General features: G+C 44.2%; 1 protein-coding gene across 6 annotated transcripts; it reads right to left on the bottom strand.

Annotated features, from left to right (window-relative positions):
• Positions 1-36,783: 36,783 nt before the first annotated feature.
• On the bottom strand, positions 36,784-116,453 carry JCAD (junctional cadherin 5 associated). 6 transcript variants are annotated; one of them, XM_054991477.1, is made up of 4 exons: positions 116,428-116,453; positions 51,665-52,013; positions 43,258-46,964; positions 36,784-38,889 (listed from the first exon to the last, which is right to left on the bottom strand). In XM_054991477.1, the coding sequence occupies exons 2-4, from the start codon at positions 51,952-51,954 to the stop codon at positions 38,855-38,857; spliced, it is 4,032 nt and encodes a 1,343-aa protein (XP_054847452.1). In that variant the 5' UTR covers positions 51,955-52,013; positions 116,428-116,453; the 3' UTR covers positions 36,784-38,854. The 6 variants fall into 6 exon arrangements, with proteins under 6 accessions (XP_054847452.1, XP_054847451.1, XP_054847448.1 ...); XM_054991476.1 differs by lacking the exon at positions 116,428-116,453 and adding an exon at positions 113,842-113,928; XM_054991473.1 differs by lacking the exon at positions 116,428-116,453 and adding an exon at positions 77,692-77,802.
• Between the last annotated feature and the right edge of the window lie 27,726 nt (positions 116,454-144,179).

The raw sequence follows: 144,179 nt of genomic DNA, 5'->3' as shown, positions 1-144,179 counted from the left end.
TCCAGCATAAGTTCCGATTTTCTAACTACCCCAATGAATTCAATTCCTTGCTGGTACACTTAGCATTTGCCAACAGGGCTATTTCTATGTGCTTTGGCTGTTTGCTCTCCAAAGCAATGCGCAAACACCATTTAGCAATTTAAGAAGCCAAGTCACATTGCTGATGACCTTTGAGAACTTCTGCTCAGTCATGAATCACAGTAGCCATTAGCCGCATGGCCTCAGGAAAATGTCCACCTCAGCAATGGAAGGTCCACCGTGTATTACCTTGACCTTTCTTCTCATTTGATGATGAGATGGGCTCACACCATGAGCTCAAGTAATGAAGGACTGGGCCAAATGTAGTCAGCATTGGTGTGGAATGATCTTACTGGGAAAGGGCTCTTGTTCACTCCAATGACTTTTCTAATTAAGACCATAAATTGCCACAAGGGGTACTGGGAGGACTGTTAAGTATGGACTCCATCTCAGTCTTCCATAATGATTCAGCTATCTATCTGCATTACATCTCCTCTGTTAAAGGCAGGAGGGCAGGATGCAGGAAACCACAGAGTTCACCCCATGGTAGCATGCAAGTTCCTTCTATGGACCGTTGGAGGTAGATCTCTCGTGCATGGTTGTCTCTTCCTATAAGACACCTCACATGTCTTTTATACAGATATTATAAAGTAGTTTGAAAACATGAGTACATACAAGCATGCTAACCGACATGAACTGTGAGATTCACAGAGCAATCCAAAGCGTGGTCTCACCCTTCTCAATCCATTGAAGTCAATAAAGGGTATCTTTAGGTATCAATCTTATATGTACTTATTTAGGAATAATGAGTTTAAGGCAGGTGGGCATATGAACATGTATGAAGTTAGCATAAACACCACCCCCTCAAAGCACCATCAATTTAAATAACAAGCACATGCTGAAAACAAGGGGACAAAATTCTTATTCCAGCTGGATTATGCTAAAAATGTTGCACTGACCAAATTGGCCAGTGTCAGAAGTATCCGTGCAACAATAACCCGAAGCATGGTGAGGAAACAGGAAGTTGTAGGATTACTAAGTATGGTTCTATTGTTTTCAGTGCATATTGTTTATGTTAGCCAGAGTCCTTTCCTTTTGTATCTGACTGATTTGAAATTGGTTGTTTCCGATATTTCTTTCCTTGCATTTTACAACTGTGTTTATCGTCTGTGTGTGAGTGTGTGGAATCTCTGCCTCATTGCTGGGCAAAATTTAGTTCTGAACCTGCATGCATACAAACAATTTGCGTGTACGGATGAGCCAGGACTCCAGGGAAAAAAAATCTTGATTGAAGTGCCTAAAACTCTACCCAGCTGTTGTTTGTATTTCCTCCTGCGATGCCAATGAGTCAATCCTGGCTGAATCTGTGAAATACTACAAGGCCAAAGTGACTCATCATCACCCCCAGCAAGGAGATATCGCTCACACTGTAAGGAGATGGGTTGTCTGTGTGCTTAAAACTATGCTTGCTGGGGCTCAGGTTGCCACTGAACTGGTGGTAATGAAAACTGGAGTCATTGCTGCTGTACACCTCCCCTTCTTCTCATAATGTCTGTTGATCAATTAATTAAATTCATATACCTCCTTCCTCCCCAAAGAGAACCCAAAGCTGCTTACACCATTCTCCTTTCCTCCGTTGTATTCTTACAAAACTCTGTGAGATACTCTAGGTTGAGAGCATGTGACTAGCCCAAGTTCACCCAGCAAGCTTCTATGGGGATTTGAACCTGGGTCTCCCAGATAGTAGGCCAATACTCTAACCACTACACCACACTGGATCTCATCTAAAACACCCTTTGGTGGCACTTTGTTGTGTGCTGACCCAATTGCTAATATTTAATTATGCAAGGTAGAGGTGGGACAATGTACTGCATGATGATGCCAGAGTTTGCATTGTGTTAAACTCAACAATCACAGGGTGATTGTCATGAGGATAATAATAACATACTTTGTAAACTGCTCTGAGTGAGTGTTAAGTCATCTTGAAGGGTGGTATGTAAATCAAATGTTGTTGTTTTTGTTATGAGAAAGAAAGGAAAAGAGACCTGGGCTCCATTCAGATGGCACAAACAAACCTTAGGTCCATGCGTTCCCTCAGTTTCCCCTTGAGTGGTGCATTGAGTTTGTAGATGGAAGTCTTCAGCTATCTCCAGTCCAAAATCAGGTTCCTTCTCTAACAATGAATGGGATTCTTAATGATGTCAAAATCCTGGTTAAGAAAGCGGATTCCAGAAAAGGAGACAAACCTTAGTTAGCGGAGGCACCCCCATTTGGACGTCATGATGTTGAGGACATTAAATCTTTGTTCTTGGAGCATCTTGCCAAAGACGAAGGGAGGGAGAGCACTAGCCCAACACTGAACCAGGTTCCAGCCGAGTGACAGATTAGTACCATCTCTGTGCCTCACAATCTTTCTTCCTTTCTTTCCCCACCTTTCTCCCCACTGGGGATCCCAGGCGTACATCATTCTCTTCTCTTTCATTTTGTCCTCACAACAACTTCATGAAGTAGGATAGCCTGAGAATATGTGATTGGCCAAAAGCCACCCAGCAAGCTTCCATATCAGAGCAGGGGTTCATACCTGTTCTCCCAGATTCCAGTCCAACACTGCCCAAAATCTGCCAGGAGCACAAGGATCCAGATATTCCAGTTAATGGATAGGTATGTGGGCATTTGAATACACATACTTTTTGCACTTTTGTCAACTCTTTCAAAATTGATAGCAAGCCAGGGCACCATTTTAGATGCCTGAGAACAGGCCAGATTCAGGAGGTACAAGATGTCCTGAGGAAGATGCTTCAGTCGGAACCCGTCTTCAACAAGGTCCTATATTTAGACTAAATCCCTACTAGACCATGGTAACTTCCACACGTCCTTAATGAGACAGCGTGCCAACAGAACTTTGGCAGGTTACTCACTCATTACACACATCATTGTTCCCATGTGTGAGCAGGTCATGATGATCCTGGTTTTTAAGCATTTTTGTGAGACTTGTTTTATTCTGTTTTCATTTTTGATTATTATTACTGTATCAATGTATGTGGAGGCTTTTTTGCACTTTTGAGGTGCCCTCTCACAAATCTCCAACTCCTCCTCTCACCATTATCTCTCCCACACATGCGTCTGGCTAGGATGCGTGATCGTATAATTCCTTCCTCCCCTTTTTTACTTTTTAAAATGGTTCTTGCGCTATTACGATATCTATGTATACAAAGGGAATCCTACTGCAGTGCTTGCTACATTGGATCACTTAGCAGTCAGAGTATCAGTCTAGGATCAACATTGAGAACAGAATGCCATTTCTGATTTTATTTTTAAACTATCAGTAAGGCCCATAGTTTGGGGAAATACAATGGACCCGAGCAGTGGTTCCCCCTGCCTCTCCCCGTGGCATCAGTCAAGGGGGGGGATTGGGGAAGAGAGCAGGAGCTCCCTCCTCCACCAATGCCTTGGCTGCTACTTGGCTTGTGCACAGCCCTCCCAAGGCCTTGTGGATGTGGCGGCCCACCCCCACTGCTGTTGGACATTAGGAGGGTCTCGCCGCCCTGTGTAGCGTGCCTTCGTGGGGATAAGGAGTGCATGGTGGGGAACACAGTTTGCCTTTTATATAGTAGGAAATGGAATTGTATGATCTCTCTATTCTACTGTTCACATATTTATTAAACATTTTTTTCATTTAAAACTTTAAGCAGGAAATCAATGGTAGAGAAGGAGTACTACGCACGCCCAGTTTCTACAGAAGCTGAAAGACAAGACAACGGTATAGGGCAATCCTGCATGTGCTCAAAGAAAAAAAAAAGGAAAGTTGGGCAGGAATGCACCAACATTATTTGTGACAAGGCACAGATAAAGAATGCATTTTCTGTTTGGGGACCTTCCCCCCCACACACAACAAATACCCACAAAACACGCATGAGGATGATACACGTGGAAGGTGAATTCTTGAAGCAGATCGGGAAGATGCAGCTTTGGGACAGGGAAAACCCCCCAAAAATGGAGCGTATGGAAGCAACCCATGAAGCAAGCTGGCTGACTTTGGGCCACTCATTCCCTCTCAGCATTGGTTCTAAAGCAAATGAGAGGGGGGATATAATCAGCTCCTTAAAGGAGGCCTGGATGTAACTGTAGTGAATATCAGTGCAATCTTAAGTAGATTTATAACCTTCTAAATCCATGATCTTCAATGGACTTTGAAGGATGATTTCAGATTGACAAAGAAAAGAGTGACTACTTAGAAATGTATTGTAAACAAATCAACCATAGTGGGGACAACCAGGTCACAATTAGAGATGGGCACGAACAGGAAAAAAAATGAACATGATGTTCGTTGTTTGTTGCCATCCATGAACAGGGACTCACGAACAACCATGAACATGGTCCTGTTCACGAACATGTTCGTGGTTGGCTGTTTGTGGGGGCCAGCAGACTCTCCTCCAGCCATCATCCAAGTCAAGATCCCTACTGCATCACTCCCAGAAACCTGACCAGAGCAGGCACCAGGAAAGGTACCAATAATAAATAATAGCTTGGCCCCAGAGCCTGGCAGCAGCCCTGGAACTTGATGGGATAGATCCCTATCCCACCACACACAAAGAAAATTCAAGCTCCAATGCACTCTCCCTGTCTCTCTATCAAAATGCCAACAGCAGCTGTCTCTCTCCCTCTCCAGTCTGCAAAGACTAGCCAGAGCTTGGACCTCCCCCCCCCCCTCCACCGTGGTCTTTGCTTTCTTGTAACAAATTTGGAGTGCCACACTTGAATGGAAGACCTGCCTATCAAGATAAATTGGGCTTAGATTGGGGTTTCCAGGGCAACAGCAGGAGTTCAGACAGAGTTCAGACAATCCCTTCCTAAGTTGCCAAGGAAATTGATTGCAGGTGCCAGACTGTCTGGCCTGATGAACAGCAACGAACGAGGCTTGCAACGACCACCTGTTCATTTAGAATGGGGCCTCACAAACAGCTTGTTCACGAACAGCAGATTGGGTGTTTGTGGCCTTTTTTTGTTCGTATTGCTGCTCATGCCCATCTCTAGTCACAATCCAACACTGAATTGAGTACCTTTAAACTTATTGATTTCAATGGATAAGTATGAAAGGCAATGAGTTAATGTGTGGTCACTTTGTGGTAGATACACAGAAACCCCCTTTCATTCCATCAAAACCTAACTAGCTGGGCTTTGTGCGCATCTAGTCCAAGAAGGAATCGGGAGAGAACCAAAGAGGAACAAACCCCTGTTGGTCTCTCACACAACTTTCTCCTCCTTCTAGATGCCCCCTGTGGACTAAACCTTACCACAGTCTCACAGAACCTTTGTATTGAGCTTGCTCAGTTCTCAGAGATGGCGTGAAACTGAATCAGAAACAGATCCAGAGGAGTTAGCTGTGTTAGTCTGTAGTAGCAAAATTGAAAAGAGTCCAGTAGCACCTTTAAGACTAACCAACTTTACTGTCGCATAAGCTTTCGAGAACTGTGATTCTCGAAAGCTTATGCTACAGTAAAGCTGGTTAGTCTTAAAGGTGCTACTGGACTCTTTTCAATTTTGAATCAGAAGCAGTGTGGCTCAATTGACAGAGACTTTGGGGGAATTGCAAATGGATAAAAGAAGTTAGAAAGGCGCTCAGGTTTCCCCCCTCATCTTAAGCAGATATACTTAGTCCAGGCTTTTCAACCTCCTGGTAACCTCCAGGTGATCTCTTGAAACTACAACTGGTCTCCACTGGAGGAAATGGCAGCGTCAGATGTTAAATCCCTCACCAAATCCCCCCTCCCACAGGCACTACTTCCAAATCTCCAGGAATATCCCAGGCTGGAGTTGGCAACCCTATCTCCCCAGATGCCATTGAAATATTTGTAGCTTGCGAAATAAATGCTAAGCCATTCTGTGCAGCTACATCCTCTTCAATCTCTCTCTGTGCTTTCTCAGGAAATTTAATTTATCCTAATCCACTAAAGGAAGCACTAAATATACTGTAATCTGCATTTCCTTCTTCCCCATCTCCCCCTGCTATTGCGAAATCTCAGGGTCCAGGGCCTCCTCCTGAGGTGGGGGGCTGATAAGAGAGAAGCAGGAAGGAGGAAAGAGAGAGTGAAAGTGACAAGCAGAGACGGAAGGGCCACTTAAATGGAGATTAACAAAAATAACAGACAAACATGAACATCTGCTTCTACCATTATCCCATTATGTGGATAATTACAACATTGGCTTTCACCACAGGGAAAACAACACAAGGTAATACTTTTTCCTCTAATGTTTGCTAAACAAAGACATGGGTTTTAAGCACCTCTGCCCATCCTTTTATACAGAGTTTCTAATCCAAGCTGTACGTTCTTTGCCTGTGTTGATAAAATCTTTTATAATAACCAATTACACGCGCCAGACGGTGCTACATTTCTAAGCAAATTTCTTTTTCAATTCAGATGAATAGACTCATCCTATTACCCACCAATGCCTGTGACTGGATGGGTGCATAACCTTATTAAATACATGAACGACAAAAGTCTGAATGGAGCAATCAGCCGGAAAGACTCTCCTGAGAATCACTACTGAAAATGGAGATGGGAACAGACAGGCATAAAAACATGGCCAGATGCTACATCCACATTCATAAATGAATGTAAAGTTCTGAAGGTGTTCTCGTTTATTTTATTCTTTATTTTCATTAGAGGAGTTTTAAAAAAATGAGGGACCCACTTTCAATATTGTTTAGGTATTGGGAGAGATCTAGGTTAGGTCTGACAGTGATCTTCTATTATTATGGTTATAATACTAGATGTTTTCTGACCACAGCAGACCTGTTCGAGGTGCTGCCTGTAACAGACCCCTGTGACACAGCAAAAGTTGGCTGCACATCAGCTTTCAACTGGTACTCACTAGAAATACAGGTAGGTACTATAGTGCAGTTTCTGTGCGGCTGAAATCACTAAAGAGTGATGGTTTGCGCAATTACTTTTAGTCGAAGGACCTATAAACATAGATGCTCAACAGGAAAAGAAAACAGTTTGCATGTGTGAATTAGACTCTCTTCTCTATGCAAGAAATATGCATTGCCTTGGCTGTCACATACTATAGCCCCAATCCAAGGAACTTCAACAAATCCAGAAGGCATAATAATGCAGAAGTACAATGGCAAGCCAGACTCCCCTCTCCTCCTCTCATCAATCATGTAGGGAGGACTGAATTCTGGTGCCCTTTCTCTTCTCTTTTTGGACAGGTGATTGACACCGTCAGGAAGCCAGCAGATCATTTCCTCTTCCTGCAACAACTAACATCATCATAAATACTTTAAAGAAGCAGGAAATATTCCAGTTATGTTTAGGAGGCAACCATCAGCCAGACCTCCCTGGCTGAAACTTCTTGCCGAAAGGCTTTATAATATTAAATAAATAATGATCGTTGTCGTTGTCGTCATCATTATCATCATCACAGTGTCCCTTCTGGACAGATTAGTGCCCCATTCAGAGTGGTGAACAAAGTCAGTGTATTTATTATCCCTACAATGCAGCTGGGGAGCTGGGGCTGAGTGGAGTGGTTTACCCAAGGCCACCTGCTGAGCACATGGCAGTAGTGGGAGTTGAACCAGCAGAGTGCTGATTCGACGTCCAACCACTTAACCACTATGTTACATCATCATCATCATCATCTAGGATCACTGAGTGGGATTCCAAAAGGACTAACTAAACATCTAGGCAATATTGGCATAGATAGGATAACAATTAGACAGTTGAAAACAGCTGCACTACTTGGAACACAAGACATTACCTCACTGACTTCTAGATTCTTGGATAAAATCTGAGTCGGTGAAGGACCAAAAAATTCCAGCCCAATCATCTGGTGGACTGTGATAACATCTCATAATAATACATTCATGCTCACAATTGCATCTCCACTGGTAAAATAGAAAAGAGTCCAGTAGCACCTTAAAGACTAACCAACTTTACTGTAGCATAAACTTTCGAGAATCACAGTTCTCTTCGTCAGATGCATAAGGTGCTACTGGACTCTTTTCTATTTTGCTACTACAGACTAACACGGCTAACTCCTCTGGATCTATCTCAACTGGTGTAAACCATGATGTTGCAACCACACGTCTAAGCTATGTAATCTCATTAACAAAACTGGCAGGATGTGTTTATGTGGTTGACATGCTGATAGTTGGGTAGACATGATTCTAGAATTCAATAGTATGACTCTATACAGTTCAACAGGAGGGAAGGCAGCATGGTGTAGCCTGATCTTGTCAGATCTCAGAAACTAAGCAGGGTCAGTTCTTGGATGGGAGACCACCAAGGAAGACTCTGCAGAGGAAGGCAATGGCAAACCACCTCTGCTTCTCATTTGCCTTGAAAGCTCCTTGCTGGGGTTGCCATAAGCCAGCTGTGACTTGACAGCTCTTTACACACATACAATCCAGTATACAACTAGAAATATGTTGGCTGAGAAAATGACAAAAACTCTTCATCAGAATCAGGGCTCATTTTGAGGGGGAAAGTGCCGGAACACAGTTCCGGCAGTTCCCTAAAGAGGTCACATGTCAGGTGGCCCCACCCACCTGACTCTCGGTCATTTTGGGCCCGTTTCAGCCTGAATTGGGGCCGAAGCAGCCCAGATGAGGCCTCTGACGGGTGGCGGATCACTCTCCCACTCAGCAGTGGCCCAATCCTGACCATTTGGGGCCCAATTTCGGCCCTGAATGGCCAGGATTGGATCCAAAACAGCCAGGATAGGTGATGCCAGGGGTGTGGCATATACAAATCAGCTAATGACACACTTCTGGTGATGGCAAGGGGCGTGGTATATGCTAATGAGTTATGCTAATGAGTTGTGCTAATGAGTTCCTCCAGCTCTTTTTCTACAAAATGACCCCTGATCATAATCTATCAGTTGAACCCAAATCTCCCTGGTCTGACCCTCTGACCATGACAACATAACGTAGATTTTGAAAAATCAAAAAAGAAGAAAAAGTATATACTTGTGCACCTCTAACTTCAGATTACAACAAATGGATAACATGAGATAAGAGTCTTGTTATTGCTTAGCTGAAGAGGATATCTGTTCCATTTTTGTCAGAAATGCTAACACAAGGAATGTAATGGGTCTTGCACAAAGACTTAGAAAGATAGGCCAGGGCACCTTATAAAACCTCTAACAATGTCTCATTGGACAGAGAGCAGGGTCTGGAAGTACCAATGAAGAAAATCTTTAGACCTTGAAGTATATGTCACTCTGTGGGATGGCATAATTTCAATGATACCCTCTTCTTTGTCCGGCTGTTGGTAACAATACACTTGCCACATAGTCATATGAAAATCTGCCATGTGGTAGCTGTGTGATTACATAAATTTCCCATAGGATTCAGATGTGTAATGAGCACAGTGTTAGCATATTCACACACACAGAGAGACACACACACGGTGAAGCAGGAGGCATAATAACGTCAGATTACCTCATGGCTGGAGCCATCACGTAGAATATTTTCAAGTGATGATCATGTGGTGTTTTTCTGTTTTCTCTGTGAATAGATCAGGAAAATGCTCCCCCTCTTGTTAATTTACTAACCAAACAATGTGTATTTGAGAAGAAGCAGAGACTGGGGAAAGATTTTGGCAGTGACAAACCTTATGACCTTAAAATTGCTGAACTTTAGTTAGTCTCCATTCTGATAATCTACTGTGGACTGTTCAGGCCATGCATCCATTCAACAATGGCTCCTTTTATTTTAAATCACCAACCTATGAATAGATTCTCAACAGCCTGCTAGGCAAACAAGGGGATTCAACAGCTCTTCGGTATGCGTATAGAGAGGCAGGACGAGACAAAATTAATAAGCCTTTGAGGATGTTTTGCATTTTTCAAATACATAATCGTGAGATTGAAAACTAGATAAAGAAACCATCTTTCATCAGTCGAAGTTGAATAGTTCATTATCAGTGTCGTCTCAAGCGATGGCTCCTCTTAAACAAGCAGGGTTTGGCACGCATTCATGATGGCCCATATTTTGAATGTGATCCTATTACTAAAGTATTTCCTACTTTATAAGCCAGTTTTACTGAAGTAAAAAACAAACCATGCACATGCTTTTGAAAAACCATAATTAAAAACGGGCTCTTTGCTAGATCACTGTGCATACATGTTATTTTATATCCATGTACAATTGCTCCCCAAGTGAGACCGAAGACACTCATGCAAGGTTGAGGGATTGGGATTGGTGGGATTATATCTCCTGGTCACTTCCTTGCGCTCTCTCTCCTATGGCTGCCAACTGCAGTTTGAGAAATTCCGGGATATTTGGGAAGGGTCAAGTTTGGGGAAAGGAGAGAGCTCAGCAGAGATAATAACCTTGTGCTTATATACTGCTCTTCTGGACAGATTAGTGCCACACCCAGAGCGGTTTACAAAGTGTGTTATTATTATCCTCACAACAATCACCCTGTGAGGTGGGTGGGGCTGAGAGAGCTGTGACTGACCCAAGGTCACCCAGCTGGCTTCAAGCAGAGGAGTGGGGAATCAAACCTGGTTCTCCAGATTAGAGTCCTGCCGCTCTTACACCAAACTGGCTACCATAGAGCAGGTGTCCCCAATGTGGTACCCATGGGTGATGTGGTGCCTCGCAGCTGCTTTCCTGATGCCCACCAAGTGATTATTGGAAGTGGGCAGGATCAGGTGGGGCTTCTTTTGATGTTTATAGTATAATACAGACATTAGCTTAATGTAGAGTACTTTGTTGGTGCCAATAATGGGAATGATATTCAAAAGGCACAGTAGGATTTGCTTCTGACTGAACATGATTAGGTTGCACGGCTAAAATGTCTAAGGCATGTAACTGGAACTTCTATTGAAGTAATCAGATCTTCCCAGTTTTAATGCATTTTTATAATTGAGGTTGGAATTGATAATAACATCACTACATCAAATTTTGTTCAATTAAAAAAAAATTATGCAAGGAGCTCTCACCAGTCCTTCAGCAACAACAGTCATTGTTCAAAGTAATAGCGCAGGCTCAAAATAACTGGGCTCATGCTAGAAGGTTTCATATAAAGGGGATAGCCAGGAGAAGAAGCATTCTCTCTTTGTCCTTTTGCATTAGATCCCTGCAAAATGGAGACAGATCCTGCCAGATGAGAGTTGCTTAGCTAGCTCAATATGTATAATTTTGTGTGTATGCAAGAAAATATTTTTAAACAGTACATTAATTTTAAAAGGCATCCCATTAAACAGAGCTTTTGTCTGAAAAGTTGAAGACCTATTATCAGAGCTATGCATAAATTCACATTTTGAGAAATACTGGGGACTCCTGCCATAGAGTTTTCCTCCCCAAGCTGCCATTTCTTCTGAGGCACTAATCTCTGTAGCTTGGAGATGCTGTACTTCTGGGAGAAGCCCGGGCCCTGCCTGGAGGTTGGCAACCCTACCTCTCTCCACACAGAGAGGGATGGTTATGAAGCCATTGCCAGCAGGAGTGCTTCACAGAATTCCCACTTCAAGGTGGAAGTCTGAAGTTCTTCTGGAATTTCAACTGATCTCTAGACTTACAGAGATCAGATGCTGTTGAGAAATGGCTGGTTTGGAGGATGGACTTTATGGCATCACATTCCCACCGAGTTGATTTCTCTCCCCTCTTCAAGCTCTACCTTCTCCAGGCACCATCCTACATCCTCAGGAATTTCCCGAGCTGGAGTTAGCAACCTTTGTTTGTGGCTCCTCAAATGAAGTATAAATCTCTTAGACTGGCAGATACCTCTGGATGGAGGTAATGGCCTTTTTTAACATACACATTTGATGGCGAAGGGATATGGGTACGCTAAGGCTGGTGTTGCCAGTCCCCCAAATCATCCCAAAATCATTGGGTGGGGCCTATTGATGTGACATTTATTTATTTGTTTCTTTGTTAACAGGATTTTTACTCAGCCTTTCTGCCCTCACAGGGCCACCAAGGCAGCTAACAAATTTAAAACATACAAATTACAATCTCTTCTTAAAATCTATTAAAACCAACACATAAATGGATCATTGAAACAATTTAAAAACAGAATTTAAAATAAATTTAAAAATAAGAGTTAAAAACATTAAAGAGGGAGGAAGGATCACTGAGGGAATGCCAAGCAGAACAAACAAGTCTTTGCCTGATGGTGGAAGATGGCAACAGAAGGGGATAGGTAAATTTCCCTATGGAGAGAGTTCTAGAGTCTTGGTGCCACTACCAAGAAGGCCCTCGCCTGGCTTGCTGCCCACCTAGGGTTGCCAGGTCCTGGTCGGGAAATTCCTGGAGATTTTGGGGGGGGGGGGTGGAGCCTGGAGAGGGCGAGGTTTGGGGAGGGGAGGGGCATCAGTGGGGTATAATGCCATAGAGTTCATCCTTCAGAGCAGGCATTTTCTCCAGGGGAACAGATCCTTGTTGCCTGGAGATCAGTTGTAATTCCAGAAGATCTCCAGCTACCACGTGGAGGCTGGGAACCCTACACCCACCTAATCTCGGAAGCATGGGGGCACATGACGCAGGGCCTCTGAAGATGAGCATAGTGGTCAGGTAGGTTCATAAAGAAGTAGGTGGCCCTTCTAGTATGTCGGTCCCAAACCATATAGGGCCCAGAAACAAATTGGGAGTCAGTGTAGATGAGCTGAGGCTGGAGGGATATGGTCCAGTAATGTTGCTCTGCCACTAGAAAGCAGCTATGAGTGTAAAACTGATAGAGAGAAGTCATGCTAGATAAGAAACCTTGCCTAAACCCTATATTAATGAGGAAGAAAGAAAGTAGTTGATGGAAGAGTTGTAAAGCTCTAGATGCTTTCAGTGTTAGGGGAAAAGATGGCTCCAAGAGAACTTCCATTTTGAATTAAAACAGTGGAAAAAAATTATCTCTGTCCCCCAAACAAGAAAAATGGCCCCAAGGGAGCTTCAGATTTCAATGACTACTGTTGAAAGATTACTTTCCCTATCCCTCTAACAAGGAACATGCATCTCAATGCCTCCACACAAGCTACCACGAGCCCAGCCTAGCCCGCTCAATGGCTTCGCTCACCTGAGAAAATATATTTGTGAACAAGCCCAGCACGCCCTCCGTGGAAACATCAGGCTATTCAAATAAAACCAAGATATGCAGCCATCAGGCAGGTATTAACAAAGCCCAAAGTCCAAAACATTGAGGAATAAAACCCGATTTGGCTTCAGAATAAAGAAAACTTCTCACGCTTTGGCTCACAAGACATGGTATATATCTTATTTCTCTCCTTCTGGAGGAAAAGGAAGGAAACTGCCATCAAAGAACCGACAGAACTCTGGGCAGGATACACATACATCTCTGTTATAAATAAAATACCATTCGTATGCAAATAGATTTCCTGAGGCTACAATTCTGCTTTTGTAGGAGCAAAAGGTAATGACACAACATTAATCTAGGAGAATTGCTGGAAATTATTAAATCCAGTGTGAGGTGTATCTTTGTTATAAATACTCAGTCCTGACTCATACCAGCTTACTTTCACCCTAGATTGGAGAGAGAGGATTTAAATCTCCATTCAGGAATACAGCTTCCTGGGCAATCCACTATTTTTCAGTCTAACCTACTTCACGTGGTTGTTGTGAGGCAAACTAATCGCTCTGGATTCTCTGGAGTTAGGGTGGAATAGAAATGTTATGGATGACTAAACCAAATAACCTGGGAAAAGCAGCAAAATCCTTTTCTGCTGGTTTCCTCAATTTGGGCTGTTTTCATACGGCCACGCACCCGGAAGATCATGCGAAATTTACAGCATAAAAGCATCTTCCTAGCGCAATTTCCTGGCACGATCCCATTTAATGGCCCCTTTTCTGACGTCATCGGGCCATTAAAGGGGATCGTGCCAGGAGATCATGCTAGGAAGACGCTTCATGCTGTGAGTTTGTGCGATTTCCCGGGACACGTGTAAAAACAGCCTTGTTTAAATAGGAAAGTCATTTGAACAAGAATGTACCCTTCATAACCAATGTACTGTAGATAGCTCTAAGAGTCTCAGAAGCAGTTCTGCAGAAATGCAGTACACTGTGGAATTTGTGGCTAGGGGGGATCCTCTTTGAATGGGGGAGAGGACCAGACAAGCACAGATGCAAAATAAAATTGAAAGCATTTTTAATGCACACACATTTTTTACCTTTTATGCACTTTGTGTACGGACAGGCATATTTTTCACCAAGTATTTGGGTTGCCATCTGTTTGAGTGACAGAATGCTAAGGGCGGTTTGAAACAAGACTGAGAAATCTGCTTCCCGTCCAGACACTCTCCCCATCTATCACCTAGACAAGACTTTAATTTGCAGCACAGATGTGCTAACATACTCTCTCATACAGACAATCAAGTAGCAAGCAACTGAGCATCTCTGCCAAACCCAAAGCGACGCTTCATAACTGTACAGTCCAAAACTGACTGAAGAATTTATAGGCAAATCATTGCATTTTAACTGATAACTTATTGAACTGAACTAAATCTATTTATTATTTTCATCTGCCTTTGTGGGTTGTAAATAATAGAACTTTCAACTTACAAAACAAAAGTTCCAACTTGTTAGAAGGTGAAAAGGCCAATCTGAAGATTTTCTTTTTCAGCCACTTTCAGAATAACGCACCAGAATCAAGTAACCTCCCCCACTCCCCAAATGAAAAATGTGTCCATGTTATATTAGTAACAGTTCTATCCTGCAGATGGGAGACCAAGTTTGCCAGAAAGAGTCTTGCCAGAGAGAACACTCAGCTAAGGTGAGAAGTGGCCTGTTCATTTCTTACTTCACATTCTTCACCACTACACAGTCAACGTACTATTTGGACCATTGAGGAAATCCATGTGTATCATAGGGAACAGAGTTTTATTAGGTATTGCAGGACCAAAGAACATAACCTGCAGAACATACAAATCCATCAACATATTAATCCCAATTAAAGTTGAAAAAGCTGAAAGTAAAACTCTAAGCCTAAGGGCTCAAAGTTGAACAGTGCACTGAATACACAGGCTGATGTTAACACAACAAAAGGGGAGGAAGGGTTAAACCAGAATTGCTGCTTCATCCCCCCACAGCAGCTTCCCTGATGCTTTGTTTCCAAAGGGCTGTGCAAAATGCTTGAGGTTTTTTTTCTTTGGAAAAGCCCAAAACATGCCTGGGAGGGAGGGAAAAGCAGTCATTTAACCCTTTTCTGGCTTTTAAAGCCAGGAGGAATGTGCAGTAACATTACAATGTTACAACCTTACAACCCATTCTTGCCTTTGGAAAAAAAAGTGTGTGTGTGCACACCCCAAGGGAGGAAGAGAAGCAGCCATTTAACCCTTTCCTAGCTTTTAAAGCCAGCAGTGAATAAGCAGCAATGTTAGGAATCATTGCTGACTTTGGAAAAAAAATAAGAGAGAGCTTGCATACCCAGGAGGAAGGCCTTATGACCCTTACGTTGCTTTATTTAAAAAAAAATAGTGGACAAGGAGTTCAGAGAGCTGAGGAATGTGGGAGTGGTTAATTCTGCACAGACCAATTAGTTCCTGGGGGGAAAAAAGATGGGGGAGAAGAGAAACAGAAGGGGAGTATAGAGTTCACACTGACATTAATCAGGCCACATGCAACTCAGCAGCAGCTTCAAAATACAATCGTGGTATGGCAGCAGGTGGGAAAATTGGGGATACTGCAGACAAACATCGGTACTGCATCCCATGACTACCTTGCAAGTGTGCAACTCCTGCAAAGATGGGAAGCAGAACAGATACTGAAACGCTTTCAAGCCCCAGTGTGAAAAGGACCGTTGTCTAAAATGAACTTTCCATTGTCCAGCCTCATGTATGCATGAATGTATGCAATCAAAACTTCCTGGCAAGAGAGAGACGACGATGCATTCTGCACCCTTGGAAGCCACAGGAGAGAGAAAGAATTGCTCTCAAGAGACACAGGAAGAGAAGGAGGGGTCCCACCCTAAACAAAGAGAAGCATCTTGCTCCTCAGGAAAATAACACACACAGAGACATGCATCACCCTCCAGTGTCCAGGCATGCTGAAGTGCCTATTCCAACAAAGATTCATGGCAGCTGTGCCCAAGAAAACAAGAGTGTCCGGAAACAAACCAGAACAGAAAGGTGCCTTGTGACACCTTAAATACTAACAGATTCATTGCAGCATAAGGTCTGATGGGCTAGAGCCTACTTTGTCAGAGGCACAAAGTGAAACATCAGTCAGAAGATAAGAATGATGGAGGTGATGTGAATAGTGGTATTAAAAGGGTGTAGAATGCAAAATTCACTATCGTCCTACTTCTGGATGGCTGCCCTGCTGGGATTTTGCAAAGGTGTAAGGTGAACAAAAAGCAACAGGTCTTTTGCACTTGTAACATTTTTGTTGAAGAAGGCATTTCGGCCTGTGCATTTTGTCAGGCAGGGCTGCGAAAAGCTGCACCAGGTGAAATTCTCTCACCCACGTACCTGGTTCCATGTACAGGAGAACATCTCTACCATGCAGCCTAAAGTAAAGAGTTTTCTGTGGCTGGATGTGTTGCTTCCTGGGTTCTTCCTTCTTTTAGTGCAGTTACATCCTACTCCACTGTCCCCTCGGCTCAACATACCCAGTGTTTTTGGACTCTTCCCATTTGATGTACTCTCTAGACCTGTCCTTCCCCTCCTCTTCTTTCTCCTCTCTTTCCCATTGTTGGGCTGCTTCTTGAATTGTGATGATGGGAACCAAACAACCTTATCCGTAACCAAGCATATTCCCACAGGCAGTATCTTTCACCTCATTCAGGTGTTTCCAAAACGCGTTCTCCCAAAGAAAGTGAAAGAGATCCATTTTCTGCCTGTGATGTAACAAATTGAAATATCATTTGCTTCAAGTGTTCCCAGGTTGAATTCTTTCGATGTCTGAAATGGTTGCTTCTCCATATCAAAGTGGTTTACATTAACTTGAACATTATACCTACACCACCTGCTAGCTGGGCTCTTATGAATCCAGCTGGGTGTCTGCGATTGACTCAATATTTTCCGGGCTCGCTCTTGAGCATTTTAGCAGTAATATCTCAGTGAATTTCTCATAAGCCTCTCTGGAATGATGTGTTCTTTCCCCCCTTTTTAATATACTCTCCAGCTGTACTGAAAAGCAATCAAGGGTTATTTCTTCCTCTTTCCTTATTGGGGAAAGTAGAAAGTTTCTATTAGCTGTGCAATTCCACCCAGAACACCCCAAAGCACTCAGCAGCAGTTAATGGATCCCCATGTCTGGAGATCCTCCTGTGCACATCTAACCTGCTCTCACAGCTGATTTCTGTATTCTTCCTTCCCCAGCCCCCAACAAGTGCAAACTGAGGCATGGGTGACAGCAAAGGCGGCTTCTGTGATGGCAGCTGTCTCATGAAGCTGCCTTATACTGAATCGGACCTTTGGTCCATCAAGGTCAGCATTGTCTACTCAGACAGGCAGCAGCTCTCCAGGGTTTCATATAAAGGGTCTTTCACAGCACCTTCCACATGAGCCTTTTAGCTGTCGGAGATGCTGGGGATTGAACCTGCTGCTGAAAGCTAAAACACACGAGACGAATTACATGAGGACACTCAAGTGAAGGGAGATGCAATGTTAGCCGGGAAGCTGAGTTCGAAAAGACAGATAGGAAGGCTTTGTCAATTTCCCCTCTCTACAGAACCATGGAGATTGCTCCTCAGAGGGTTTGTTTATTTCATCTTTGCCTCCCAGAAAGGGAGGTGAAACTGACAGAGCCTTTGGGAGGTGAAGATGAGGAACCGTCTTCTTTGCCAGCTCTTTAGAGAGGTGAAATTGACAAAGTCTTCCAATCTGTCTTTTAGAACTTGGCTTCCTGGCTAACACTGCTTCTCCCTTCGCTTAAGCATCTTCTTTGTCTCGTGCAGTTTAGATCTGAGCCAGCACCCCTCCCACCACTGAACACCAATAGTTATCAACCTTTCATATCTTACATTTCACCAATAGTTGTATCAAAGAATCTGGGCCCCACTATGATAGAAATGAAAAGCCCACCTTTCCCCTCCTAAAAAGGACATCTATTTGTTTACAGGTATTCTGTTATTATACTTATCATTTATGGTGAAATGTAAGGGCATAGAATGTAGAAAGACAATGGGTAATCTCTGATAGGTAGGGTTGGCACATCAAAGACATTTGCTGGTGGGCAGGAGGAACGCAGGATTAGGAGAAATACCCAGTAATACTGGCATGCCAAAGGTCACAGATGGATAATGCGTAGCAGGTAGGGCCAGCAGGGCACATCACAGTTACAGATGGACATGGACATTGAGGGAGAGTGAATTTGTAGTAATTGTTATGAATCCCCATGTCCCACCTAGACTACTGCTGCATCCCACCAGTGCTATGCACACCACTGGTTGAGAATCACTGCTGTATACCACCTCCCAATAGCAGCAACCTTGTCATTTGGATAAAATACTCTAGGGAGTCCCTTTTATGTAATGGAGTAACAGTCCCAAAGAACCAAATACGCTGTTGGGTGGTGGAGGTATCATCTTGCATTTGGAAGGAAGGCCCACCCAGAATCTCTGGTTAAAGGAATGCAGACAGCAGTGCTGGGAAAGACCTTTCTGCTCCTAAGGCTTTGAACAGCTGCTGAGCAGGCGGTACCAGGCCAATGGCCTGACAGCCTGAGGCAGCTTCATAGGCCAGTGTTCATGCAGGTGATAATTATTGCTCAAAAGACAAAATAAATGCCAGTAAAGCAGCCATGTTAGTACAAGCAGGAAAGGAAGATTCCGGAGGCATCTTAAAGACTAGGAGATTTATTTTCACATAAACTTTTGTGGACTAGTATATCAGGTAGATAGCTGTGTTGGTCTGCAGTAGATGAGTAAGGTTCGAATCCAAATAGCACCATAAAGACCAACAAGAATTTCCAAGAGATAAGCTTTGGAGAGTTAAGCTCTCTTCATCAGATGTGAGTAGGAACGGAGATCTGAGTCTTAATTTCCCAGTCAGAAGGTGGGTAGGGTGTTGCAAAGAAATAAAATAGGATGTGGAGGTACAATGTGAAATGTTATTAGCTTGTTTAGAGCAGGGGAGGAAATGCAGAAAATGAGCATCTGTAGTGAGACTAGGCCCTGACCTGGATAGCCCAGCCAAGCCTGATCTCATCAGCTCCCAGGAGCTATAACGGGTCAGCCTTGGTTAGTAATTGGATGGGAGACCTCCAAAGAAGAACAAGGTCACTATGCAGAGGCAGGCAATGGCAAACCACCTCTGTTAGACTCTTCTCTTGAAAACCCCAGCGGGGGGGGGGGGTCACTATAAGTTGGCTATGACTTGATGGCACTCTCCACCACCCTCAATGAGACTAGAGTCTAATTCATCAGATGCATAAAACATGCCCTCTGCTGGTACACAGAAATACAGAGGCATAGGGGGAAAGTGGTAAATGATTTATGGGGGGGGCAGTGTTTAATTATTTATTACAGTTACATCCTTCCAGACGTGGATTCCTCCAGATGTTTGGCTGACCAAAAATGGAGAAAAAATACAACCCTGAAGAAGAAGGGTAACCAAAGAGGTTGGGCAAAAAAAAATTAATCAAATATAACTACACACATAATACAAGTAAATAAAACACTGGTATATAATTTAATTCAACAAATGAAATAGCGGGTTCTGCTTGTAAAGCACTATATAATGCTGGGATACTCAGAGAAGGAACTTAAATTCTGTGTCCCAGAAAAACTGCAAATGCGTTCTTCACAACAGTTTCAGCTTCTGAAGAAAAGGAAGTTTTCCAGCATGAAGATGTTCTGGGTGTGTTTTTCCTTTGTAAAAAGCTTGCTTAAGAAATTTAGAGGAATATTCTCTGTCCTTTAACTATTCCATAAGTATGGTGGTTTGTCTAAAGAAATCTGTATCATGGCTGCAATTTCTTCTACTTTTCAACATCTGAGAAAAAGGTAAGTTTTTTTTTTCAGGTGATAAGTGTGGTAACTGTCATCAGCTAAAAAAAGAATTTGCATTGGTAGGTTTTCTAAAAACATCAGTATGTATCTCCCTGCCTTCCTATCAATACATCCAAAAAGTTGACTTTAGATCTGTCATAAAACATTTCAGATTTAACACTGTTATGTATAGTATTAATAAACTGGTGAAACTGAATACGGAGATCCTTTGAGCCATTCCAAATAATGAAAATATCATCCAAAGATAAGATGATACTGCCCCTATAGATATAATTATCTCTCTGGAGAATAAAGCTATTCTCTAATCTATTCATAAACAGATCAGCCAGTTCCAGAGCAAATTTGTACTCTATGGCCATACCAGAAATTTGCCAAAAGAATAGTCCTGGGAACTGGAAAACTTTCTTTTTCAAACCCAGTTCATGGCATAAAAAAGATGTGGGTGGACTGGAAAATCGCTCCCTCTTATCAAAAATGTCTTGCCAGAGCCTTGTTGTATGGAATGTTTGTATATAAAGAAACAACATCCATAGTCACAAAAATAGCCTCCTCTAATATCTCTTGAATGTTGTTGACATGATTTTAAAAATCCATTGTATTTTTCAAATAAGATGAAATCCTAGGGGCAAAGGGTTTTAAAAAAGAATCCAGATACATCGCCAGAGGTTCCAAAACAGAGCCATAACCTGAGACAATAGGTCTACCAGGAGCTGGGAGAAGACCTTTATGGATTTTTGGCAGGAGGTGGAATTGTAGCATTCTACCCTCAGTTTGCAGTAAAAAGAAAATCACATGTAGATTATTTATGTAATCCTCTAGTAGTCAAAATGCTAACAATATCTTTCTTAATAATGGACATAGGGTTTTCTGCGTTCCTTTTTAGGTAGCTCAGGAGAGCCTGATCTCGGCAGATCTCAGAAGCCAAGCAGGGTCGGCCATGGTTAGTAATTGGATGGGAGACCTCCAACAAAGACCAGGATAGCAGAGGCAGGCAAAGGCAACCCACCTCCATTAGTCTCTTGCCATGAAAACTCCTCCAGGGGTCGCCATAAATCAACTATGACTTGAGGGCAGGATTTCAATTTTTTTTTTTGCAATGATTAGTGTTGTTAAATTGTTGCAATACTTCCTGAATGTGATTTCCTCTATCCCACACAACTGCTGGTTTGAAAATAACATCACTGCAAGAACATAGCTGTTTTAGCATACTAATTTATTCAAATTATGCCAAACTGGCAACCTTGAATACTCTAGTCTTTTCATTCCCTCCGAAACAAGATCTTGAAATGCCAGTATCTTCAGGTTTTTCAGGGAGGGAGTTAAAAGTAAATTTGTGTCTAAACATATTGTTGTTTGCGGAGGCATTCTCATCTACAGCTCTGTCCTTCAAGAAATCTGCAAGTCTTGTTCTTCTAAACATATGCTGTATATTTAGCCACAATAACGGGCCACTTAACAAGGACATAAGCGCCAAGGGTTACGACCAGCAGCAAACCCAGATACTAACTCTAACCACGTATCCTCACTAAGGCTTCCAGCATCCACCATACCATTAGTGGTTTTCTCATCTTCCAATATGTTATATCCAACCATATGCCAACAATACTCTTTTGCCGTCTACAGAGGACAAACAGGTCATTTTTGATGCAAAAGAATAGACAGAGATCCCAAGTTTTAAAAACAGCCACATTTCTACACCCAGTGGAAGAACCGTATCTCCAGACACACTGCGGCTGACCTGAAACTCTCCATTCTTCAACAAAAGGTCATCAAAGGAAAGATTTGGCATGAAATTTATCAGGAAGTTTGATACTACCCATTTAAGTTCAGAGAGGAATCTGGGTACCTTTACAGAAGTTAAATTAGCTTAGCAAGTCTAGCAAGATCGTGTTATCTTACATGCTCTGGGGAAGTGTGCACTAGTCTATGAAAAATTATGCCAGAGTAAATCTGTAAGCTCTGAAGACTTCTTTTTGGTGTCAAGCAAGGAATGGAAGATGTCTACTCAAAAATTCATATTTAAGATGCTGACTTCTATACAGATTACAAAACTTAAAATCTGGTTTGTAGCTGAAAATGCCAACCCCCCACCTGCCCAAGAAACAAAAACTGACAGGGGGGAAAATGGGAGGCATTTTCCCTAGGGTATCTTCTTCTATTTATGCTGAAGTCTGAGCAAATAAATTAGTGGTTTCGTGTCTGATAAAGTAAATACTCCTGAGAACACTGCTGATCTTTGCAAAATCATCTGGATGGCTTTGTAATCCAGTGCAGATGTGACAGCGTGCGAGAAGAACCCCAGCCTTTTCTGAAACACCCCCGATATTCTCATGACAATGATTAGGCCTAGTATTGTTGTTGGCCTGGACCAGACAGCAGCCGGCCCAGCTCAGCTTCAGGCCGGGAGTGGGGAGGAAAGGCCCATTTCATTAAAAGGAGATTTATTGGTCTTAGAGGGCTTCATTTCAGAGCTTGGATTCGTGACATGCACTTTGCTCAGTCCTGGTTGTTGTGATTTTGATAGCAGGGGGAAGAAATAGCAGGGCAGATGCTGAAGAGGACGAGGAGGAGTTGTGTTATAGACTCTCAAGGTGTGACTATATGCAGTTTAGAGCTGAAACACATGATCAGCAGGACTGTACCATTTTTCAGGAGTGTACCATTTCACACCACAGCTGAAGGATGGATTGTTAGACAGCTTTGTGTTAAAAAAAATATAACCACTCTTTGCACTCTCTCAGCAATAGCATGTCACAGGGAAGCTTTCTCTGTATGATGCTAGTTATGCAAAGATATTTTTATATGGGGAAACTCTCAAAGAATTGACCCCTGTCACTGCTTTGTCAGGGACAGATAACAGAAAACAGGGACATCCCTGTTACCTAGGGACAGTTGGAGAATATGCAACTGGACTATCAAAGGACAGAAAGAGGAAATCGGAAGAGCTTGCAGTTCCTGCTCCTTCCCCCAAAGCCCTACTTAATCCGAGTAACAGAATGTGCTCCTGCTAATGCTGTCATGAATAAAGCCGCCTCTTAATCCTAAAATTCTCATGGAGGTTTAATAAGAAGAATACAGTCAATAAACAAGTCACAAGCAATACATATGCAATCTGAGCCTGGATAAGTGTGGCCAACAGTGCAATCCTAAGCAGACGTATACCCTTCTAAGTTCACTGAAGTCGATGGGCTTAGAAGGGTGTAAACTGTGTTTAAGACTGATCTGCAAATCTCATTTAGTTTTCTAAGAAGGGCTGCAACTGAGTTGAGTTCTCATGTAAAGAAAGCAGTATGTGCGACGTGAGTGTGTATTTAAAACCACTATATGGTAAGCGAGTGGAACCTCCCCTTTTTACACCCCATTTTGCTTCCCTCCATTGAGTCCTCATTTTTCTCCCAGCCCAGCTCACTTCTGGTACAAGACGAGGCTGTGAAAAAATGCTCAGCTGTAAATGGAGATGCTTTCCTGTAGTTCGCTGAAACTCGGCAAGGAGGCTTGAAACCAAAGTGAACAAAAACTAAATTGAATAACTAAAATGAATAGCTTTTATTTATTTATTTCCTTAAAACCCCACTTTTCTCCCCAAGAGGGACCCAAAGTGGTTTACAACATTCTCCCCTTCTCCTTTTTTGTTTTCTCAACAATCCTGTGATCTCAATCAGGCTATGAATATGTGATCAGCCCAAGGTTATCCACCGAGCTTCTGTGGCAGAGCGGGGAGTTGGGCCTGGACCTCCCAGATCCTAGCCCAACACGTTAACCACTATGACCACACTAGGTATAAATATAATAACCACAATAACTAATTTCAACAAAATGGATATTTTAATGAACTGAAATCTCCTCCAAATATGTTTTGGGCCCATCTTTAAAGGTAAAGGTAGTTCCCTGTGCAAGCACCGAGTCATTACTGACCCATGGGGGGACATCACATCACAACGTTTTCTTGGCAGAATTTTTTTTATGGGGTGGTTTGCCATTGCCTTCCCCAGTCATCTACACTTCACCCCCAGGAAACTGGGTACTCATTTTACCAACCTTGGAAGGATGGAAGGCTGAGTCAACCTTTAGCATGTAATTAATCTCTAACCATATCTGAACATCTCTAGGTGCTACAGTAACGTTCCCCCATATTTAAATCTTGCAAAAGTGGGAGTCTTCGGTTAGTTTGCTGCCTGGCCAATTTCTTGTATGCTATAACTAAGCCAGTTCAAGATACCTCCAGCTGCTTTTCAATTGCTAAATTGGCAGCATCTTAAATGAACTATCATGATGCAAGAAACAAAGAAGCTTTGTTGCTCCTTGAAGCAGGTGTGTGTGTCGCACGAAACACACACACAAGCTAGAGGATTTTCAGTGAAAAATATGACTTTCCAGGAGATGGCATTATAATTTGAGCATTTCTGCAAACCAGCCAGTAGGTGGTGGTATTGCAAAACCTATATTTTACCTGAGTAATTTTTTTCACATTTAACAGGAAAAATCCTATGGAGGGGAGTGGGGGCCGGGGAGGGGGGCGGAAATGACAACTGGAAATTGCATGCAGGTCCCCAGTTTCTATTGTCCATGAATTGCTTGTAGATAGCCACTGTGGTAGAATGGGTAGAACGTTGAACTAGAAAGATCTGGGTTCAAATCCCTCACCTAGGTGCTGTAATGGCACAATCATTTAGTCTTGATAATTCTGTGCTGCTTTGCCTCTCTTTCCAGTAATGTGTAGCACTACCAGGTGCACCTGTCCAGTCTTCAACATCTGCATCTGAAGCCCTTCTCCAGTGTACCTCATCTATTAGAGCAATGAGAGGGTCTTTCCAATGGTAACACCCATTTCAGCTTCTGCTGAGAAGTGCTAAAATCGTTTTCATTTTGGCACCATTTTTTATATTTTTATTCTCCAAAGCATTCAGGATGAATGGCTCTTCTGCTTTTATTAAATTTTATCTGATTTTTTAATTTTAAAAAATCTCCTGCTGTTTTATTTCTTTAAAAAAAACATTTATGCCTTCATTTCCGCTTGACGGGAGGTGGAAAAGTGGCTCATGATGAATTCTGCAACAACTTGGTAATATCGTCTCACACCTTGTAATAGACTTACACACTGCCAAAAAGAGAAGATAAAGACCTGCTTCTCTTGTCTATGTTCTCTCCTCAGTCAGGAAGTTCATGGGGTGTCTTTGGGGACGTTGCGATCTCTCATGTTGGTCTACCTCACAGGGATGTTGTTGCTGTTGTTACTGTTATTGTTCAGCATGGCTTTGTCCCACCCTTCCTCCACGTACATTGTTCTCCCCTTCTTCATCTGATCCGCACAACAACCCTGTGAAGTAGTCTAGCCTGGAAATGAATGTGTGGCCAAGATTGCCCAGCAAGGTTCATGTGGGGATTCTGACATTCTAACTGCTACACCGCACGGGCTCTGTGTGTCCTATGCCTTTTTATTCTCCACCTCCTTATTCACCTCTTGTTATTCAATAAAGTTCAAAACCTTCTTTCATTGGAGGAAGGCTCCTTAGCATGAAGGAAGGTTTCAGACGGAGCTACCGTGTCATTCCTAAAACGCTTCGTCAAGGAACAAACATGAGACTGTATTGCTTTTTCCTGTGATCCATGTATCTGCAATAATGCGGCTGAAATGGTACGTGTAAGGGGGCCCTTATAGCTAAGGGTTCTTGTTGCTTCCTTCTAATCTATGCCTGGGTTGCACAAACCCCATTTTGAGTAAACATTCTACACAGTTGGTCTTATCTGGGTAATTACTAGACCCCGAGTGATAAAACGGCACTATTTATGTTCTCCTTAATCTTAGTTTAGGGAAAGTTCATGTAAATATGACTCCCCAGCGTGTTTCAAAGGAAGAGAGAAATATTGGAATGAGCAACTGATCCCAAGGGATGTTATCTGGGCAGGGAGCACCAACCCTCTCAGAGGTATGTGAGATTTGGACACAAAGCGTGGGCTATTTTATGTTTGCACGGAAGATGCAAAAAGGAGGAGGGAGGGTGTTGGTGTACCAGGTTATTTTAGCTGAATAGCATTTTGCGGCTGTTCCAGAGGATGGGAAATATTTGATTCCTTGTTATGGCAGTGCTGTTCTCACAGAGCCAAACCAGATCTGTTTACTCCTAAGCAAATCCCACTGAGTCCAGTAAGATTTATTCCCAAGTAAATGTAAATCAGTTTGCCACCTTAGTCATCACAGATAGTGCTAGTTAACTGTTCCAGCCCAAGTGGCAGAGCATCTCAGCTGCACGTAATGTCAGCAGCAGAGTGGGTTGTTCAAATGAACCAGGAGCGCCACTGGCAGAAAGTCTCCTCTGCTTAGAGCTGCCCCATCAGGCCTGCATCAAGGGGGGGGGGGGGCATAAGCCTGCCTGTCAAAAAGGGAAGTTGGGTGGGAGTTGTGTCTAGTTTACAGTGTTGTTCTAAAAGGCAGTAGTTCAGGAAGTTTTGTCATCTGTACGTGAGTTTCAGGACCCTGAATTTGTTCTCTTCAACCACTTTAGATGGGGTATATGGAGTATTCAGAGCATGAGGAGAAGTGGCAGTGTTGTGTAGTAGTAGTTAGAGTGTTGGACTAGGATTTGAATCCTGGTGTTGGACCAGGTTTGAATCCCAGCTCTGCCATGGAAGCTCGCAAGGTGACCTTGGGCCAGCCACAGACTCTCAGCTTCAGTTGTTGTGAAGATAAAATAGAGGAGACGAGAATGATGTAAGCTGCTTTGGGTAAACAAATCTTTTCACTTGCATCCTTTGTAATCTTATGACTACCACATAATGTCGGCTACGGCTAACCATCTTGTCTTCTATGCTGGAGCAGCGCTGCCTCCTTTCTATTTCCTGGTTCTTGACACATTTGCTCAGAGCCCTGCCTCAGTTTTCAAAGTGTAACATGTGCAGATGTCAAGCAAGATCTGGATAATACACAAGGAGCACATCATGCACAGGGAATGCATGACCACCTGTCTGTCAGGCTGCTTCATTCCAGCTCCCAGGACCACTGCCATCAAACATCAGGGCTTCTAAGAATGAACAGATACTAGGGCCGTTTCCAGACGGCTTACCGGCCCCCGGAACGTCGTGCCACGGTGTGGGGAAAACGCGAAATATCACATTTTCTCGCGCGAGTTTTGCACGATGTCACGCAAAACTCGCGCGAGAAAACGTGATATTTCACGTTTTCCCCGCACCGTGGCGCGACGTTCCGGGTGTCGGTAAGCCATCTGGAAACGGCCCTGATCTGGCGTGATCTTCCTCATTGGGCAACTAGGCCGGAACGCTTACTCCTTTATTAGGGGAAACTGCTTTTTTCCTCTTAGCGCTGCTAAATTGAACTGCATGATAAACCAGAAGACAAACATAACAGGAATGTAATACCCTTCTTAACAGTAAAGCAATAATAAAAGGTGTTATAGTTTGGATTCCCTCCCCCCCAACACAGCTCAGTATAGACAATAGTTTTGTCTGTTGAAGAAGACAACAAAGAAAATTCTCTTGGATAACGGGGTACATACAAGCTGTGAGCTTCATTTTTGGAACACTGGTGAGTTTGGATCTTGAATTAGGCCTGGGGCGAGTAACTAGTCGTCGCACAGCCAGTTAGTTCAGTCAGTTCCTGTCAACTAAGCAGCATGTGGGGGTTATTGTGAGGACAAAATGGAGGAGGAGCAGACCACAAAGAGCCCAAGACCCTGGGCTCTCTGATATTCACTGGGAAAAGTTATCCTACTCTGACCATTATGTTTGGAAGACTTTCACAGCCAAGTCATTCTGCCTTTAGCTGAGGATGCTGCGCTTAGGGCTAGGTTTTTAAACTGCACCTCGCTTTGGGGAGGAGGTTGTCCTCTTCATTTGGGCTTATGTGAAACATAATGAAGGGCTAATCCTCATACCATCATCAGCTATACTATGTAATTGGCTTCAGTTTGAGACCTTGAATTATTCTTGATTATAATTAACATTATTAATTGGGCCCTCAGTTTTGCTGACTGTTTTGTGACTTTCTTTCCGTCAGGCACTCCTTTTCTGAGGAAAACTTTGAGCTCTTTCCTCATTGCTGCTCCATATCATGAAACCAGTCAGTTGGTGATGCCAGGTGACCTGAAACTTCAGGCCTACTGTGCTACACAGAAGCCTGCCCTCTCAGGAGCTGCAGACCTGCATGAGGTACAGAAAGTCAAACAGAAAAATCTTACACATTGATTATTTTCCTTGTGAGTTTATTTCTCTCTTGATTTAAAGGTACCATCTGAACACAATTTCAAATACTGTCTTGTAAAAGCAAGTGGGATTTAGTCTGGTGTAGGAGATGGCAGGGCTGAATATGGAGATGGAGAACACTAGGGCTCACAACCTTCACCCCCTCCATCTGACAGAACAGGGGGTTGGGGGAAAGGCATGGGGAACGGGCCCAGGAGCCCCGCAGTGTGCTCCCCTATGCTCTGGAGCACTTTGCTCCCTCAGTCGGAATGAAAGGCAGACACAGTATTTGGGTTCTAAAATGGGCCGCTTTATTAAAATTACAATTAAATATAAACTACGGCAAGGGCCTAACTAGCGGTACAGGTCAGGCCCTGGGGTCACTGCTGGACCCCGCCCTGACCTGTCTGGGCGAGCACCCGCTGCCCCGGGTGCGAGCCATCCACCAATGGCTGGGACCCGGCCTGGCCAGGCGGAGTGGTTCACCCCTGTAAAGCTCCCCCACCCGGCCGTACGGCAGCGGGGGGAGACTGGCTTGTCCAGGGGTTCCCCACCCAGGGCGTCTGACCTTGCAGCTGGGCCGTATGGCAGCCAGCCGCTCCTGAAAGACCCCAATTCCCCACCAATGGGGAGGTGCCAAGGGTGCTCACCGGCCCGCTACAGATTTTCCCTAACTAAAATTCTGCCACCAGGGAATTACCTCAGTCCCACCATGCCAATTACCTTCCTCTTTTCACAGTGCAAGGTAGGCGAAAAAACTCCATTCCCAAGTGCCAATCAGGGACAAGGAGAGAAAAATTCCTACCTGGCCCAAAAGGCGACCGGCTAATCCTGCACTGCAATAGGGGGAGGTGGGTGGGCCGAGCATGAGGCACAACTGAAGGCAATGGGGCGGAGAAGCCAGCTAAGGCTACAGGCTCTGCCCCCAGTGCTAAGCCCTGGATGCCAGGGTGTGCCTTCTGCTTTCCTCCTCTTTCTAATCATAGGAAGCATCACATTTCTTACCCTTTTCTAATACTTTAACATTTTGTTTGCTTGCTTGCTTGCTTGCTTGCTTGCTTGTTTATTATCTGCCTTTCTCACTGAGACTCAAGGCAGATTACAAAATGTGGGTCAATGTGATCAATGGTTGGACATTCGATAACAATGCAATAGGGTATGGGCTGAAGAAATTTGTGTACAAACATAAATCCCAATACAAAGCTGAAACAAAGCATAAGCAGACATGGCATATTAAATGACACAGAAACTTTCCAGTATAGTCCCTAGCTCCTGACCCTTAACCAAAGCATCTCTCTGGACCATTTCCTTACAGCACAGACTTCTTATCTGTGTAACAAAGCCCTCTTGAATGGTTTATTTTTGCATGGTTTGTGGAAAGCTAGGAGAGTGGGAGCCCTCCAGTTTGGTGTAGTGGTTAAGAGCAGCAGGAATCTACTCTGCAGAACTGGATTTGATTCCCTACTGAAGGAATTAAAAATAAAAAGTATATTCTCTCTTTGTCATTCTAATGACAAGGTGTTAAAGGATGTGGTTGTCATGAAGCTAAGACCGTTGAACTCAGGCGTATAGTAAAGGAAATAGAGATGTCTAGGACAGCTGAACTTAGACATCAAAGGAAATATAGATGTGAAGTGTTCTGAGAAAACGTACTTTTGTGGTTAAAACAGCAGACAGGTGAATGCTAGAACAAAGTGTGCATGCTTAATGAAGCTCATAAATATTATCTGCCATGCCTTGAATAAGTAAAAAGCTAATTTTAATGGTCATGCAATGTATGTGAAGGGAGAATATCATGTAATATGTTAAAGGCGGTCCAGAAAGTCTGTGACTCCTGAGTACTCCAGCCAATGGGGAAAAGGAGAGGGCATGTGACAGCTGGGGATAGGATATGTGTATTTTTCAGTGTATGAAACAATACTATAAAAGAATGATTTTCGCTGTAATCAGGCAGTCTGGTTGGCAGCTGCTGACCAGCCTCCTTTCTTGTATACAGTAAAGCTTATATAGTTGATCTATTGGCTTCGGCATTTTTATGCTTTAGAAGAGACTATACCACATTTCCAACACCACTCCTTCACTTGAAGCCAGCTGGGTGACCTTGGATCAGTCACAGCTCTCTCAGCCCCACCCACCTCATGGAGTGATGGTCATGAGGATAATAATAACACCTTTTGTAACTCACTCTGAGTGTGGTATTAAGTTGTCTTGAAGGGCAGTATATAAATCGAATGTTATCATTATTATTAACTTCATCAAGCAGGCCATTACATAAGGTGAGTGCCACAACAGAGAATGCACATGTACAAGTAGCTGTTGATTTTGAAAACTTGCAAGGTGGTACCTGCAGAAGGCTCTGTTCAGATGAGAGAAGCTGCCATGGGGGGGGGCATAGGAAGAAAGGCACCCCTGCAAATATGAAGGACCCAGACCATGAAGGGCTTTGTATGTGATAGCAAATACCTTGAATTTAGCCCTGTTACTGATCGGTGCCAATGGAGTGGCTGTCTGATGTAGCCAGTTTATTATAATGCTTTACTCTTTCTTTGTAACATTTCTTTGTTCTGTAAAATGCTTGTCACACAGGACACCAACACGGTTTCTAGGTATAACTCAAAATGAACAGTGTGGCTAGATAAAATTAGGAACAGTGAAGTTGCAGTTCTGATCTGAGCTCAAGAGATAAAGACTGAATCCACACTTCCTTTTTGTTTCCGTGCCTTTTTTGCAACTGTGGTGTTGTTCAAGCAGATACTCACACGCTCTCCCATTCCACGTGTTCCCCACCATCACCGCGCCACAATTGCACCTCCTTTCCGTACCACGTGATAATGGTGGAAATCTGTTTTTGCCCGGCCCTTTTTTAAAAAAAAATGGGCTTTCATAGCACATTTGCACAATAAAGAAAGGTCAGTATACAGGAAAACCTACTTTGTGAGCAACAGGGTTTCCAGAGAATGTTTTAATGTGACAAATTATTTTCAAATTTGCCCGCCATAACAACCAGCCAATTGTTAGAAAGTGGTCTGTGACAAGCAAAAAATGGGCCAATCAAAGTTGAGAGGGAGGGGACCTTGTCATTTCTTAAAAGTTGGAATATCAGTATAGCGCAAAATTAACTTTTTTTTAAAAAAAAAGGGAAGTGACATGCGTCATCAACGCTGACGATGGAGGAGGGAACCGCCCACTATAACGCTTTACTCAGTGGCGTGTGGAGAACTGATTGCGCCACAAAGACGCACTGGGAGGGTGAATGTGATGATGCACAGCATAGTAGCGGAATGAACCCAACTGCCATGACTGTGCAAGATAAGTGGATGGTGAGTGCGTGTAGATTTGGCCAAAGTAAAGCTGTGTGGTCAGAGTTCCTTTGTCTATGAGAAGTATATAATGTATGCTAGAAATGCCTATAGGTCCGCGGTCTCAGGACCTTCTTGCCTGTGCTTAGGTCCACAGCTGTGTTGTTGTCTCTCTGTATAATCTTTGTCTCTTTGTCTGTCTATCTGGTTTCTTATGAGCTTGCTCCGGTTGTCAAATAGAAGGCTTTTTCACAGATCGCTTTTTTCAGATTCCTGTATTAAAACTCATATCTGGGTCCCAGATGGGTTTGGAGAAGTGAATTGTAACTACATGTCTTGGAGTTGAATGTAATTGCCGTCTTTGAACACTCTTGACAAAGATCTTAGGAAACAGGAGTGCAGGTCCCTGTTGAGCATTACTGGTGGTTGTGGTGTCTTCCCCTGCACGCCCTGGGTCCCATCCTGTGGATTCTCCCGACCGAGAGGTGGCAGCCATGCCGGCTCCTGCTGTTGTCTGGATCTACAGTTGCCTTTGAACAAGGAAGATAGAGTGCACTCCGGTTGTGAATTTTGGACTTGCAGGTGGCTTCAGCTCAACTTTTTTTCACATGAGGAATGGACATTTGTATACTATATAAAATTGTTGCATGAATTGTGGATGTGAATGGAACGATTGTGTATTTCATTGTTGATTTATTGAGCTCCTAGCACTTTATATAAATAGAATCTTCTTGATAAATTGCTGCTAGAGTAGCTTTGTCCATTTAATTTGCTGTTTGGTGCCCTTTAAGAACGCTTAGGTCTTCGAGATCTTACCGCTGTAGATCATTCCCCCCCCCTGTGTACAGTATACTACGTGGTGCCCCCTTTATATTTTTCAGTAGCTACTAATAATAACTGAATTGCAGAGTTCTGTATGAACTGGAGAGCCAGAGTTGACTCTGAGGGGAGACCTATGTAGAGTGCATTGCAGTAATCTTGGTGCTACTGTGGCTAGGTCAGCTGTTTCAAGGTAGGGGCCATCTTCTGGGCTAGACTGAGTTGGAAGAAGGCCTTTTTTGCAGCTGTATTCATTTGCATCTCCAGCAGCAGTGGTAGATCCAGCATAACACCTAAGCTTTGATCTCTGACTTCCCAACCAGCATCAGTTCTGTCTTGTCTGGGTTGTTTTAATTTGTTCACTTTTAGCCATTTGAGTACAGCTGTTAGACAGCGACCCAAGATCTCTTTGCATCAACTGATGATTTGGATAATGAGATATAAAGCTGGGTATCGTCCACTTATTGTTGACATCCAGTTCCGTAGCTACAAATGATTTCTCTGAAAGGTTTTACATAGTGGTTGAATAACATGGAAAGATAAGAATGCACCCTGTGAAACTGTACAAGATAACTCCCACCCTGAAGATAGCTTGTCACCCACAGCAACCCTTTGACTCGGTTCCATGAGAAACTATTTAAACCAGTCCAAGGCACATCCCCTGATACCTACTTCTGCCTCCAAACTCCTCAACAAGATGGCATGATCTACTGTATCAAAGGCTGCAGATAGTTCCAGGAGGAGCAACAAACCAGCATGACCTTTGTCTATATTCAGATGGACGCCCACTGGGTGCGAGCCCAGTGCTCCAGCCCCTTCAGTCAAGACTCCCAGGTTTCACTAGCCAAGCCCGAGGCCTTACCCCAGAGCAGATTAGACCCGGCCTGCCTGCAGAGCGTAGGACAGCATACCTTCTTTCTCTGTGTCATCATTTTCCTAGTCTACACTGTAAGCCTTTTGGGACAGGGGCCTTTTGTGGCATGCTTCTGCTGTCTAGTGTATAAATAAGGATGAGCAAAAATATTGGCAGGCTCTTCAAAGGCAGCCCCCTTCTATGATGATATCGATGCTGCAGAGAGAACAAAGGAAGATATTCGTTCTGTGATGTTATCCAAATGTTATTGCGGTTGCTTTGCCTTGGCTTTCCTTCTTTCTAACCCTTGGAATCCTCTTCTGAGCCGTCTGTCTTGAATCAAGATCCCCAGCAATGATTTAGTTTTGGCAGCAGAAAGTGGTCCCAAACACATAAAAGGTCTCCCTGGAAAAAAAATCACCTGCTTTGCTTATGGAGGCACAGGGACTGTCAGGCATTGTCTGGCGTCTCCATTTGCTCATCTTCCTTCAGGAGTTCAGCCATGGCTCCTGGGGATGGCTCTGGTTATTCTCAGCAACAGGCTCCGGCAAGGAAGCCGTGCTTTCTGCTGCCTAGAATGGAAAGTTCCCCATTTGTTTCATAAGCACGATGTTATTGTGGTTTTCTTGGCTGGAGTATTTCATTTTTATTTCTAATCTCTGCCATGTGTCGGTCAATAAGAATGTGGGGCTTGCCTAATCTCTCCTCCCTCCATCACCCCTGACACATGCATGCAATTCTCCAACCCCATATTGCAAGCATATTGTTCTGAGTGGGTGGGAGGGTGCCTTGTGGAACCACTAGACGTTCCCAGCAAACTGAACATGAAAGATCAGAGTATGTAGCATTTGCTCCACTTCCCTGCAGAGAGATTTAGTAGATAATGGCAAGCACAAAAGCAATTAGCAATAAAACTGTCTCTGGTTTGCCTCAATAGCTCCAGAAGTTTAGCCGATATCTGTGGACAGGCTGGGTGTGAATTGCCAATTATCTCTCCTAGTAACGTGTGATCCGTGCTGCTTGCTCATGAATCAGATTCTTCAAGCTCGTAAAAGCACCACAGAGCAAAAGCCTGTCAAGTCTGTAAAACACACTGCTTAACTCTCCTGTTTCTTAAATGGTGGACGCTTCAGGATAGCCTATAAAGAAGCAGCTTCCTCGGGAGCAGAGGAGGGTGGTGAAGTGTGTGTGTTGGGGGGGGGGGTGCATTGGCAAAATATGTTGATTTACAAATAGCAAAAAGGGCTATAAACCCTGGAGCCAGAATTACGGGCTAATTTGTACTTTGAACAAAGGGTGGGAGGAGGGCATAAGGGCAATCAGTGGCATTGTGGTGAAAATAGGCAGTTTCTTCTGCTTCCACACCAGAAACAAAACGTTTCTCCCACACCCCCTTTCATTTTTATTTATTTAGATATTTATGCCCCCCCTTCTCCCCAATGGGCACTCAAAGTAGCTTATAAGATTCGCCTTCTCTCCTCACACTAAGAACCCTGTAAGGTAGATCAGGCCGAGAGTAACTCACCTGGTGATCTTCTGAGGCAGAGTAAGGATTCAAACTTGGGACTCCCAGATCCTAGTCTGACACTCTAAACACCACGCCAGGCTGGCTTCTAGAATTCCAACGCATCACAGATTGAGGGGCCCCACTGTGGCAGCCCATTGACCGGATCAGTCACTGCTTAGCAGCCTCACCGTCTCGGGCCCCCAAACTGCTCATTGAACAGTACTTACTGGCCTACTTAGGTAAGGAAAAGTCATTTCTGGTGGGAAGTGGAGAATTGATTCTTTCCTCATGTGATGTGTTCCTGCCCCAATCTGCTTCCTTCCCCCTCCCCGCCAAAGGATTATACATATAAACACGTTGGGGTTACACTCCTGCCTCAGTTGCATTCCCCCCCCCTCTTTGATGGCTGTAGGATTAGACTCTAGGATGAGTTTTTTTAGCTTTGGAGGTTTCAAATGTGTTTTGATTCTATATATGACTCATGATTGGTATAACTGCTGGTTATGATTTAGTGCCAATGTTGGATTTTATTCGTTTTGGAAGCTGCTTTACAAAGCAAACTGCGAGAGATAACTATTTTAAAACAATGGATCGGTAACTCAACCCTGCACCAACTGCCTTTCCTATAGGGACCTTTTCCACATGGGTTCCATGCTCCTGCAGTAATATTTTTCCTGCTTCCCACAGCATCATGTTGCAATTCCTGCACCTTCTGAGCTTTCCCTGCTTTTTCTCCAATCTGTTCCAAATTTGCTATGCTGCAAAGTTTTGACAAGAGATTTCAGCAAAGCCTAGATGGCTGCCCTGCAGACTGGAAAGCTCAGATATTCCCAATCTCACCCACATGGGAAGCGTTCTGCCTGTCCAAGACCTTGCATTTCTCTCCCACCATTAGGGTGATGTTTTTTTTTTAAAAAAAAAATAGCAATGGAATATAATTAAATCAATCTATCAGGTCCTCGAAATCCCGTTTTCATTTTTTAACGTCTCTAGCTCCTTTCATTGCATAGCTATAAGGGGAAAGGCACATCTTGCAATGAAAGGGGCTACAGACTTTTAATACTGTATAATTCAGAGAACCTGGGAGAAACATGGTTATAATGATATCCAATTGTCCATTAAAAATACTGAAAAGTCCCCAGTGGAATGGTGGGCAGCCACTGCCAGAAGACTGGGGCAGAGCAACCTGTCCTGAGGACTCCCCATGGCTGCTGCATTGTAGCAACTGGGAAACCATACATGCCAGTCCGTGTGTGGAAAAAACAGGCTACTTTTTGAACTACTCATCCATAATGCCATTTTGTCTGGGACAGTCAACATTTGCATGTGAATGTCAACATTCCCTGTAACGTGCATAATGTGTATTCAGGGAGATCAGGTGGCACTGGCCTGCCACAGGGAAAGAGTTGTAGAAATGTGAGTAGGCACAACCTGGTGGGGCATCAGATCTGAGAAGGGGAGGTGTTTGGCCTGGTGGGTGAAGCTGCCTCCTGGTCCACAGCTGGAGGCAGGATCTTGGCTTTCAGAAGCCTTAGGCCTCATGTGGAAGGGAAAGGGATAAGCCAAGCCATGCTTCCTCTTCCTTTTGTTGAGGTGCTCTCTGATTCTTCCTTCTGGCCCACTTGCTTTGTCAGCTTTGGGAAGGGGCAGTCATGACCATTTCCTTGGCCTGGGGCTGCAAAGGTTTTATTGGTTTTAAAGTTATATGTATTTTAAATTACTATACTGATTGTAATCCACCCTGAGCCTGCTGATGCGGGGAGGGCAGAATATAAATTGAATTAATTAAATGAATGAATGAATGAAATGAAATGGCCCTTGTGTTCCCCAACCCTGCTGCTTGGGCCAATCCACCCTTTGAGGCGTCTCCCACAGCCGCTGCTTTGCCAGAGTCATGCTGGCCACCTGGACCGAGGAAAGAGCTGGAGCAGCTGCGCCCCATACACAAGTGTCCAGTGATCAGCAGTAACTGGCCTAGCTGCACCTCCCAACAGCCTGTGTTGGATGAGCGGGTCCCTGCTGAACTGGCGGCATGTTGGACCCCCCCACCCCCACGACAACCCTTGAGATGAGCGAGAGAAGCTTCTAAATCCCAGACATCAACTACGATATCGATGTTTTGAGAAACCAAACGGGAATGACAGAGACCACAGTGCAACAGAAGAAACCCAGACGTGCCTGTAAAGCCAAGCCATACAGCTTTATTTTAATGTATAACAAACTTTAAATATTTAATAAAGATTCTGTGTAATAGAATCATGTGGTACAGATAAGCAGTTATGGCTGCCAAAAGCACATTAGGTGGATAGCTTAATATTTGGCCAAGTTGTGGGACCACTGCAACATTAAAAGGAATTTGAAATGCTGAATATATAACATGGAGAAGAGAACCAACATATAAAAAAGGCCAATCCAGGCAGACACAAATAAACGTTGAGATGGATGTTAGTAAACAAAACTTAGAAGCACAGACATTAGAAGATCTATGTAAATAAGTGTGGTACAGGTTTAACGGTATTAATCCTAGAAGAATTAACAGTGTTAATCCTAGAAGAATGTACACTTGGAATATTATTGGGGGGGGGGTGATTTTTCTTTTTAAAGGTGACAATATAGTTCCCTCTCTGCAAGAAACCCAGCAGAGCAACAGCTGGATCATATAAACTGCTGCATGAAGACAGCTGCTCGTAAGGTCTGGCTTAAGGGGCCCAGCGTGGGCATGCCTGCTTCTGCTCCAGGAAAGACGGCTGGACACAGGACTCATGGCTGCCTCAGCTCTCAGCCCAAAAGCTATCATCAAGCTAGTGTGGGCAGGGGGCACAAGCTCTTACATGCCGCAAGTACCTTGAAGGAAGGTGTAAAGCTGCTTCACTTAAATCGAGTAGCAAGAGATGGGACAAAGCTGTCCTGAGAAATAGGTAAGAGCCAACCAATTGGGCCTCCCATCCCCTGGGCAAGTTTGCTCTACCGCAAACCTTCACTGCAGATGAAGCCACTCCAGGGGCTTTGGGCGCAACCTGTTACCCACACCTGCTCTACTTTTGCTCATTCCAGTCTGGGGAACGTTCTGGCTGGAAGACCATCGCAGATCATTCGCTGCTCTGTTCTTACCTGAATGCAGTGATCCAACGAAGAAAGCTAAAAGCTTTGTAAATACACAGATATATTTAGAGAGAGATTTATATGTAAACACACTCACACATGTATGCACACACACATGCCTCTTTTTACAATAATAGAAAGTGGCAGTTGTTAACAGGAGGATAAAAGTGGAATGTGCACGCACATGCGCAAGTGAACCCTTCTTGAACCCTTCTGCTTCTCTGAAAGCCACAGCGGCTTAAAAAATAGGCAAGGTACATCTTGCAAGCTGGTCAACTGTTAGCGATTGCTTCTGCAGTAGAAAAATAGATCTCATTGTGTAAACACACAGAAAAAAAAGATTTGTTTTGTTCTGCTATGTTAAACAAGCAATTTGGTCACATAAGACATTTTTAGCTATGAAATGAAAAGGGGGAGGGGGTAGAACCAACATATCACTGAGTGCAAAAAAAGGAGCCGGGATGTGACTGCGAGTATTTTGAAATAGCAAGTCCACAGCAGTGGCTGTCCCAGCCATAATGACGACAACGGCATGGCCTTTTCCTGCTGGAGCTTTGGCTTTCACTTCCTTTGCTAATGGCAAGCTGGAACCTTAAATCACAGGCCCTTTCTCAAGTCAAGATTGTTTCACAGTCAATCAGCCATCCTGCCCACTGGCTTGCATTCGCTTGAGCTGAAAGAGCAGCAGCTCTGGATGCCATTTATAGCCAGCATTAAACAAAGCTTAGAGTTCAGAGGTTCGGGTGTTTAGCTTAGAAAATTCACATTCTTTCAAAATTCATTTTGTTAATCTCCTCTGTTTACACTTCACACAGAGAAATAAGCCAATCTCCACCCCCCTCCATCAAGTTTACCATCCTGACTGAACGTTGTTAAAATGACCAATCCATGCCAAGTAGAGGCATTAAGTCTTAATGCTTTTTTTTTAAAAAAAGACAGATGGTTCCAAAATGAGAGGATTTTAAAACATTTTCCTCCTCCTCTTTTGTATAAGCTCCATAAGCAGTGGGAATATGGAGTACTTATTTCCCCCTGTGGCAGCAGAAAGGCTGTGTCAGGACAACATTCAAGCTGAAAAAAATTCCCGTATGATGGAACCCAGCAAAATGCTCCAGAGAGGGTGGAAATCTCTCGAGTCTCCTCTTTTGTGTCACACCCTTTCCACTCTGGTGGGGTCATACGCATCTGCAAAACAGGAAAGGCAGCCATTACTATGAGTGACAGTAATTTATACTACTGTTTCCTTGCTTGATAGTGTGATACAGGATCCGTTCACTTGACAGAGGGCTATGCCATTAGAGACCCTGCACAGGACTGCAGCCTTACAGAGCGCTTATAATATGCCAAGCACTTAAGTTTCTTTACATTGCTTATTCTCAAACCTATCCTGTCTGGTAGGCCGTTAATAATCCATTTAACAGATAGCTCACAGGGACTGAAAAAACACAATGTCTTGTCTAAAGATATCCAATGCGTTAAATACTGTGGTAGGATATAAACCCAACTGCACACTGGCTCTTAACACTGTTAATGCTATTCTAGGATATCCAGTTCATATTTCATTGGGGTTTGTGAAAATTCATCACTGGATGAATCAAGATTGCTTACCATTAAAACAACATCACAACATAAGAAACCATTACAGGTAAAGGGCCCATACTTTCCAACAATTCCCCTTCTCTGCAGCCTCTGCCTTCTCATTCCATCGCCTGGAGGGACGGCAAACTGGCCACAGAGAATACAACCACCACCACCGCAGCCACCCAAGCCACAAGGGCACTGGTGGTGGCTGAACCCACAGAGTGGTTGGTAGCTGTCCCCATCCCAATCTTGGTAAGGGCAGGGGTGGGCTTCCCAACCTGGACAATTTTTTAAAAGTAAGCCTCTAGCACCCTTCCTTGCAGAGATAGAAGGGGAAAGGCATCTCTCTCCAATGAAAGGAGCTAAAGACTTTTTTAAAAAAAATTGAAGCAGGGGAATAATGTTACATATTGTTATAATGCAATATTCAGTCACTGATTTTTTTTTAAAAAAAACCTCTAGCAGTGCAGAGGAGGCTGGTGGCCACTGCCAAGGGAACAGGGCAGAGGAACTATGGGGAAATTCACCACATGGAAACCCCATTGCTGCGGAGCTGTATTAGCAGTCACAGCAGCAATGGGGAAACTATGGGCGCCTGTTGGCCTTTCCACTCACTACACCGTTATTTCGATCTCGGAGCCAGCCAATTCATAATGTGTAGAAACAGCAAGCTGACATTTTGTCTCCCTCATTATATTTTTACTGCTTGTGTACGTGTTGATGCAGAAAGTCAACAGCAAAACGCTGCAAGTGCCACTGCACTCCCATTGACAGCACAGCAGTCATATGTGCCCTTGTGCATGGACTGGTAGAGGGGTGATCCAGCCAGCATTGGACACTGAACCCCAAAATTCTAGTTTGTTATGCTCAGCAAGAGAATCACAAGACCTAAAAACCATAAAAAAATATCTGAGAACTGAATATTGAAAATCTGTCCTGACTGAGGGAGTGAGAGCTGAAGTGCAGTCTCTTGGTAAGCCTGGTAAGGTTGTACTAAAGCTGTCCTAGATGGAGCCGGCAGCTTTCTCTCCAGTGCAGACCCATCTACCAGGTGTCACAATTTCAACTATGGATACTTCAAGGACACTGGCTTTAGCCCATTCATCATCCCATCCATCTGCAAAAATGAGTCACTAAAAATCCATCTCTACTTCAGAAGATGCATGGATTTCCAGCCACAGAACTGAGCACCACAGAGGGGATACGGAAGTGTTTTGATAGATCAAACTGAGCCCTGATATAGGGTCATTTTAAAAACCATATCCTGCTGGCTCAGTGTGTTTGCATACGCGTGTCTAATGAAATAAGAGGATCTACCCCACTATATCCACACCTATTCGCTGTATTGTACCCCTGGAGTCAAATTTCTGGCAGCAATTTTAGATAGCTTAAAGTAATACTCAAGAGGTCAAGAAAATTTCCATATTGCTATCTGATACAGATGTGAAAGTATCTTATAAAGTCTATTCGCGGTTGCAGCAAAAAGATAAAAAGCATCTGTAACTAGTGGGGAATCTTGATAGATATTTATTTCATCTTTTTAATGTATTTTGTTTCGATTTCTATTCCGCCCTCCCCACGTTAGCAGGCTCAGAGCGATTACATTTATGCACATTAAAATTTACAGTTAAAACACAATAAATACAATATGAATATTTAAAAATACAAATACAGTGCAGCACTAATTAATTCAGTTGAACCATTTCCACTTTCACTAAAAATAATTAAGCATTTAAAAGTTTCTTTGGAGGTGGATATTTTGATGGGGAGCGCTTCATTTTACCCTATTCAGCCGGCAGGGGCCTGACCCAGCATCAACCATACGCCTAGTGGAACAGCTCTGTCTTACAGGCTCGGCAGAACAATAACAAATCCTGCCAGGCCCTGGGCTCATTAGACAGAGCATTCCACCAAGTTGGAGCCAGGACCAAAAAGACCCTGGTTCCGGTCGACACTAGGCGGGCCTCCCTGGGTCCTAGGTTGTTATTTGCTGTAGTTGTATTGGTATTTTTTAGTTCTTGGCGTTTATGGAGTCAATATCAACTGTATATTTTATTTGTGAATTGTAAATTTGTTACAGTGGCTTATTGCAATAAACTTACTACCAATACTGAAAAAAAACCTACATAAAATCCTACAAGTTCCCAGAGATTATGATCAACTGTAGCAGATAAAGAACATCCTACTATTACATTTTAAGAGGCCCTTTTTGGTCAGTTTTGATGTTATGCAATAAAATCTGATTTGCCCACTGGAGAAAAAGCATGAATACCACAATGAAGGGCCATTTCCACATGGCTTACCGCTGCTCGTAACAACCCGGAAGATCGCGCAAAAAATGCGGAAGATCGCGTTTTCTTGCGCGAGATTTGCACAATGTCACATGACATCGCGTAAATCTTGCGTGAGAAAATGCTATCTTCCGTGGGTTTCGCGCGATCTTCCGGGTTGTTACGAGCAGCGGTAAGCCGTGTGGAAACGGCCAAGGTGAGCAACACCAGGGGGTTGTAACTTCCATGGTTTGCATCTTTCCTGCTGATAAAGACAGCTCTGAAGATCTGGCAAATTCTTAAGTCCACAGGCTATGTAAATAAGCACAAAGTATCCTTTCTTGAACGTGGCTCTTCTAAGGCCAACTCTCTCATTTTAAAATTATAGGTACTTCTTATAGTTACTTTAGAAGCTACTTTTGAAAATGACAACTGTCTTTGAATGAAGCAGGAGCAACGCTGGGGGCAGAATTCCTACCCAGTCTTTCAGATCATATGCAATTTCTCAGCAGCCGCTAACTGGCTATTCTGAGACACAAAAAAAGTAATTACAGTAGATCCTTTTTAAAATACACTGTTTCGCAGCAGGACTTTGAAGCTCGCTCTGAAATCTTCCCTCCCTTCTACCACTCAAATTCCTTACCACCGCTCAGACTCCAAATGGCAGGCTCTCTTTAAAGTACAGGAGAACTTTTTAGAACTGAAAGGATCCCATTGTCTAAGGGCTGAGTCCTGCATTCTGTCATACAGATTCATTCTGGAACTGCTACTGTTAACTTTGTGCTGAAGGACTGGGGAGGCCCTCAGGGCAAAGCTGTACATGACACTGGCACTCCAGTTGTGTAATCTGACCCTGAAAAGCAATTGGGTGGTTGGATTAAGGGTCACAGCCCAGGGTGGAGATAACTCTCCTCCACTGCACTGTTTCCCCAAGTGGGAAAAGGTTCTTTCTGCCGAGAAGCAGCCAGCTTTTGGGGGGATGGAGGGTGGCAGAACTTTCAATTAGGAAAAAGCTGCAAGGAGAAAGATTTAATGTCCCTTCAAATACCAGACCCAAGCCAATTCACCCCACTCCAAGGCTGTTTTTTTAAGCCAAATTATATATCTGGATTTTCCAACCACTGAACTGTATGCCCTTTTAATGACTGGCAGTTGGCCCTTACAGTGATTGGCTCAGTTCTCTGAGTGGCAAGCAGTTTCACATAAAACACTGCCAATCATATGCCATCTTCCCAGGTTAGAAACATAGAGCTGGAAGATACCCCAAGGGTCATCTAGTCTAGCCCCTTGCACAATGCAGGAAATTCACAGCTATCTATCCACCCCTCACCTCCCCAAGTGACCCCTACTCTATGCCCAGAAGGAAACCCCCGCCCAGGATTTCCAGCTGTGCAAAGGAGAATTGTGTCTGTACATTCATGTCAATGTGGCATGCAAAACCTTAGTGCTTCAAATAAACACGTGAAAACCTATTACAATTAACTGCACCAAATTTCAAAAATTCCAGCCACTGACTGACTGCTTTTTCTTTTGTTCTTCTGAGTGCAATTGAACAGCAGCTGCAGAGTACCCGAGAGGAGAGGGAGTTGGGGGCTGTGGGGGTGGGGGAACTATCCTTTGAAGGACCCTCCAAAGGAAACAGATTCTCATCTCCCATCAAAGCACTAACCACACTATCCCCTTGGGGAAATTCAGATCTTACCTAAACAAAATAAATCTCTTCCCGCTTTCCTGTCGCTTATGTTGTCCAACAGTCCATTTTCAGCCAGTGAGATTATGCGCTTGGAAACAGAACTTCCATGCGACATCTTGCGGGTTAGTTCGTTACTAGCCAAGGAGCCGTTGCTTCCTCTTTCTTCCACCCCCTTTGTCTGTTCTTCTCCATCCTCAACGGAATCTGCATTTTTGATGCTTAGACGCCTCATGCGAGAAACTGAGTCAACCTCTTTCATCCTCACCAAGCGATCCACAGCAGCTCGACTAGGCGGAGATGCAAGTTTACCTTGCAAGGTCTCGATCACCTTTGAAGTGCTTCTGGCTTTTTTTTCTGCTCCCCAATGGACCAAATTTCTTTCAGAAAATGGAAGCACAACTGACTCAAGAGAGGTCGTTTGGTTTTCTCCTTGCCTATAGAGACCTTTGTGGTGCTCAAAATGGGGTTTATCTAACACAGCTTCTTGCTCAGATTTCTGGTTTTCAACAGACCTCAACGTGACGTTTCTGTCTCCAATGAAAAGGGAGCTTTCTGTCCAGCCACATTTCCGCCTTCCCTCAGAAGAAGTGACTTCTGCCTCCCTCTTGCTACCCAGAGCCCTTTCTGCTGACAACTCAAGGCTCTCAGGAGTGTTATCAGAGTGAAAATGTTCATCCTGAAGAGCACTGCTATCAGACACAAGTGACTCCACAGCTACCTCTATACCCAAAATCCGTGCAGCTCTTGCCTGAAGCGACTCATTTGGGGGAATCTCAGTGACTTCACCCTCTCCGTAACAATCAAGTTGCTCAGTGCCAGGGGCATGGCCACTCTCTAGCCCTACAGATCTTAAATCTGGCTCAGAGAGACCATGATTCCTGTCAGATAGAGACAAGCATACTCCAGACCCTCTTTCTAAAGCTAGGTTATTCCAGGGCACTGTATTATTCTTTATCCTATCAAAATCAACTTCATCATCTCTGTGGTTTTTAACTTGGGCTGTTTCCCTGAAGCGGATCCCATTGAATGGATTGTAATGTTCCTCATCGCTGTAGCTATCCAGCAGGATTTTTGCGATTGGGCGGGGAGTCGTCATCGCCTGTTTTATTACCCTTTCCTCAACTTCCTGCTTTCTTGGCTCTGCAGTCACATACCCATCTGCTGGCCTAACTGATTCGCCAGCCTCTTTGGCCTGCAAGCAACTTTGTGATCTAGCATTAATATGAAGGCCATCAATGACCCATGCGTTCAAACTTTCAGACTGACTCAAATGTTCAGCTTTGCTTTTCTCCCTGACCTGTTGAAATACAGGAGCAACTAGCATATCTGTCTCCAACTGCACAGTGGGTCTACCGCCCTGGCTCATTCCCTCAGTTCTACAGGTCCCACCCTCTGGAGTTCCTTCCTTCTCCTCACCCCTCTTCTGCTTGTCCTCGTTTTCCACACCATCTTCACTGCTTTCTTCCTGCTCTTGAAGCTCCTTGTTAAAACTTTCTAGTTCACTTATCACATCCCAAGGGCGTCGGCCAACGGGCTTCAGAAGGAACTGCCCAAACAGCTCCTTACTACTGCAAGCAGCGCTGGCTTCCTCCCTGAGAACAGAACTGGTTTCCCTCTCTTGACCAGGAAGGCTTGCGCATGATGCACAAGGTGGGTTCTTCTGGCATGCCTCTGGAGCACGTGCTGCAGTCCTAGAGCACACCTTACTGCTGGAGGGCCCAAGGTCTACTTTACCTTTCACCCTGTATGCATCCTGCTGACGCTTTCTATCATCAGCAGTTAATGTTGCCAACGTTACTGACTCTGTGGTGGGTACTGCATTTCTTAACCATTGGGTAGCAGGCCCCTTAGTTGATCTACTGGGTCCTAAGCTGTGAGAAAGCTGCAAGAGCTTTGGTTCTTCTGTGAAACTTGTTTGCGTTTGCTGGTCTTTGTACTGGTCACCTGGCCATGAGCCAGAGTACTGAAGCTCCTTGTGCTTTGCGGGCTGCAAGAGTCTGAGGTCATTCATTTGTTTGAATTCTGGCCTCCACAACTCTTGTTTTGGTAACTCGTTCTTATGGGTCATGTTTCCTGTAAGGGCTTGGAGCTCCAAATCGGTGGAAGAGGTACTTAGGAGACTTTGTTCCTGCAGAACCCTGCTGTTATCAAACCCATTCTTCTCATCAGCACCCTGTGTTAAGTTGTTGTTTCTATCAGTATCAGGCAGGTTGAGTTCGGCTTTAACTGGGACGGAGACCAAGCAAAATATAGTCTCGTTCATTTTTTTCTTTGAACTTCTCCTGCTCTGGACCGCCATTCCTGGTTCAAATGTTTTTATTTTAGTCACAGTCTCACAGGGCGCTTCTGTAGGGGGGCTTTGTGCAAGCGGCCTGCTTTTGGGATATTTGTGACTTCTGTCATTACCTGCGTCATAACAGTTTCTTTGGATGGGTAAGGCACTGTTGTCTTGATCTACGTTAGACTCTGCTAGCCATCTGCTGCTGTGCACAGAACTGTCCGAGAACTGGCTGCATTTCACAGCAGCAGTATTGAACGAGTCTGACGTATCCAAAAAGGCACTGTCGTGCTCAAGTTCCACTTGAGCACTCTCTTGGAAGGCACAAGGACTAATTCTGTTGGCATCTCTCATTCTGCTGGCACCCTCCTGGAGACTATCTGTGTGTGCTACTTTAATATGCCGTATTCGAGGGTCATCGAAAGGAATGTACTGTACAGAGGACAGGTAGCTCTCCGCGTGCTTACGATGCCTTTTCTTGTCCTGAGGAATCTGTTCGTCTTTGCAATGCTGTTCTCTAGTCCCAAAATTACTCACAGAGGGCTGATAACTGAGGATGGCTCTTTCCACTGGATGCTGCAGGCCATTATTAAAGCACGCATCATACTCAGGCACTTTGCTGGGCAAATATTGATCTATGCTTTGTTGAGCTGGAGATTTATAACATGGAGGGGGGATGTATACTGGGGGCTCCAGGCAGGAATCTTGAGCGCAGGCATCCTGACTCTGCTCGTTTCCTTTGGTCAAAGAGACAGCTTCATCTTTCTGTTGGCCATCCGGAAGCAAGGTTGGTTCCAACATTCCCCTGGTTTGCCGATGAAGTTCATACGGAGGAGGTTTAAGGGGCCGGCCATACTTGGGCTTAGGCAAAGGAAGAAAATGAGCAGTTGGCTCCAAGCGTTTGGAGGATTCCTGTGCCAATCTGGCTTGAGGGCAAGACGTTGTTTTAGTTCTACTCAATGAGTGATTGTTCACCGAGGAGGGCATTTCAATACACCTCAAGCTCTCCGGGGAAAGAACTCTTGGCAAAGATTGAGATTTCCCTTTATTACGGGAAGCAACAGTGGCTTCTCCATGCCTGGCTGAGTATGAATCTTGAAGCAACCTCTCTCTGTCACCGTCAGACAAGAGCCTCCCTAGTTTGGTTGGGGGGTTCCAGGCTTCTGCTCTTAAACTTTGCCATCTGTAGTCTGCAGGAGTCTTCCAGTTCTCCTGCAAGCCAGTTGGTCTCATTCTCTCTGTCCCTCCTCCTACTTCCCATTGGCTCTCTTTATCATGCCCATGTAAGGCACGGGGTGCTGCTATTCCTTTCATTTCAGAGTCTCCTGTCTCAGTACAGCCAAACAATATGCTAAAATCTTGGCCTCTTCTTCTCCAATAGGCAAGATCTTTGTCGGTCTTTGGGTGCGAAGAAGCTAGCTGAGGTTGGTCATAAAATCTACAAAAAGAAAGATAGATATTACTGAACAGGATCAAATGAACGCATGCATTTTCTTTCTGCACAACGAAGTGTATTAGAGAGTTCTATTGTAAATCAAAACCCGCTAACATTATTATTTGCCATGGTACTATCCCAGCAGAAGCTACTTATATGGACTTCCCATGAGAAGCCACACAACAGTTCTGGCTATAGCTGTACTTAATTAACCATACAGTGACTTTATTTAATGCAATGCATATGTGTTAGAAATGTTTTGTAGCAAAGGCATATGCACAGGGCATCATTAATGTCACTTAGGGGATTCCGCAGGCATGCAGAAAAATAATTAACAAAAAAGAAAAACTAAAACAGCCCACTGAGAACTGAATATGGTCCAGGGGGCAGGAAATGTTGAGGGCAGTCGAGAGTCAGACAAGAGTCAGGTAAGGGAGAGAAGAAGGGACAACTGGACTCAGAAGTACAGAAGGGAAGATTTGGTTGTGCTAATTTTCTACTAGCTTATTCCCCTTGCCCACAGTTGCAAGGGCTCTGGGCGTGTTCCTTCCAACAGCAAAATTCTATATGTATTGTTCACACAAGATCGTATAAGTCTCAACACAATTCCCAATTTAGTATCTGTATAATCTTTTATTAGGCACTTATTTTCATATTTTATATTTTTAAAATAAAAACTTATAACAATAAAAAAAACCAACAGCAAAATTCATTGTTGAGTGGTTCTCAAGGAAGACAGTAAAACCCCTAAAGACAAAGTAGGGAATTCTGCCTACTTGAGGGTGGGGGGACTTCACAGGTATGCAGAATATATTAATTTATTAACTGTGGAATTAAATATACTAATTTATAAAATTAAATATCCTAATTTATTAACTAATTTAACAACTGTGGAATAAAAGAATGCTCTCCTCCAAGAATGGTGTTGAGGGATATTGAGCTTGCTCATTCATTTCAGAATATTTATTTATTCTACTTCACTTATACCCTGCGTTCCTCTAATGAGGACTCAAAGCCCCTTGTCCATATTATTCCCCTCGCCTCCATTTTTACTCACAACAACCCTGTGAGGCAGATTAGGCTGAGAGACTGGCCCAAGGTCACCCAGAAAGCTTCCATGGCGGAGCAGGGAACTGAACCTGTGTCACCCAGATCCTAGTCCATTGCTCTAGCCAGTATGCCATGCTGGCTCTTGAGAGCAATTGAGAACCCATTTAGGGTAGAGGTAGATAACGGGTCTGCTCAGTCCCCTAGGTGCTCAACTCAAACAGTTACATGGCTGTAATGGATCTCACCTGGGGCTTCGGGGGCTGCCCTGTGACATCACTGCCCCAGCAACATCACCTGGGATCTAGAAAGGGGCCAGAGAGGAAGGCTTCTGTGTATAGCCTACCCTCAGCCTCTCTTATCCTGTCCTTGCCCCTTGCCTTTAATTAGGGATTTTCTAGAGGTATCCTTGGAAAATGCCGCCCTATCCATAGCAATCATGATGGGACAGTGCTTACAGAGGACACGAGAGCTCCTCTCTGATTACAGACCGGGAGAGGCTGAGGAGGAGAGCGCTGGCACAGTGGAAGCTCTTCAGAGTCTGCCGACTACCGTGGACTTGAGCTGCAGTGGCAGCATGGAGGAGGTTGGGGGACAGCAGAAGGTTCCTTCCACCCATACGACTGCTGATCAGATCCAGCAGGAACAAGGATGGACGGGTGGTGTCCTTACTACCACCTGGGGCCAGTTTGCTATCCAAAGGAAGCAAGTGAAAGGAATAGGATACGGCTTTGCAGCTAAGAGGAAGCATTCTGAAACCCTCTCTCGGAAGAGAAACACTGCAGAAGCTTTCAGGGCTGTAGCAAGAAGTTTCCGACGTGTGCCAAGACACAAGCTCTGAACTCAGAGGACAGCGAAGGGCTGGCGTCTCTCTCCGCAAACTGCATGATATGGCCTCATCCTATCACATAAAACTGTTCAAAAGAAACTTTCATCAAAAAGGTTAAAACAAATTACTTGGGAAAAAGAACATTCAACATGGAAAATTACTTCCTCCCAGAGCACCAAAATGAGAAAGTTCCAATCAGTAACATGAGAATTGGCATGGCATGCTGAACGAGGCCTGAGGACACCTCAGTTACAAGCCCTCCTTACCACAAAACTCCTTAGGTGACCTTGGGGCAAACATTCTCTCTCAGTCTCTTATTTTATCGAGTTGTTGTGAGGAAAAGATGGTGGAGTGTAAAGAACTATGTATATCACCCTGAGCAACTTGGAGAAGAGGCAGGATAAATACGTAAATGGTAAAAACAGAGGATAGCACAGATGATACAATGAAGTTACTCCACATAGTATAGATGATGATACTTTAAATGTCTGTGCATGTGGAGTAATTTTATTGTAAATGGGATGAGGATAAGTCAGTTTTCTCAGATGAAATGGACAGCCTCCCACTGTTTGCGTTTTGAGACTGTCTCCATGTCACTTTTCCTGTTGCCAAAGACTGCTTTGATTCAATGTTCATCACCTTATACTCACCTGCATTGAACATTTGCCATATTGTTGCCCATTCACACAATTTGCAGAGATCCTCCTGGAGCCCTTCACAGTCAGCCTTGGTTTCTGCCATCCTGAATAATTTTATGCCATCTAAAAACCTGGCCAGTTCCAGATAATTTATGAACAGATTAAATAGCACTGCTTACTTCCCTCTCTGTTATGGGAACTGTCCATTTATTCCTACTCTTTGCTTTCTATTTTTTAATACACGAGGACCCATGATATGTAAGAGATATAATAAGAGAGCTTACAAGAGTTCTTAATACATAAGAAAACTCACAGGAGTTCAGTATTTTCAATTTTATAAAGTTTAGTTTAATATCCAAACATGCTGGCTGTCCTACCTATTGTGACTTTTGACAGAGTCCAAATAATACACTCTCGCTTGTTTACTACAGAATTTGACTTCTGCCTTCAATCTTAATTATTTCCTACCTCTCAGTTGGCAAAAATTAAAAAAATACATGTGCCACAATAAGCACAGAGTGCAGCAGTTTGCAACACTTTCTCAAGTATTTGATATGCTTGCAATATTTCATATAGAATATGAGGATATTTATGCTTTTAAATTCCATAAATATGCCAAATAGTAAAATTTTCTATACTGGTTGTTATAAACAACACGTTTCATTTTGATGAATCCGTAAAAAAAGTTTTGATTTGACAGAAAAAGTAAGTATTGCATATACTTCAATTTATCCCACAGTTTCCACTGAGGGGGGCAAGGAATGGAAAACACACATTTTCTTCTGTAGCTTCATAATTTCTGGAAATTTTACATCTATAACAGCAACCAAAGCCCTGTTCGCTCATTATGATTTTGGTGTTTCAATGTTGTGAACAGGACAGCATTGCTACCCTCAATCCTCCTGCTAGATGCCCTATTCATACAAAATGGCAATGTGTGTATTTTCCAGCTTCTGTACACATGAATACATACCCTAAAAAATCTGGGTTTCCAACTGTGCATACCAGAGCTAGCAATCCAACTGCATGTAACAGGAGATAGCGTTACACGCTGTTGCCAAAATCATTAACAATTGAACAAAGCCCAAGGAATGAAAAGAGAAGGGGGCAGTGTTTGTGTTTGACTGAGAACAACCTGTAATCTCAGCATTATCTTTTAAAATAATCTAAGCCATTTCCTTTTGCTCATGTTTAGCAGCCAGATGGCTGTAGGAACATGATTACAGAACGTGTCCCCTTGAAAGCACCCAAACTTCCCATCTAGTTGTTTTAGTTCAAGACTGCACATGACAACTGCAGCAACACATTTCATGAACCAACAACAAGGGCTTCCAACTGGCCAGGGTTGGATTTAATGAGACTTTTCAAGAACTCATGGTTGCTTTAGTGAGCCTTCATGAGGAAAATGGTCCTTAAAAATTGTTATCCTGCCCTTCCTCCAAAGAGTTCCTGGCAGCATACTGAGTGCCCCCTCACTATTTTATTCTCACAACAGCCCTATGAGGTAAGCTGGGCTGAGAGAGAATGGCTGGCCCACCAAAGTTACACACTGAGGGCCAAAGTACATGTTCAGGTTTTTAATGACTTGGGTCTGGGTTTCTTGGGCCCAACTAGGGCTTCCTGCAGCCTCACAGCATCTGTGGGGAATGGCTTTTAAAAAAATAAAAGGAGAACCAATACACGCTCAAAATGCCACTTTAGGGGAGGGGGCTCCTGCTTTCCCTCCAAGCTGTTTTCCTGCATTGAAACAGCTATTGAAGGGACTTGTTCCCCTGTTTTTGCTGCTCCCCTGGGGAAATATCCCACCCCCCCAGTTCTACTTCCACTCAAGAAAATGGCTTGGGGTGAAGGCAGGAATGTTCTGCTCCAAGGGTAGCATTCTGATCCCATTCAGGCCTTCCTTTATTTTAAAAAATCCATTCCCTGGACCCAACTCTTTAAAAACCCAGTAAGAAAAAAAAAAGATCAAGATGCAATAGGAGAGTGGTTTATTGATCCTTTTAGATTTTGATTCAGGCTACACGCCAAGACAGCATTCAGAAAAAGGACTCCCAAATATTGTATTATTTGAAAAGGCCAATGCCAGAATATAGTTACAGCAAAACAAGAAAGTAAAGGATGGAGGATAAGCTAAATACAGGCTTTAGAAAATGTCTACAAAGCAGCACAAAGCAAATCCAGACACTTACCTCCCTTCTGAAGCATGAGTATTGGCCAGGCTCCAGACATCCTGGTGGTAACCAGGTTGTTGCCCCTGGCTGACATAGCCACTTTCGTTATCATTCAGGTAGCTTTTCGTGGCTGGTTTTTTCACGCAAGTGTAGGCTCTAGACTTGGCTGGAAATCCATTCAGTGTTCCATGAGCTGACTTCTCTGCACCTTCGTGTTGATATCCATCACATCTGTTCTCATACAAACTAGTGGAGTTTTTAGACAATTTGTATCCATGAGAAATCAGGAGGTCCTCAACACTGAACATGTTGCAGGGGCTTCATTGACACCTGTGACCCCAGAAGTTCTCTTGAGCTGGGGCCATCACTGAAAGAAGTAGCAGAAGGTCTTCATTAGTGAGGGAAAATCTCATCAAACACCATCCAATCATTAAAAATCATTAACTGTATGCAGAGAATCATAGTGTATCTCACATTAAGTATAGTAGGGTGAATTTATTTTATTTAGATGTTTATACCCGGTTTTTCTTCCTAATGGGGGACCCAAAGTTACTTACAATGGCATTCTCCCCTCCTCCATTTTACCCTTATAACCATCACGCTGTCAGGTAAGTTAGGCTCTGAGAAACAGGCAAACACAGATTGGGCCAAGATCATCCAGAAGGATTCTGTATTCAACTGGGGATTTGAACCTTGTTCTCCCAGATCACAGTCTAATGCTGTAACCACTACACCATGCTGGTTTACTTCACAATTTTTATTTTGTTCATCTTTACAATCTCCATCTGAAGAAGCTGCTTACTACCATTGGGAACATTGGCCAGGAGGGAGCCAATATAAGGCGTGGTCGAGGATTTAACCTAGACCGTAGGAGAAAGGCATGTCTTACTACAGACATAAAATTCTCTTCAATTGTCTCAGACTAGTATAAAAGGTTGTGATTTAATACACTTGGTATTGCTTTCTAATGAATAATGTAGGAAGACTTTAGAACATTTTTAAAGAGGGAGGGATTGGCAGTGCTGTACTTAAAGTCAACTATATCAAGCATTTCTCGGAGTATCACCATATTTAAGGCCAATGTCTAAGAGCATGTCTTACCCTGGATTGCAGGACTCTGTTAACTAGTTTCTCTCTCTGCACTTTTTCAGAAAATATCCACAGCTTTGGGACCAAAGGACACAAAAAAATACTAAGTGCCAAGCATGAATTTAATACACTTCCAAGTGTGGCATCAACCTGGGTATAAATAGTGTTATTTTTAATAGGAGTAAAGAAACGATAGACCACAAACAACAAACTCCAGCATGTACTGTTATCTCCAATATATCTGAAAAGGGCTGATTCACAAAGGCATGTACAACACTGAACACTCTTCACTGAACATGAAATTCCTCCAAATACAAAACATTTTCTCTCCAGCCGAGGCAAATTCTGCAGAGACTTTTTAATGCGATGGCTGTTACACTTTTGCAAGCCACCACTTGATGTTACTGTCATTCCCTGACCAACATACATGCATGAAAATATTTGTGAAGATTTAACTATCCATAATATATGAAAAGGGCTCAAAGTACACACACATTAGGTAATTGTCTTCCCAATTCATTGTAACTAAAAAGGAAAAAAAAAAGAGAAAAAATATCAATTTTTATATTGATTTATTTAAGCTATTTACAGTCCTCTTGGCTCACTGGGACTCAAGGTGGATTACACAGAGTAAGTCAATACAACCAACAGGTTGGGACATCCAATACACATTGCAATAGGATTTGGATTATAGAAATCTGGAACCAATTGGATATCTAAAACAGAGCTGAAGTAAGCGTAAGTACTAACACGATGCATTAAACATCGCCCAAAATAGCTATACCTGAACTTCACAAATACAGACACAAATACCATTGTGAACTGTCCTGTACCTAGCAAAAGAGAGAAGTTGCTTTCAATACAGGTGGTGGGGAGAACTACCTCATTTGAAACAACCTTCTAACAGAAAGGGAGGTTGGATCATGCCAGTGTAAATTATTTTCCAAACCCAATTGTTTTTTGAGTATAAACACCTGGGATTGTGAGAGGACCAAGTAAACACAGAATGTGGAACAGCTGGTTGTTAGAACAATTCACCCTTTCAAAAGAAGATCCACTGTGACTATCGTAAACAACAGTATGGCAGTTGACAGGTCACAGGTGTAAGGAAGAAATGTGCTTTTGCTGGTTACACATAGACTAATGATAATAGTTGCATTCACGACATCCGTTTTCCTGCCATTAAGTCACTACTGTCACGGCACTAATACTACTCCAGAACCAATAGGAATAGGAAGCTTGACTAAGATAGTAAATAATCAGAGCCAGAATTACAAGGAAAGTAAGAAGCTCTGGATAGGGCTACAAAACTTTCCTTATGTCCTCAAGGCGGATCATTACCCATCTCTTCCATTCCTTCTCAAGCTGTAAGAAAAAAAAGTATTAAAAGGGACTTTGGGAAAGACATTAACAATGTCTCAGCACACTGCTCTAGGGAAAAAAACTACACACACTTAACATGGAAATTGAAAACATTGCCCGAAGTTTCCCACTGGCTAGGGGACAGAGGCCACAGCAACCTCTTCTCAGTAATTCGATAGTAATACTCCAACTGTACACAATGGGAGCACAGACTATGCAGCTTCTCCCCATATGCATGGCTGCCATTTTGTATGAACGAGGCAATATGCATATTTTCCAATACATGTAGAACTTCAGTATGCATGAAATGTACCACTGATTTCTGAGGGAACACATTCATGCGTACCAAATCTGTCCGGGCATGAAAAATAAGATATTCACACAAAATGCCTTACTCCCAGGAAAGCAGATGGCACAGTTAACCAGGAAGTCTCAAATCTCTTCTCTGCCATGAACTCACTAGGGACCCTAGGAAAGCTACTCTCTCCAAGGTTCTATTCATGTATCATAAATCAACCTCGGTTTGTTCATGATGGCTAACGGTTATGCTCATACACTTCCCTCCCTTTGCGTGCAGAGATTGAAAAGTGAACTCTTTGACTAAGGCCTCTTCCGCATGTCCTTATAGGGATGGGGCCACTCAGGGAACGCTGACAGCTTTCCCCCAGAATTCCAGACATCTCCATTTGCTAAACAGTTGCAGGCTGCTTGGTTTCCGTTTTTTTGGTGCCTTTTCTGGGACTTCACTTTCCCCACAGTCCCAGAAAAGGCGCTGAAAAAATGGAAACCAAACAGCCTGCAACTGTTTTGCAAATGGAGACATCTGGAATCCTGGGGAAAACCCGCCAGCGTTCCGTGAATGGCCTGTCCCTATAAGGACATGAGGAAATGGCCTTACTAGTTGTCATACCCAAGTGAGGGATTTAATCCTGGTTTAGAAGTTTGTTTTGTGGGGGAGGAAAGCAACTAACTGGAATCAGCTGAAGTGAGAGGAAAGAGGGAGCACATAAGCTTGACTATTAACCAGATTCACACCCATCATCAATATACAAGTCGTGATATCCGAGTGCACCATCAGCCCTACATAAGCAATTTGAGAACAAGCACAAACACCTTAAATTATTAGCATTACTAGGATAATACATGGGATGCTACATAAATGCATAATAATAATGATAATAGCACTTTTCATTTCTGCTATCTACCAAAAGGAGCCAGTGGGAACTATAGTTAGAATGGAAGCCAAGAATTTCCTGAGACATCCATACCTGCTCAGAGAACTATGATACCCAGGGTGCCTGGGGAAGGGGAAAAGGAAAGTTAAAACAGGACAGTTAAAATCTGTTTAAAGTATTTACAAGTAGGATATGCTGCCAGAGTTTCACAGAAGAAAAACCACAGCAGTTATGCTTTCCCCCTATTCATAACCTCGGGTGAAACAAACACAGATAGGATTATACCAGCTAATCTATTTGGTTGGTAAAGAACCAAAACACATTTTGCTCCTTTTTGTATGTCAAAAAAGTTTTATTCAGATATTCATGGAATCGAAATCTAGTCCCATCATTTAGAAATCAAGGTATCCTATTTAACTGAAAGGAAGACTAGTCCCCACCCACCCCACATGTGCCACCAGGAAAATGCAAGGTCTGTTTTAAATTTGCATACAAGTTACAGGTACGTACAGTAATCAAAATATTTTTGCATATAACCTTTTAAAAAAGAGGATTAAGTTACATTCAGGGTTGCCTTTGCTTTTGAGTAAATATAGGTATATATCCTACTATATAAAAAGCTAACCATGTTCCTGACAACTCACTTCCTACCCTCGTGCACCTTCAGACGGCACTGCCATGGAGGGAAGCTCAGGCTGGGATCAGGAGCAGAGCAGGCGCCAATGCCTGCCCCCACCTTCACCCAACTGGGATCAGGAGTGGAACAGGTGGCAATGTCCAATCCCTGCCATCACTCAACTGGGATCAGGAGCGAAGCAGATGGTAATGCCCGCCCCAACTTCACCCGGCCAGGATCAGGCATGGAGCAGGCGGCAATGCCCACAACCCCTGCCTTCACCCAGCTGGGATCAGGCATGGAGCAAGAGGCAATGTCCGCCCCCCCCCTTAACCCACATGAATCAGGCACAGAGCAGGTGGCAATGCCCACCCCCCTTCACCCAGTTGGGATCAGGAGCGGAGCAGGTGATGATGCCTGCTCCCCCCTCAACCTGCCAGAATCTGGTGCAAATCAAACAGCAATGCCTCCCTTCACCTGGACAGAATCAGGCACAGAGCAGGAGCCAATGACCGCTCTCCATTCATCCAGCGAAGATCAAGAGTGGAGCAGATGGCAATGCTCACCCCCCACTTTTACCCAGCTGCAATCAGGCATGGAACAGGTGGAAATGCCCACCCCCCTTAACCCAGCTTGGATGAGTTGCAGAGCAGGCAACAATGCCCGCCCCTGTTCACCTGGACATAATCAGGTGCAAAGCAGGAGGCAATGCCCACCTCCCTTCACCCGGCTGGGATCAGGCATGCAGCAGGTGGCAATGTCCGCCCTGTGCCTTCACCCTTCTGAGATCAGGCATGGGGCATGAGGCACTGCCTCTCCCCTGCGTTCACCCAGCCGGGATCAGACATGGAGTAGGAGGCAATGCCCTCCTCCCCTTCACCCAGCCAGGATCAGAAGTGGAGGAGGCGCCAATGCCCGCCCTCCCTTTACCCCACCAGGATCAAGAGCGGAGCAGGTGGTGATGCCCACCCCCCTTTACCCGGCTGAGATCAATCGTGGAGCAGGTGGCAATGCCTGTCACCCCTCACCCAGCCAGTATGTTCCTAGTATATTAGGTATATATATCCCTGATATATAGTAAATACTCAGTGTGTGTGTGTATATATATATATGTATATGTGTATATGTGTATATATATGTATGTATGTATATTCATTCACATACGTAAGGCAGTGTTAAAAGCAGGGAATGCACAAAGGACGTATCCCACAGTAAAAGTGACATTTATCCTTCTCCCCAAAACACAACACACACCCTGTTCTAATCACAAACCTGGCAGAATGCACCACACAATTTTCTCTTGCAGGTCATATTGCTGAAAAAGAAGGAAGAGAGAAACCATCATTTTTTGTAATGCATGTCAACTGCCAGTTATGGAAAAGGTTTCAAAACCTGCAGTCCTGGGCCCCTGTACACCAGAAACATCTCAGTTCTAATTCTTTATATCAAAAGAAATTGTGTCAGCTATAGAATTAGATCTGAAGAGCAGACGGCAAATGCACTAAGAACTAGAAACAAAGAAGCAAGTAATAAGCAGATCAGCTTCATATTTTTCAGAACCATTTTCTATGTTCACATGGCAAGACTTCAACAGAATGCTCAATCTCTGGATAATCAGATCTCAATACTAGAATCCTGTTCTGAACATGCCCAGTTGTCTTTAAAGATACTATGTAAGCAATGAGAAAATGCAACTTATTGGCACTTTCCCAATTATGGTATAAATTAAATTAGATTGAGCTGTATTAAGCGATGGAACGACTATCACATATTGAACCGCCTGCTTATAGGCAATTATGGTCAGCCGCTATTTCTAGAACTAGCTGACTATGCCAGCTCAATGGCTTAAGGGGATTGGGGATAGGAAGCTTTTTTGAAGGAATGTGGTTGTAATGTGTGACACACTGCAATACACACACGGGAGCAGGGAAAACGGATGGGATTTTGAGTGTGGGACATCTCCACATGCATGTTTTGCTGGCGAGGGGGACTGATTTTGCTTTAAAGACCACTGCTACCCAGGGCTTCCCTGCTCCCCCACACTCCTCGACCCCAGGAATAATCTTTCCGAGGGTCAGAAAGGATAGCTGATAGGAGGGGAAGATCTGCACCCATCAGTGTCTTCTGATAAGACACTGATACTTATCAGTGTCTTCTGATAAGATTACAACCCAATATAGTTTTGATCCTGATCATACCTTTACAGTTAACGGCTTTACCCTCAGTGATTAGTGCAATATATTAAACATGAATGCCATCTGAGAGGCAAAGGGTTTACCAAGTCTCTCTTTCAAAATACTCTTCCCAGCAGGAACTATCAGACTTCCTAATTTGATGCAACAGTAAAAATATTGGAAGCCAACACGCTTTCCCGGAGCCCCTTTGTTTTGCTTGCCAATGACATCACAGATGTCAGATAGATTTTGCTTCCTCAGGATGCTTGTTATCTCCCCAGAGCTTCCGACTTGTCAAAATTTAGCCAGACTCGCTCTGTGGATCAGTGGAAACATGAACCAGACCCTCTTGGGTTATCTTTAAGCACCATCGCAAATGCTTACGTTTGAAGACTTGCTCACATGGCTTTTGAAGAAAGGGAAGCTGTGAGATCACCTTCCTGCTGATCTTTTTTCCATCTCCACACCAGAATAATGTGCATAAATATGCACAGTGCAATCCTAAACAGAGTTACACTAGTCTAAGCCCACTGACTCCAACCAGCTTAGACTGGAGTAACTGTTTAGGATTGCACTGTTAATCCTCAGCCATCTTCAGTGAAAGCAGACAGCAAGCATGGGGAAAACACCTTGCTCTACTTGAGATCCCAGAAAAATTCCACCATTCAGAGAAGACTATAACACACTCGATGAATCAATCATCTGATTCAGCAGAAGACAGCTTCATATGACTGTAATATGATGTTTTTATAAGGTGAGCTATTGTTTTGGAGCAACACGCAGTCCCCATCCAGCCTCAACAGGCCTTATGCCAAGGTGAGTGCTGGCAGGGACGCTGCTGAAGGTAGACCTATTACAGTAGCACTCAGCTTAGGAATTTCTGGCAACAGCTTACTTCTCAAGTACGTGAGCAAGAAACGGGATGTCTGAAGAAGAACATCCAACAACATGCGCATTGTTCTGAAATGCCAAATGCCTTTGCTTGATCATTCATCCCAATTGATTGCATTTCTTTAAGGGCTGCTTTCCCATGACCACATTATCCTACGTGCAAGTCTCTTCCATGGAGGACATTGTGCAGTTCATCACATATAACAACTGCAACATCTGTCGGTGGGAACCACCACAATGTTGGTCAGGAGCTGCTGTAGCACAGTGGTTAAGCAGTTCAGCTGTGAATCAGCATTCTACTGGTTTGAATCCCACTACTGCCATGAGCTCAGAAGGTGGCCTTGGGTAAGCCACTCCTCTCAACCCCAGCTCCTCAGCTGTATTGTGGGGATAATAACAACATTAACTTGTTCACTGCTCTGTCTAGAAGGCACTAATCTGACTAGAAGAGCGTTATATAAACACAGTAGTTGTTGTTATAAGAGATATTGATTCCTGCTGCTCCTTTTCTCTCCCTTGCATCAAATCATCCATGCTGCAATAGTGCTACCTCCTGCCTCTGCATCAAATTGGTCATGCTGCAATAGTTATACTCCTCGGGGCAGTCCAAAGGAAACCAGAGTTGTATGTAGTGAGCAAACAGAAGATATGCAGTTTTTATAACCTCATCTTTCCAAAAAAAAAAAAAAACCTGCCATGGTTTTCCCTGTTCCTTACTAATATGTAATGAAATAATATATTCAACTGTATGAAACAGATGTGTTTAATTACACTTAGTAGAAGACATAGGCAGCAACGCTGTGGGAGGAAGGGGGAACAATGCATCTACCGATGTCTGTACCAGTAGCATAAATTTAGTAAAACTGTTCATAGCAAAAAAGTAAGTTTCTAGCCCTTATGAGCTTCACAATGAAGTGAAGCTCATAAACAATATTTAGTGATATCTGCAAAGCCAGAAAAGATCTTAGGACTCAAATAGCCTTTCCAATAGCCACAGGGCAAGATTTTAATGCTCAGCATTGCTACTCGAACCTTATGACTAGGGAATAATAAAAAAAATCCACTTCTCTTCCTTGCAGTTTTTAATCACACCTTTTTTCCATGGAACTCAATGAAACATATACAGTGTGTTCTTTAGAGGTCTTCTTCCACCCATGCTCTGTGCAGACCCATATCACTTTAGAAACACTGCCTATGTGCTTTCCAGCCACAAGCTACATTTGCCCAAACTACAGAGGTCAAGAGCTACAAATTACTCCGGTGTACAGGAACTACAAGGTTCCACAACATCTTAAGAAATGTTTATATATATTTATATTTTTTAAAAAGTGCAAAGTGCTAATATCGTGCAAACAATAATCAGTACATATAGCAACAAGATCAATCAACAGTCATTCCAATCCAACTGGTAAAGTTCATCAATATGCATACAAGCCCAACTGGTAAAGTTCATCAACTACAGAAGTTGAAGAACCAGCTTCTTTCTGATGCAGAATTCAATACCAAGCCTACTTTGGGGGATCAAGGTACATTTTCCCGTACTGGGAAGGTGTTCAGCCCAAACTGCTGCTTCACACATGTCCTACATTTCTTCTTTTCAGCTAAAGGCAAGCAAAACAAAATTTCTTTCTAACTCTTTGAAGTGACAGAACAAAACATTAATTTATAATGCACTGCCCACAAACCTTCCTGGCTGATCTGCCCCTGGAGCTGCATAAATAACTGGAAACATAAATGAAAACAATGTAACATCTATCCCCAAGTCCCACCCTCTCGTTTTTCACACAACAAAAATATTATTAAAAGAACGGGGGAAGGAGAAGATGTGGGATTAAAAAAAAAATAAGGTGACTGTGGCCAATACTATTTAACAAAACAAAAGATTGGAAGGAAAGTTTTTGACTTTTGTTCAAGAGCAGCAGAAGGATAGCCTGTGGCTTGAGATCTATGAATCAAGCAGTATATGAACACCCACAACCAGGTCTCAGTACACTGGCGTCAACTTGAGATGAAATTCTTAGATGGACGGTACCAAATCTCATGTACCCATCAGGAAAAGGCCCTCGGTGAGACTCATTATTAACAGCAGCCAAGCCAACTGCCAAGGCCTCCGACTTCTGTAGGGAAAGCCATCTCCAACGCAGCAGGACATGGTGACAAGAAGCTTTATTTTTTAACTACAGGATGTTACACTTTTATCTTCACAATAAACCCAACAGCCTTATCACCAGCAGTTCCTAAGAAGGCCCTTCAGAAGTCATTTAGGCAGGGTGGATAAAAATCAATTTTTAAAAAATTAAAAATGGACTTTTAAAAATTTAAATAGGATTTTGTTTGATAAAACTGAGAACCGTATCTAAAGATAGTTTTTTTTTAATTTTTCATCATGAAATAAGGATTAATCTTTAATTATATAGTATGAGACTGTATATTCATGCCATGTTTAAAAAAAATTGTAAATGAATTCCATTCATTCATTCATATCCCATTGTCATGCTTCCTCAGAGATTTCTGTAAGATTATTTTGGATAATTTTTCTATCTAGAAGACAACATTGTAGATGCTTGGTTTTGCAGTTCTCAGAACTGTGAATTTCTGTCTACAGAGATAACATACCTCTTCTTAACAGCAACATTGTTTTTAAATAAGCATACAGAGTTGAGAAAGAGACCTCAGTCCTATTCTTCCTTTGCAAATCTATATACGCAGAATCAACCCCTTACCTCTTAAATGCTAAGTTTCAATAAGTTCAGTGAAGATCATTTGGGGTGGAATCAATCTGGATAAGGAGCAGCTCTTAAGAGCTAAGTGTGGGTAGGGAGGAGCAAGCAGTATAAATGAAAGTGAAACTTTTTGAGCAAAATACTCAAGAAGTCTTGATACCTTGGTGAGTGTAGTCTGAGATTTATCATATTATTCTCTCCCTTGAAGAGAAAACCTATAATGGCACCTATAATGAAACCTTCACCTGACTTGTAAATATTAAGGTTATGACAACCAGCGAGAATGAGCCTTTATGTAGAAAACCATGATTTAAATCAAGCTTTACTGATTAGTGATCTAAACCATGATTTAATTTAAATCAAATCCACCCTGCATTTAGGAGTTTTACTCAAGAGTAATATATCCTGTGCCATAAGGGCCAATATTTAACGTATGAAAATAGCCATGCTTTTTCTACACAAGGAGTACATGTGCATAGAGGCTGGCCCTGGATCTCAGACAAACTCGTTCATCATGCTCAACATCTATCAGCCACAAAGCATCTGCTTAAGGATATTCCCTTGTCCACGTGGAAGATGTTGGCACTCCTGCCTCTCCACAGGTAGCACAATTCACACAAAGGGAGTCGTTCTGACACACTGCGCAGCTAATTTGCAAATTTGTACTTTTTCCTTCAGGTGCTAATTTCCTCTTTGGATTGCTATAACTGCCACGGTTCTCCCTGTCCCATTTTATCCCCATAACCACCACCCTGTGAAGTCTGCTAAGCTCAGTCAGTGCCCAAGGTCACCTGACAAGCTTCATGGCTCAGTAGGAATCGGATCCTGGATCGCACAGACCCTTTGTCCAATGATTTTACACCACTGTGACTCTCTATCTTCAGGTTCCTATAAAGACAGAGCTCGGCTTGGCTGAAGCCAGTTCTAAAATGGATGGATGGCATGACTGTTCATCCCCTTTGTCTCCTCCAGTGAGCAGGCTGAGTATCATTTCAAAATAACAACAACATTAGATTTATATACTGGCCTTCAGGACAACTTAATGCCCACTCAGAGCGGTTTACGAAGTGTGTTATCATTATCCTCATGACAATCACCCTGTGAGGTGGGTGGGGCTGAGAGAGCTCTGAGAGAACTGTGACTGATCCAAGGTCACCCAGCTGGCTTCAAGCAGAGGAGTGGGGAATTAAACCCGGTTCTCCAGATTAGAGTCCTGCGGCTCTTAACCACTACACAAAACTGGCTCTAGAGTTTTTTTAAAACAGAAAGCTCTGTGGCATCTTATACTAATAATGTTTATTCCAGCATGAGCTCCCAGGAGCCAGAACTCATGTCTTCAGACACAACGTCTGTGGGACAAAAGACGGGCTCATGTCCTGTGGGCTCATGTCCTAGGAATCAACACATCTCTCAAACCTCTTGTAAAGTCTCCTAAAAAATACTGACCGCTTCCAGCCAAAAAGATTTCAGGGTATTTCAGATTGGTGAGTGTGCATGTGGTTTGAGTCATTCAGCAGTCTTTGAACCATCGCCTCAAAATGCAAGACTATCCCAACCCCTCCAAAACACAATCACTCTGAACTCCCATCTGCTTCCCCTGCCTAGCTGAGTCACCTTCTTCACTATTCAACCCGTTAGCTCATCTCCCTCCCACAGAAAGGCTGTGGCTAGCCTGCATCCCACTCACTTTCTCTCTACACTCTCAACACTCCCTGCTGTATTTTTACCTTTTTCTTCCTATTCAACCCCCCCCCCCCCGCCACACACGCTCAACTTTGCATTACTTTCCAAGTCCCTCCCCATCTCCCTGTATCCCAGTACCCTAATAAAAACATCTGGAAAGGGCTTTCAAAACATGGGATGGGCCTCTCTTTGTTTTTCATCTAAAGATCCAATCAAAGAAAGAATGGCGGAGGAAAAACTTATTTCTGATGTCTACCCATTTGGAAAATAAAGACTCCAGCACCATCATCCCTTCCAGCAAAGTTTTAATCACACCCACGGAAGGCAGAGGTGACCACGCATTACATTCCCTTTGTGAGAACCACCCAAGATTGTTCTTGCAAAAAAGAACGTGAAGTTGCTCAGCAGCATTCACTGGCATTCCACACCGAAGAAGTCACAGCCTCCTCCAGTACTTGGCAGGGGTACAGCACATTTCCTCAAAGCGCAACTTCTCTTTCACAGCTTTTGATAAGCACCGTTGATCACAGTATAAACAGACTGGCCAGCACACCCAAACTACAACCCACCAACCCAACTTCACTGTGCTTTCACATTGCTTGGAAACTGCCTATAGATTTTGCTTCAGGAAGCTTCTATATGGCATCACCATCATAGTAAAGACAGAAATCGCAAATGAAGCAAACTGGGTTTTGATATGGGCTAAATTTTTCAGGGGGCTTCCTCCACATACCCCCAAGAGCTTCAGATTCTCAGGCCTTGCTTTCGTTTTTGTTGTACAATGATTAAATCAAAGCTACAGATGCCTTTGGGTGGAGATTCCTTCAATGGTTATTACAGAAGTGTTGCTACTGCCACTTTGGACACCAGCCCCTTTCCATGAGCCAACAGGAAACAAAGCAGGGCTATCCCTGTTGTGGAAAGTCACCCTTGCTACAGAGGAGCTGTTTAAATAGAAAACATTGGCAGCAGGTGCTCAAACACTGACAGCATGAATGTACAGCCTTTAAAGGAAATGATGGAAAAGAGAAAATTGAAGAAAATGGTTCTTTTACCGATGGTAAAAGATGGTACAAGCAGACAGAGGAAGGATCTGCAATGTGCCTCTTGAAGCAACTTTCACATTCTCAAAAGGACCTGTGCCAGTAACACCACTGATAGCACAAGCCTTGTATACTCAGAAGTCAGTCCCATTGAGTTCAGTTGAGTTTACACCACAGTCAGTGGTTGGGAGCTGTAGTCTTAGATGAAGAACTCACTGCTAACCACCAACTCTGGCTAAAGATATGACTGTGATTCTCCAACATTGGGCATGCTTTCGGGAGCAACGTTCTCGACTGATCTTCTGCACAGGCTGCACCCCACAAAACGCTGGATTTTATTTATTTATTTATTTATTTTATTTAGCTTATACCGCACCCTTCCCGCAAGCGGGCTCAGGGCAGCTTCTAACAAGGACATACAATTAAAACATACAATTAAAGCATCATATGCCAAGTAACATGAAAAAAAATCGACACGTCTCTAAGCAAATCAAGCTACTGCGAGATCACTATAAACCACGGGCACCACCATGACATCAATCCAAGGTGGTTGCAAAAATAGAACATAGTGGTCTGAAAGTGCTGGCTCTTAGTCAAAGGCCCCGCAGAACATCTCCGTCTTGCGGGCCCTGCGGAACTGTAAAAGATCCCGCAGGGCCCGGATCTCCATTGGGAGAGCGTTCCAGCAGGCCGGGGCAGGGCACTCCAATTATTTGTCCTGTGATTCTCTTGCCTACATAGAAAAATCCTTTGGCAATAACAAAAGCCCAGCTGCCAAACTGGTGGGGGTGCAGCCATAGTTCTTCCCCATGACAGTACTACCTGTTAGACAATACGAGTGACAATACTATCTATTAGTCCTAATGGAACTTGCAATTTTCCTAAGCCTTTGAAAACTGGTGGAAATACCCAGATCATATTGCTCTCAAATAAGCAGTTTAAATAAGCTGCATTTAAAAAGCTCATTCCCTTTTCTGCAAACTACAAACAATACCTGTACTTTAGTCAACAAATGCGAGGAAACGTTTCAATAAGGAATCCATCATGAAGTATGCATTTCTTTTAGACAAGAAGCAATGCGAGTTATAAAGCCGGGGCTCTAAGATCAAAAGGAATGTACACATTAGCATTCTACTAACCACAGCAGGATTGATCAGCCATTCAGGCTGGGATTTAAGTGGGTGTTTGGAGGGGAAGAGACCTAAACAAATACTCTCCGGATGTCTTTCAAAGGCATTTGATGATTAGGATGTAGACAGAGCTGAAACAGATTACCAACTGGGCAAAGAGGTAGAGATCATACACACTAGGGGAGTATATTGAGCACATCTTCTCACTCAAACGTTTAGCTTTCTTTCAAAAGCACCAACCTCTGGGCTGATTTGCACAACCTTCATAGTGGCTCGTGGGGGAGGGGGCTTGTTTTGTTTCGAATTGGGTGTAAATTGACAGGATTTGCTTTGCAATCCAATCAACGACAGAGGCTCAGGGACCGTGAACAGAAAGCTACCGGGACTTGACTGTATGCCCAGTTACTGCATACTTCAAAGTGATTTGATCCAAAAATCTGAAAGTCAGCCAATTTCTAAACAAGTCCCCCAACACGATACGCAACTTCCTACACGCCCATTGTCTTTATCTAAGTCTTCGTTTCCCATCAAATAATATTGATCTTTTAACTCTACAGCAAATTCAGTGTGTCTCCTGTGTTCGTTATATTTTAATCACATCTGGATTTTTAGAGGCTGATCCACTACACAGAGACTAGATGGGTGAATGTCTGGTCAGGATACTGTAGCAGACAGTGTCAGGGAGACCCAGGATCAAATCCTCACTTACCATGGAACTTACTAGGTAACCTCTGGAAGGCCACTCTCTTTTAGCTCAAGCTGCCCCACTGGGTTGCCGTGAGGATAAAACAGGAAGGAAGAACCCTGTAAGCCGCCCTGAATGCCATGGAGGAAGGGTAGGATAAGTATAAACAAAACAAATGGTAGGGTTCTCTCCTCCTCCTCCTCAAACTCAAGTTCTAGCTTGCAATAACCAACAGAAAGTATAATAGTCCACATTCCTTCTCTCCTTGATAGGATGACACCATCCTTTGTGACTAAGGGAGGTCACAAATTCTGCGAAGAGGCCAGGGCAAATTCTAGAGAGCAGTATGCAGCTGCAAGATGATCACAAAGATCGTTTCCTTTACATAGCAATGTGTTAGAAGTTGCTTTAATACTGGTAACTTCTTTGAGGGTTGTTTTTATGACTTCATTCTATTTTGAACCTTGTGCACAACCTCCAGTAAGTCTATGGAGAGGAGACCCAGGCATTTTCTAAATAGCAACCACCAATGATCCCCTACAGAGCTCTCAAAGAACCAGTGAGGAAAGGCCTAAAGAAAGTCCATGCCAGGCAGTACCAACAGCACTAGAGATGAAGGACAGACCCAAGGTCCAGATAAGAAGTACCTAGATGTGGCTGGGAGAGGAACAGAGATCAGCCCTTTCAACCATGGATGGTGAAAGAGTGAGGAAAGAATAGGGGAATCACTGAGACATAACTTGGAAGAGACACACCCAACCTGGGAGGGAAATCAACTCTGTTCTAAATTACATGTGGTACAGCTAGAAACAGGCCAGTCCCTCCGACTAGCTGAATGATAGAGTTACTTAAAATATTCTTCCCTAAGCATAAGAGAGCAAGGAAAAGTATCTTTAAAATACAGTCGAATTAAGGATAATACACTTACTTATACCGAAGCTATGTAAAGAGAGAGTGGGAAGGAGCCCCAAAGCTTCACATTATGCAATGAGGATAATACATTACCCTGATGTTATATAAGTGGGTTGCAGAAGTCATGTGGTGCTTTGAAGAACTGTCCACGCATTTAAACACTCCTATGCTATGAAGTGACTTGATGGCACAACACTCACACGCTACATTCCTAGAAAAATGCCCACTAATGTGATGCCACTGGGAACATCTGGAGGGCCGGGATATTGCAAGGATTTCTAGTTAGGATTCAGTGCATCTTGGTATACAATTTTTGTATACACTCAGCCCCCAATGGATCCCCATCAGTGAGCCATCAAGCATTAGGAACGTCCGCTGTAAGGGATACTGTTGAGGCTGAGTAAACCTAACTCTTACCCCAGTGGTCTCAGCCACTGAGAGTGAAACTGCTTCCATCTGCCTAGCGGGGTGGTGACGGGGGAAGAAGTAGGAACTCCACAAAAGGTTCAAGAAATGTCTATCTCACAAGGCAATTTAATTTTCACAGGATATTTTGGACCACCAGCAAGCAGGGCCACTCTAATATTTGAAACCCAGTGAACCAGTTTCGCCACTCTGCAGCAAAGAAGACACAACAGAAAATGGCCAACTGATAGAACAACAGAAAATGGCCAACTGAAAACTGGGCACATGCAAGGAACGGTGGGTTGATGGGACTGAACAACTGGGAAGCTTTCCCCAATGCAAATCTCTGCCTCCAGGATGCTATAGACTTTCAGAGGCTTAAGTGAGCTAATTCCCCTTCCCCCTCCATCTTTTAACCAGTGTTCAGCAGCACCTAATACGCCAAGGAGGCTAATCAGCATGGTCAGTTATTAAGCAATTGAAACAAGACGTCTTTTGTCTAATTAACAAGCAATTTTTTTTTCCAGAGGAACTCGTTCCTTGTACATAAATGGCCTCATTTCACTACCCTACTCACAGGCACTGAAACATTAACAAGAAGTTTGGGACCCCCGAGAAACCAAGAGTAGCAGGAAATCCCCCCCTCACACACAGAGCGACAATGCTAGATGAGTAAGTTACCTGCTCACCTATCCTTCAACCTTCGCAGTCTTGTTTTGTACTTCAATTGGCTTGACTGCAGGAAGTTGGACATCTCTTGCTGGGGCCAAGTCTCCTGCTATAACTATAGAGGGAGACCTCCCGGCATCAGCCCCTGTTCCCTGCTGTCACTTCATAGGTCAGTGGGATAAAAATGGGGGGAGCTCTTTGGTATGGCATCAATGCACGATTTGACTTCTGGAGCAAAACTGGAAGTAATGCTTTGGGGCAAAACCCCAAGCTCTTTGAGTTTGTGAATCCTAGAGCATCGCCCCAACATGACATCACTTCTGGTTTTGCACCAGAAGTCGCATTGTGCATCAGTACAATGTCAACAAGATTTCCCAGGTTTCTAATATTGCCCTCAATTATTCTTTTTCAATTCTTCTTCTTCAGTTCATGGAGTCAATACTCATCAGGCTGCTGATGAGCAGGGGTATATTTAAGAAAATTACACAGTAATACTTTTCTGCCTTCCTCAGGAGTACCCTCAAGTATTCCAAGAACCCTAACTTATCTGTGGATGCCCCCATTTGCGGCCATACATACAAGCATTTGTCTACTAATTTCACCGTTAGAGGAAATGATAGCTCAGAGTTCAGTTTAGATCACAAGGAGGTAAAATAAAGATTTTACAATTTTATTATTAACAGGGATTCAGCGAGGATGAACCAAACATACTGAATAAAACAGTCATAATGAGGCTCACCTCAACAGTCTCCAAAACAAATGAATTATCAAAGTATGCATTATATGTGAAAATGCTTAACTGGGTACCTACATGTTCCTTGAGATTAAAATCCAGCAGTGTGAATAAGTGAACTGGTTTGGAAGCAAAGGTGTTGGGAGGAGAGGGTCCCATGTCTTTTTCCTATTGAACCAGCATCTTCTAGCCTCTTAAGGTACTGTAACTAAACACATGCAGAAGCAAAGTTTTGCACTACATTTTCAAAATATGTGAAATATTAGAAGACAATCTAACCGAATCACACTTTGGCAAAAACTCAAATTACACAATTTAGTAAGCACAAGAAGAATCTGGTAGTTTTAAAAAGTCAACAAATCATAACAGGCCTTCCAAGTCCTCAATGGATTCACTTGAACTTAGTAAGGCAAGCGATCGTGAATGCTCAACTGGAAGTCACCGGACTATTAAAACCAAAACAGCCGCCACTGATTTCGCAGAGGTGGTCCCAAGCATGGACAGCTTAATCAAGGAAGGAGAAACCACGCTGGATGGTTTCTTTCTCAAGGTACCTGACAAGGTAGTGGAAAAGTGAAGCCAAGGCACTCCACTGTCAGCCAGAGAGTCCTCTAGTTACTCATGCTAGTAAAACTCATGTTCACGTCCCTGTTTCTAAACTCATTGGTTGGCTCTGGGTAACTCATACTCTCTTACTGTTTAATGGACTGTAAAATGGACGTAAGTACTGTAAGGCCTACCAAAATAAATATCCAAAGCTCTTTCCAAAGCTCTTCCCATATTGGGAGGGCTACAGAAATTATTCAAAGAAGGTTATGTTTTATGTCCACAATCAGAAACTAATTCTGAAAGGCCATGACAATATTTTATTTAAACAACTTATATCCTGCCTTTCCAAGTAGCCCAAGTCATCTTACTAGCATGACCTTGGGTCAAGCAACCCAGTCAAAGAAGATGAAATTACACTAATAAAAATTCACAAAGTTTTTGAAGAAATCAACACCAGATCCATCACCTGCCAGAAAAAGTGTTCAGAGCTTCAAGCCTCAGAAGGTGCATGCAAAAGCTCACTGAGAAAGAACAGTTAAAGGCATTCTGAAAGGCCATCACTGCTGGTGATGTCTGAACTGCCCACCCGGTAATCCAATCCATAACACAGGAACAAGAAGTGAAAAATCCCAGGAATGACCAAAAGCAGAACAGAAGTGCAAATCCAGCGCTGAAGTGCTGAAACAGCAGTGAAACCTTTGCCCCACTGGAAGCAAGAATAAAATATATCAAAAGGACAGACAGCTGCAGGTGTAAGTAACCCTTATAAGGTAATTGGTTTAGCCCAGAAGGGCAGAGTCAGTAGCTAGAGTCAGGCAGCTGAGGAAGGAGCTGGTTGCTTAAAGTGGTGTTTGTGTATTGTGTTTGGATGGTGTTGCTGGGATTATATTATTTTTGCAGGGCTGCAATTCCCCAAGAAGAGGACAGAAGCCTGGGCTACAGTTGCTTTGAACTGGAAGGAGAGTGGAAAGAGGACTCTATCACTTGTATGATTCCACTAAGTTGAACTGTTTACCTTTTCAAAGACGTTGTCGGTTTAAAGTTTCTGTATGGTCGCACTTAGGAGTTTAGTTTTTAAAAAGTTGTATTGTACTAAAAAGATTTTTTTCTTAACTTAAATTTGTGTGAAAGTTGCTTCCTAAGCCCCACAGAACCCATACAAGGAGAAGTTACACAGGCATCACAGGAAAGCAACCTTCCACCGGCCCTTACAAACACTGCTCAGTTGGGAGACCGTTGTTATGGATTTGGCCAGTTATCCAACAATGGCAGCAGGTCCCATCACCCTACACCAGACTCTACAGTCAGATCTTACGGACTGAACTGAGACCACAGAAGACTGACCTACACGTGGTTTTGTTGCCAGGACCAGCATGCAAGATCCTAGCTCGCCAGCAACAGCCAAATACCATTTAAGAGGAGTTTTTTTCTCTCCTCTCCTTACCTGGGGGCAGGGGTCATTTTGTAGAAAAAGAGCTGGAGGAACTCATTACCATAACTTATTAACATATGCCACACCCCTTTCCATCACTGGAAGTATGTCATTAGCATAAGTGATTTGCATGTGCCACACCCCCTTGCCATCACCGGAAGTATGTCATTAGCATGACTGTTTTGCATATGCCACACACCCCTGACATCACCTATCCTGGCTGTTTTGGACCCAATCCTGGCCATTCTGGGCCGAATTGGGCCCAAAATGGCCAAAAAGGGGCCCAAAATGGTCAAGATCGGGCCACTGCTGAGTGGGAGAGTGACCCACCACCCGTCAGAGGCCCAATCCAGGCTGAAACAGGTCCAAAATGGACGAGAGTCAGGTGGGCAGGGCCACCTGACATGTGACCTCTTTGGGGAACTGCCGGAACTATGTTCCTGCACGTTCTTCCTCGAAATGAGCCCTGCCTGGGAGTAGCCAATGGCATGAGTTCTTGGGTACCAGACAAGGCAATTAGCCCATGGCTTGCAGTTTGGGGGCTGTGTTAGCTGCTCAGTGAATCAAGACCTGCTCAGGATGTGTTTTATTTTGGCAGTAGTATAGGCCACAGTCCCTATCCCTTCACCAATGCAGCTCTTTGAACCATTTCCTTACAGTACAGCCCTCCTACCTGTATAGAAACCATCATCTGATAAAACCTAAACATACAGCTCTAATGAATAAGACGCCTAAAGGATTTAGGAGGTATAGCACTTGCTATGTTAGCAGAATTAGGCAAAGAAAGTTAAAACATAACTACTTCATGTTGTGCCACGTTCTCCACATATGTGCGTGCACACAGAGACACTATCTCAAAGTTAATTTAGGGTGGCTTGCAGCCAAATCTGTTAATATGGGAAACTTGGACAGCATTTCACAATAAGCACATCAGTCTCCTGAGAACTTCCAAAACACATCCCTCTGAAGATAAATACTCTCTGGGCATAAAGAAATTTGCATTTGTTCAGGTGGCTGCTTTGGCAGTACCTACCCCTATGCCCAATTATTTGTCCAGTGATCCTGCCTCCTTAATTAAGCAGAATTTTGCAGACATTATTTGCCTTCCATCTCCATAGAACAAAAGGCCCTGTGTTTATTTCCCCTGGGTGTTCTTTCGGTCATGAGAGATGAGTCCAATTATGTATCTTCAGAACAATATGCCACTGTAATCCGTCAAAACCAGAGGATAAAGCCCCAAATCGTTTTAGCCCCACTATCTTCAGCTGAATTATTCCAAAGGATGTACTTACAGAATGATAGCCCAAAGGATGCAAATACTATTCGCATGAATCTCCTTGGAATTGTGCGTACTTGCCACTCCGTCCCCCACTATGGTCAGCAACAGTGTCTCTCAAAAAGAGAACAGCAAATTTATGTGAAACAGGGAGAAAGCCTAAGGTCTACTCAGAAGTAAGTCCCATTTTATTCAGTAAGGATGACTGTCAGGAGCATGCTCTTAGAAATGCGCCCATATTGTTGCATTTAGCTTTGTGTATGGGTTAGCTCCTAAATGTCTCTCTCCTGTGGCATAAGAAGGGGCTACGACATCGGCTCCGAAACAGCACTGGTTGGCTTCTGTATTGCTTTTATGACTTCTTTGGGGTGGGCGGGGCCACACAACCAGTCAAAGTAAACTGAGGACTTTCTAGTTCCATGGGCTTCCTAGGTCAACTGGTGGTAGCTTTTAACTAGCACAGAATGCTTGTTGAGGATACTATTTCTGTGCAGCCTAGAAGTGAAACACGGGGGGGGGGGGGGGGGCGGCGGGTTTTTTTGAAAGCTGATTGGTAAGACATAACTGAGCCTTTCATTCCATGGTCATTAAAACAGGCAGTAAATCCCCTTCTTTGAACACATTACCAAAGATGATGTACAACCAATTAATCTTATCAGTCGCTCTTAATCTTATAACTCTAGATACCTGAATTCATTCTACTCATTTTATTGAAAACTCTACACGTCAATTAAAACCATCAATCCACAAGGCTTATCTGTAAATGGAGAGAACATTATAATACAACGGACACTAAAGAGATATGTAACAATACTAACAATATCATTGTGCTTTAATATGATTGGTCTTATTGTTGTATCTGTTATTGTAAAATTGATAGACAAAGTATTTTTTTTAAAAACAGGCAGTAAAAGCCATAGCAAGAGGAGGACGTTCACACTCTTCTGTCATTCCACAGAATGTACAAAACAAAAACGTTCAGGGGCATAGGGCTATTGTATAATGGAATGGTTCTGGAAGGCACTTTTATAAGGCAATAGGATTGTAGTCTACTCCACTGTTTATTGTACGTATCAACTTATTTTTACTGCATTTTTGACTTTGTAATCTACTCCTGGCATTGTTTATGGTATGTCGTGCCTTAGACAGTTTTCTGTTAACACTGTATTGTCGAAGGCTTTCATGGCCGGAGAACGATGGTTGTTGTGGATTTTCTGGGCTGTATAGCTGTGGTCTTGGCATTGTAGTTCCTGACATTTCCTCAGCAGCTGTGACTGGCATCTTCAGAGGTGTAGCACCAAAAGAGAGAGATCTCTCCATGTCACAGTGTGGAAAACAAGTTGGCAGGTAATTTATATCTACTCAGGAAGGTAGGGTTGGGCTGAGTCATCCTGTAAGAGGATCTCTGTCTTTTGGTGCTACACCTCTGAAGATGCCAGTCACAGCTGCTGGCGAAACGTCAGGAACTACAATGCCAAGACCACGGCTATACAGCCCGGAAAATCCACAACAACCTTCTGTTAACATTGTTTTCTAGTTCTGTAATCCTAGTCCTAGTCCCCGTTTCTTGGATGCCTTATGCTGTCTGACTGTATTGGATTTTATATTTTGTAATCTGCCTTGACTCTCAGCAAGAAAGGTAAGTTATAAATAAATATATCCCTGTATATAAACTACGGGCTTCAGGTTTTGGCTGGTTCCCTACTTAACGTAGCCCACCATCAACTGGATGTTCTCTGTAGCAGCTCTCTCCCTGTGGAACAAGCTACATAAAGAGGTAAGAAAAGCACAGTCTCTACATGTTTTTCAGTGGCCTAACAAGGCTATTCTATTGCAATGGGGTGTAGGATGCAGGCAGTGCGTAGAGGGGGGGGGGGCGCTATCTGGGGTTTTACTGTACATTGTATGTTTTAAATTTGGATCTGTAAACTGTCATCAGCTACAAAGGAAAGGAGGGGTATAAACAAATAAAATGTAGCTCACATCCACTCTGAATCATCCCAGAAGTCAAGCAAACAAGGAATACCTCATCAGAAAGCAGGAACCCTCTCAGGCCCACAGGCTTCATGGCAGGATACATCCTTTGTATGACTAAGATTAATCCTGGCATCTGGTTAAGAGAACTCAGTAACAGGGCAGAGGAAAAAATTGTGTAAAACCCTCAGAAAGCACTGCCAACTTGACCTAAAGCAATTGCATGGGATTTCAGACATAACTGATGTTTTGACAGCAGTTTTAACATGGGTGGTAAAGGGGCCCATTGTCGACCATCTCTCACTGCTGGTAACGAACAGTACAAGACCCACAACCCACTGCACCTTCTGCTATGTCAAGTCATTAGCTAGTGTAATGGAGAAGTGTCTAGGAGCAACAGCTCTGATAATCACTATGATAAACTGACATCTTATTAATGTTGAAATTATCGTTCCCTTCATTAACTCAAAGGCATACACCTTTCCAATAAAGAAAATTATATAACCCCCTCCCCCACTTCCTTATTATGGCTGTATTTGGTCATGTTTTTGGTCAAGGTCTTGGAAAGCCTTGAGTCTTCCCAGTTTTCTTTCTGCACAAAGATAACCACCATTGTTTTAAGGTTTCCGGACACCTAAATCTTTCAGGTGTGAGTCCCTGCTGCTGTTGCATCCTTAGAGTACTGTTCTCCTTGAAAGCTTCGTCACAAAGATGCTGTCAATCCACTGATTTAAATGGTTGTTCAAGTCTGGAGTGAATCCTGGGACACTCCCGGCGTCTCTCCTGAGTGTCCAGTGTCAGCCATAAAATGTCACATGTATAAAATGTCCCAGTGTCAGCCATAAAATGCCCCACACCTTTCTGCTGTTTGGGGTATTTTATAATAGGGAGGCCCTGACTGGGATACCCCAGGTGAGCCTGATCTCGTCAGATCTCAGAAGCTAAGTGCGGTCGGCCTTGGTTAGTAATTGGATGGGAGACCTCCAACGGAGACCGGGGATGCAGAGGCAGGCAATGGCAAACCACCTCTGTTAGTCTCTTGCCATCAAAACTCTGCTAGGGGGTGCCATAAGTCAGCTTTGACTTGAGGGCACTCTCCACTACCATACTAGGGGGAGCGAGAGGGGATCCTCAACCACGTTAAATCAAGAGACTTGCATCTGACTGTCTTGAGGAACAAAACGAAAGACCAGGGGGCACCTTAAAGATTAGTGACAATTATTCCAGCAGGAGCTTTTGTGAAGCAAATCTTACTTCTTCCAGGCGTTTATAAGGGGGGAAACATTTTGGAGATTTTTATAACAAAAAAACCACAGGGGTAGGGGAGGGAATCCATACAAAAATAATTATCCAGATATTCGGCTGTATGATCTCCCCTAGAAGTTGCTGCTGCTCTGGATTTCTATCCTCAAGCAAGACAATAATGAAAATACATTCATACATCAATATTATCACACAGCCCTGTGGGAGTGTGGGGATGGCCTATTGCTCCCCAAGGACAACGGCAAGATGTGTCACTGTGCAAACCATACTGAAACCGTAGCATAAATCGATACACATAAAGCACCCATGAACTGGTAGGCCATTTATAAGAAATGAAGAACACTCTGTATATGATCAGAGGCATCTGCTTCCATTAAAGAGTGAAAATGTGCAGCGCAGACTACTAGCGTTCAAAGCAGAGCCCAGGGCCTTTCAAATTCTGCCTCGAGTGAACTCCTGAAGTTTTAGGACTTGACTGTTATGCACTTATCTGATCATTCAAACGTAAGGATTGAGAAATAGTTTTCACTCCTGTGTGGCAACAAAGAAAAAAAATCAAAGCAAAGACTCATTTGCTCATCGCTTATCTGGGGGACAGAGTGCATTCCTGCAGTTACATCCAATGCAACCAAAGGCTTCTACCTGTCTGGCTCACCCTCTCTTCTAGTCAACACAGGTCCAGAATGAGAAGCCCATCTCCCTGTCTACTCAGCTGATGAAGGGATGGGTCAAGCCAGAAGATACTTTTGAAAAATTAAGGCAACAGTCCAATTCTATGCATGAGGCAAGTCTCACTAAGTTTAAGAACACCTATTCCCAAGGAAGTGCAAATTGGCCCATGGCCCTTCGGTATGTTCATCAGTGATGATGCAACAAACTTCACAGTTTAGAACTCTTGGATACAGTGAATGAGGATCAGAAGGGGAGATTTTAACGTATTTTACCTTCTGGCCAATGAATGATTTTATCTGAAACCCAAATACAAAATTCTAGTTAGACTTTCCTAAAGGTCCAGCTCTACCACTGCAGCCCCGTCAATCGCAGGTACCGTTACCAACTTAAAGGTGCTACTGAGCTTTTTACTATTTTGCAACTACAGACAAACACTGCTAACTCCTCTGGATTTATTACCAACTTGGGCCACCTCCCCTTGAAGGCAAGTCACCGAATCCTAAGGCTCAGGTGGTCTCCGTGTTGGTCTGCAGTCGCATCTTAAAGACGAATTAGATTCCCAAGGGAAGAGATTTCGAGTCAAGAGGAAGGGAGCTTTGGCTCACCCCCCCCGGGAAACCTCGCCGGTCTTTAAGGTGCCACTGGACGCGAGTCTTGCCCTCGTACAGAAATAGGGGCCGATGAAAACGACGAGGCTCGATTTGCACTGCCGCCAGCCATGCAGCCGAAGGGAGAGGTCCTCTCCATCGAGGCCGCTGGCAGGGACGGAACTTGGCGAAAGCCGTTGCCGGCCCCGGCTGCTTCCTCGTCCCCCAAGCCTGGGCTCCAGGAACGCGAGGAAAGGGAATGTCGCAAACCTTGTCAGGTCTTCGCATCTTTTCCGACGACTCGCAGCTCTCCTTGCCCCGCGGCGGGGGAATGGCAGGGCGTGCCGTGGGGAAAGCCGGGGGCTCCGCGCTGCCGCCAGTCACACCCTTGCCGGGAACCCAGGCGGGCGGTGGTGGCTGGAAAATCACTCTGCACTCGCCCCGAGTCCCGCTGCAACTGGACCACTTCGGAGACGCCCGGAAACAAACGTTTCCGAACCGAGCTCATCTACCCCCAAGGCGAAGAAGCCTTCGAAAGAAAGTGGCTGCTGGCAGGCAGGGGAAGAGCCAGGACTGAACGCTCAGCTCAACCTCTCCCCGCCAAGGGGAGGAAAACAGCCCCGTGCGTAAGGCGCCAGGCGGGCACAGTCTGCAGAGCGGGCGATCGGGCACAGACGACGTTGGAAGAACACGAAACGGCGCGGCGTAGATGGAGGAAGAGGAGGGAAGGGGCCGAAGAGCCCCTGCCTCGGCCCGCGCCGAAGTCCGCTGCAATTGCTCGGCCCCGGGCACAAGCACGTGCGGGCAGATCCGCACTTCGCAAAGAGAGAGGGAGAGAACCGCCGACCCCCTTCTGATCTGGGGCGGCAGAAAGTTTCCCGAGCTGCTTTTTAGGCGCTACAGCTGCAGGCATCGAAAAACAGAACGAGCCCCCCTTCCCCATTCACAGCAGAACAGCAAAACACAAGGGTGAGTTAGATGAGCAGGCTGGAGCTACGGTACCGGTTCCGTGATGGATACGCGGGACCCTCCCGTGCCATGGTCGCCGCTGCTTTCTGCGCCTGGGAGCCCAGCAAAAAGTTCCCTCTGCTGAGCATGCCTGGTGGGAACGGGCCTTTTTTTCAAACTCCGCTCCTCCCTGGCGCTAGAGGGACTGCAAGGGAGCCGGGAGGCGCTGCCTGCGCGTTTTCAGAGGCTTTTCTCTCTCCCCCGCCCCATTCCTCGCAAGAAAGAGACTTCTTTGGTGGTTGCAACTTACACAGTAACGCTGTGGGAGAATTCCGCTTGTCCGTCCCTACATTATCACCCCTGAGAATATGTTCGCTTATGGAAAACTTGGAGAAAGCTGCTGTCGTCGTCGCGCGTGGAAGAACTGGCGCAGAGGCGAAATCTTTTACAGATTGGCAGGCTCACTTTTGCGCTTTTAACAACTTGATCAGCAGAAACCCGGTATCGTTTGGTACAAGGCGCAGAGCAGAATTCGGCCTCCTCATCTGACCTACTCGAGTCCACACAATCCAGAACTAGGGAGCGGGAGCCTGCTGCTGGCCCTCCACCTAACCCCTTCCTATTCCTCCAAAGGACTGCAATCTCCCTGTGCGCCCCCAATGAAGCAGCCGGCTATGTGCTCTTGAGTGGAGACTGCCCATTCCAAGGCACATGCATACACATAACTAAAACCAGCAGACATCCTTACCCAGTTTGCCCTCTCCCATGTCACCAACCCAGCTCACATTACAGTTAATGCTGGTACATCCCACATATATATGCATATGTAACATATATGGCATGTATGAATGACATATATGTAAAGGAACAGACAACTCATGCTCACTTTACAATGAAATTGAGGGCCAGGGCTGGCTCCACCCTTTCTCCCAGTCCGGAAATGCCTTCCAGGTGGCTCCCTTGCGTGAATGGGGCTTGAGGATGTGATGGGCTCCACCTGGCTGCCCAACTGGGTTGCTTAAACCAGAGTCAACAACTCCGCACCCCACCCCGCCTGTCTGGCCAGGCTGAAGTAGCTCCCAGCAGCCTGTGACTGATCTCAGCTGTAGTGATTTGTACCTGTAAGCCCAGAATGGATTGCCCAGCCCATATATCAATCAAGTATTGAGTTATAATTGCACAGAAAGGAAATTGTCCAGGGGGGGAGGGACTTCTGGGGAAAGAAAGGAATTTTGGTGAGACTAATGAAATATCTCAGGGGTGGGGAAAACACATCTGGGATGGCTCCCTTTTATTTTCAGATGGATGCTTTTACAAGTGGGTTTCTCTGTGACTATACCTATAGATTTTTTTAAAAAAAACTTTTCATGCCACAGAGATAGCTTCAGGTGGGTGGCTGTGCTGATCTGCAGGAGAAGAGCAAGCTCAGGCGCTGATCCTCTGGCAGTCTAGTCGGTCCCTAAGGTGCTGCTGGACCTGAACCATGCTAGGGTGAGAAGCACAGAACAGTCAAGGTGGCAATCAACCACATTTCCTCTACAGCAGAATTCTGGGTGGATTTCTGTAGGAGTGTCAAAGGATATTAGTGACACTTGAGAGATTCTCAGGTCAGGGCCAGGTTGCTTCCACATGGAGCTCTTGCTCCCCCTTGCCTCTCCAACAGTACCAGCTCTTCTGGGTGCTTTTGCATGACATCATCATCGCATCATCCCTTTGGGGGGGGGGCTTGTCCAGCCCTGCTCTGCAGTTTTCCAAATCTACTTTTGCACAATCTTTTCTAAAAAGCCATACTTAAAGCAGATATACAGAAAGCGTAGGGACGATATAGATTTTGGCGCCTCCTAGCCCCCATACAGCACAATTTCCCTTCCCATTCACCATTACCCCCACCTTGCACACAAGTAGTCTTTTTGCTAATTCTTAAAATTACTCGTACTTCATTTTTTCCCTCAGTGAAACCCAAAGGGGCTTACTTCGTTCTCCTTGCCTCCATTTTATCTTCACCACAATGCTGTGAGGTAGGTTAGGCTGAGATAGTGTGAATGAACTAAAGTCACCCAACATGGCAGAGCGGGGATTCAAACCAGGGCCTCACATATCCTAGTCCAATGCTCTAACCACTGCACCACACTCTAACTACCGCACTACAAGGATATGTATTTATTTCAGTGTCCCATCTCCTGACTTAGTTTCAGCAGGGGATGGGGATTAAGGAATGGTTCCAAAGACTTCATAGAAAAGGTGGGACTGGAAGGAAGCAAGAGAATCAATCCCGTTATTTAAGGAGTTGGTAAGAGGGCCCTTGACTATGGAAGACTTTAATGGTATGGGGATGGAGTTTTTGCTGGATTTGGAAGGTGACACTGAAAGCCAGTGTTGTGATTTGAGGAGATGTGTGACCAGAAAGTGTCCTTCCTGTGCCATACATAGGCATGCACAATATCCTGGCAGGCACAGAGAAATCCCTGATTCATTACCATGGCCCAGAAAGCACACCCCCCCCAGTCCTACCCCTAACCCCACACACACCAAAGAGGAGGGAGGGGTATTAAGAAAGTATTAAATGAGATTTTCCACAGTCACAGCTCACAAGAATGCATCTGACGAAGAGAGCTGTGGTTCTTGAAAGCTTATGCTACAGTAAAGTTGGTTAGTCTTAAAGGTGCTACTGGACTCTTTACTATTTTGCAACTACAGACTAACCTGGCTAACTCCTCTGGATCACAAGAAGAATCACAAGAAGAATGCTTTCCTATGTAGATGAGTATAAAATGTGCTTTTCTGAATCCAAAATATCAAGTCTAAGAAAAACTACTCTAGAAGATATTTTATTCTCTTTTCATACCCACTGAGAGCTATACTAATATACACCACTTTGTTCTGAATTGGTACATATTTAAGAGATTTTTGTTCCTTCCTTACACTGTGTAATCTGCTTTGAGTCTCAGTGAGAAAGGCAGACAATGAGTGATTCCGCACACGTTGGATAATGCACTTCCAATCCTCTTTATAGATCATTTGGAACAGATTTTTTTGTGTGCAGAACAAAAAATCCACCTCAAACGATAAAGTGCATTGAAAGTGCATTATCCATCGTGTGCGGAATCAGCCTATAAGTAACGTAAATAAAGAAGTTGGGCTGGCCAATTTTTTAACCTGATAAAAAATTCCAACAATTTTGAGGGAGTGTATACTAAAACCCTGAAGTTACAGCATTTGGTGCAAAATTTATCAGGGGGTTCATGGGATCCAGTGCGCCATATGTTACAGCCTAGATCTCAGCGAGATCATAAATCTGCTCCAGGGATCTACCACTTCAGTCAGCAGCCAGAGAGGCTCATGTCATTGAATAATCCCCGACAGAAAAAAGTCTTCCACATAGGAAATGGAATGGCAGAGAAAGGGGTTCTAGCTGGACGTTTTCCTGGACATGCTGGTTTTGTATATTCTAAATAAATGCACACATGTATGGAACTTACTGTCACAAAATGTAGTTGATTCATCTTGGGAAAGCATTACGGGGGGAGAAGGCAGAAGGCCCTCCTCCTCCTGGTCCCAGCTTGAATTGGACCCCTACGGTTCTTTAAAAATTAGTTCCCCCACAGCTGCTGTGTGGCTCTCAGGAAAACAAGTTCCCCAGACCCAAATAATTTAAAAATGGTACATCCAGTTCAATCCTGAATTATATCTGGAAGGACAATATCGAAAAAAAGACAGAGAAAACGTGGGGAAAACCCTCCCTGGTGTGAAAGCTCTGTGGCCAATGCACAAGTGCCAGCTGTAGCAAGGAAAGCAGTGCGGAGAAACTGAGAAATGTGGGTGCAACCTTTGTTTTTAAAAAAGGGTGATAGGGAGAAGAATTAGGGAGCCTCCCCAACCTGCATAGATATCAGGAGGGGGAGGAGCTGGGCCAAAACGTTCCCCAGCACTGAGACAGTGTTATCAGCTGCAAGCACTTTGTGGAGAAGCAGGTGAAGGTAAAGGGGGAGGGAATCGAGGAAGAGGGGAGAACAGAGCTACAAGGGGTGAGGAGGAATGGAGTCAATACATGAGTCCTCATGGGTTCCCACTTGTCAAGGTTTCTGGGCCATGATAGCCCAATGGCTTGTCTATCTCCAGGGACAGTAAACGTCTGAATACCAGATACCAGGGACAGACCATAAACAAGGGCTGTTTTCTTCAGGCCCTGACTCTCAGCTGCTCAGAGGTATCTGCTTGGCTGGGGTTAATATTTAGCTCCGTCCCCTAGCATTGCTATCTTCAGCTTCCCATGCTCTTGTATTTCCTGGCCATGATGGCATCATTTCCTAGGAACGGAGTCTCCGCCCTCCAACTCACATCTTGATTTGTGTTATCAATTCAGAGCAAATTCTCTGCCTGGACTTTATGGGTTTCCTGCCAGCCCAGGCACATTAGCAGGGCTCCAGTCAAAAGCCATCAAAGAGTTACTTCTTTGCCAAAAGATTTGATCCAGTACTCGGAGAGAAAAAGCTCTGCACCAGAGCATCTAAACATGTGAGCAGCCTTGTGGCCTGGACAGCTTCAAGCCCTGATCTTCACCAAGAACAACAGCTGCAGGTTCAGAAACAGGCTACGTTGACATCTGGCCAGAAGCAGCCAAGATGGGCATGCTTTGAAAAACAGCCGCCGCCCTCCCAGAAAAAACAAGCAATGGCAGCTGCCAGTCATCAGATGCAACAACAAAGGAGTGTGTCAGCCTGAGCAGGAAGGTGTCAGGCGCAGTTGCTTGTCTGAACCAATAGTTGCAGGATACCTTGGGAGACACAATGGAGTCCCTTAAGCACCCAGGGAAAGAAAAGCCAACCAAAGCAGCTCCAAGTTCAAAAAGAAGGCAACCGCCTGACAGAAGGTAGAAAACCATGAACTCTATATAATCTTAAAGCTAATTATTATTTCAATTTTATGTTTTTTCTAAAGTGCTCAAAGTGCTCAAACAGTGCAAAGACAAGTGTAAATACTATAAATACAATCTATAAATATAATAAACATATCACAAAAAGCTCATCCTAGGAGAGATACATAATCACAATCAGACATTGGAAAAATTCAACAGGTAAGTAGTCAGTCCCACATTTTTAAAGTTGTTTCTTCTTAATTTTCAGATAGCTAATGAAGGTGTGATGTCGAGCTTCTCCAAAGAGAGCAGCGTTGCCACCGTATCTGTTTTCTCCAAGGAAAACAACATTGCAGCCGTTTCTGAAACGAAATAAGAATGGGCAGAGCCTACCAGGCGTTCGCCAGCATTATGATCCTGTTTTGTATTAATCACTTTTTCAGAGGCTCAACTTGCCCATGACAATCAAGAGTTTTTCACCATCCAATCTACATCACCCAGTTGGTGTATGCTTTCGACGGGATATTCACCGCCAAAGCAGCTCTGCAAGGAAAGGCACACAAAGAGTACAACATACCAAAAGGAAGCAGAGAAGATGTATTTTTCAAAATTAACCTAGTCTAATAGCTCTGACAACATAGCAGAAGGAGTTCCTTTTTGGTCCAGAAATTTGCTTTTGGTGGCTCCCTGGCAAACAAGATGTTGGTGGAAGGAAATTATAGTCTTGTGTGTGGACTTTTCTGTTTCTTATCTATCTGGTGCCAAATAAGGCCTTGATAAGCACCACTGGGCAATGGTGCTTCCCTACCCCCCACCCCCAACTATATGCACTTCTCCATCCTAGCTATAAACATTTGATCATAAGGTTCCTACTTTCTCCCCCACTGGATCGTGTCTCTTTAACAGTAGCTCAATACACAGAAAATTAATAGGTGAAACATTCCCTACTGCTAAATTCCATGCCAGGAAATGTTCCAGCTATTGGATTTTTGTTAAGCTGTCATTGAAGGCACAAGGTGCCAATTTAAAAAAAAAGCTGTCAACCTCATGCAGGAGATAGGCAGGCAAATGTGAAAAAGGGAAGATGGGATGGAGGGTTGCCAGCAGGCCTAGACATACATGTCCTGTCCCTGTAGAAGTTTAACAGAGATTTAAAGAGCCAGCATGAGGTAGTGGTTAGAATGACAGACTAGGATCTGGGAGATCCAGGTTTGAATCCCCGCTCTGCCATGGAAACTCACTGGGTGACCTTGGGCCAACCACACACACTCAGCCTAACCTACCTCACAGGGTTCTTGTGAGGATAAAATGGAGGAGAAGAGACTATGAACGGCTTTGGACCATCATTAGGGAGAAAGGCAGGGTATAAACAATGTAAGTAAGTAAATAATGTGTCGAAATAGGAAGTGGATCTGAAGCTGTACCGTGGCATGAAAGCGAATAATATCACCTGGTCAATAAAATCTACCCTGTTAAGCAACTACTCAAGGGACGGGCCATTTTTCTCCAGGTGTTTTCACAATTCTAGATGGAAGGTCATTGTTTTACCTACGTAGGGTAACTTTAGATGCTTTAGAAACTAGCAGAAACATCATTTTTCTGGTCCTGGGAGATTTTGCCAGGGTTTCATGTAGCATGAGAGACATTTCCTTCTCTTGTTGGGTATTCTTATTTTGTTATGTATCACTTTAAGCCATTTGGTAGGCCTATTAAAAACACGACGTGTTATACCAACTGTCTTTTAGGGGAAAAGCTTCTTCCAACAAAGACACTTGGATCTGCTGAGGCCGTTTCTATCTTCAGCTTTGCTTCCAAGAGCCAGGGATTTCCCTGCATCTTTAGAGCTCCTGTATTCTTGGGCTTCTGTATTTTTTTCTGTACATTTCTTGATTTATTAATTCATGGCCTGCTTTTCTTCCATCATAATAGTGTAGCATAGTGGTTATAATGTTGGCTTAGGGCTACAGAAATCCATATTGAAACTTTTGACAGCCAGAAACCTCATTGAACCCAATCACTGTCATTCTAACCTGCTTTGCAAGGCTGTTGTGAGGATGTAAAGGAAAACCATATGTGCCACCCTAAACTCCATAGAGCAAGGGTTGGAAAAAATAGTCCATCCTGGGACTCTAAGTGTCAGACTCTAACTTCCCAGGAAGTCAGACATCCAGGCACTGGCTAGACTCAGCAACTGCTTTATCCATCGTTTTATGTGCATCCAAGACCAGAACTTGTGTCATTTCCTTCCAACTGCGAGATGCTTGTGAGTTTGTATCTGAAATGCAAAGCACCGATTTGTAGCACTATGTAAACTATTATAACAAGCATACTCTTAGCATTGCCCCTAATTAACATTATTGCGCCTAATTTCTAGAAAGGACCTTGGGTATGTTTTGTCCTAACCAACTAGAAAGGACAGAGGGTCTCAACGATCCTTGGAGACCCCCACAGCCGGTTTCACTTTGCAAAGTTAGTAAGTGTGTTAATTTTTCATTGAAAACGTTTTACAGTTTACTCTGTTGCCCTAAAGGCCTGGTTTGCATTTCAGAGCACATTTTGAGACTGCCAAATACCTGAAGGTTACCATAACTAACTCGTCGCATATGTTGATTAAATCCCCAGCGATTTCCCCCTCATCCTTCCCCTTCGATCCTACATGGTAGATATTACAGCTCTATTACATTACATGCTCCACAGATGCTGTTCAAAAACAACATTAGTGTTCTCCCTTTCAGAGAAAAATGCCCCTAGATGGTTCACCACCTGTTTAGAAAAATATGCACCCCCATTTTTGCATATTAAGCCAGGCAGCTCCAAATATTTTACTGAGGCGGCTTGGAGAGAGGGAACTGTCATGCAAAGGAGATGTGTTGCTTGCTTGTTCTTTAGCACATTTTTGACCCTGGTCATGCAATGATTAAATTTCTTAACAGCTTTAACAGCTTCTTAACACTGCTTTGCATGTAGAACATGAAGCCTTGTGGGCGTCTCTGGGTGGCAGGGAAACCAAGAAAGAATTCTTTTAAGAACGTGTTCCCTGATACATTGCTCCATACCCATTCTATTTATGTTGTTATTAGGGTTGCCAACCTCCAGACGGTGGCTGGCAATCTTCCAGAATTGCTACTGATCTCTAGGCTACAGTGATCAATTCCCCTGGCTGCTTTGTAGGGTGGACTGGACTCTATAACATTCTACCATGCTAAGCTTCCTCCCCTCCCTAAACACCACCCTCCCTAGGCTCCACCCTTCAAATCTCCAGAAATTTCCCAATTTGGAGTGGACAACCTTAGTTGCAATCTACAACCCATTTACTCCAGAAAGCACAGTTATGTCCGTTTAGTAATTCTGAAAGGTAAACTGGTTTATTCTAGTGGCTAAGGGTCAAACTAAATGAGATAATGAAATTTTTAAGGACTATCTCCTCCTGTAACATCCAGTTCAGCATTTACAAACCTCTTCTCAAGTCCCAGAGCCAAGCTACAAGTGATGCCTGACACAGGTTGGACACTTGTCTGCTTCCCTCAAGTTTTCATGGGAAATGTAGGCATCGTGGTCTTGCAGCTGTAATGGAGAGCCAAGCTGTAAAACCAGGACGCCTACATTTCCCATCAAAACTTGAGGTAAACTGACAAGTGTCCAACCTGTGTCAGGCGTCACTTGTAGCTTGGCTCTCAGTCTCTGTGCCCCTGCTGGCAGAGGTGAGGCTGCTGGCAACCTGAGCCAGGGCTTTTTCAGTGGTGGCACCTCGCCTTTAGAATGCCCTCCTTGTTGAGCTCCATCTGGCACTTTCCTTCCGGAACCAGCCAAAATCTCTCTTTCTACCTAGGCTGCTGATTGAGGAGTTGCTGCTTTTTTATGGCCTGCTTCTAGCCTGAAGACTGTTTCATGAATATCATTTAAGGCTGTTCAGTGCTTATTTTATGCAGCTTTTATGCCTTGGCTTTTTTTAAAGTGACTTGTTTGATTTTGTTCTTAATGTTTTGGATGTGAACCGCCTTGAACAGGTCTCTGGAGAGGCAGCATATACATTTTCTAATTAAAAAGAGGTTTAGTGTTCACCACACTGAAGTATTATTACAGCTGTACCAGTTTGATCCATGCATGAGGGAAAGGGGGTTAACCCATCTTCCTCCAATCTAAAATGGCTGTTGGAAGCTACTATTTAAAATAACAACAACATTCAATTTATATACCACCCTTCAGGACAACTTAACACCTACTCAGAGCAGTTTTCAAGGTATGTTGTTGTTATCCCCACAACAACAATCACCCTGTGAGGTGGGTGAGGCTGAGAGAGCTCTGAGAGAGCTGTGACTGACCCAAGGTCACCCAGCTGGCTTCAAACAGAGGAGTGGGGAATCAAACCTGGCTTTTCAGATTAGAGTCCTGCTGCTCTTAACCATTACACCAAACTGACCTACAGCAGCAACTGTACAGGTATTGTGTTTATTGACTGTAGCTTCGTCTTAGAGGGACATGGGGTTGCTTCTGGCTGAAAAAATGATTTTGGGGTAATGGAGTTAACCCACTGTCTGCCACCATGGTTCCAATCCGAAAAGGAATTATAGTTTAAAAACATAACATGTAGTTTGGCTCCATGTCACTTCATCATTTCAGGATCTGGTCTGATTCTCTCAGGTGGATCAGTTTACTGAAGCATTTGTCTTTCCCCATCCCTCATACATTCATGATACCAGATATGATCCTTAAAATAGAAACGTTTGCTTTGGACAAGAAAGGGTTTGATCCTGTTCTTGGATACGGCATCATCATGTAGAAACATTTATCTCAATGAGTCATTTAGTTCACTGTGATACACGTGAAGTACTTGAGCTAGCAATTAATTTTGTGTTAGATCTCGTAGGTACTATAGTTACCTGTCAGGTAGACGCTCATATTGCAGATCAAGAGCTGAGGTGCGGGGCAAATAGTTTGCCCAAGACTACCTACCCCATTTGTGGCAGAGACTGTTGAGCTGTGAAGAACACTGGCATTTGGGGTCTAACAGTAGCCCTTGGTCAAGATCACTTTGTAAAGCATTAAGGCAAAAAAAAAAAAACCCTACCCCAAACACCTCCAGGTTCTTAGATATGTTGGCCTATATCCTATCAGTGCTCTCTGTAAAGTTGGAAGCCTTCCTTGAACGTACGTGGCTCTTCCTCCAATGGAAGGGACACTTAAGTTGGAGGAAGGCTCTTTAGGGTAGAGGAACTTAGGTAAGGGAGGTGCCACTTTTGTTGAGGAGATCTGCTTTCCATCACCAAGCCTAGATTTCCAAACACTCTTTTAAAGGTGTTGGTGTCTTTGCTTTTAAAGGAAGACGAAACGCACAACCTTTTTTTCCCAGCCAAGGAGTTAGCTTTTCACCCAGTTGCTTCTCTTGGTTGCGTTGCTGCCCCTGGGCTTGATGCAAGTGAGAGTGAGCATTCCTAACCAGGGACATGTCCTGGTATAGTCTGCCTTCCCCATCCCCCTGTAAGCTTGCAAAAGTAGGCCATTCCCAGCTGCTGGAGAGGGTGCCCCTCCTTGTTGAATGTGGGTCTTGTATTATTTATCTGCCCACGTGACTATTCCAAACTAGAACTCAACAACAACATCACGGCACAGCTATAATTATCACAAACAACATAAAAATATGCTGGGTTTTTTAAAAAATTGTTTTCTTGCTTCCAACCTATGCCAGATCTGTGTGCTTACATCTCAGAGAAAATTGCTATTTGGACCTCTTTCATTTGGACACAAAGATACATTCGCTCCCCAAAGCATGTGTTGCTGGCTCTGTTTCTCCTGGTAATTTTAGAAGGAATGATGGTCCCTTGGAAAGGGGGATTGTAATCCTACAGTAGTACCGCAGCCGGTTGCAGGAAATAAACCGTATCACAAGAAGACAGGAGCACAAGGCTATTTAATCTTCAGAACGGATTGCTTTCATGCTTCTCCTTATCATTCTTTGTCCCTGACGTGTGCGTGCACGTGCATATTTTAAGTAGGCTGTGTTCCTATGAGGATTGGCCAGTGAGATGCTGAAACAGAGCATGACCATGCAAGAAGAAAGACAATTTCTTTTGCTGTCCCTCTTACTCCCACATCAAACCTCAACTACAGCACCATGAGGAGAGAGAGAGAGAGAGAGAGATCTAGATAGAGGGGTATAATGAAAATTCAGCTGAAATGCTTTTACTAAACCATTTTAGACTGCTAGGAAACCCTTTTGTTAGAAATTATTGCAAGAGGAGGACACTGAGGTCTCTGCATGGAGCTGCTTTCTCCTGAGTCAGTTCTTGAACTGTTATAGTGCAATCCAGAGTTACTCCACTCTAAGGCCATTGATTTCAAGGGGCTTAGACTGGAGTAACTCTTCTTAGGATTGCACTGTTAAAATCAGTCTGGTCTATTCTGAGTGATGGAAAATCCAATGAAAGAGCTTCATGTGTGAACCAGTCTTAAACTGTTCCATTGGATATCCCTTTCTAAAACTTTAGAGTGTATTTAAAAAGACGGCACTGAAAGATTCCATAGACTGTATAACTTGCAACGCAATCCTAAATGGAGTCACATTTTTCAAAACTCATGGATTTTCTGTTGACTTAGAAGGGTGTAACTCTACTTCAGACTGCACTGCTAATGAATATAGCATATTGTTCAGATAGGGTCACACCAGCGGTAAGTCCTTGCTGTTTCATGGATCCCTAAATGTTTTATCATATGGGCAGAGAAATCTGGCACTTTTTCTACAGCTGCCTATGAACTCATTTGAAAGGCTTTTGTCAGATCACCCAACCAGATAGTCGAATTCCAGCAAAGAGGCATGGCCCTGGGAACAAAGAAATTCCCTGCATGAATTTCTCAACCATTCATTCCATCATGAGGCTCAAATAAAGGGAAACCAGTACACCCCTACACACACACACACACACACTCGATGTAGTAAGAAAACGAAGGAGTCTCTTAGGTCACTCTAATGAGAAATGGATAGGCTCTGTCCACTGGATCGGGAACCCTACAATAGACAGCCTCCCTGATCATGCATACAAAGGCTACATGTATAACATAGAAATTGGACTTTATGCACAGTTGAACACAGGACTGTTCTAGGTTTTGGTGGGCCTTGGACAAAGAGTGCCTGGGGGGCTGCCTCCCCTCCTCTGCTTGCCACCATGCCCCCCCCCCATCTCCTTGCCCATCTGTCTGCGTTCTCCCCTCTCCGTATCTATGCTGAGCAGTGTATGCAGCTAGGTTGAGTGTGGGTTGTGAGAAAGCAGGTGGGCTGCAGGGGAAGAGAGCAGGTGGGGGACAGCAGCAGTGGGCTCCACCAGAAGACCTGGGCCTTGGCAGTTGCCCCTCCTCAGGATATACTGACGTTGGCTCCAGCTGAACATGTCCAAGGCAGGAGCCGCACCAGCCACTACAATCCTGTTCCCCGCTCCCATGCATTCACTGTACATGTGCATTTATATGGGAGAGAACAGACAGAGATTGAGGTCAAATAAATAGCCTCTTTTCTGGTCACCTATGGAGAATAAGTATATTTTCCAGGTAACCAAAAAAAGAATCATTTTTAAAAAATTGTGCTTTCCTATATTTTACGCCAGAAATGACTAACAGGTATATAGGCAATGGGCAGGCCAGGAATTTGGGGGGGGGGCAGTTGTGAGCTAGTAATTTTGTTGATTTATTTGAAAGGATGACTTTGGATTCTTTGCAGAAAATTCTCTACTTCCTTATGTGAAAGTAAGGTTATTAAAGTTCAAATATTTTGATTACTTCCAAAAAATATTCCTAACTGTACATTTAAAAGGAGAAAAAAAGCACATCACAATGCTACTATTTCACTGAACAGTAGATATTTAGTTTTCTTGGGAATGCCCTGTAAATCCTAGACTGCAGCTGACCTATTGTTAAAGTCATCTGTTTTCAGAAAGGGAACAGAGGTAGATAAGCCATTATGTTTAGCATTAGCCATATGTTAGATTCAGATAACTTTTCTGGCTATCCCTGTTTCTGTGTGGTCAATTATGGTTGGATTCCAAGGATCCATTCTACAGTATCCAATCCCCTGTAGTTCTTTAGATCAGAAGTGGTGTGGCACACAAGCTGATACTGTCTGCATATGCTCTGACCTGCTGGAAAGTTATTTAGAAAATATATATGCTGCCTCTCCAGAGACCTTCTTGACACAGCTATGGCCGGACTTCTCCTTTTGGAGGGAAAGTGGAGGGCACAATGTATCACTAAAGAGAAGGTTGAGATTTATTTCATATATGTTTTAATGCAAAACAAAAGACAGTTATCTAAAATGATGTCTTGTATAAAAGCTAATTTATACTAACTAAATTTGCAGATGATACCAAACTGGAAGGAGTAGCAAACACACTTGAATGTTGGGATAAAATTCAACGAGATTTGCATACACTGGGAAAGTGGACAGATTTGAATAAGATGCGATTTAGCATGGAAAGTGCCAGGTTCTACACCTGAGTAACCAAAAAGCAAATGCAAAGCATGCATACTGGATGAGGGATACACTTCTGGGTAGCAGTGTGTGTATACAAGATCTTGGGGTATGGGAGAATATGAGTAGTCAATGGGATGCCACAGCAAAAAAAGGTGAACGCAGTCTTGGGGTGTATAACCTCCAGATCACAGAATGCCGTTGTCCTACTATATACTGTGTTGGTCAGGCCCCACCTGGAGTATTGCGTGCCGTTCTGGAGCCTCCCTTCAAAAAGGATGTGGACAAATTGGAACGGGCGCAGAGGAGAGTGACCAGGATGATCAGGGGCCTGGAGCCCAAGCCCTACGAGGAAACACTGAGGGACTTGGAAATGTTCAGTTTGGAGAAGAGGATGTTGAGGGGAGATACGTTTGCTTTTTAAGTATGGCTGTCACTTAGGGCCAGGAGAGGAAAGGGAGCAGTTCTTGTTGGCAAGAGAGGATAGGACATGCAATAATGAGTTTAAACTACAGGAGGGAAGGTACTGGCTGGACATTAGGAAAAACTTCTCCATGTTAAGAGTAATTGAGCAGTGGAATTGGCAGACTTCAAGGAGCGGCTGGATGAATACTTGTGGGGGATGCGTTAGGTTCTTCCTGCACTGGGCAGGGGGTTGGACTAGATGGTCTGTAATGCCAGGATTCTACCGTTCTAATAGGGCTCCAACTCCTGGTCAGGAAATCCCAAGCAGGCAAGAATACAGGAGAAAACACTAAAACAGGGAGAACTGCTTCTCCTCTTGTATCCAGCAGTTCTAGGGTCAGACAGACTTCTTTTTTGGCTTTGCTTTGTCTGACACAAGGAAATAAGCCAAGAGCACATGGACTAATTGGAATTTGGAACATATTTAGAAGTCATTCACATTGAGCTAATTTGACAGACTTCCACAGCACTTAACAATAATAACATATATGGCATATACCAAGCCAGACTACAGGTCTACCTAGTCCAGCACTTTCTACTCGGACTGACAGAGGCGCATCAGAATCTCCGGCAGAGTCTTCTCCAACATCCACTGACTCTCTGAGATCCTTTCAGCTGAAGGTGCCAGCAGCTGAACTCAGGACTTCATACATGCCAAGCATTTAGCGTTTACACAGCACATTTCAGTACAATGTGCATTGTGCAAGAGGAAACACCTACCTAACAAGGGAGTCCTCCATCATTACCGCCATTCTGCAGGTGGGGAGGGGCTAGCATATTTTGAACCTGCAACTTCCGCACTCACACCGTTAGAGCCAAACACACTGGGACTCCTGAGTTTGGTGCTCCAAAGCATTTTTTCTACATATGTGGGGCTGATGTGGATCAGGCGCCCTATTGTGTGTAGGGGGGAGAAGGGACACCAATGGCCCGGGGCTATATCAGGTTGGGAAAATGGCACAGGAAGGAGGAAGGTTGGGGAAGCCTTGATCCAAACTTCTTTAAAAAGTAACATCTACTTTGGCACCTGGTGGTGGTAGAAACTTAGGTGGTCTCCCATCCAAATAAACACCAGGAACGACACGGCTTAGTTTTTGAGATCTGATGAGACTGAGCTAGCCTGGCAGAAACCTAATTTATAGGAAAACTAGAGTTAAACGTCTGTAACTGATTTGTTCTCCTAGTTTGTATTTTAGTTATCTTTTTGCCCTCCTTTCCAAGCAAATATTCTAAGCATTAGGTCTTATCTGGTAATGTGGATTAAGAAATAGTTAATATCCAGATGTTCTTGCTTACATGAAAGGTAATAAATGTATGACTTATAAGTTAATGTAATATAATTTTGCAGTTCACCAATATTACATGTATAGCTAACCAATTTTCTAGAAAAAAATTATTCTGCGAGCCATTTTTTTGTTATATTGCAGGCACATGGTGACTCATTTTCAAGCTGCATTCAAGGGGCAATTGTTGAAAAGTGTAACAGCTTTCTTTCAACCTTCTCTTAGATCTTACTCAGCAGGAAAAAATTACATATAATACCAATTTCCTGCAGAATCTCACAAATCCTTCCCTGCAGGGATTTCACCTTTCAGCAGTCTCTAGAATACAGTACACAAAAACCTAATTGGAATGGTTCTAAGTCAGAGTCGTTAGGCAAGAGGTATTTTCTTCCATGTCCTGAAGGCCAGCGTGAATGGAGTCACCTCTTTAATACAACAGCTTCATAAATCTGTGAAACTTCCAGAGAGTGAGATGATGAGTGAGTAAAGTGCTGTACTGCACACTGGGTGGGAATTTGGACAAAGACTAGGACTTGCTGCTTCTGACTGCTGCTGGTTACCTAATGCAGGTACATCGTTTAGGTTTCCCATCTCTTGATGACTTGCCACTGAATGCCTGAACGGTCCTTATTGAAAAGCACTGCTTTTCAGGTGATTGATTGCATTTATAGCCCATCTTTTGTCCATTATAGAAAATTATGAGATACTGGGAAGTCTCCTGTCCAGATACTGACCACATCCAGAAAGGGACTGAAGAGCCATGATTGTGTACTTTTAAATCTAAGCCTACCTTAGGTGTCTCTCCTCTCTCCTCCATATTATGTAATGAAGAAATACAAGATACAAGCTTTAGGAAGGTTGATGCATCAACTGCCTTCCAACCATCCCATGACGGAAAGTGCTATAGAAGTTCTCTCCGTGGTGTTTCATCTGCGATGACTGGGAGGCATAACTACTAGCTGCTGTGGTCATTACATGAGGGATATGAATGTGTGAACTAGTTTTATTTATTTATTTAATTATTGAATTTATTTATTATATTTCTAGTCCTCTCTCCCCGCAAGCGGGCTCAGAGCAGAGTACAACAAATATAAAACAGCATAACAATTTAGTTTAAAACTAACTAAAAACATCAATAGAAACAGCGATTTCTAAAAGAAAGCAGCAGCAGCACACATATTGCACATCCCAGCAATAACAAAAAACCATGTGGCTGGGTAGCTAACTGCTAGATGTTAACAAAACGGGGGTGGGGTGGTAGTGGTGGTAAAAAAAAACCCATGGCAGGAGGCCGGTTCCATGGCCCGCCTGCCTCAGCCACCATATGCCTGGTGAAACACAGGCCTGTCTGAAGGGTAACAGTTCCTGCTGGGCCCGGGTCTTCACAGACAGAGAGTTCCACCGGGTGGGGGCCAGGACCAAGAAAGCCCTGGTCCTGGCTGAGGCGAGGCAAGCCTCTTTGGAGGCGGGGCCACCAGAAGATGGTTATCCACTGAATGGAGTGTCCTCCAGGGGACACAGGGTGAGAGGCAGTCCTGCAGATATGCTGGTCCCAGTTCGCTAAGGGCGTTAAAGGTTCTGGGGCATGTGATTATAGAACAAAAGAATGATTGGATCAATGTGGTAGATTCTCAGATACAGACACAGTAACTGGGCAATGTGTATGCCTGACAGAAAGGTGAGTCGCCAGGGCACAACCTGGAGAGCATGATTTTGCTATGAATGATGCCCCAGGAGATTGTGTTGCTTCCAGATCTTGCACTCATTCCTCCTCTGCTCCTGCTGCCTGCTCTCCTCCCCAGCCAACCCTCACCAAAGCCTCAGTTGCTGCAGCAGGTGAAGGAGAAGAGGGTGAGCAGAGGGACCGAGGAACAGCGGGGAGGTGGGACAGCTGTACAGGCGTCCACTGCACTGATAAAGTAAAGGCAAAGCCAGAAATCCTAACAGAAAGGATAGCCTTGAAACTGATAAATCTCCCACTGAAGGACGGTGATAAATTAAAGAAAATAAAATATACTCTTTTGTTCCACAAGTAAGTAACACTGGGATTACCCTTACTGGGAGTTTCTAAATATACTGTCAGGGTTGTTCAGAAAATTCACTCAGCCTGTTTTTTCCCCTCCAAACCCAGCCATTTATTACCTCAGTTCAGGTGGACGTGACATTAATCAGCCTTTTCAACTTGGTCCCAGTCTTTTAGCCAAAGGGGTTCTTAAAACTTTCCTGTGTGGAACAGCATTTCCACATGAAAAACACATAATCACCCAGGGTTTAATCTTGGAGGTTAATAAAGAAAGGCACTAAGGTATGTGCGCTGTTGGCAAGAGAAAAAGATGTAGCAATTAAACTTCTTTTGTGGCAAAGAAGGGACAGAAACTGTGGAAGTGCAGCCAGTTGCAGCAGTATGGGAAGGATAAAGAATTTAAAAACATTTTAGACACTAAGAACTGCACTTTAGAAATGTTTAACCATAATTCAAGAAACTGTGCCCATATTCTGGTTCCAGGTCCAAATTTTGTACAGCATCAGCAGAAGTGGTAAAATAGCTAGGTTAGATATCCCAACATAAGATTTAAATGTCCACCCCTTCTTGCTCTCAAGCCCCAAAACATGACATACATGGGCTGAAGATGGTGTCATCTCTCTTTCTCTTAACTTCTCCACACAATGCAAGTTTCATTTGGCTCTAAGAGGATAAGCCAAAGTACATGAGGGACTCAGGATCCATGATTTTTCGTACTCATAAATCTACGTTTTGCCCAGGTCTTTCTCCTCTGGTGATGGAAGCTGCTGTCAAGTCATAGCTGACATATGGTGACCCCTGCTGGGGTTTCCAAAGCAAGAGACTAACAGAGGTGGTTTGCCATTGCCTGCCTCTGTATAGAGACCCTAGTCTTCTTTGGAAGTCTCCCATCCAATCATTAACCAAGGCTGACTCTGCTTAGCTTCTGAGATCTGACAAGATTGGGTTTGCATGGGCTATCCAGGTCAGGACCTCTCTTGGCTATTCTCCATATCATATAACAAATACAAGATATTTCTCTTCTAGGAAATCTTAAGATTTGGAGAGACAAACACTTGAATACTTTAGATAATTTCATTGTTGATCAGAGCCAGTTTGGTGTAGTGGTTAAGAGTGCCCGGGACTCTAATCTGGAGAAATGGGTTTGATTCCCCACTCCTCTGCTTGAAGCCAGCTGGGTGACCTTGGGTCAGTCACAGCCTCTAGGAGCTCTCTCAGCCCTACCCACCTCACAGGGTGATTGTTGTGGGGATAATGATAGCATACTTTGTCAATCACTCTGAGTGGGCATTAAGTTGTCCTGGAGGGTGATATATAAATCAAATATTATTATTACTATTATTATTCATATGTTGGGATAGGATGAATTGTTTTGAAAAAGAATGGGTTTAAGTCTCCATTTTGTCAGTATTTTGTAGGATACACTCTATTGAGAAAGCATGATAGCCTCAAAGGAAAATCATCCTTACTGAGTGCTCAACTTTCCAAAGCCTGCATCACCTAGCTGTATTCATTACTAATATGCCTGGACAGCTGCCCTTTGAATTAAACCAAGAAATGGAAGAAAGATCTTCAGGACAATATAAGTAAGGAAGAATGGGACTGAATTTGAAAAACATGTCAGTCCAAGATTAATATCTACTAGCTTTAAAACGAATAACCACATGATCTTATTTCTGTGGTATTTAACACCCCACAAATTGGCACCTATATATAAGTCAGTACAGCTTAAATGCTGTAGGTTCATACATGGCAGATGTATTCCATATTTTCTGGCTCTGTCCTAAAATATGGTTATTTTGGAGAACTATCATTCAATTTGTTACTGAAATGTTAGGTAATAGGATACCCTTTGATCCCAAAACAATTCTGTTAGGTATTTGAAAGGTCATATCACGACATTTCAGCTCAATGAAACACCAGTGGGGGAGAGAGGCTGGAGCATTTGGCACTTTCCAGTCCTCTGGCATGGAGGCTGATTTTAGTGACAGATTATATATAGGCTATAAGATCAACAATTTCATACTGAGTTCCTTAAGAACTCTATCTGAAACAGGAAACTTTATAGTTTTCGATTTGCGTAGTAGTCCTAGAACTTCATCTCTCTTCACAACAATTTGGACCAATTCTTCAGACACCCATTCAGAAAATAGTAGCTGTGGCATGGGTACTCGTCCCACATTTTCCCTAGTCATAATCAATGCAAAGAATTCATTCAGTGTCTCTGGCATCTCCCTGTCTTACCTTTGTCACCCAAAGTCCCAACACCATCCTAGCCAGTTTCCTGCTCCTAATATCTTTGAAGAAATGCTTAATGTTTTTAATGTCTTAATGTTTTTAGCAATCCTCAAATTCTCTTTTTTTGCTTGCTTTATAGTCAGCTCACATTTGTTTTGCCAGAATGTGTGCTTCTTTTTGTTCATTTTAGAAAACTTTTCACTTTTTAAAGAAAATCTTTTTTCCCCCTTTTATGGCTTCCTTGACTTTGGTCTTTAACCAGACAGGCATCCTTTTAGACTTGGCATAGGGTTACCAGCCCCCACTGGGAGTGAGAGATCCCCCCCCCCACAACGCCTCTGCTCACTTGGTGGGGAAGCACGACCACGAAATGTGTGCTCACTACCTTATTGCGCCAGAAAATGAAATCATTTTTTGACACAACACAGAAACTATAGGTCAAATGGCGGCGGGGGGGGGGGGGGGGAGCTTTTTGCTAAAATCAGCCCCAAACATTAAGTTGCCCCACTGGCAGAATTTGTAGCTTCCACATTGCACCAGAAATTGACATCATTTTCTGGCATGATGGAGGGGGCCCAGGAAGGGTAAGTCATCACGCTCCCACACTTCGCAGCAAGCTGATTTGGGCCCAGTGACATCATCATGCCGGTGTGGGAGCAAGCATGCAAGAAGCATCTTAGGAGCACAAGGAAGGTATTTATTTATTTATTTTATCGTATTTATATTCCGCCCTCCCCGCAAGCAGGCTCAGGTAAGCACTGGGTCCCCTCTCCCACTTGGATGGTAAGGCGACCAGTTAACTCTAATTCTATCTAGGCCTGAGTTAGTGTAGTTTAATAGTTTCGAGGCATCCCAGCAAGATTTAACCCTCTTAACTTCAGATTAGCACCCCTTTTCCCCTCCCTTCTCCCCTTCTGTGGCAGTATGGTGGCAGCACCAGCCCAGAGAAGTGGCCAGCCAGCCCAGGTACCAAGCTGGCCTCCTACAGCTGTGCGGTGCCACTCAGAAGTGATGGCCAGAACTGGGGATCAGCGTGATGGTGTCACTTCCTGCAGTGATGTCATCAGACCGCCCCAGGAGCATGTTTGCACTGGGCACATGTAGTAAAAAAAAATTAATCCCCCAGCCTCTCCCCAGGGTCTGGAGGCAGAGACTGCAAGAGGAAAAGCTACAACAGAAAGGGGTACAGTACCCCATGCCAGTGTGTTCTTTCAGCTCCTCAAATGGCACTGCTGTGTGCATGAATAGCTTAGATGTCCAATGGTTTCATCCTGCTACCCTGAGAATGAGTTCCTAAATATTGAGGCCAAAGAATCTCAACCTCTTTCCAGTGACTCTACCACATTCGCACATTACTGAAGGCACTTTTTACCCCTATTCCTCCTATTGTGTGCATGTGTGGAAAGAAAACACACAAGCATTCAGTTCTGTGGGAGAGAAAAACAGAAAGATGTTTTTAAATCCACCTTTGTTAGGTTTCTGAATTGATGAATGGCCATTCAGCAAGGCTGATTTACAATTAGACTTCAGCCTTCCTGCCATGCATGTATGATTTCGATCTAAGCACAGGCTGCAGTGTCTGTTTTAGTGCTGGCTTCCTCTTATCTCTAGTGAGCCTACCAGAATATGCCTCCAAAGAAGAGAAAGGACATATACAAACATATGAAGCTGCTTTATATGAGTCAGACCATATAAGCCTGTATTGTCTACTCCGACTGGCAGCTGGTCTTAGGGTCTTAGGTAGAGGTCTTTCATATCAACTGGAGATGCCCAGGATTGAACCTGGGACCTTCTGCGTATAAAGCAGACACTCCTCCACTGAGCCATGGCCCCTCCCTGACTTTCTCTGCAGCATAGTTATCACTCTTGAACAACCTGGCCCTGTCGAACAGATGGGACACTGAAGAGGGGAAAATGCAACTGTACACCCTGTGCACCTTTATACCTCCATCTGCATTAGCAATTGAAACTTAAACAGACTACAAAAATGCGGTACATTTTGCAAAGGGATTAGTTAGGTAAGTGAAATGCCAGACAATTGGGCTCTGGTTATGTTTCTACCTGGAACGTGTCCTCATCAATCCCTCCCACAGCCTGAGATGGGAGATAGCTGGACAGGTTATTATTTATGTCAGCACAAACTGGTGGTACCAGTCATGCCTCTTTGGCAGGGAAGGGATCTCACATCCCCAGACTTTCTTTTTTTCCACAGCATATATATGTGGTGAGATAATACACATCTGGTGCTGAGCAGCCATTGGAGCTCTGTAAATCTTTGTTATGCAGCTGTAGGCAGAGCAGTTATCTTTACTACTGTATAATCATATCATATTTTACAACAAATTAATTTATGACTAGTCGCTTTAAAAAATAAAGCCTGAATTACATGTTCCCCTTCAGTAAAAATTCATTCCAGAGTCTGAGCAAAACATTTAGAGCCTGAAACCCAGTTTCACAATTATATGTTTTCAGTGAACACCTAAAACATCCCAAAGTTTAAATATTTTAAAGACATGTATCATGAACATACACTTGACAGGAATCTGCAGCTGTTCATGGAGTGTACAGTTGGTGTCTGCCTCTGCAATACTATGGCAAAGGGACCTCATACGTGACTCGGTTTCTGCTTTGCAACTGAGTGTGTATCCATGATCCATCCAGCTCATATCGGTGAATCCAAATTCTCTTATTGGGCCCTCCATCTGTGAGTTGATTCAGTGCCTCTCTGATGTCTGTTGTTTGCTTCTCCCCATGGACATGATCTGTACTACTTTCTACAGACAGAGAGATGAAGCTGCTTTCACACACACTGAATAATGCACGTTCAATTCACTATCAGTGCACTTTAGCAATCATTTGTAAGTGGGTTTTCCTTTTTCAATTCAATTGCAAAATGCATCAAAAGTGGATTGAACGTGTATTATTCAGTCCATGTGAAAAGCAACCAGCAGTAACTACCCTTTCTTCTGGCTCCTCTTCCTGCTTGCTTTTTCACAGAAGGCATGAAGAGCATGGAGTAGATGCAGCAAGACTTGGGGGCTCTAGGGGTAGGGAAGGGTGCCCCTCCTGTGAGGCTCCACAGATGCTCAACAGTGCCAGGACCTGCAAATATGCAAGCTTGAAATCTGCTTCACACAGATTTGTGTCTGCTGCCTTTTTCATTCACAGAACTGGTCAACATCATAGCTGATCCCACTGCATTTTGGGAAGCTGGCAGAAATAGATGTTGCTACATCCAAAATCAGTGATTTACTGGCTTATGCATGGCACTGAGCATGCCAACGGATATTCAGAGCAGAAATTGTGGCCCTGATGTAACATGTGAATCAGCTCTACATTCAATATATAATGGTGCCTTTGGGTTTTGTCCTCCCAGCTTTCCCACTCTATCTTCCCAGTTTCCTTCCTCACAGAAGGCCTCTTACGTGGCTTTCGTCTGTGTGGATTCCACAGTTTCCAGCATAACCTCTTGGGTGGTCAAAAGGAGCGTTCCCTCTCTCTTGTCAGTGGAAAGGGTGGTAAGATCCAACCCACTGTGTTGTCAGCACAATATAAGAGATACAAAACAGGTGATGAATCACCTTTCATTGCACCCACTTTTGATGATCAAGCTGAGGCTGCTGAACTGGTACCCCGGACAGAATGATGCCCTGGACGTGGCATCTTTTAGTGAGCAAAGTCTATGCATTCAAATGTCAAACAAAAGCCCTTTGAGTTCTGCCTGTTCTATGCCTCAATAAATATGTAACATGCTTTTATGTTTCAAAGGCATTCGGCAAAATTCCAATAGGAATAAGAGTATCCAATTCTACTGTATGCTATGTTGGAAATAACTGAGGGCCAAGAAAATCATACCAAGGGGGGGGTCCCTCTTTAAGCCTGTAAAAAGAGCAGGGCCGTTTCCAGACGGCTTACCTGCCTCTGGAACGTCGCGCCATGTTGCGGGGGAAAACGCGAAATATCACATTTTCTCGTGCGAGTTTTGCATGACGTCGCACGATGTCGCGCAAGAAAACGCGATATTTTGCGTTTTCCCCGCAACATGGCGTGATGTTCTGGAGGCAGGTAAGCCGTCTGGAAACGGCCCAGGGCTTTTTTCCTGGGGAAACAGGTGGGGGAACTCTCACCTGGAGCAATGCCCGGGAGATGGTGGTGTGCCTTTCAATACATGCTTCTGAAACTGCATGATGACATCATCAAACAGGCGTGGCCGCCCCAGGAGTGTTTCTGTGCTCCATGAGGGGGGGGGGTCTGATTCGGCCTGAAACGGGCTGCTCTGCCACGGAGAAGCACTTCCCTGCCTGGCAGTGGCTGGAGCTGGGCCATTTTGGGCCAAAATAGGCCAAAAATGGCCCAGATCAGCCTGGAACAGGCAGTTGCCACAAAGAAGAGCACTTCCCTGCATGGCAGCAGCCCAAACCTAGCCATTTAGGGCCTGATCCAGGCCATTCTGGGTCCAAATTGGGCCAAAACAGGCCAGAAATGGTCCGAAACGGACCAGAATGGGCTGCTGCCACATGGGAGAGCACTCCGCTGCTGGGCAGTGGCCCAATCCTGGCTGTTTCGGGCCCAATTCTGGCCTTTTTAGGCCTGAATTGGGCCCAAAATGGCTGAAAGGGGCCAAAAAGGCTAGGATCGGGCAGCTGCCAGGTGGGGGGATGTTCCCCCACCTGGCAGGGGTGCAATCCTGGCCATTTCAGCCCTGATCCGGGCTGTTTCGGCCCCAATCCTGGCCATTTTGGGCCCTAAATGGGCCCCAAACAGTCAAAACGGCACTGAAACGGGCCTGATCAGGGCCAAGCTGGCCTGGAATGGGCTGCTGCTAGGCGGGGGAACCCTCCCCAAAATGGCCCGGATCGGGGCCAAAATGGCCTAGATCAAGTCACTGCTGGGTGGGGGAACCTTCCCTGGCCTGATCTGGATCTTGAGAGCAAAAACAATCCTAGAGAGGGGAGATTTTATCCAGCTTCCTTTCTAAATAGCTGGCATGTTCAGAGTGCCCCTAAAGAGGGGCACCTGATCTTTCGTAGGCCATAGAAGAGCAGCTGGGGAACTGATACAAGACCTTGGGCAGACAGGAAGAAGTGTGGGTCCTTACTTATCTTCCCTGCATTCTCAGACCAAAAGAGCTCCTGAATTACTTTTTTAATCTTACTGTATGAGTGACTGAAAGGGACATCAGGAAGGTGGGCACTTACTGAGGCTGAAAGAATGCCCTGTAGGATGACATCAGATTTAGGGCTGTTGCCCTAAATCTGAGGCTGAAAGAATGCCCTGTAGGATGATATCAGATTTAGGGCTGTTTTGGGCCCTAAATGGGCACAAAATGGTGGAAACATCCCGGATCAGGGCCAAAATGGTCTGGCTCAGGTCACTGCCAGGCAGGGGACCTGGCACTGGCCCGATCCAGGCTGTTCGGCCATTTTGGGCCTATTTAGGGCCCAAAACAGCCCGGATCAGGGCCAAAATGGCTCGGCTTGGGCTCGTGCCGAGGCAGCAACCCAATCCAGGTTGCTTTGGGCCCTATTCAGGCCCAAAATGGCCAAAATAGGCCATTTTAAAAATACTCATGTGACACCAGTCATGTGGGTATTTTAAAGAACTGCCGGAATGCCATTCCGGGGCATTCTGACTCAAAAAAAGCCATGAAAAAGAGCATATTTAACCACCTACTGTTTAAAAAGAAACCTATTTCCTTAAATATTGTTGTAAGCCACCTGGAGAAGGTTGCTGGCGAAATGGCAAACAAAATTTCTAAATGTATAAATGGTAGTACCTATTTCTAATTCTTAGTTTAGGAAACCATAGCAGCAGAGAAAGATGTTAGCTAGGAATACAGTTTCTTCCCTTCTCTGCTCATCTGTTACTTTCTAGTAGACTTCAGCAGGGGGCAGCAGAGTCCGTGGGAATTATTTTGGAGGAGTGAATACCTGCCCCTCCCTGAGTACCTGAGAACTTAGATTTTGATAAAGCTGAAATCACACCTTGACTGTACACAAACTACAAACCTATCTGTAATGGGCAGCCCAGGAAATTGTCATGGGTATTCATAAACCTACAACCCATAAGATTAGAAAAAGTCAGATTGAGTAGGACAAAGAGCAGGGTCTTCACTGCTGTGGCCCCTACAGTGAGGAATCCCATAACCAGATAGATCTGCCAATCAGTCTTTGCTGGTGAATACACTAATGGGAGCGGGAGAGTTACTGTGTTTTTTTTTTAAAAAATGACAGCATAATTAATGCATTTTTTCTGCTTCTTGCACTGGATTTTCATATTGCTTTTTCTTTCATATAAGCTGTTTTCAATACATACTTTATTTTTTTTAAAAATGCAGCTAATGAATCCATATATAAGAAAACAAAAGAAGTACCTTGGTGGTCTTTCACTTGTTTTCTCTCCCTGCTCTGTTTCAAAACAAACATCATGGAAATTAACTTTAGCTTTTCTAGCCGTAATACAATATCCTTCTTTCCAGGGAAATGAACTTTGAAGGTATAAGAAAATTAATTGTAGGCAGTATTAAAGATTGCTTATAAGAATAACACAGAAAGGCACACTGCGGATCAAAAAGTGCCGATGTCAGAAGTTAGCCAAGGCTTAGGCACTTGCCCTTTGCCGAAAGCACATAGGACTGTCAAGACTGGAAGATAATGGGGTTCACAGCTGGAGTCCTTTGGCTTTCTGTGACCTATGACTTTTTTCCACCATAGACAGGTGAGTCTAAGAAGCTAGCAGAACTAAGGGCCTGCTGTGCAGGGCAATCAACAACCACACTGACCAACTGACCAAACTTATTTTTCTTGCTTGGAACTGCTGATGAGCAAATTTAGGAAAAGCTGCAACATTTCATATGAAAGGGATGTATGGAACTCTCTTATTGTGCGCAATGGGAACAACGATTTGATTCCAGGAAACATTCTGGATTGAGATGAAAGGCTGTGCTTTAATTGGGAGCAGTTTAAACTGGCTTTATTTTTCAAATTCTATTAGGCTGACAGTTACAGATTAAACTCTAATCTTACATACAGTGCAATCGTAAGCAGAGTTACTCCAGTCTAAGCCCATTGATTTCAACAGGCTTAGACTGGAGTAACTCTGTTTAGGATCGCACTGTTAGTTCTTCCCTCCTGCAGTCTCCTTCCCCCACCATCTTTTATTGGTTTGTCCGATGTTCTTATAGGTTTACGTGTGTGTGTATAAACATTCAATTTTAATTATTTTGCAGTAACTTGAGTTATTTGGGGAGGGACAAGATAGAAATGGATGAATAAATATTTATTTCAGTGTATCTTGAAGGGTTCTAAAGAGAGCAGTCCTAAAGCAGAAGCATTAATCTTCCCAGGGTCAAGAGGTTCATCTGCTGTGCTCTTCACTATCCAGACCATCTCAGATGGTGGAAATTAGCGCCACTCCCTCTCTAGTGCCGAAGGACTGATTGAGGTCATTTGGGTCTCAGAAAGGTCAGCTGACCCCAGATTACTAAATGCCCAGGTTGATAAATGCAGGCAGGGACATGCTAATCCTGAGCTAACCACTTCTGAAATAATAGATAAGAACTCCTTGAAAGAACGGAATTTCTAATAGACACACAATTGGGAATTAAGGAGAGGTGGGAAGAGAAATTGCACGGTTCTGAACTAGACTATGGGTTAGATTCTGCTGTTTTTATCTCTACAGAAGTCATAACTTTTAAATCACGTGTGTACAGGGGTTTTTTTCTGGGAAAAGAGGTGGTGGAACTCAGTGGGTTGCCCTCGGAGAAAATGGTCACATGGCTGGTGGCCCCGCCCCCTGATCTCCAGACAAGAGATCAGGAACTCCGTTCCACTGCGTTCCTGCTGAAAAAAAATCCCTGTGTGTGTATGTGTGTGTGTGTGTTTAGACCAAGCCAATCTCTTACACCAGCTCTTACATGCCTGTACCATCATATCATCTGCCTAATGTCACATCTGACGAAGTGAGCTATAGTCTATGAAAGGTTATGCCACAATAGATCAGTTAATCTTTAAGGAGCCACAAGATAGGTTTTTCTTCCTGAAACAGACTTAAACCCAATCCTCACACATGGTAATCATGCCATCAGCTGCTGGAAACTGCACACACTTTCTCTATATGGCACGTTGTTTGCCGGGCTTACTAAGCTGATCAGGTTTTTTCATATGGCTTTGAGTTCTCCCCTCCCTTTCTGTGTGTCAGATACATATGGAATGTAGGGGGGGGGGGGTTGGAGCAGCAGCCCATTATGTAAATGAGGTGTCTGGAAAACAGCACACCTGTCAACAACAGATGGGAAAGCCCCAGAGAAGGCTGCGGGATGAAATGAAACTGCTGTGCAATAAGAAGTGATTACTGAGCAGACAGATCACCCTGACCAAGTGTGCATTGCTATACTGGTGAAAAGAGCCCTTACGCTCATTAGCCAGGAGAAAGATGCTTGCACCAACCCCAGAGCAGGGACTGGTGACTGCAAGCAATGCCCCAGAGGAAATTTAACCCATGGGAATGTTCCAACCACAAAAAACCTACACAACCTACATAGCTACACTTCTGGAAATTGTTACGGGCAGCCTAACCAACCCAAAATGAAATGGGGAGCACAGAAAGAAGCCCTGCACTGCACAACTCTTATTAAGTTAACCAGGCGAGTTTTTAGAGTTCCATGTTTGGAGCGCCCAATTTTTTTTTCTTTTCACAGTGCACTTACCAGATGTGCAGGGCCCACTGTAGACTGGGACTGCAACATAAGCAAGAGCTTAATTCCCCTCCTGCCATTGTTTTTATGACCTAAAATGGCCTAGAGGAGCTGAAGTTTGTCTCCTTGGGGAAACATATGTGCACTGACTAGTGCACACATAAGGTGTCACACACACACACACAAAGGAGGCAAATAGTAGCTTCTCTGGCCATATTACATTGGTGCACAAGGGGTGGGAGGAGGCTTAAATTCTCCTCCCCTTGTACTATAATCCCCACCCTCTCTGAATCAGGGCCCTGAGTGCCTGGCAAGCGAGCTTAAATCACTAGAAGCTCTCAACATGAACTCTCGGTGCACCTCTGATGAGACTGACTCTTGTTTGTACATGTGTTCGAATCTTGGAGTGATTCTTGTCTCTGCTCAACCAAAATAAAAAATGTTCTGTCAGCTCATATTTTAAAGAGCACTAACAGGAGAATGATTCTTAATAGCGAACTTTTGACTCTTAGAGAAGTAGCTGGCTGAGGAACAGCTTGGCTGGTACAGGTTTAAGAAGGCCATTTTTTTTTTTAACCGACAGTCCCCTTTGACTCTGCAACAATCTTGTCACATAGGAATTCCTCAACTTCAAAATATTTATTTAACAAGCAACCAAAAGTTCTTTATGCATGAGTTATGCAGCTAAAGTAACAGCAGTTTTGTGGGCAGAGATTATCATGACTAATTCTGGTGCTTAGTGCCGAGGAGGAGAGCTGTGCTGATCATGGCACACATGCACGTGAAGTTACTGATTGTTGGATCAGCTGGTTTCATTTCTGAAGACAATCACTCAGTATTATTCACCTAGTTTTTAAATGATTCTCAAATGCAGCTGGAGAGTTTTCAGGGCATATCAAAACAGAGTGCAATGCACAAAAACACAGATCTTAAAACTCTTCTATGCAGTTCAGTGGGACTTGTTTAGCATCAGAGCTTTGTAGAGTAGGCCCAGTGAAAGTGAGACTTTCAGTCCAGCAGGTAGTCATGGGTCAACTGACGAGCACAAAGGTGCTTCCTTTGTGACAAGTCTCTAATACTCATGGACTTCAGCAAAATGGAAATATGTATATAGTAATAAGAGCCCCGTGGCGCAAAGTGGTAAGCTGCAGTACTACAGCCCAAGCTCTGCTCACGACCTGAGTTCGATCCCGGCGGAAGCTGGGTTCAGGTAGCCAGTTCAAGGTTAACTCAGCCTTCTGTCCTTCCGAGGTCGGTAAAATGAGTACCCAGTTTCCTGGGGGTAAAGTGTGGATGACTGGGGACGGCAATGGCAAACCATCCCGTAAAAAGTCTGCCAAGAAAACGTCATGGTGTGACGTTCCCCCATGGGACAGTAATGACTTGGTGCTTGCACAGGGGACTACCTTTACCTTTTTTTAAAGCATGGGTTTGACTTTCTGGAATCATTTTTCCTAGAATCAGGGGGATTCTGGGGGTCACTCTAAATGTTACTTCATGAAGCCAACCAGGTAGGGTTGTCAGCCTCCAGGTAGTAGCTAGAGATCTCCCGGAATTACAACTGATCTCCAGGCCACAGAGATCAGTTCACCTGGAGAAAACGGCTGCTTTGGAGGATGGACTCTACGGTATTTTGGTATTATACTCTATGGTATTATACCCTGCTGAGGCCCCTCCTCTCCTCAAACTCCAAGCTCCACCCCCAAAATCTCCTGGAATTTCCAGGCCTGGAGCTGGCAACCCTACAACCAAGGCTCACATAGAGACACACACACATCAGCTTTGGGGAATGGCTTGCTTAAAAAAAGGACAGCCCAAATGGCCTTGGAAACCTGCTGCCTGCGGGAAGGAAAGCTTCCGTCTTTCCCCCAAGCTTCCCCGCCACCCATGCAAAAACAGTGAGGGGAGGACAGTTTTCCCATTTCTGCTGCCTCATGTGCCTCACATGCCCCCAAAACCTCCTCCACGTGAAGCAGACGAAACAGGAAACTCCCCCCGCCCCTAGTTACTGTCATCCTCAGCTGCTCCTTCTGCAGGTGTCCAAAGGAAAAGGCAGAGCCATAACTACTACAAAGCCTGAAGCGCTTGACCCAAGACTCCTCCTGGGTTAAGCCCGATTTATTTGACCTCACAGGTCCACCAGTGGATGCTGCAAGCAGAGAAGGGTGAAGCTAGAATAATCAACACTGACATAATCGTAAGATGTTCAGCTGAACATGAGGGACGGCTAGGCTAGGGCTACAAGCGTACCTGGAAGGTTAATGTGCTCGTCAAGTTGATGCAGATGAAGAGTTCTTTCAACCTTAGAAATTAAATTGTGGGGACGTGTGTCTAGAAGCCCAACCTGCAATTCCCTTTTGTCAACGTCTTTAGATTGAAACTGATGGGTGTCCCAATGATTCCAGTTGGCTTCGATCTAACTGCCAGGTTCAATGTAACTCTTCCCACACTGGCAGAAAGACAAAAGCCTCACCAGAAATATTTTGTTCTTTTCTTTTATGTGGAGCATCTCCCACACCTTTCTGCCAACACTGGTGCCGCGTTTAAAACAAAATAATTCATTTTTAAAGGTATATATATATATTGATTCTGTAATCTTTGAGCTGATCATCAATTTTACATATTGTTGGCTGTTATGAATTTTATAACAACAACAACAACATTCAACTTATATATCACCCTTCAGGACAACTTAACACCCACTCAGAGCTGTTTACAAAGTATGCTATTATTATTATTCCCACAACAATCACTCTGCAAGGTGGGTGGGGCTGAGAGAGTGCTAGAGAGCTGTGACTGACCCAAGGCCACCCAGCTGGTTTCAAGTGGAGGAATGGCGAATCAAACCCGGTTAACCAGATTAGAGTCCCAACACTCTTAACCACGACACCAAACTGGCTCTCTGGGTGAGTCCAAGATACTCTTTTTAATCTCTGCAGCTCTGCTAGAAGACTGGGGAAATGGGGACAATTTTAGTAAAAGTTCTCACTCCAGTTCTTAGATGGTCCTGCCGATGCTGCAGTGAGCCCCTACACTAAAATCTAAAAGCAGAGTCACCAACTCTTGTACAATACTGAGGCAAAATGCAAGGGGTAGGAAATCTGCCAGACTGGCCATCAAAAATGACTCTGTAAAAGGAGCAACAGCTTTGTTCCCTTTGGTACAATCAGGGCTTTTTTTCAGCAGGAACGTGGTGGAACGGAGTTCCGGAACCTCTTGAAAATGGTCACCTGGCTGGTGGTCCCGCCCCCTGATCTCCAGACAGAGGGGAGTTTAGATTGCCCTCCGCGCCGCTGTCTGGAGATCAGGGGGCGGGGCCACCAGCCAGGTGACCATTTTCTCCGAGGGCAACCCACTGAGTTCCACCACCTCTTTTCCCAGAAAAAAAGCCCTGGGTACAATACTGCCTTTCCTCGCCATCCTAGGATCACACAACCTTCCAAATTCCATTCCATTTTAACTCAAGTGTCACTCATCTGGCCCAAACTCCATAGATCCTGTTGGAGTTTGGATGGATATCACAGTGTGAAAACAAGGAGTTTTCGCAAACTGGAAAGCAAAATTGCAGAAGTCCCTCCCCTCTTTCTATATAAGTAATCCAAATCCATATTAAAAGGCCTAACATACTTCTCTGGCAGGTTCCCATAAATATTTTCCACAGAAGTTCATTTTTCCACATGAGCAAACTCTGAGTATGTGTGCATGTGTGTGTATTTAAAAACAAAACCCCTAACTCTTGATATGGAACTCAGAAAATTCTTGGCACTATTGTGTGGAGTTAAAATGACATTAGCTTGACTTTCTATATTGAAACCTAACCACATTTCTTTGTTCTGAACACATTGGTTTGGGGTTGCATCTTTTGTACAGACTTACCATATATAGGATGCAATTAAAAAGCAACCATCTGTATTCAGAGTAACTCCGATTTCCATACCACAGAAGCAGAGAATGCCAAAGGAGCATTTCTTCCAAAAATGCTAGGAACTATCATCAACTTGAAAGATATGTGAACCTTGGACAACTCAGAGATTGGATCCAGCCTGGCCCCTCACATTCTTTCCAGTGACAGACTGCATTAAAGTCCCACTTAAAGGCAATCACCTGACACTTTTCTCACACACACAAACTTATTGAGGGGAAAGCCATTCTTACTACCTTCGCTTTTACTATTGATATCTATCCAGCCGTCCATAATATTTTTATCCCATCTTTTCTCCAACCTGTTTTATCCTCACAATAACCCTGTGAGATAGATTAAGCTGAGAGAGTACTACTGGCCAAAGTGAGTTTCAATGCAGAGTGCAGCACAAACTAGCAGTAGTCTAACCGATACACCCGACCAGTTCTCATTGTGTGCAACACCATGTTACCTTTTGCATTGTGCAAGTGCCTCATAGCTGTGGAACATCCGGCACTGAGAACTGGCATGGTGCCGTGGAGAGAGCCTCAGACTAGGATCCTAGGAAAGTGGGGATCTGAGTACGAATCCCCACTTGTACCTTGGAAGCTCACTGGGTCACCTTGGGCCACTCACATTCTCTCAGCCTAACCTCTCTCACAAGGTGCTTGTTGTGAGAAAATGGACAGAACAGTGTTCTAAGTCGCTTTGAGTCCCCATTGGGGAGAAAAGTGAGATATAAACAGATAAATGCACAACTGCCTGCACTTTGATGCATACCAAGAGCTCCAATATAAGGAATGGCTTAAGAGATCACAAGGAGAGACACAGAGGATGAGAGCATTACCAGCACACCAGGAGACACGCAGATCTGAGCAGTGATGGCTTATGTTGGTTTCTTTCCTCCCACCTGTACCTCCTAAAGGGGAACTCCTACGCAGAACCCGCCCCCCAACTCCTTACAAGTTCATTGGCAGGTAAGCCTTCTGCTTCTTTCAGCTCAGTGGACGAAGCTAGAAAGTGGAGAAGAGTCAGCAACTGGAAGCAAAGAAATCAACACTTCAGACCAGCTCAGACTAGATCTTCTAGAGGCCTTTCCTGGATGACCAAACAATTGCATTTTTCAAAGACCGATGTTACTAGCCTCAGTCCAATGCTACTAATGCAACACCTTGTGCACATGCAGCAGTGTGCATGGGGAGGGGGTAGATTTGATAATGCTAGGGAAACAGTAGTGGTTGATGGTGACTGGGGGCAGGGGAATAGACCTTTCTTTAAAATGACCACATGGACTGAAGGGGCGCATGCCAATTCCAAAAGCAATAAAATGTGAGTGCCATGAGATCTGCTGTATTGTACTCACAGGGTTTTTTTTTTACAAGGCAATATAAGAACTCTTGTGCTAAAAGGATATGTTTCTTCAAGAGGTGCCCATGACCTTTGTGCGATGACACTGCACACAGCGCAGCATCCACTGCAAGCATCATCTTAACTAGCTGGGGCAATTGCACTTTTTTTCAAACTAAATAATACATTAGACTGCTAGGAAGTGAGATTTCCCTGCCAAAGTATTCTTTTTAGGAAGGTTGTTGGATCACTGCAACAGCTGAATAAGATTGCACAATGAAGGGCACCGAAGAGCACGCTTGCAGCGAAGCTGGGAAATGCTTATAAAGCAAAGAACATGAGCCTTGATGGATCAATAAAAGATTCCTCTGCTTTTTCCAACTGCAGCCAGTCAGATCTATCCAGTACATTTTTATTCGGCTCTTCCTCCAAGGAGCTCAGAGCAGTATACATGGCACCCCTTCCTCATTTCATCCTCATGACAGCCCTGAAAGGTAGGTTAGGCTGAGGGAGAGTGACTGGCCCAGGGCAACTGCAACAAGGCAGATGGAGGACTTTAACTTGAGTTTCACAGATCCTAATTCAACATGCTAACTCAGTGACCGGAAATGCACGGCACCCACCAATGTGTTTTCTGGGGCTCATCTGCTTTGGGTCATCTTAGGAATAGGGTTACCAGTTCCAGATGGTGACATTCCTGGAAATTTTGAGGGTGGAGCTTGAGGAGGGCGGGGTTTAGGAGGGGAGGGACCTCAACAAGGTGTAATACTGTAGAGTCCACCCTCCAAAGCAGACATTTTCTCCAGGGGAACTCATCTTTGTTGTCTGGAGGTGAGTTGTGATTATGGGAGATCTCCAGCCACCACCTGAAGGTGGGCAACCCTACTTACGAATAAAATCCAAAGAGACTTGCATGGGGCAGAAGCTTTGAGGCACTTTGTATCAATTGACTGATTAACAAAGCACTGAGCTCTTCCCAGGTTACTACTGGTCCGGTGGTCCCCCTTGACCTGGCCACAGAAACAGGCTGTGTTCTGTCTCTGGGTATGGAAACCTCTCTGCGTGGCCTTGCATGGCGCAAACCTTTCCCTTTCTCTGGAAACGAACACCAAATTGTATCTTTGCCTCAAAGAAAAAGCCAGTCCTTCCACCCCTTCCTTTTTGGAGAAGGTGCTTCCAAAAAGGTCCCAGGAGACATCCCTCCTGCGTCTGCACGGAGTACTTTGATCGTGGAAGGACATTTAACTTAGAACCTCCCAACATTTTGTGGAACCTTCTGACATTTTGTGACGGGCCTTAGCACTGTGCGAGCTGTTTTGTGCTAGTGTGGCACCAGCTAACATTGATCAAAATTCCAAAATAGAACACACACTCAACAAAGTTGCAGCGTGGACCCTGGCTTTAACAACTTCACCATGCTACTCCTCCTCCAAACTGGTTCCACCCCTCCTTTTGCTTGTTCTCAACATCTGATGTATGGAAGTGCATGCCTCCGAAACCGAAGAGACGGCTGGCAAAGAAGCTTTTTGAAATGTTTTCAAAATGCCCCATTTGTGCAGGTGGGAAAGGGGAGGTTTCCAGTCATAATTCATGACACTATCCAAGAGAAGCCACTGACATACTGGGATCGAAGCTGTGGCTGAAGGGCACCTGACACAGCATTCATTCTGAAACTAACCAGGTCTGGGTCTGGTCAGTGTCAAGATAGGGGACCTTCCGGGCAATCCCCATTTAAGTTGCTTCAAGTGGCCTAACGCACCACGCTATCAATGTAAAAAAGAAAGGAAAATAAAAGCAGCACCACATGCAACCCCTGTAGTCTCTGATGGAAGAATTGCACTTTCCCCGGCACAAAAGAATACGATCTCAGTGATGGGGACGTGCAATATCCCTGCAACCAAAATGCCACATTGTGATGGGATCCTTCCCAATAAATGAATAACAACGAGACACTGACTGAAGCCAAAAACTTCTCAAAAGCCTTCCAAAAGTGATCTGGACGAGCATACAAGTTTATGTTAGAGAGAGTGGTCCCCATTTGTGCAAACACATGCTCAGGAGGATGTGGCATCTCCGTCAAAACCACACACACACTCAAAAATTGATGAAGCAATTCCCTTGATATATTTAAATTGTGGCCACTGGCTTGCAGTCATGAACCCGAATGTCGGATTTTCCAGCTGGGGTTCCAGATTTCCCTCTCATTGTCTGCACAGCATGGAGCAGGGTAAGAAGAAGCTTGTCGCGTTGGCACAACTGACGTAGAGAGTTCTTTTGAACGGTCTTTGCATGACACGGCTTTGTTATTTGCATTTCAGCATAAAAGAGGTTTTCATGGAGAGCAATCCCTCTGAGCCTTTGAAAGCAGCCCAGTGGACAGAGAGGTGCTTAATTATCGGAGAGGCAGCCTTCAAGGACTGCTCTCGAACACAGGGCTCTCTTGTTACTATAACAGCATTAAGACCAACACTGTAAACAGAGATTGTGTGATCCAGCCAGGCGCAGCTTTCGCCTTTGGCACAGGGATTACACTGGCTATACAAACCCACAGAGTTGCTGTATTCCACATGCAGATTTAAAAAATCAGGCTGTGATGGAGCATCAGACGGAGTTCTCCGTAACCTGATCCAGTTTTGCAACTGTCCCAAGCCCCAGGTTCTTCTCCCAAAACACACTGTTCTGTGCCATGTGACTCCTGAGTGTTGCACATTACTCTCTCTCCAAGATAGTGCAAGAGAATCATGCCATCATTTCACTCAGGTTGTATGCCCAAGAATAGCCATAAGGCTGGCTAAATAATCGTAAGCTCCGAAGCCTTTTCAGCTTCTCATGTTATTAATAGCAACAGTTTTCCAGCCACCCTCTCTCTCTCTCTCTCTCTGTCTCTCTCGCACACACACACACACACACACAATGTACAATGAGCCCAGGAAAATCATTACCTTGAATGCAGACAGCAGAGATTGTGCTTTCCTCTCATGGATCGGAAGCAGCAGGCTAAAAACCACTCCTAACGGACTTGTCTGCCGAGAGTTCTTTCAATCCCGCTTCAGCTAGTAGCTCTAAGTTTGTGCTCTGAATAGAGGCTGTGTTATTTTAACTGCAGGATTTCCAGTCATGGGGGAGGAGAGATGGATTAGGTACGTTTGCAATCTAATGCTTCGCATTCACTGCGGGGGAAACCAACAGCTTTAAGTCTGATGGAAAGAAGAACCTGGGGTTGAGGGAGACGTTTCAAGAGAGCCCCCCCCCCAAGCCAATTATGCTTAAACTAACATGCTAAAGAACGGTGTAAAATTCCATAGGAGTAAGATAACATGAACTTGTGTTCTTTCCTAAATAAAAGGCATGTGTGGAATTTCATGCCAGAGACTGACACATGGGAGGCAGAGTAGATGTATTCTGTGCAGACCAACCTCTGTAAGGATACCAAAACATGTCTTATCAAGGAGTGTCCCCGGCACCAGCTTAAGTGGGTTTCAGTTAACCTGAGACCCACCCGATGTACTCTTCTTTGGCTCTCATTTCATGCTGTTCTGAAATGTACCATCCATTCAACATCTTTGATGGACTGAGAGATCTGTCCCTAATAACATTTATTATGGACATGCCTAACTGTCTTTTTAGTGCCCTAAGAAGCTAGGCAGGGTCAACCCTAGTTAGTTATTGGTTTGGAGACCACCAAAGAAGTCTAGGGTTGTTACAAAAAGGCAGTCTATGGCAAACCACCTTTGAGCATCTCTTGCTTTGAAAACCGTATAGGGCTGCCGATGGCACAAGCCAGTTGCGACTTGATGGCAAAAAAAAAAGTCATTTCCCCTAAGGAAGAAAGTCACAATTGGGACAATACATTTTTCTTGAATAACAAAACACAAGAGGGCAGAACCACCCTTTGTTGACATGTGCTGTAGCAATAATGGTGTTGCCTTGGTGACTTATCTGCCATCTCTGTTTTTAATACTTAATTAAAATTAGGTGGCAAAATATTCATGATCATACTGTTGTCAGCAGGATTGGCATACCTGCCCTAACAACCTTGATGGTGACTTGAGATGCTGACGAAGAAGCTGGCTGTCCCTTCTGGATTCTATTGATATTGGAATATTGGATATTGGAATGCACGTCTCCAATCGAGCAAGCGGAAGGGGTTGACAGAGTGGTCAGAATTAGTCCCTTGATGTTCTACTCATTTTGCCTCGTTTTAGTGATAAATCACTGGATGTATTCATTTAATTAATTTATACCTTATCTTTCTCCTCAGCGGGGACCAAAAGTGGCTTATTTTATTATCCACTCCTCCATTTTCCTCTGCAGTCAAAAATATGTAAGGTTAAAAGTGTGTAAACTTTAAGGGATCATGGAAGGCTTTCCTAGAAAATTCAGGTATTTCTCTCCCCCCCACCCCGCAACACACACACACACACAAAATTCTATATACCAAAACACTGTAGTTGGCAGCTCACAAGAACGTGCTGCTTGAGTCACATTTGGAAAAATCTGTTGCCTTGTGCAAAATCGTAGATTGCACTTGTGCGGAATACGCCAGATTATCTGTTCACCGAATGCATAATACTGTGGAAAATTAAAAGGAAAACAGAAATCCTACAGCCACTTCTCAGGGGCATAACCAGACTGGGCCTTGGAGCTCAACCAAAAAACAAAGGTCTAAAGTTTCATATGGAGTTCCTATGTGTATCACCAGCCATGTTATTTATTTATATCCTGCTTTTCTCTCCAGTGGGGATCCAAAGTGCCTTATCACATCATTCTCTCCTCCTCCACTCTGTCCTCACAACAACAACCCTAAGAGGTACGTTCAGCTGAGAGAGTGTGATGGGCCGCTGCAAACTCCCATGGCAAAACAGGAGCCCAAAGCCAGTTCTCCCAGATCCTGCACCAGTCACCGAGACAACAGTAGGCAAAGAATGAATGCTGATAGTGCAGCGGAAAAATGAAAAATCTATTGATAGAATACGAAAAGCCCCTACACATTTCACCATAGCTTTGGCAGGGGGTTTGAAGTATGATATAAAAGGAACATAAATAAAATCATATGAAAACTATCAAAAGACAAGATATTAAAAACACATAAGAAGAAACCTGAATGAAAAGGCATGAGTGAAACTGTTACAAAAGTTGGAAAATCCAAATGACCATATTATCATATTGCAGACAAGAAACGCACACATCCTGTGTGTGTCCATCAATACACACAGTTAAAATCATATGTCCCAACCAAGTATAGAATATAGAGTTGCCAACTCTCGTTAAGGAAATTTCTGGGGAATTTGGGGGTGGAGCCTGGAAAGGGTAGGGTTTGGGAAAGGGAGGTGCCTCAGTGGGGTATAATGTCATAGAGTCCATTTTCCAAGGCAACCATTTTCTCCAGGGTAACTGATCTTTGTCACCTGGAGATCAGTTGAAATTCTGAGAGATCTCCAACCACCACCTGGATCTTAATAAAATAATAAAATATCACATAATAGATGGGACAAAAGGTTTGAAAAAGTACATGAAATAGAACTAACCTCTACAGATATTTTCCCAGCTGCTGAACTCATAGAAAAAAGAAGGCAGAATGCAGCAGGCCTCTTATCTATGTTAGGATCACTCTACACACTACTTCTTTTACGAGTTCTCCACGGGGCCAACTTGCGCTCCTGCAGACACACATCAGCTCCGGAGACTGACTCCTGTAAAAAACTGAGAGTGCAAATGTGCTCAGAAAGCTGCTGCCGGGAGGGGGAAAGCTCCTGCCATGCAAAAACAGTGTGTGTGGAGTGGCGCAGTTTTCCTCTTTCTTCTGCAGCATGTGCATACAATACCTCCATATGGAGCAGCAGAAATGAGGAAATGTCTCTCTTCCACACTGTTTTTGCACAGGGGGAAAAAGCCCATTTGCACTCTCCTTTTTTTTATAGAAGCCAGTCCCTGGAGCTGATGTGTGTCTGCAGGAGCATGGGTTGGCTTCACAGAGAACTCGTAAAAGAAGTAACATGTAGAGTAATCCTTAGCTGCAAGATCCAGGTTCTCATCCTAGGACTCCCAGATCCTGTTCTGACACTCTAGCCACGATGCCATGTCAGTGCTCAAAATGAATCCCAGGATTCCAAGCAAGTAAGCCATGACTGGAACTCCCAGGAGTTTGTTATGCACACTTTCAGACGGATAAACATAGAAGGAAGGAATGTGGGTAGATCAAACAGGTCAAACCAACAGGGTACTACTAGGGGACAAGTAAGCATGGAGAACCAGGCAAACAAAGCCCTAAACTAACATATACACAGAAACGCATGGACTTCTGATGCAAAGCCTTCCTGTATATATACACTAGGAGGCCATCTATCTTTCTATCCATGGAGCCAATCACACCGAATCTGATCAACAAGAAAAAGTGGGGATAGAGGCACTAGAACAGGAAACTACAGCTTAAGAGATGTGAGCCAGATGCCACATCCACTTAGTTATGTGAACTGGCCCTTAAAAAGTCAGATTTCTGCGTTAAAATGTAGATAACCTCCCTGCCATACAAAGATGAGAAAATAACTAACATGTCTGAACACAAGCTTGTATGCTAGAAATAATTACAGGTACAATTAAAAGCAAGGATGAAATATTGCTTGCCAAACTGGTTTGGAGCTTCTGTGTTTAGATTCTCAGCTTATGATAATATATACCTGATGCTGTTGTATCGCAGAGACATACAGATTCTATCTTCTGTATACACCAAAGACAACAGTTAGAAGCCACCACTAATAGCCCTCTATCTTTTCGAGATGAATGCCACATTTTGAAAATAAAATATACCCTTGGCCTGAACTTGAGACAGAAGGAAACTTAACTTCGGAGCAAAACCAAGAATCAACTTTAACCCATCCTTTGAAACAAAACCACCAGTGCTTAGCTTCGTTTACAGCAAAACCAAGATCTATAAATAACCATACGAAAGCCGCACAGCAAGAGGTATAATTTTACCCACCCTTGAAGGACATCTAAAGGCCTCTTTTTAGAGAAAAGCAGGGCACAGATGCAATAACACTCTATCACCAGGGTAAGAAGCAAAGGATAGCAAATACAGCTGATACTGCAAAGGGGATTAAGGGTGGCTGCATGCATTGTAATTATGTACTCTGGAACTAGGCCAGCATGTCAAGACTAATACCCTTACTCTTGGGAAAATGACATGGTGGAGAACAGCCAGGCTCCACTAAGCTAAGCCTACATAGACATAAAGTCCTTTGGGGCAAAGAGCAGCATATGCCAGTTAAGGGTAGTACCCTGATAGGTTTAATGATAGTTGCCAACCCTGTTCTAAATCTCAGCCCAACCCCTCCAATGTCCTTTTGCACCACCTAGTGGGCAGAGGAGTAGTTGAAGGATCACTTTGGGGCCAAGTGGCACCACCATTTTATGATGGATGAAGTCTGACTACGTTGATTCTGAACTGTGCTCAAAAAGCTGGTGCTCCGAGGGCACCTATTCCAAGGCCAGGGGTGCATCAAAGGCCATGGAAATATATGAATAATTTAGCCCAATTCTAAAAACTGTTAATATATTTATGTTTTTAGAATAAGTCTAAATTATTTACAGTGCAATCCTAAACAGAGTTACTCCAATCTATGCCCATTGACCGGAGTGACTCAATTTAGGGTTGCGCTGTCTGGATGCTTTCATCGGATGCATTCAGGAAGGCCTGAGAGACAGTTCCGTTTCAGAGAGCATTTGGTGGAGGGTAAACTGTTTTGATAGAACTGGCTGTGGTTTTAATCTGGGAGGGTGTCTTTAATCTTTGCTTTTAATTTGTATTGGTTTCTGGGTTTCATTTTTAATTTGCATGTTTGTTTTTATCTTCTTCAGGGACTTATGTTTTTGAGTACTTGTAACTTGTTACATTGTTAGCCACCTTGAGTCAAAAGAGAAAGAGGGATATAAATGTTTTAAATAATGTTTTTAGAATAGGCCTGCCAAGTCCCCAGTGGGGGCAGGGGATTCCCTGCCCTGAGTCCCTGTTGTCTGCCTCCCTCCAAGTGGTGACTGGGGAAAACTCTTTGCAAGCATCGCAGGAGTGATGATGTCACTTATGGGGAAAATCTGGAAGTGACAGTGGGGTAGCTCTACAAATCGCTGGAAACTCTATGGTAAAGTTATAGCGCTACCCACTGTCACTCCTGGGTTTTCCCCGGAAGTGATGTTATCACACTTACAATGACCCACACACACACACACCATGTCCCTGCCGCCACCCTCTTTCCAGTTCTTAGGCTTTGACTGGCAACCCTATGTTAGATTAAGGCTAAAACACGAAATAGCTAGGCATGTTTTCAAGACAGCAGATGAAAAACCGCAGATCAGCTTTTTGCATTATTTATTTATTTAAAATATTTATATCCTGCCTTTTCTCCTCAGACTCAACGTGGCTAACAAAGCAACCATAGGTTTGCGGGGCCACAAAACAACATAATGCTCTGTTAGCAAGGTAAAAAATGCACACAAACAAAAACAGATTCAAAATATAGCCAAATCTGCCAAATCTACTTTACCCTGTGAAATAAAACCAGGGTTCATTTTGAGGGGGAACGTGCGGGAACGCAGTTCCGGCAGTTCTCACGAGAGATCACATGTCAGGTGGCCCCACCCACCTGATTTTCAGCCATTTTGGGCCCATTTCAGCCTGGATTGGGGCTGAAACAGCCCAGATTGGGCCTCTGACGAGTGGTGGATCACTCTACCGCTCAGCAGCAGTCCGATCCTGACCATTTTGGGCCCCTTTTCGGCCATTTTCAGCCCTTTTTGCCATGTTGGGCCCAATTTCAGCCCTGAATGGCCAGGATTGGGTCCAAAACAGCCAGGATAGGTGGTGTCAGGGGTGTGTGACATATGCAAATCAGTTATGCTAATGACACACTTCCGGTGATTTCAAGAGGCATGGCATATTCTAATGAGTTATGCTAATGAGTTCCTGCAGCTCTTTTTCTACGCAATGACCCCTGAATAAAACTGTTTTACAAACCTTCTCAGCACGGTAGGTGAAGGTGTTCTCCACATCAGCCCTGGTAAGCAGTTCCAGAGGTCCTATTACAGAAAAAGTCCATGACATAACCACTGCCATTCAGGCAACACTATGTGGAATTACTTCCTTCTAACTCTATTGAAATCAATGGGGTTAGACTGGAGTAGCTCTGCAAAGGATTCCACTGTAAAAGGAAAATCAAAAAGAGTCCAGTAGCACCTTTAAGACTAACCAACTTTATTGGTAGCATAAGCTTTCGAGAATCACAGTTCTCTTCGTCAGATGCATGGAGGGCAAGAAGAAACTGGTCAGATATATAGGTGGAGAGGGGAGGGGGGAGTGTAAAAGGAGGCACTCTGAGGAGAAGGTTGCCTGGAGAATGTAGCTGGTGCCCGGAGATACGGTTCCGTAAGGGCCCCAGGATATGAAAGGTTTTAAAGGTAATCATTACTACTTTGAGTTGGACCCAGACTCTGTTAGGGAATCAGTGCAATGTAGTGAGTCCAGTCAAGGCAAGACGGAGCTCCTTCAGATGTCTCTTCCACAGACCGTCTGTAGTTTTTTTGCCTAGCAACAGAGCCGTTGAAACCTAATATACAGGATTTCTCAGCTTTAGACATGAAAGTCACACCTTTGGGCTAGCGACATTAATCAGCAGAGCAGCACTGTGGAAATTAGAACTGTCTCTCACTCAGCTTCTAAGGGATCACTGCCACCTAAAATGTTAACAGGCCACAGTAGGAAGGAATACTCATTGACTCGTAGTGCACAACCATTTGGCAGTAGGTTGCCATCTTCCAGGTGGTGGCTGGAGAACTGGAATTACAACTGATCTCCAGGTGACAGAGATTAGTTCCCCTGGAGAAAATGGCAGCTTTGGAGGGAGGGCTATATGGCATTATACTCACCCTCTCCGGGCTCCATTCCCAAACCTCCAGGAATTTCCCATCCTGGAGCTGGCAACCCTATTAGGCAGGCCTCTGATTTTTTTTTCTACATCAGGGCTTGAAAATTATACAATGAATATTTTGTTTCTCAAGGACTTTTTAAAAACTGCCTTCAGAGTCTGGACAGCTCAGCAGGGGAATCATTCGGTTGCCAACTTCCTCAGGCTCCACCCCCAAATCTCTAGGAATTTCCTAATGTGGAGTTTGCGATTCACTTTCTAAAAGGTGCCAGGAATGTGCACAGTGTACAGATTTCCTAGAGTGGTAACTTGAGGGAAACACCGTCTCTTTAAGGTGCTACTGGACCCAACCCTTGCTCTTCTACTACAGAACAACATGGCCACCCACCCCAAAAGCACCATTCTATAGCACTCACATTGCATGAGGCTTGTAGGGGTGTGCAATCCAGGTGTGGCATTTGGGGGGAAAGCTGGATTTTTGCTGATTCAGAAGAATCCAGCTTTCTCAGATCACATTAGAGAATCCCAGATCTGATCCAGGTACCTGGACTGAGACCCCCAAATAAATCCAGGTAAATCTGGGTTAATTTGGGAAATGAGGCTTGGCAGTTTCCTTTGCTATTTCTTTGCAAAGAAACCACATTTTCCACCTTTTTTAGAGAGAAGGGGGGAGGAGGGGGAGCGAGGCAGAGGCAGGAGGGAAGGGGAATGAAGCAGGGAGGGGGCAATGAGCGGCCAGTCCCTGAAGAGGTCTCCTTCTCTGGTCAATGGGATTCTCTGAGAAGGAGAGAGCCTTTTTAAAAATTGCCCTGCAAGAAGTTTAAAAAGCACGCTTGCCTCCGAGCAAGTGAGAGTGGCTACACAGAGAGAGGAGAACTTGGGTTTCCCCAAATTAGCCTTCATTCTCACTTTCAACCTGAGGCCAAGTGGGATCTTATGCAACTACTGTGCTTGCTTGCCATTGCCTTGTGCTTGTGGTGGGGTACTGGCTCTGTTCAGTGGTGTTCCCCACTGGCTCTGGGTTCTCCCTGGCTGCTGTGAATGTCACTGGTTCTTTTGGGTTAAGTTGCAACAGTGTCCTTTGCTTGGAATGGATAAGATTCTCTGTTTGATGTTGGTCTACTTGCCTCACTTTGGTTCTGGAGGGATTCCATTTACTCGCTTCCATTTGGTTCTGTTGGGCTTCCTTTGGGATGAGCTTGTATTTGGGAGTGTGCCTTGGTCTTGCCCTGGTGTGTTTGTGCTCCTGAGAACCAGCTTGGAAACTTTCTCATCATAGGGAACAATGGAGAGTGGCTCTGGGCAGCTTGTTCAGGGAGGCAGTTGGGTAGTGGAGGGGGCTTCAGTTTGGTTTATTTGGCTTTCTGTGACCGTTTTCACACGGCTTACCTCAACCCGGAACACTGTGCAACATGCCAAAAAAACCGCGGAAGATCGCGTTTTCTTGTGTGAGTTTTGCGCGATGTTGCGCAACATCGCGCAAAACTCGCACGAGAAAACGCGATCTTCTGCGGTTTTTTGAGCATGTTGCGCAGCGTTCTGGGTTGAGGTAAGCCGTGCAGAAATGGCCTGTGTGTGGAGTTTGCTTTTGGGAGCATGCCTTGGCCCTGGCAGCATTACCAGTGTGTTTCTGCAGTGGGAGTCAGCTTCTTTGACTTTTCCCCATAAGAAACAATGAAGTGGCTGGTGGCATCTTGCCCATAGAATTGGACCCTAAGATCCAATCTTCCTGAAACTTGGGTGGCCCTTAGGGCACAGTCAGGAGTAGGCTTCATACAATTTTGGCGAAGTTTGCTTGAAAAATGATCCCCCCTAGCCCCACCGGATACTTTCTCCCAGAAGGAATAATGGCCAAATAAACCTGGATTTCTCTGATCTATCTGACCCAGATCAGAGAATCTATCCTAGATTTTGGGAATCCTGAGATTTTTTTGGCATCCCCAAATCCTGGATCCAGATTTCCCAGATTTTTTTTTCATGCGCACCCCTAGAGGCCTGTACTATTTTGGAAACATCTTTCTCACATAGACGATGGAGATCCAGGATATAGGTGGAAGGACTGAAAGAAGAGACAGAGGTGGAAATGAACATGAAACCTCTCACACAATTTACAACTTTTTTCCAGAACTGCAAAGCTAGAAACTTGTTCCTATTTACAGTGAAATATTTGCTTGCTTCTTATGATTCCATTGGAGTTATTATTTTGTATTAAAAGGCATGTTTAACATACATTAGCAAGTCTTCAGCCATGTTATCATAAACCCTCTTTCTGAAATAGATGAGTTTCACAGGCAACAATGAATGTATCCACTATCCACATACCATGCATGTTAACATCAAAATATCCTAATTTTTGCAGATAAGCCACAGAAAAACTGCATAACTTGCTCAAGGCTGCTCATTATCCAAAAGCTTTTTATTCCCATCCATTAGCCGGAGTTCATTTTTATGCTTCCTTCCTTCCTTCTCTTGTCCCTGTAGATTATTTGATACATCAGCATTTCACATCAAACATAACCAAGAAACTTGGGAACCCTGACTTAAAATTCTGCTGTCTCCAAATAGTATAAACATCTGAAAGTTGCTTCTGCTAAAAGAGTAGAAGCTGTTTTCATGACATTGACTGGGTAGTTAGATACAATCTGGCTGATAGTACATCTGTTGGGGACCTTACTAGAAGTTTCTGAGACATGAGGCCATCACGGATGTGTATCTCTCCCCCATGTCGTCTCAGTAACATATGTCAATGAACTGGGGTAAGGAATCTTAAAACACAATTGTGTCATATGGTTCATTTATTTTTGAGATGCTACTAAGGAGGTGGTGGTGGAGAGTGCCCTCAAGTCATAGTTGACTTATGGCAACCCCTGGTGGGGTTTTCACGGCAAGAGACTAACAGAGGTGGTTTGCCATTGCCTGCCTCTGCGACCCTGGTCTTTATTGGAAAGCTCCATGGCCCATCTTGAGGTTGGCAACCATAAATGCCATTGGTGCTGTGGGCAAATGAAATTTTATTGTATGGATACAATAAAAAAGGAAAGCTCCTATGCATTTTGTACGCAGTTTTATTAAGGGATATCTAATATTTTTTATCTCCAGCGCTTTTCCCACAGCAACTGAACTCTCAGAGTTCCTATTCATGTAAGAAGAATTGAAAGGAAAGTATAATCCAAACAAAGCCTTCGTTTTAACAAAGCCTTTGCTTAATTTCTAAAATGGCATGTGTTGTTGCTTAAATCTAAAGATGTCTGAATTTCATGGAACCATCCCCCTTCCCTGAAGTGTAGCATGAAACTAAGTGGAATTACTCAGTGTGTTGAGTGAAAAGCGCTCTGCATGTGACCCAAGGCAACATTTTTAGATGTACATGTCAGGTTTTAAGGCTGAACCTGGACACTGAAAACAGGTACTGGGAATTAGCAGTTTCCCATAGTGCCTGCAATTGCAAATCATTACACCCTCTTTCCACAGCAATGAAGGAAGAGGAAGTTATTACAAACACATGAATAGCTTAATATGATGCATTTCTATCAAACTGATGACAGAAAACCAAGTTAAAGATTTGTTCAGGGCATATCTATTTCCCCCCTCCTCATGACTCAGATGGGAGGAAGCATTCCTGAAAAACCAATGTACTTAGCCATAGTGCCCCAGATAATTCATAATTACAGCTGGAGTAATAATTGCACCAGAAATCTCAAAACAATGTTGTATAAAAGTAAAGCAAAAAAAAATGGTTTTTTCTCATTTGTGTAGGTGATCTTCTACACAGAACTAAGTCCAATTCAGAGAATCATGCTATTTACATAATGATTGCAGTTATCACATGATGGCGAGGTTATTTAAAGCTCTCATCACACAATGACCTTTCACAAGATGGTCTGCGGATGTTGGGGAAAACCAGAGCTCATTTTGAGGGGGAATGCACGGGAACGCAGTTCCGGCAGTTCTCACAAGAAGTCACATGTCAGGTGGCCCCACCCACCTGATTTTCGGCCATTTTGGGCCCATTTCGGCCTGGATTGGGGCTGAAACAGCCTAGATTGGGCCTCTGGTGGGTGGTGGATCACTCTCCCGCTCAGAAGCGGCCCAATCCTGACCATTTTGGGCCCCTTTTCGGCCCTTTTCAGCCCCTTTTTGTCATGTTGGGCCCAATTTTGTCCCTGAATGGCCAGGATTGGCTCCAAAACAGACAGGATAGGTGATGTCAGGGGGTGTGGCATATGCAAATCAATTATGCTAATAACACACTTTGGTACACACCATGGCGTACGCTAATGAGTTATGCTAATGAGTTCCTGCAGTTCTTTTTCTACGAAATGACCCCTGGGGAAAACCTTTCTTTTTCTGACACCTTGAGAGCCTCTGTCAATCAGAATAGACAATACTGAATTAGATGGATCAATAGTCTGATTTGGTATAAGGCACCTTCAAGTGTCTGTTGTGTTAACCGAGTTTGGGAAATAACCCAATCCTGCACATGCAAAGTTGCTTTCAGTGAAGTTGACTGTAACAACAAAATTACTAAAAAGCATTCACTAACTGTAGGTCTTCCAACTACATATTGGCTCTCAGGGTATAAGAACTAACTTACAGGCAGAGGGAAAGCAGAACAAGAGGCAGGGGGGAAACAAGAGAAGCGTTCAGTAGGCCCTGAACAACTGACTACAGCTCCCTGGAGAGTTCAAGTATCAGTATTTACATTAATAAAACTGCTTATGTGCTGTCTCCTTGCCAGCACATTGTGCCTTACACATGTTGGTGATGGTTACCAACGGAAGGAAACCTCACACAGGATGACTTACCATCCCCAAGGTGGCTCCTGAAGTTCTCTTGGAATTACAACTGATTTACAGCTACAGAAATTAGTTCCCCTGGAGGAAATGGCAGTTTTGCAGGACAGACTCTATGACATCACATCCCTGCTGAGCTTCCTTCCCTCCCCAGGCACCACCCCCAAATCTCCAAAAACTTCTTAAGCTAGAGTTGGCAACCTTAAGAACAAGCTTTTCTATTATTGTGCTTTTGGAACCTTCATCTTTCAGGGGAAAGATGAGATGCTCCTATACACTACAGAGAATTTGGGTGCATGTTCTAAAGCGCACAGTCAGGTCACATGAAATTCCAGTCACATGAAATTCCAGCCACAGGTCTATTGCGCCTCACCCATGTGAACTAAGAGTACATGCGAACCCACCCAACACTGACTTGTGGCTACACATTGCAAGAAAAGTGGTAGGCAAGCAGACATTTAGGAAGGCTTGTCTATCATTACTGAAGTTTTCATTGGCAGACCCAGGGCTTTTTTTCTGGGAAAAGAGGTGGTGGAACTCAGTAGGTTGCCCTGGGCGGACCCCTGATCACTTTCTGAAGTTCCTAGGGTTGTCATTTGGCCAACCCATTGCATGGCCTTCCCAATCCCCCTCCTTCAAGAAACTGGCCACAAAACGGCTTCCATAGCAGCACTCTAGTATTTCCCCATGTCTCTGGGGTCTTTACGGTAGTGAATAGGTGAAATTCCCAGTACATCACCCAGATGGGACATCATATCTTCCCCAAACTCCACCCTCCCCAGGCACTGCTCTCAAAATATCCAGCATTTGCCTAGACAGTGCTGGGAACCATAGATGCACCTCAGGGGTTTCTTAGAAGATAACAGTAAAACTTCCCATCTGTCACCACATAAATAAGATGTTACGTAGTTGTTGGCTGTATCTCTGAAAGCATCTTGATGAAAAACTAAGAGAGTTGTATTCTTCTCTGTGGATGGAAGCTCATCTGACAAAGTCTGAGAACCCTGAATACTATCTGATGCAACATTAAACAAGAGTTTCTTCAAAATCAGATACCCACGGCTTGCTTCTTGATACTGGCTTCTCATCCTGGCCCCTCTGTGGTGAAAGTTGCCATAATCAGTTGTGGGAGGAACAATCATTGGCCTGCCATTTCTGCTGCCACAACAGTTCTCACCAGTTGAAGCAGTTCATGTTTGTTGACATTGCGGACACATTTATGACTGGGATCCGTTTGTGTTGTTGTGTGTTGTTTTTAGCTTTTTAAACTGACTGTCATATTATTTTTGTGCGTTTGCAGCTTGTTGTTGCTGTGTTAGCTGCCTTGAGACTAAGGAGATAAAGTGATATATACATATTTTGAACAACTGAAAGAATGAGTTAATTAAATTCACAAGGCATGGGGCCAAATTGCATGTTAGATGGAAGATCTGTGACTGGTTTTAGGAGATGGGGATGCTGAAGTTAGTTCTCAACAGCAGTGTTGGGGGGAGGTATGTGTGTGTTTAACCCTTTTCCTCCTGATCATTCTCCCATCTACAGTAAATTGCCCTGTTTTCCAAGCCAGCATTAGCACCACTAGCAAAAAACATGGGTGCTACGTGGGCATTGCACAGTCCATAGGTGTATCTGGTGCCCTGGCACTAAGGGAATTGTGTGAGTGTAAGGTTTGTGGGTCATGATTTACATCTCTGAACTTTAGTGTGCTATGGATGACTACGTTCTCTCTCATCATAAAGATCTTGGACTGACTCATTCAGTTTCTAAGCCACTCTTGCTTGCACAACTGTTGTTCTTTTCCCTGTGATATAATCTAGCCTCCAGTATTAAACTAGGAAAAAATGAGAAGGAATGAATACCATGCAAAGAACATTCTACATTCTGTGCCAATTCACGTTTTTAGAGAAAACATCAGTGGTGTTTTGCTTAATTAAGAGCAGAGGGCTTAGGTATGTATTTAGATAAGCACACGTATATCTCCCTTCTACAGAAGAAAAATATTTTTATTTTATGTGAGAATATTAGAGAGGAATTTCAGATTTACTTGTTATTTTTTTTAATGCACTGCTGGGCAATGGTAGGAGAAATCATGAATTGAGGTACACTGCCCCTTTCTGTGCAAATCTGCTTTATACATACTTTATCTAACAACAGAAAAATTACTAGTTTCTTTTGGTGCACTTTATCTGTCATTTCAGATATCACACACTTAAAACCAAAAGGAATGATAAATATTTGTTGATTTTATTTCTACATATTGTTGAAAGAATCTTATGTTTTTGCACTTTTCAGGGTTTGTGATTTTGGAAGCACATGTGTAGACTATCAGTTACAAATGAAAATTATATAAGGAAAAACTGTTTTATTGGGCAGTGAAATTGGAAAGCCAGCTAACCACATACATGCTTTTAAATATCTGCCCTTTAACAAGGAGCAATGAAAGTATTTGCTGTACCAAAGATAAATACAGTTCTTCTAAAGATCTAATCCTTATGGTAGAAATGCCACTGTAAGGGAACATTTTTCCCAGGGCTGCCATCTTCGGGTTGGGAGATTCATGGAGATTTGGCAGCAGAGCCTAGTGAAAGCAAGGAAGGGCCACGGGGTATGATGCCATAGAGTTTGGGGAGGGGAGGAGCCTCAGAAGGGTATGATGCCATCAAGTCCACCCTCGGAAGCAGCCATTTCCTCCAGAGGAACTGCTCTCTGGGCAAACTACATGGCAATATAATTTTAGAGGAGAATTTAGCCTTTTAAAAATTGCTGCAAGGTCCTGATCCTGATAGAACCTGCAGCACAGCAGCACCACACAATCTTGTTTCCCACACACATGCCTTTTCAAGTGCCAAAACAGCAGGGGGTGGGAGCTGTTACTGCAATTGAAAAGGCATGGAAGGAACAAGAGCACATGGTGTCGCTGTGCTGTGGGCCTGATCAAGATCGGGCCCTTGCAGCAATTTTTAAATGACTAAATTCTCCTTGAAAATGGCATTAGCAGCCATGGGTTGGATCTGTGGCTGCTGTAATGTAATGAGAGCTGCTGTAGCATAGTGGTTAAATGGTTGGTCTGTGAATCAGCACTCTGCTTGTTCAACTCCCACAACTGCCATGAACTCTGCATGTGGCCTTGGGTAATACACTACTCTTAGAGTCTCTCTACGTGAGATGAATTACACGAGGATGCTCAAGTGAAGGGAGATGCAATTTTAGCAGGGAAGGGTAGTTTTAACACTCTAGAGCCAACAAAGATTGCTCCTCACAAAGCATGTTTATTTGACAGAGCCTTCAGGGAGGAGAAGACGAAATAAACAAACCCTCTGAGAAGCAATCTTTGCTGACTCTAGAGAGGTGAAACTGACAAGCTTTCAGCTCTGTCTTTTTAACTACCCTTCCCAGCTAACATTGCATTTCCCTTCACTTGAGCGTCTTCGGGTAATTCGTCTCGTCCAGAGAGACTCTCAGTTCCAGTTCCCTAGCTGTGTTGTGGGGCAAATGGCCATTTCCCCACATTTTAAAAATAGCGCCCCACTCATGGAACGCTGGTGGCTCTTTCTCGTGATTTCTGATGTCACCGTTCCCAAAACGGAGGCTGGCAGTTAAAATGCAATCATAACTGCCTGCCTCCATTTTGGAAACGGTGACATCAGAAATGGTGCGAAAGAGTCATCATCAGCATCCCGTGAGTGGGGTGCTATTTTTAAGCAGCTTGCAGCACAGTGGAGAGCCATCTTCTCCACTCAGGGAAGCATGGAAATGTTAGGACAACCTATATTTTGCCTTCCACTAACCCCCCTCAGCCCACCACAGCCAAGCCCTAGGGTTTGGTTTCTTTTTTGCTCCTTTTACACTTCTTTTCTATTTTAACCTTTAATCTCCCACTCCCAACTGTTCCTTTGGAACTGCCTGTTTCTTTGAACTCTGGACTGATCCTTTATCAATTTTTTTCCCAGACAGCAAGCACAAATATTGGACCTTCTGGTTGAAAACCAGACTTCTGGTAAGCCTCATTTCTATATGTGTACGTTCTCCTTGTCATACTGTAGAATTTGAGTCCAGCAGCACCTTAGAGACCAACACCTGAGAGACCTACCTTAAAACTCTATATCATACTAGTGCTTTTGTCCTAAATATTTGTGCCGGTATAATTGCTTTCCAGTTACGTTCCACTCAGTCTAACCCACCTCACAGGGTTGTTGGGAGAATAACATGGAAGAGGGGAGATCTATGAACGCTCCTCTGAACTCTTTGGAGGAAAGTGGGAGATAAAAATGCAAGATAGACCTACCTCACATCATTGTACTGGGACATCTGTTTCAGCTACTTGCCACTATTGCTCTTCGCCAGGACTGTTCAAAATGACAGGCATTGCTGAAAGCACTTCTGTCATGATCCTAGACCTAAGGCTGAAGAATGAGTGGCCTATAGGCCTCAAAGAAGCCTCTCTTCCACAAAAGCCTGTCTGAGGCCTTTGTGTAAAATTTCAGGCCTACAATTCTCAAGCACCTTCTAAGCCTTATGATTGGGCTGGGGAAAAATGGAAGAAAAATATAAGGCAGTCCCTGGTGAAGAGGTACAGCTCGGACAGACAGCATATAAGGCCCTGCACAGGGAGGGAGGTGTCCACTCTAGGGTTGCCAACTCCAGGTTGGGAAATTCCTGGAAATCTGGGGATGAAGTCTGGGGATGGTGGTATTTGGAGGACGGAGGGACCTAATTGGGGTATAATGCCATTTTCTCCAGGGGAACCAATGTGTGTTGGCTGAAAATCAGTTATAATTCCAACTGCCACCTGGAGGTTTGCAACCCTAGTTCACTCCCTGAAGCTGAGCAATAGTGAGGCAGGTTTTGGAGGGATTTAATCCCTTGCACTTTGTTGGTGATGAGTCTGGCCAACTGGGACCAGCTATTGAAATAAAAGTAGTAACCAAGTAAGGCAGTTGCGCTTCTTTAATGCATGAGTTTTGCCCTGTGTAGCTGTAATGTCCTTGTATTAATTCTGTCCCATTTTTATAACTGTTCTCCTATTTACGTAACTGCTATAATATTTGTTTAATAAACTATTTTTTGTTCACTGTGCCTTGGTCTTTCACACCTCATATTTGGTCATACATCAGAGTATGCCCTAACTGAAAAGGGAGTTGCCTGAGAGCCAAGCTACACGTGACGAATGACACTTGCCTGGCAAGTGAACAGACTCACGTGCATTCCTCCCTGTTCACTTGCCATTCACTTGCGCTCCGCTTGATCAAGTGGAGAGCAAGTGAACGGCAAGTGAACAGGGAGGAATACACGTAAGTCTGTTCACTTACCAGGCAAGTGTAATTCATCACTTGTAGCTTGGCTCTGAGGGGAAGGGAGGATGCTTTGGGCCCTCTCCAATGAAATGGTCCTAGAACTGGGGTGATGGCAGCTAGTAAAGGCCTTTTCTACTGAAGAACTGAAGAGGAAAGAAGGGAAAGAAGTGTGTGATGGGGAGGGAGAGATCCTTGGAACAAAAGTCCTGTCTGTGGCAAACCCCACACGGCCCCGTACCTTTCTGCAACAACTTCCCAACAAGAAACGTGAAATTATCAAAAAGTCATCATTCTCATGGACTTTCCTTCACAATGTGACATTTGAAGCACACCTCACCCAAGCCTAAGGATGAACATTTTTTTAGAAACAGCACAAAACCTTTCATGTTTAGAGAGCAGGATGAAGCTTTTAGCACAAATTCTGTTTCTAGTCTGGTTTTTATCTGGATTGTAGTTGTGTTACTTTAAAACTATAACCTGCTCCAAGCCCTAGGGAGGGCAGTGCCATGGAAATGGAACTACATAAATATATAAATTACCCTATCCACATGTCTAAAGAGGAATATTTATGGAGCTCTGTGAACCATAACCTAATTCCACAAAATAGCAAAGTGAAGACATACTTTGCAAGTTTCTGTACTTTGTTGTCTTTGGTGGAAACTTGCCATATTTTTAGGCCTTCTAAAACCCACAAAAATGAGCTCCCTAGAGTCAATGGCTTGATTCAGATGCAACAGAAAACCATATTTTAATCAAACTAATCATAGTTAACAGATTGCCAAATCCATACCACTATATTAACTATGGTTGATTCAGGTATTGCAGACCAGAACATGAAACCAGGATATCAAGCTGGTTTATTAAATTACAGTCAAACTTAACCAAGGTTTTGCATTACATACCAATGCATTTAATCCTGGTTTGTTTCCTGCCAGTGCTCTGCACCTGCCCTGCCTTGGAGTTGCCAAATGGCTAAAAACACCAGGCAACTGGTGGTCAGATTCTCTCTAACCTTGGCTCCTAGTCTGCCTAGCAACAGAGTCTTTTCTCCAGCCCCACTTCTACTCTCTTAAAGACACAGCAACATGGAAAGCATCTTCCATTCATCCCACTGTGGGTTCGTGCCAATGGAGCCCTGGCGATTTTAATTGCCTATTTATTTTCACGTTTATTACACTATTGTTACATTGAGACAATAGATTTGGGGGTGCAGTTGGATGGAAGGAAAGCAAACACCCTCCAGCCAACCTATCTAAGTTACCAGTCATGGCTATTACGTAGGTACCTACCTAGGCTATTATCAGCTTGGTGTTTGCTTCTCCATTCATTTAATGCAATTCATCAGTGTGTTTTATTGTGTGAGTGTAAAGAGGTGGCAGATGAGTGAGGCCTTCAAGGGGCTTTTGTGTGTTGGGGACTTTGGTACTGAACATTCCAGGTTTGTGGAGAGCAGGAGAAGCTTGTTGGAGATGGAAGATGCCTGGCATATGAGTAAGACAGGAGGGGGGGGGGGACAAGCAGTGTTTGCTGCAAACATCTTGTATGCCTTGGGACTAGGATTGCCAGGCCACATCTGGTAACCCCTGAGGGTGGGTCAACTGGCACACTGATGTCACTTCTAGTTTTTATGGCTTTACATACATTAGCATTATGATTTACTAAAACTCTATGGCTTTACTAGGGATCCCAGTTCTCGGAAACAGGCCTCCCAAGTGCACTCCCAGGGTGGTACAATGACATCACTCCTGGAAGTGACATTGTATCTTCCTGAGAGCGCAGGTGTGCACAGCACATACATAAAGATGTTGAAAAAGGTGTCAGGTCCCCCCCTCCCGCCAGGAGGTTAAGGAGGCCTTGCAGCCCTAGGTTTTATCACAGAGTTTTTGGAAATGCATTCACTATGCAACTTCTGGTTCTTGCAGGAAGTGATTTCAGCATGCTGGCTTATTACCAGCGCACACTCTGCCACCACCACCCATTTCCTCCTGCTAGTGCCTCAGAAAGCAGTGAGCAAAGAACTGGGGTGCCAGGAGGCCTCTTGCTATAGAGGGAGGCCGGGCACACTTGGGGCAGATGCGTTTTCTCATATGGGGACAGGCTTTGTAGTCGGTCACCTCGTTGCTGCTACACTGATAAAGCACTGTGGCAATGGGGCTTCCACATGGCAGGTTTCTGCCACGGTTTCCCTGCCACAATCCCCCAGCAGTCACCACTATCTGCATGGCTGGGCCACTGGGCCTTTAAAAAATTTTTAAAAAAATAATCAGAATTACAATATTGTTACAATTTTATAATAGCTGTAACAGGTTCTATGAATTCCCAGTTTTCATCTTTTAAAAAAGTATGTTCCTAGCCCCTTCTCTTGAGAGGATACTCCTTTCTCCTTATATCTCCGCAAGGCTGCAGGGCTTGTACCAAAACTGGAAAATGGTGGGTGAGCTCCTGAGCTCCTGTGAGGCTTGGCTGTCGCAGGGGCTGTTTCTTCCCTTTCCTTGAAGGGATTATTATTTTTAATTGGCAATTGAATAGTATTATATGATATAACAGTATAGCAATAAGTGTATCAGGTTCTCTGAATTCCCGGCTTTTTTGTTGTTGTTGTTAAAAGCAAGTCTGTAGCTCCTTCTGTTATGTAGATATGTCTTTTTCTTTAAATCTCTGTGAAGGAAGTACCCGGAGACTTTCTTTTTGAAAAAATGAAAGCTGGGAATTCAGAGAACCTGGTGCACATACTGTTATAAGTGTTATATCGATATAACACTATTCAATTGCAAATTTAAAGAAAAATTTAAGGCCCCAAGTGGCAAGAGAGGAAACAGCTGCTGCAAGAGCCAAGTCTCACAGGAGTCCAGGAATCAACCAGCTCGCCCACCATTTTCCAGCTGTGAGGCAGGTTGTACTGCCACTGATGCCAGCAGCAGGGAAAAGCAACCAGAGGAGACAATGCTGGCATGATAAGTCCAGGGCTGGCTTTCTCTGTTTCCTTCCCTCCTTCTCCACTCCTGGGAGGATAGAATGAAAAAAGATGGTCTCAGATTTTCAAGTTCAGACCACTAATTTCATCTCTAAATATATACTATTCTGCTGATGCCATTTATATAATGTAAAATGTTTGGGAGCGATTGCACTGTTAGGAAAGAAACATACTGACAAATGACATATTATTCTCATTAAAAACATCTTATGAAATTATATTAGCAATATGCACCTCTAATATCCTCAGCAACACTGTGGTCTATTTTACACCAAGAAAAGATTACAGCTGTACTTTCAACCTTCAAATCTCCTGAGTAGAGATGGGCATGATCGGAATCACGATGTGAAACCCCCCCGATAATGGCATTTGCGCCATCGGGACTCAGCTAATCGGTTTCGTCCACAGCAACCGATCCAGCGTTCGGGGGGGCGGGGCTTGATCAGGGGGGCCATTGTGATCTAATCGGAGAGCCAGACACTCAAGCACCAATAATCTATTCCCCTAGCAACGGAGCCAGGGGAATGCCTGAGCTGTGTTTGCCCTCCTGTCACTCTGGAAAACCAAATGGAAGCCCAGCTTTCCTTGATTAGCAGGCTTCCTTCCAACCACGGAGCAGCAACCCAGGGGAGGGAGGGGGAAGGGGGTGTTCTGAAGCCATGGGAACAAAGGTTTTTTGCTTTTTAAAAAAACAGGGGAGGAATGGGTGTTTGTAGGAGGAATGGGTGCTTTTCTGTCTGTCACTCTCTGCAAAAGGCAGCGTGGGTGGCTGGGAGGCCACCCGCGCCATTCGTCTTTCTCCAGGACCAGGGCCGGATCTACGGTTGCCAGCACCCAGGGCAACCGTAGTCAGGCTCTTGCGCGCGCTCCTGGGTCGTCCCCCGCCCACACAGCAAGCCGGCTGTCTCGGTGCGCTGCGGAGCTGGCGGCAGCACAAGTGGCTCGGAGGCTGCCCGCACTGTTCACCTGCCCCGCAAGACAAGGGGCAGCCGGCTTGCCCACACGCCCCTTGTCCTGGGGAAAGGCGAACGGCGCGGACGGCCTCCCAGCCACCCGCGCTGCCTTTTGCCTTTCCCCAGGACAAGGGGCGGCTGGCTTGCCCATGCGCCCCTTGTTCTGGGGAAAGACAAACGGCGCGGGCGGCCTCCCAGCCACCTGCGCTGCCTTTTGCTTTTCCCGCAACCCGGCCGCCCCTCCTCCTGCGGGAAAGGCAAAAGGCAGCGCGGGTGGCTGGGAGGCCACCCGCGCCGTTCATCTTTCCCCAGGCGCGCTCCTGGGGCTGGCAACTGCGCCCAGCGCCCCCTCTTTGGCGGCGCTGGGGGCAGACTACCCCCTGCCCCCCCGTCGATCCAGCCCTGCCCAGGACAAGGGGCGTGTGGGCAAGCCGTCCGCCCCTTGTCCTGGGGAAAGGCAAAAGGCAGCGCGGGAGGCTGGGTGGCCGCCTGCACTGTTCGCCTTTCCCCAGGACAAGGGGCGTGCGGACAAGCTGGCCGCCCCTTGTCTTGCAGGGCAGGTGAACGGCGCGGGCAGCCTCCGAGCCACTCGCGCTGCCGCCAGCTCCACAGCGCACCAGCAAAGTTGGCTTGCTGCATGGGTGGGGGGGCAACCCATTAGCGCGCGCACACAAGAGCCTGACTACGGTTGCCCTGGGCGCTGGCAACCATAGATCCAACCCTGGTGTGAATGTCCCCTCCCTGAGGGGATGCAGCTCGTTGCCAGGTTAAAAACTCCCCCCCCTCTGCTCTAAGTGTGTGTGTGTGTGTGTGTGTGTGTGTGTGTGTGAATGTCCCCTCCCTCCCTGAGGCCTGGCAGCCGCTTCCACCAACCACCGTTCCTATATCGCTGGAAACAGCAGGGCGCCCTCCCGCTTTGGCCTCCCCGATTCCCGATTCCGGATCGGAAACGGGACTTGATCGGTTAGAATCGGTGACCTGGGTTCAGCGGCGGCCTGGATCCACGAACGGCTTGATCGGTATTTTTTTTTTCATCGTGCCCACCTCTACTCCTGAGTTTGGTAAGCCAGATGCTCTCAAGTTTATCTGTGATTTCGTGAAGAAATTATATATTTGATGTCTGAAGGAAAGGTATATTATTCGTAGATCAAGTACTGCTTCACCATGATGCTACAATTTGAGAGCATAGGGTGATGCACAGAGAAAGTTCTTCATACTATAATCTTGGGGAGATAGAACAAATTGCTAAAGCGCTTCACTGCTTTACTGACTGATTTTTTGTGAGTCTTTACAAGATTTTTTCTTTGTGGTGTAGGAAAATATAGAAAGGAGTTTTGTGTTGAGAGAGAATATCTTCCATGGGTTAAATCTGAGTGAGAGATCACTGGTACTTAATGTTGAAACTATGTTAGCACTACTCTAGGAGCTGGAATGGGAGCTGGAATAAGTAGTAAGAAGGAGAAGAAGTATCTGAGCATATGCAGAGTGCCTTTCACACTGAGTTAGCATAGCCAGTTGTGCCCATAAGGGCCAGTGCATTAAGGCCAATTCCAGCGCGTTAAGGCCTTCTAGTTATCGTGTGATGTAGTAGTCTTCTGAAAATACTTCAGTGTGTCTGTTTTTCTAGGAAATTTTAGGGTTACATGTTACATCTTTCAATCTTACCACATGATGTTTTCTCAAGACTGGTTTACCAGACAAAAAGTGAGAGAAAACTCAAAACAATTGCTGTAATCAGCTGTCTTGACAAAAATTCACAGATCACTACCTCAGATCACCTCAGGCAAAAACTTCCCGAAATGGATGCCAAACTGGAAGATCAAAGCTCCTAGGCTACATTAGGTAGTAACTTGCTACCAGGCTTGCTGCAAGTCACTGATTCCCAACACCACTCAGTAGGCCAGCAGGAGTAAAAGTAATAAAGAAAGTTTCCACTGAATCAAAGATTAGCACATTCTCACTTCTGGGTTCATCCCAGCAATGACGTCAAGCTATCACCATGTCAGTGCCCCCCTTATGTCCCCACCTCCCAGTCTTCTGCAAGTCGCCACCATGCAGTGACTGTTTCAACTTCTGAACTCATTTTAATTCTTTGTACCTGGTTACAATCACTTGACACATGTCAGAAAAAAGGATCTATAACAACTGACAACATTCACTTGCTAGCCAGTGATAAGCTGTATCAGCTCCACTCCCCCATATCAAGACTGAGAAAAAGGATTCTGGAGAATTTTTTTTAGGCTTTTTAGCATTGCTGAATTATGACAACGCAATCAAGAGATCTGCGAACGAGGGGTTACTTGTGTTTAACCCCTTCCTTCAGCAGTACAGACAACTGGCGTTTTTAAAGCCATGCTAGCAAGATTTTAATGAAGTAGGCAGCATCCATAATGAATTGCCCTGAAGAACACGGACATAGAAAAGAGTTTATCTCCCCTTATTAGGATCCATTAAGATACAATATTTCAAGCATTTTTTGTCCTTTTCAGTTCTCCCAGCAAACCAAGGAGAAAGGTTCAATGAAACCTTGGTCGTTTCCACACACTCTTATAGGGATAACCCACTCATGGAACCAGGGCCGGCACCACCATTGAGGCGATGAGGCGGCCGCCGTGGGCACTGGGGTGCCAGAGGAGGTGCTGGAGGGGCTGCTGGGAGCGGAGGCGCACACCATGGAGCTGGTGTGCCTGCCCCGCAGCTGCTTCAAGCCGGCCAGCCCTGCGCCGCCGCCGCCACACGCCCCCAGCCGGACGCAGCAGCCGCATGCCAGGCATGGCAGGCGGCCAGGGTGGCATGCGGAGTGTGGGTAGCCTCCACACACCACCCCCACCACTGCCGGCCAATGGCCCTGGCTTTGCCGCGTGATGACGTCATAATGTGATGACATCACGCAGGCTGGGGCGCACAGGCTGAGGCACACACGTGGGGCGGCCACAGGCGCCAGAAACCCTGGCGCTGGTAGTGCATGGAACACTGGCAACATCTTCATTTGTGAAACGATTGCTGGCTGTTTGGCTTCTGTTTTTTCGGTGCCTTTTCTGGGACTGCAGAGTGTGTTCCCAAAAAAGGCGCTGAAAAAACAGAAGCCAAACAGCCCGCAACCATTTTGCAAATGGAGACGTCTGGATTCCTGAGGAAAATCTGCCAGTGTTCCATGGAAACAGCCCTTGCCAAGTAGTCATCTATTCAGTTCTAGACAGTGTGTGAGGAAAAAAAGATGTATACACCTTACATTGGTTCAAATGTCCTGATGGATCCATTGCTCTGCTTTTGCCCTCTGCTTCCTTTTTAACTCTGAAAGGAAAAAAGGGACAATTTGCGGCCAAACCTCTCTTCCAGAGGCGGATCTACTGTGAAACTAATGACGCTTAAGCTTCAGGGCCCCTAATCCCAGAGGGCCCCTGAAGCAACTTTTTTTTTAATGAATGATTTTTTCAACAAAAATTAATAGAGTTTTTAAAGCGTTTGTTATTAAAATAAGGCTATTTTAGTGATAGAATCATAAGCCAATGGGTTGAAGTACTGAATATCGATTATAGAATGGAGCATGCTCAGTGTTGCAGCTTCTCCTAAAGTGGGCTGGTTTTTCCCAGCAGCCCAGCAGTTCAGCCTGGCCCAGGAAGAAGCAACAGCACCATAAGGGTGGGGAAAGGCCTGCACAGATCTTCTTGTTTCAAGGCCTGTTTTGGATTGTTGCCGGTAAATGTTGGTAATCTCTGCAATTATTAGAGATCTCTTAAAACAGAGGTGAAGTTACTTCTTGGAAACTTCCTAGGAAATTTTTATTCACACAAGTGACTTTGACATGTGAGATAACTCGGTACAGCAATTTTAATCAAAAACTGAGATGTAGTGGTTAAACTTTTAAAAAAATTGTGGTGATTTGCCATGGAACAACCCCATTGAAGAAGATAACAGTGGTTACCCAGACCTCGTGGCTGGTGGGAAAGGGCTCATCACTGTATGGCCCATTTTCAAGGGCTCCACACCCCACCACCCTGTTTTCTGCCTCTTGGGCCTTGAGGTCCTTGTAAGGGCAGCAAGGCCCTTTGGACCTTGTTGGATGTTGCCCTATTGTTGCTGGTTGTGAAAGGGCCCCCATAACAGCTCAAGCTTCAGGGCCCCAAAAATGTAGCTTCGCTCCTGCTCTCTTCTCCCGCCCCCCAACCCGATGCTTTCCATTGAATCTGCAGCCTCGATGTTTCCAATTTTCAACATATGCAAACTCTTGAGAGATATGAGGTGCGACTTCAAAACACAAAGTTAAGCTGTTCTCTGTTGCATGCTGACTGGTGAAAATCTCTTAACACTTTGGTAATGTCAGGTGGCTGCTTCAGATTTCAGCCATTGGTTTTCCCCCATTATGTTAGCTGAGCTTGCCTCTTCCTTTTGAGGTACAAGTAACAGATTTCCATTTCCATGACCATTTGTCATACCCAACACATTGTTCAACAGTATATGTGAATCTACTCTGTGTGGATATATTATTTATTTATTTGATTTGATTTATCCCCCAACCCCCACAGATGGGCTCGGGGCGGCTAACAACATTCAAAAAATTCATTAAAAGTCACAAAACCATAAAATCAATAATAATTTTTTTAAAAGTCATTAAAATAGTCCAGGAGCAGGCTATTTAAACAAATATTGGGAGCCTGTATATGGGCATATAAAAAGCCTAATACTGATGAAGGAAATATTAGAGCAAACAACCCTAATGACTCCCACAGCACGGCTAGATAAGGACAGTATTGCACACAGAAACAGCTCTGAGAACCTGCAGGCTACTGAACAGAGACCCACAGGAGGCTGCCTTACAGCCAGGCTCAGTGTCACTTTTTTGCATGGGTTTGCACTTGATTCACACAGCCACATAGCAGCTGCAGGGGACTGAGGGGGGGGGGAGAGCCCAAATGACCTCAAATGGCACCACAGGGGGAGGAAGAACTCCTGCCTACCCCTCAAGCGTTTTTTTTGTGAGAAAACTGCGGGGAGGGGGATTATTTCACCAATTTTGCTGCTCCACATGCACAGAATACGCATGTAGAGCAAAATAACTCCAGTGTGATTTTCACATGAGAAAATTGTTTGAGGGAGAGGCAGGAGTCTTTCCTCCCCTCACAGTGCCATTCTGAGCCTATTTAGGCTCTCCTTGCTTCTAAAACAAGCAGTTCCCTGCAGCTATTGTGTGGCTGCAGGGATCAGGTGCTCTGCATAGAATGTTCTGTGCATGTGGAGCAGCAAAATTGGTGGAATAATTTCCCCCCCTTCCCGGTTTTCACATTAAAAAATTGCTTAAGTGGGAGGCAGGAGTCTTTCCTCCATGCATAGTGCTATTCTGAGCCTGTTTAGCCTCTCCTTGCTTTTAAAACAAGCAGCTTCCTGCAGCTACTGTGTGGTTGTGGGGATCAGGTGAAAAGTCATGCAAACCCATGCAAAAAAAGTAACTTCTAGCTTTGCTTTTAGCCGTTCCATCATGACTTGAGAGAAGGGCTTTTTCAGTAGCGGCACCTTGCTTATGAAATGCCCTTCTCCGTGACACTTGCCTGCCACCTATGTTGCTTTCTTTTAGGCGCCAGTCCAAAATGATTTTGTTCACCCAGGCTTTTAATTAAAGAGTTGATATTTTAACACTATTTTAGTCCGGAAACTGTTATTTGAAGCTGTCAATGGTCAATTGTTATGGTCTATGATTTTATGCTGGGCTGGGTTTAATGCTAGTAATTATAAAGATAATTAATACCTTTTGATTTTTTGTGTTTATGGTTTTTATTTTGTAAACAGCCTCCTGGAAAGACAGCATAAACATTTTCTTAATAAAATAAATGCATAAGAATAAACTAAAACAAATAAGTAGGAATAAGCAAATCAATTTTCTAAATAAGTAAGTAGGAAAGATAGCTGTGACAAGAAGCCACCTGTTCCCTTGTTGTGACGGGTTACATAGATGGAGCAATTTGTCCTTTATGATGGGATTCAGCCAGCATCCTCCAGAAGTACATTTGCCATTCGCTCACTTCTGCAGCTTTAATCAATCCTCCCCAAAGGACAGCAACCTTCTAAATCAAATTGCTTAAGGCACAACAGCTTACATATCAGGAAAAGGGACCGGAGAGGAAACCAGCTGCCAGATCTTCTTATCAGATGAGATTAGCCACTTTGCATGTTCTTAATGACAATTGAGGGGGGTAATAAACTAAGGGCAATAATCATTTTCAAAAAGCCAGATACATACATTGCATCATAAGATCATTGTTTGAGTCTATGTTTCATCCATATTTAGAATATTTTTCCTTCATTTATAGTTTGCTTTTCTCACAGAAGACTCCAGGAGGATTACAGAAATAAAAAATACAGCAACTGGTATGATAAAAATCATTTAGAAATTTATGACAGGTATTAAAAACTGTAACAGCATCCCTTTTCCTAGAATTGCTTTTCTAAAATGTTCTGCTTTGCACATTCTGGGGAATGATCCTAGCACAGGAGTCTTCTTGACCTGATCAGACAGGCTGATCCACTGGTGGAGTCACAAGTAAGGTTGCCAACCTCTAGGTGGAGCCTGGGGATCTCCCTGCATTACAGCTGATCTCCAGATGACAGAAATCAGTTCCTCAGGCGATAATGGCAGCTTTGGAATGTGGACTCTATGGTATCATATCCCACCGAATTCCCTCTCCGGGCTTCACTCCCAAATCTCAGTAATTGCCCAATCCAGAGTTGACAACACTAGTTACAACAGAGAATGCTCCAGTATGGGCAGCCATTGATCTTATCCATTTGCTGTGTTACCTTCAAAAGACTTTGCTCAAGTGAGCCAATGCTGTCACCGCAGACCATATCAGAAGGGCAGTTCTGCTGATAGGCGTGCCCTAGGCATTGAAGAAAGGTGTTAATTGGCACCTCTGTAAGAATATCTTGGCTGCTCCAGCTGCCTTACCTTAAAAGGCTGTCATAAACAGAGAGGGTAGAGAATGTTGTAATTATAGTTACTGGCTTCCTTATATAAGATAGGACTTTTTTAAGATTGAGGGGAAAAAATACCCCATGAAGGGTGAGGTGGTATGATAGAGATCATGGTACAAAAGGAGTTAGTAAGATAAAAGGTGGTGGTTTCACTAAGCTTGTTAACACTGCCAGTTTAGCAAAAGTAAAGACTTGGCCAGTTATTGCTCTTGGGGATGGTCTCTGTACTTTCCTACAGTCCATATGGATTCTACAGGATTACATCTCCCACTGTCATCCCTGCATTTCATGGCCTTCTGATCCTGCTGCTTAAGCTCATATATAAATGTCTGCCTGGCGAGGATCTGTTACATGGCACCTAACCATGTGGACTTTTATGCTAGACCTCCACCCTTCCCTTTTAGACTTTTAGACCTCCACCCTTCCCCCCTGGAGCTGAACGCAAGTGCACCTTTTGTGTTTGGTTGCCTCGCGTTCTGTTAACTGAGTTTACGGATGGGGTCCGAGCCACTTTCCCCTTCTCACTGCAGCCCCAGGTGCCCTGAAAAGACACTCCTGGTTGTTGGGGGTGGTGCTTTCAGGAACAACAGAGCACAGCATGTGATGTGAAGTGTGACAACTGGGAAAGGGAGTCAGCCGAAACTGCTTCCCCTTCCACACACACTTACATAAATGGAGCAATAATTTATGCAAAAGTTGTGGGAGTGGGGTGGGAATTCTCTGATTCCATGTGTGTGCTGAAGCGCCCACACTGTTCCCCTGACCCCACAGAGTGTCTTTTCAGAGGACACTGCATTGCAAACTTCTCTGAGACACCTAGCTGAAGCAGAATGGACTACTTCTGAAGCTCAGGGCCAAGCTACAAGTGACGAATTACATTGAATGGCAAGTGAACAGACTCGCGTGTATTCCTCCCTGTTCACTTCACTTGCACTCCACTCAATCACTAAGTGATCGAGTGGCGTGCAAGTGGAGCACAAGTGAACAGGGAGGAATTCACATGAGACTGTTCACTTGCCATTCAAGTGTAATTCGTCACTTGTAGCTTGGCTCTCAGTGTGACATTGTTTTATAATTCTTTTTGCTCTGGATGAATTTCTGGAATAGTGGGCATGCCTGGTGGCCCATCTGTTCCATTATATGTTGTGTTGTTGGGAAGCTGGAGACACCTGTAGCATCTGGGATACTATTAGACTTTTCTTCTGGGCCTATTGTGATGGTGGGTAAAGGCCAAATTGCTTCAGGATGCTTTGGCGGACAAAGGGTGATCACATGGCGATTTTCTCAGCTGTGAGTGAGCAGAAGAGGAAGTATGGCTGGGTGACTGGATGACTCAGACAATGCTCGCCAAACAATTGGAGGAAGTCTGAAAAGGAAGTGACCAAAATAGTCACACCGGGCTAACTCAGGGATAGAAAAAAGGCCTGGCCCTGAAGGGGATGGGAGGAACACAGGTTTGAGAATGATTTGGAGTGGATTCCAAGCCCAGTGTTTCTGACAATCCAGCATCAGAAATGGGATTCTTATAAGGATAGATAAATCCTTTTATGAGCTGTTAGGGTACTAACATAATGATATATTTTTACCTGTCGATTTAACTTCAAACTTCTGGAACTGGAAGTGGAATTACTCCTTGCCTCCCAAATGCTCCCGACAACCCTAACGGTAACCCCACACCAGCTCCAGGGCACCCCTGCTTGCAGACTACAGAAAAATCGGTCTTACCTCCAAGTAGACTTGGTTAGGCTTGCTTTCTGAGTCCCCTGAGGCAGTGCCCAGTAGTGCACAGGCTGAAACTCAAGAGACAGAGAAATAGAGGAAAATCTTTTAATCATCATATGAAAATGTATCTTTTTACTGTATTTTATTTTGCATTTTTCAGTCTTTTGATGAGAAGGTCATTCAAGGCTGGCACAAATTTCCACAAAAGGCCTTACTCGAGATGTATGAACAATATTTACATGAACAGTTGATTGAAGTTTAAACAGGAGAGGGAATGAAACAAATGTCTTTCAGCTTTCCTCCCCTTTTGATAGACATGAGCGGCATTCGCCCCACTGCAATCAGAGGATCCTTTTGAAGGTGGAAAACCATCCCCTTTCATTAGCAAGACACTTTTTAGATTTAAATCAGAGACCTGGCTTCTGCTTGGCAAAAGACCTTTCTACATTCAATAAAGCAATACATTTGCTAAGCAAGAGGGCATTTTTTATCCTCTACCTCAAAGAAGCTCGATATATTTATGCAAAGAATGCAAGACTTCACTGAGTTTATCTTAACACATGTGCTGCAATAAACAGGACTTCCAGCAAAAACAAAAATCATAGCACTGCCTCTTCCTTTGTTTTACAGGAGATTCATAATAATATAGTCCTTCCCTCCA

The sequence above is a fragment of the Eublepharis macularius genome, chromosome 11 (genome assembly GCF_028583425.1).
Source record: "Eublepharis macularius isolate TG4126 chromosome 11, MPM_Emac_v1.0, whole genome shotgun sequence".
Taxonomy (NCBI): domain Eukaryota; kingdom Metazoa; phylum Chordata; class Lepidosauria; order Squamata; family Eublepharidae; genus Eublepharis; species Eublepharis macularius.
The sequence above is the reverse complement of the archived record's forward strand: the minus strand, read 5'-3'. Positions and strand labels throughout refer to the sequence as shown.

Excerpts from the sequence above, each read along its gene's own strand:
- JCAD (XM_054991477.1), bottom strand. The coding sequence starts at position 51,954 with ATGTTCAGTGTTGAGGACCTCCTGATTTCTCATGGATACAAATTGTCT. Across the intron at positions 46,965-51,664 it reads ACTCATGCTTCAGAAGGGAG|ATTTTATGACCAACCTCAGC; the intron begins GTAAGTGTCTGG and ends TTCTTTTTGTAG. Across the intron at positions 38,890-43,257 it reads AAGAGATTTATTTTGTTTAG|ATGCGTATGACCCCACCAGA; the intron begins GTAAGATCTGAA and ends CCTGTTTTGCAG.